Below are 144,179 nucleotides of genomic sequence, written 5' to 3'. Positions count from 1 at the left end.
GCAGGAAAGAAGACAACTTAAATATGAGTTTATCATACTCAGATGTTTGATGAGAAAGTGTCCCGTTCTGTCTTGCTGTGGTGTCAGTGCGTTGTATGCAGCTGCTCACTTAGCAGTTCGGCTCTGGCCCGCTTAACCCAGAGCCTGACCATCTCTGTTTTGGCTGAGTGTGAGCTGTGTGTTGGTGGGTGTGTTAGCTGACTGCCTTTTTTGAGGGCTGTAGTTTGTTCTGTAGTTTGTTCTGGTTGTCTCTTTAGGGCTCCAGTGTCTCCTTTCTCCCCAGTTTATCATATGCAAATCCGCAAAGCATTTCTTTTACTGTATTTGATTTAAAGAGATTTTTTAAAAATCCTCAAAGGCCAACAGAGATATATGCTTGAATCAATTCTCCATTTGACTTCTGAATGTTTCTTTGATTTTCATCATTTCACAGCCAGACCAAGAAAACAGAGAGTTAATGAAAAGTGAATATGAAGGCTCTTTGAAAGTGCAAAGAGATGTTTCTGTGTACTGTTGAGGTTCACTGGAGCTGAAGCTTTTGTGAAGTCTAGGGCTGTGACTCATGGTCACATTCTCACCTCTCAGAAGAATCTGTTGTACTTATTGGAAACCTTTTGCTTTTTCTATAAAGAGCAGGAAGAGGGGCAGTGAGGTTGAGCTTTCTTTCTTTCTCTGTGAACTCTTGACCTTTTGTTTAGGTCGTTTGATGAAACACTACAGAGAAAGTCAAATGGTCACATGATGTAGAACAGTGTTTATGGATCCTGCAAAGGAGGAAAACTTTTATTGTGAAATATTGACAGAGAATGCAGAGAGCATTTCACAAACATGAGCACTGAGGAGGACCTAAGACAAGAGAAGTAAGGGAAGGAAGCAAGGAGACATGTTAGCATAATAAAAAGCACCCCAGGTCTATACAATTTGTTTTCCCAATTACGTTTTATTGTCAGCACAATTCATAGTTTTGCTTTTATTAAATAAAGTGTCATATTTACAAACTACATCAGAGATGGAGGTGGCGGTGCATGCTGTACTTGCTCCACAATCAGACAGTGGGGTTCACATCCAATCCCTTCCACATGCATTTGTTTTTCAAATGTCCTGTTTTTGTTGTTGTTTTTTCATTGTTTGATAATTTCCTGATTTATAACATTAATTGAAAATTATTGAAGAAATAGTACCGAACAAATAATATGGCTTACATTAATTGCAGTAGTGTTTCAGTAAAGAATGTACACCTAGACCCTTAAGTCATTCTGTCAGTGTTGGGTTTGGCTAATGGAAAAGGAATAAGGAAGTGATTTTTTTTTTTTCCCAAATATGGTGCCACAAGATGGCATTTTATTTTTATAGGATGGATGTAAACAGACAATATGAGATTCTTTGTGGGACATAAAACTTTTTTAGATGTAAGGAGAAAGATTAATTCATTCTCAGTTCCATAGTTCAGTTCCATTCAGTATTTATATAGCCCCAAATCACAACATTGGTCTCCTCACGGTGCTTTATATTCTACAGTAAAGACCCTACGATAATGGAAAGAAAACCACAAAAATCAAACAACCCTCTCTGAGTAAGCATTTGGCAATAATGGGAAGGAAAAACTCCCTTTTAACAGGAAGAAACCTCTGGCAGAACCAGGCTCAAAGAGGGTCAGCCATCTGCCTTGACCAGTTCAAGGCAGTAGCGGTTTTTGATACGGGCGACACGGGCGGTTGCCCGGGCGGCATCGTGGTGGGGGGCGGCATCATGGGTATCGGCAAAAAAAATAAAAAATTGCTCGTACTCATGCTGCCCCGACATCATGCCAGCGCATACTGGGGATGGTATAGGCACCGATCGGTTTCTATCACCCATTTGCTGGGGGTAAGGGCGCCCTCCGTTTGCGAGGTGCGCCAGCTGCTTGCGGCACAGAGAGGAGAGGGCGGGGGATTCTCTGGCTGGCTGGAGCAGCATCTAATAACCAACTCGCAAAATAAAACAAAATAAAAACAAACCAACAAACACGAAAACACCAGACATCATGATTATAATTTGCACCGATGTTTTTTCGAAATTCTATAAGCGAAAAGTGAGCGCGAGAGCTCTCGGTGCGCCTGCTTGCTGCTGAAGTCAAAGTAAACTTTATTGTCATCTCCGCTACATACAGTCCAGTATATAGAGAGACGACGAGGCTCCAGTTACAGCAGTGCAAGTAAACAAACAATAAATATAAGAAGAGTAAGAAAATAAATATACACTTTAGGACTCGGGGTAAAGGGATCAATAACAATTTAACATTTATAATTTACAGTTTGATGATTTAAAGTCTCACACACAACCCGTCGAAAGGGGAGGGGGGCCGGCTTCTTCCAAATAGAGCACATTTCATTCATAATGTTGTAAATCCAAGCCCATTATGTATTCATGATTTGAATCCTGGGTTGTGTGAAATCCCAGAAATGAACCCTAGACAAAGCGAATCTGTGATAATGGCAGGTCATGTATCCTGAAACAATCAGAATCAGAATACTTTATTAATCCCTAAGGAAATTATGTGGGTTACAGTTGCTCCAAGAAGAAATGGTAAAAATAGTAACAGTAACAGACTAAACTCCAAACAACACCTTATGTTACAGATTTTACACATTTAAGAAATAGCACTAATATATACAGGTCACTCAATTATAAATATCAAGGATTAACAGAGGTGATTATAAATAAATATCAAGAAAATTGATGAGAATATTCTAGAGTAGAAAAGAGCACGTGTTCAGCACAATATTAATTAGTCATTGTCAATTCTTGATTTATCCTGTTCTCATCGTATGGCGAATTATGATGGCTGTTTGGTAGCTGTTCGCTTAGTATGCATACTCTCTCTCTCTTCATGTATGTGTGTGTTTCTCTGGTGAAATTCAGTATGGTTCCAACAAGTTTTATATTAATGTACAATCCATAATATGTTTTGTGTGTGTGTGTGTGTGTGTGTGTGTGTGTTGGGAGGGAGTGTTCGCCCAGGGCGCCAAACAGGCTAGGACCGCCACTGGTTCAAGGTGATGGGAGGAGACAGGATAAAAGAGTAAGACAGATTTCACTGGGCAAGCACAATAGCCTTGCTTTCCCTGAAGGACTTCCGCAGTAATATGACATTATATACTTTTCCACTACTCTCTGTTGCTATTCATCTTCATCTGTTATCTTGAAGATGTACTTTCTGTGCCACCGTACGGTATGCTGCAATGAGAGTTGATCTGTGATATTTACAAATTTGTGGGATTATTAACTCACGTAAACCTCAGTGAGTTATTATAGTATCTGCTACTGTGTTTATATATGGCACTTGGTCCTTTATGTGGCTTTATCAAGACTTAACTCTTCAGCTCCTCAAGTCTGCTCATTCACTCTCATTTTGAAAAGTTGACCCAACTTGTCATTTCATTTCCAGCAGACATGCAGTGTATTAATATTTTCACTCTCCATTTGCCTGAGGATGATTACAAGCTTACCTCTCAATCAGGAGACGCTAATGATGGCAGCCAGCCGTGATCAGGTGATTGATAGGTGGCATTTAGCAGTGATGAAGCCCAATATACTCTGTCCTCTCTCTGGCGGCCTGCAGGGAGGAGAGCGAGCCACAACCTTTCAATAATCGAAAGCCTCTCGCCCGGTGCAAGGCTGATCCTTTTGTTCTAATTAACCTGTGAAATGAGTTCAGCAGCTCCCTCTCTACCAGTGGCATAAACGCTCTAATAGTCTGTGAACGGTCGAGCGAGGAGAAGAATGCCAAGAGGTGGAAGGTCCGGTGGGCGATTTTCAACAGATGCTCTGTGTCTCTGATGGTATTAGCATCAGGAGAGAGGAAGATCAGCCACAGTTTGATATGAAGGGTATTAAGTCTGAAATGAGACTTTAAAGAAGAGCAAAAAAAAAGACTGGCAGCACAAAAGCAATGCACTGTTGAATGTTACAGATTTCATGAAGAGACATGGGTTCTTCAGCAACATCTGGGGGCAAAAGATAATTAAACAGCACATAAATTCCTCTTCTACTGAATTTTTAATGAACGTTACTTGTAAATAAGACATTCTGATATTAATTCTGTTTCTACTTAAACAGGTCAGTGTTCAGGTGCTTGACAGCTTTTCTTGTCTGTTTATCATGGCTGTCAACATCCTTATATTAAGTTATATCTGGGCACTTCTGCTCTATTTGATTTTGCAGGTATCAGGGTTATTTTTCACAAAAGGTCTTTTAACAACTCACTTCTTGGATTTTTAGCAATATTATTACCAGTGATGGGAATGACGGCGTTACAAGTAACGGCGTTACTAATGGCATTACTATTTTCAGTAACGATTAATCTAACTAATTACTATTCCTATCATTTCAACGCCGTTACAGTTACTAACAAGAATATGCGGTTGAAGCTGTCTTCAGCTTACCGCATCTTATATCAGTCACACGGAAGTAGCTGTAAGTAATCTGGACGCTACAGCTTTAAACATGTTTGTGGTTGTTATGGTAAAAAATATAACTTTTTCTACTCTGATTTTATGTTTTTTGTCTGATTTTAGATCAATTGTGTTAATACAGTATGTCAAAATGAAAACATGACTGTAAATTCAGACACGTGAGGTTGTGCTGAAAAGAATGATACCAAACAAGGCAAAGTAAATAGTTTTTAAAGGTAAAATGTGGAGGGAAAATCAAAAGTAGTTAAAAATGGCCAATTATACCCTGGACCCCACAGGGTTAAATGTTTTTTTTAAAGTCACGCAATAGTTACTTTTCAAGTAATTAATTACTTTTAGAATATTGTAACTCAGTTACTAACTCAGTTACTTTTTTGAAGAAGTAACTAGTAACTATAATTAATTACTTTTTCAAAGTAACTTGCCCAACACTGATTATTACAGCAGTATTTGGGGTATTTCCTAATTGGAAGGCAAGCACATTATCTTGAATAATAAGGCCCATCTTACCTTGAAGACTTCATAGTATCGTATCACCCACTTCACTCTCAGAGTGCTGGTGGCTCCTAGGCAGAGCCTTCATCTTTCAGGTCGTCCTTCTGTGGAACCAGCTTCCAGTTTGGATTCAAGAGACAGACACCCTCACTACTTTTAAGATTAGGCTTCAAACTTTCAAACTTTCCTTTTTGATAAAGCTTATAGGGTTGGATCCCTTACTTATGAAGCAATAGGCTTAGGCTGCTGAGGGCTTCTCATGATGCACTGATTATTTCTATTTATCTCAGATTTTTTTTCCCTTTTCTGTGTTTTTATACATATAATCTCAAGTTATTATTAATCTTTGGTAAACAGTTGTTAAATGTAGCTTTAATGGGACTCACTCACACTGCTAAAATGAATAAGTCAAGTGTAAAGTGCATGTTATTAGTGGTTTATCATAGCCTTATGTATCTTTCTGTAACTTTTGCAAAGGGCTGAGTTCATTATTTCAAATACAGATAAAGTCAGTCTGGTTTTGTGGTTTCCACCTTTTATTTAACAAGCGTACACATATGCTCAGAGACAGAAGCAGCTGCACCACGGCGGCTTACTAAATCCTAAACCCCACTCTTTCCTGATAGGTTTGATATTCAGTCTTTTTTCTGCACCACCAAACCCCACTGAGGTTGTATCTATTTCTGCAGATGGGGAAGCAGCAAAGGACTCTCAGAGAAAAGAGAGAAGAGGAGCGAGGTGGAAAAACAAAACAAATTCTCCGACATGATGCCTGAGGCGGAGAGGCTCTGCGGGCAGACCAGCTCTTCTTCATCTTCCTAGAGAACTGAGGAGAGGATTTTCAAACGCCGTCAGAAGCAGAGGGCATCCCCGCTAACAGGGAAGAGGGCCAGCGGCAACGCTGTCAGTCAAAATGCGATCGGAGCAACTCATCTGTCCGCAAGTACAGCTTTATATTTATACCCTGCTACTGTAGAAAGGCCTATGGGCCACCTGACAGCACTTCATGTATGCCAGTGTATAGGAACAGAGACAACTTACTGTTGCCACTAAAAAGAAATGTGAAAATCTTCATGCCTGCTTCACATGAACACATCAGTGTTTTAATTTAAGCTACAATTTTATCAAGAATGAACCCTAAAAGCACTCTCCTCTGCTTTGTTTCAAATAAACTCTTTTAGATCACAACTTGGAATGTATAATATCAATAATCGGTTTTGAAGCTTGTGGATTTATTTAAACAATACATGCTATTTTCAAACAACATGATATTGATTTTTTTTATTATGGGGCATGTATCACATACTGCTTGATAATTGGCAAGCATATTATATTATATTTACCTTAAGGTTAAGCAGTCTTCCTATTACTGCGTATCAGCATGACTAATACTGAAGGCTTTGAGCTGGAAGCGTAGATACATGTTTTAAGGTTCATCAGGTATCTTACGAGTCTTTCTGCTGCCTCGGATGTTCCTGATAGTTCTGCCCTTCGCCATTACTGTAATGCCAACCTTGCTCATAGCTCTGAAGAGTGATTTCCTCACAAAACCTCTAGATCCAACCTAGGTAGGTGTACATCTTGCCTTTCAGTTCTGCTTCTGGCAGTTGAGGACCAATTTTTCATATTTATACCTCTTGTACTTTCTCCATGCGGCCCTTCCAAAGCACAGCCTGTTCCACTTGCCATTATAGGCTATGGGTGATGCATCTGGTTAACCAGCGCTGATGTGTAGCTATGCTGCCTAGGTCTCTCTGAGCTGCAAAGCTGACACACTTTCAGCTTTTAACAATGTAAAAAAGTATTTCTGCAGTCATATCCAAGCTCCTGGCACCTTTGATACAACACAGAACATAAACCAACAGATTGCATGCAGCATATTGATTTTCCAACACATGGTGAGGTCAGAGTGACCACACACCTTGCAAACAAGATTTCATTATCAAAGCAGTTTATCCAACATTGCACCAGTGATTTAAACTTTTGAGTTAAACCTTTGGACACACAGACAAACACACTTTTCTTTAGTTTCCAATACTCAGTGCTGTTCGTCTGCAGAAAGGTCCATAAATATTTGGACGGAGACATTTGGACAGGTTAATTAGAACAAAAGGATTTTTTGGGGTTGTGTACATCACCACAATAAATTTAAATTAAATAACCCAGAGTTGAAGTGCACACTTTGAGCTTTAATTCCACTGAATTAAAGCTGAACAAACAGATTTCATAAAAATGTGAGGAACTAAAACATTATGAAATGCACTCCCTTCATTTCAGGGGCTCAAACGTAATTGGACAAATTAAATAACTGAAAATAAAAAGTTCATATCTAATACTTGGTTGAAAACCCTCTTCTGACAATCACAGCCTGAACTCTCGACCTCATGGACATCACCAGATGCTGGGTTTCCTCCTTTTTAATTATCTGCCAGGCCTTTACTGCAGCAGCTTTCAGTTCCTGTTTGTTCCTGTTTTTAGTCTTCAACAAGTGAAATGCTCAGTTGGGTTAAGATCAGGTGACTGACTTGGTCATTCAAGAATATTCCACTTCTTTGCTTTAATAAACTCCTGGGTTGCTTTGGCTGTGTGTGTTTTGGGTCATTGTCCATCTGTGTTATGAAACTCTGTTCAATCAATTTAACTGCATTTAGCTGGATTTGAGCAGACAGTATGTATCTGAACATCTCTGTCCAAAAAATGTTTTTCCAGATCTGTGCTGGCTTTTTTAGATGTTTTTAGCAAAGTCTATTCTAGCCTTTCTATTCTTGAGGCTTATGAGTGACTTGCACATGCAGTGAACTCTCTGTAGTCTTCTCTTTATGGTAGACTTGGATATCAATACACCTTCCTCCTGGAGAGTGTTGTTCACTTGGTTGTTTGTTGTGAAGCAGTTTTTCTTCTGCGATCGTCCACCACTGTCGTCTTCCGTGGACGTCCAGGTCTTCTTGCTTTGTTGAGTTCACCAGTTATTTCTTTCTTTCTCAGGATGTATCAAACTGTAGATCTTGCCACTCCTAATTTTTTGGGTGGGTTTTTTCTGTTTTCACAGTTTAACCTCCTAGGACCTGGGGGTCCACATATGTGGACATCACATTTTGGGTTGTCTAGACCAAAACACTCAATTTTGCTCTACAAGGGCCTGATATCCACTTATGAGGAAATTATACTGCCACTGTTCAATCAAAATTTAAAACAATTGTCCTCATATGTGGATCTCATTTTTCTCAGAAACAAAAATTAGGTTAAAAAGATAATCAGGTAATTCTTTGTTTTTACATTCATCAGGGCCCAATCAGCCCAAATAGCAAACAGAAATTAAAAATGCATGACATGAAAGAGTTCGGGTCTTAGGAGCTTAATGATGGCTTGTTTCACCTGCATGGAGAGCTCCTTTGACCACATGCTGTCTGTTCACAGCAGCATCTTCCAAATGCAAGCACCACACCTCAAATCAACTCCAGGCTTTTTATCTGCTTAATTGATAATGACATAACGAAGGAACTGCCCACACCTGCCCATGAAATAACCTTTGAATCATTTGTCCAATTACTTGTGGCACATGTTAAGGAGGTGAAACTCCTAAACTCTTCATCCAATTTGAATGTGGATACCCTCAAATGAAAGCTGAGAGTCTACACATTATGTCCTTGTCAATTATATAACTATAATTGGGCAGGGCAGGGATAGGGTTTGAATCCACTGAATGGCTACCCCGAGGTACCCCTGAGCAAGGTACTGTCCCTACACACTGCTCCCCGGGCGCCCAATGGCTGCCCACTGCTTCACAAAGTGAATGGGTTAAATGCAGAGAGGAATTTCCCCACGGGGATCAACAAAGTATACATTATTATTATTATTATTATTATTATTATTATTGTTATTATTATTGGAATATGTTTCAGTAAATGGGTAAAAAAAAAACAAAGATTGTGTCAGTGTCCAAATATATATGGACTTGACTGTACATGCAGCTCTGCAGCAGTTTTGTTTTCAGTTTCGAAGCGGCCAGCAAGCTGACGATTTCCGGCATCAATCTGCTGCTGCTGGCAACTCAACTGACCAAACAGAAATATAGATTACACCCAAAATATACACTCGCGTGTGCTTACACACCCTCTAACATTTACACTTGCATGCACATTACCTTTGGCTGTTATTATCACACTGCACCAACTCAGGGAGTCTATGTATTGGATGAGTGGCCAGAGGCTTCGAGTATTGAGTCTTATAACTGCAGCCCGAACCGAGCAGGATAGTGTCAATGCAAACTTGGGAAACAGCGGGAGGGAGGGAGCAGTTTTCTGGCTGTTTCTGCTGCTCTCAGCCAGGAAAATGAGCACAGACTTTAAAATGTCATTTGTGGATGCTGGGAAGATTAAACGTACTTGTATACCTTAGGTTAAAAAAAACGAACATATCTGACAGAAGAAGCCAGGGAGGCCTCTGGCTGTTTGGTGGTGGTTATTAAAGCTGACTGTATCTGTCTGGATTGGCAAATAATAAAAATGCACACAAAAACACCCTTAAAATCTTCACCTGCACATAAACCTTTGTCTTTATCTTTTTTTTAAAATCATATTCTTTCAAATTTGATCTGAGTCAATACCGCACAACTTCTCCAAACCACCCTTTGAACCATATCCATTATATTTGTATTGTATTCGAAACTGCATATAAAATATCAGCCGAGCATTATCTGTTTGAATTTCCTTCCAGAACTTCAGCGTCTTCCAAACACTAATCTTTATTTAAGCCACCTTTCATCGCTGACGTCTTTCAAACTGTAATCTTATTCCAAACATTCATTCCAAAGTTCACTTCATCTTGTTTTCTACCTTGAATTCAAAATGCATAATAATTAGATTCCCACAGGCTTAAAACTTTATCTGAACCATGGTTTTCCTTTTAAGCTTTCATCATTTTTGTTCCTTAATTTTCAGTCAATCCTCCACTTTCAACTTCATTCAAATTTTGGTTTTCAATACCTAGCTGTGCAGCCAGGCTCTCGCTGTGACTGTCATTTATCACAGCGTGAAGCGCAGCAGTGACAGACCCCCAGCTGTAGGCTACATCACAACACGCCTCATATATTCCTCCCAAATGTTTAACAGATTGACAAATGTTTGAAACGTCCTCATTGACCGTCAGGTCTGGTGCCAACCGAAGGTCTCCAGTAATTGATCAAGTTTGGATGTTGAAAGAAGTCCTGGAGAAAAAAATATGGAAAACAGGAAGCCTTGGTTAAACTCCGAAAAATATGAGAAATGAGTGAGGAGGGAACGATATAGACAAACGGGAAGAAATAATAATTAAAACGAACGGGATCGAGTCAGGAGGGTGGAAAGGGAAGCAATGTGAAATAATGATACAGGAATAATCTCAGGTAGAAGCAGAGTGGAAGGTGAAATAAGGGAGGGAAATAAAAGGCAGAGTGAAGGGAGAAGGTAAAGTGAGCCAGTTAAGCACTTGTTGTTTGCATCGGGGAGCTGCAGGCCTGAATGACAAAGTCCCCATTAAACTGAGATGGAGTCTCCTGCCTGCAGCAAAGAGCAGCCAGCGCTGAACTCACTCAGGTGGATCCATTACATGGGCGTAATTAGCAAGAGAACACAGTGATTTCCAGAGCCAAGCTACTGCTGCAGTTTACAGAAGAGCTGCTGAAAACCTTCACAGGAAGCTAAATGATTTCTGAGGGGTGGTAACCCCTTATCCAGATTAAGCACTGTTATTACTCTGTTTAAAGTTTTTTAGTCTCACACAACAATCTGCGAGCTCACCATAGCAGTCATGTTTGAGTTCATTATTAAATCACCACCGAATGTCAGATGGCTTAAAACATTTTGCCTCCGGTTTATGGTCTTGCTGTTCTGAACCACATGGTATCATATCTTTTCATACTGTCATGTGTCCTAACCTTTCTTTATAATGACTTTTTCTCCCTCTCAATCAATCATAATCATTCCAAGTCCCAACAAAAGAAGGATTCAGAGCATCACTCAGCCATTCACTCTTTATTCAGTACTGGTCTGCTGGAGTAGGAGCTGCTCAGTGCTCACCTATCCATGCAGATGTCTGTCATGTTAGCCTCACCAGCTAAGATGCTCCAAGTATTTACAGCAACAAGCACCATGGTGTTCTGGGGAACATCCAGTGTGGACTGGAGCACAAGAGAAGATTATAGACAAACTGCAAATTTGAAGCCAAAATCAACTGATGTTAGAATCAAGAAGAACTACTGTCTAGTCTGTTGTGTTTTCACACACAGTTTAAGGGGGGGTTAAAGTGGACTGGATGGTCGTCTTGTATTTCGAGCAATCTATTTTCCAGAATTCAGCATGAATATGTTGATATTCTTGGTATGTTATGTATGTGAATCTTGTTTGACTGGCATTTAGCTGAAATTACCAGTGGATACTATAACACCTGAATGGAATAAACCTTTGTACAGTATGTGCACTGCAACAACTGGCCATCTAAATATAAAGGAAAACTATCTTAATTTGAAAAGATCCAGATTATAATCGAGTGCAAAATAATTTGCCAGTGCAGTAAGATGACCACACTTGGTGAGATTTCTTGAAATAAAAAAAATATAAAAAGTATATTTTGGACAGTGAGAAACATTTTAAAACACTCACTGCAGGTACTGTATTAAGTCAAACAAAACTAGCCTGCTCTTCTTCAATATAAATTTCTAAACTTATCTCACTTATGTTTTTTTCTTCTTTCAGTGTGGCTTCCTCTCACTTTGAGATAAAAAATCTTAATTTTGATCTGAATTTAAGAATTGTTATTGATCGACTTACTGTGTTAAAACAAGACAAAGCATTTACACAAAATGAATGCAAGCACAAAATATAATATACAACAAGTTTTATTTGAATCACTTCTCCAAATAGCAGCAATTTCTTAAAGCATGGCACACATGAAATAACCCCAGATAAATAGTAATATAAATGTGCGCTAGTGTCCACCCACCTGTTCTCTTCTGCCTATTCAGGTCCCTGGGGAGGGGGGCTTGAGCTTATTCCAGTTGCCAAGAGGCAAGGTCCACCCTGGACCCTGCCCGTCACAGGGAGACGGACAACCATTCACACCTATGGATAACTTAGAATCACCGATTAACCCCACTAACTGCTTGTGTTTGGACTGTCGGAGGAAGCCGGAGCACCCGGAGAGAGCCCAGAGGGACAACATGCAAACTTCGCACAAACAGGCACAAGCCAGATGGTGGAGTCAAAGTCTGGACCTTGTTGCTGTGAGGCAGCAGCGCTAATCACCGCATCACCACGAGCCCTGTGCTAATGATTGTATGGCAAATGTCTAAGTGTGTGAATTGTCACTAGGAGGTCTTGAAACAAGCTTTCACACCTCAAAACTGCCGTAGCGTCTTGGTGATATAATTTAGTCCAGTATGCATTTAAGTATTCAGTACTAATGTCAAGACTTAGAAACTAAGTAAAAATTAAAAGACCTATGTTATCAAAATAAAATCTAGGCTGTGATCTTGTTTTGTGCGTCACACTGAAAACAAGATCAAAAAGACTTTTTGCTGGAAATAAAATTGGCCATCTAACCAAGTCGTACAATCTTTGCAGTGTGTAGCAACAAGCTACAAATCATCAAGTCTGTTAAACCCATACAGGGAAGAGGAGGAACTCATTTCAGGGGTTTGTTGTTGAGCAACATCAAAGGCAGACGCTGAAGCAAAACCTGCACAGTGTCTGCTCAGTTTGGGAGCCCTTAAGGCCCGATCTTTACCGAGATGTGTCTGTCATCAGATCGGCGCATAGCACAACGCAAACAGAAACACCGTGCAGTGAATATGGAGCACAACCAGTGTTATTTGCTGCGGAATCCTTGGTCTGATTGCTGCTCTTCTTTAGTCTTCAATATAAATTTCTAAACTTATCTCACTTATTTTTTTTCTCTGAAAAATCTGAAGCACATGAACACAAATTGCTTGCTCATAACAGCTGCTATCTTGTTGTTTGTTGATTCAAAGATCTGCCTTGGCCACAGCTACACCTATCTGACAATAATTTCAAGAAAAGCACATTTTAAAAGTGACATGATAGGATACCAATATAATACATGGAAGTCGCTCAGGTTTGAAATAAAGTTTCTCACTGGAGCAGAGAACTTGGCATTGATCACATGCTGTAAAAGGAGTCCATAAATTGGAGGTGAAGGAAAAAAATAAATGATAGAAACCTGAGAAGGAGGCAGGGTTCCTAATGGATACTATATCTGTTCAAAAATGAAAATAAAATAAAAATGAAGGTTGCCACCACCTCACTGTACATCAATATACATTTGGTTGTTTTCCCATTGTATCCTTACAAATGAATAAGAATATTCCCCAAACTACAAAACCATATCAGATGCAAGCAGAAACGAGCGCAGGATATGAGTCGTGTTATAAAACGCAACTGTAATTAACTAACGAGTGTAGACGTGTTTGGTGAAAGTGACAATAAGCAGTATGGATTTTGCCAGAAATAACCACAACAGAGCATAACAGAGACGGAGATTAAAAGAAACCCTCGAGGTATACGGACGGAAAAGTATGAAAACGACCCGAGCACAGGCAGCCGCAGCATCCTGAGACAAAAGGAATAAATGAAAATATAAACAATCTCATCCTCCGGGCCTCCTTCCATTGCTTTTTATCTTCTGTTTGCTCTTTCATATGTGAGAATCTTTCCATCTATCTGTCTCTGTCAGCCACTTTCATTTTCCTGCATCTTCTTCACCATCTCTCATTACATCATCTCTCATTATTTTGCTTTCTCTCGCTCTCTCTGCCCATCCCTCTCTCCCTCGTCTCAGGCTTAATTGAAGCAGTAGCAGTGGGGCGAGCGAGGCGATACCTGATTAGGAGGTTAAACCGATGGTGCGGCCCGATGGCATATCAATTTGCTAATAAAACAGGGAAATGATTACATCAGTAGGACGCACTCACCAACATTCTCCCTTATTTGATTTTCAATACAAAGGTGTTTTATTGGTAAAAAAGTCAAAGGGAACTCATCGCAGTGCAAAGCAATGTGTTTCTTTTAGTTCACTCATCCTATATCAGATATCAAATCACTCAGATGGCAAGAGATAAGACGAGGATGGACCTTTTTGTCCTGTAATGTATGAAGTCAAGCACTAAAATATAGAGTCTAAGGATTCGTCCTTCCTTCAAGAAAAAGTCTCCAATTCTAAATCCCGTTCATTAGATGGCTCACAGCCTAAATCATAAATTCAAACGATGAGCAGCTGGGCTAGAAAAATGTTTATTGATGTGAACGGTGTGAATTCAGGGAGTCAAAAGGCCGCTTCTTCAGGAAGCAGATGTAGGGAAACACAGACAGTTGTGATTGGATGTCACATTGTGATGTCACATCAGTACAAAAACACATGCGGATATTTAAGGAGTCACACGCCACTGATATGGGTTGGCCCTGAGACCCATGGGTGTTTAATATTTCAAAGCACTCTCTGATAGATTTCATTTATATACAATTAATTTTCAACAGTTAATATTACGTGAAGGAAGGGCGAAATATTCCTAATTAACCCTTTAAACCCTGGGGGTTCCTGTAGCAGTGCCAGACGGCAGCTTCTTATTAAAACTGAAGTCACTGCAGTTTTGAGAAGTTTACCAAGTGTGATAGAGTCGCTGGAGAGGACGCCATACTACGACTACACTCAGACTGAGTGAAGTGTCTTCCTTTCTGATTCATCAAAAACACGAGGTTGATTTTGGTTTGATTACTCTCCAATCTCTGCATGTTGCTCTGACACGGTGATATTTAAATATTCTCTCAGGTGCCTCGTATACAAAGAGCCAAAGAATTTGGCTTTAACATGTGAAGTGCTTATTGATTTTTCTATTTCTTTTATTTCCTCCAGGCAGATTGATTTGGCGTGACACAAATGTGTTGATACTGAAAGTCTTAGGAATGTGGACTCTAACCATAATGATAGTTTTTATTGGTTATATCTGATTGCTTACATTTTTTTAAACCACAGAATTTTCATTTTGCAGAGTAAAGATTCCGAGATTCCAAGACCCACAGCGAGCAGGATAATATGAAGAGGTTAGAACTCCATTAGCTCGTAGTAATTAGAACACACAGCTTTATTATTGCCTGGATGAACTGTTGCTGGAGTTCTGTAGGAAAGGCTGGAAACGTGCAGTCAGCTGAGCTGTAGATGAAAATGCTGAAACGATAACACCCAGAAGAACAGATTCACCTTTCTGGGATTTCCTAACCTGGATGATTGACATGATTAAGCATGTATCAAGACACTGCTGCTGGAGTTTTAACCTCTCAATGTTACTCTAGCAGTAACCACCACCCTTCCTTACCTGTAGTTAGGGGTAAGACAGCCGGGCAGTTTTGTTTTCCATCCATTCTCTTCTTCTTATCCGTCACGGGGGCTGGAGCCTATCCCAGCTGTCACATGGCGAGAGGTGGGTTGTTTTCTTCCCAAAAGAAGAAACAAACTATGAAAGTGACGTGGATTTTTTTTTTTTCCTTAACCGGGCCGCTTGTGTTACCTGAATGCAGCCACAGGTGGCAGTCTTGATGTGAACTGTCTGAACTCAGGTGTCTGATGTGTGATTTGCACACCCTCACACACCTCCTGTTGTCACTGACGCAGAGCATAAATGTGGTGTGTGTGTGTGTGTGTTTTGTGAGGATTCCTATGAATATTATTTGCAGTAGATGGATTTGATGATGACACTAGCTACTCACTTATTAGGTGTGTTGTGAATTGTTTTATGCATTGCACACAAATCTCAACCAAAAATCCACTTTGGGCAGCGCAGTCCTCACTTCAGTGAAGTATTCAGAAGTTGTGTGGTGTAAAGATCTCTTGGACTCAGATGTTACCGTATGCTGTTGTGTTGCTGTTGGTCTGGGGTGTTTCATGATCTTTTCCAGTTGCATTTTTCTTCCATTGTAAACAAATTCATAAGATATCCCTTTGCAAAGCCGGCATCGTGTTGTGATGTTTTAGCTGAAAGATCTTTGTGATTGTCCCAACGATCAATGAAATATTAAAAAAATAATCCAGTTCAGTTGCAAGGGGCATTTTCACAAGGGAGGCAAAATCACAGGTGTTATATGTATACTGACTGTGATAGTGATACAGACACTTCTATTGTCATTCTATTCCATGTCATGTCATTTGTCCTGCCTTCCTTCTCTCGCCCCAACCGGTCGCGGCAGATGGCCCCGCCCCTCCCTGAGCCTGGTTCTGCCTGAGGTTTCTTCCTGTTAAAAGGGAGTTTTTCCTTCCCACTGTTGCCAAAGTCCTTGCTCATAGGGGGTCATTTGTATTATTGTAGAGTCTACTTTACAATATAAAGCCCCTTGAGGTGACTGTTGTTGATATTTGGAGGTGTATAAATAAAACTGAATTGAGTTATTCTATTCCACAGATCACTCTAATAATGGTGACCGTGGATTTTAGTTGCTTCCATCTGTGCCATGTGTGCTGTATGTCAAAATGTCTTCCAGGGGTGTTTTCATGTAGTTTCCTGTAGTTTGTTTGATCTGATTCAGTTGATGAGTTTGCAAATTTGTAGATCTTTCCTGTTTTTTGTTGGTAAACAAACAGCTACAGTATGAATTTTGCTTTGCACTGGACTTAAACGGCCTCCAAAGGATCTTGGCGTGGTTGTTTTGGTCGATGTGTGAGTGCGATCACCGTGTTCACACCAAACAAACAAACCACACCAAGAGGGAAAACCAACCAGAGTCTGATTTAAACATGCTAAACAGCAGAAGTGTGAAAACACTGTGTTGATGGAAAACATATCTCACCAGGAGATGTAAAAATATATGAAACTGTCTACTTAGTTGGTGATTCTTTTCCTCTTTAAATTAGACTGGTTCCTACATTTAAAGAGGGATCCTAATCTTACAGCTTAAACTTCCAAACAATCTCTTCTTCTGCTTCAGTGCTCTTTAAAGTTTGGTGTGAAGAAATATGACCGACAACACTTTTGGGATTCACGGGAACCTTGTTACCCAGTCTCCCTTTGGACCATTCAAATGCTTTTTGTCCAAATAGAAGGAAAAGTACAGTCTGAAATCAGAGGAGTGTTGGCTGTTATAGCAACAAATTACTGGCTAAAAGCGTGATTTTCAAAAGCGATGCTCAACTATCACGTATGGGTCTAACATCCATGTGTCAGCCTTCTTTGGCCCTGCAGCATATCTCAATTTGGACCAAATAGCTGGAACGGCCATTTTCTCCATCTTTTGGTGTAAAAATCTGAGCACTTTGAGGCTCCCAGGCTGTCCATATTAAATTCTGATGTCATTCTGGCCACTTGTGGGAAATCTCAGCCTCCAGACAGGAAGCAACTGATCCAAACTGAAGAGTCGAATCCAAATATTTTCCTAAAGCAGCCACGCAGACTGTTTCCTCCAACTGTTTTCTGCCATATGGGACCGACAAACCAGTTCAATAAATGAGAGAAGTTGGTCACCTAAATATGGTAATATGTAATATGTTGCTGAAGGTTTTGCTGCACTTGTCGTTTTGTTCTATTAATGTAAAACGTGTGGGGCGATTTATGTTTGGGGTTTTCAAAATCATTGCATACCTATTTAACCCTGAGAGCTTTGTTTTATTTCATCAGAGCTTCTCTCCCTCTGGTTACACTTCTGTATCACTGAGGCTTCAGACAACATTCATGGTTTTACACACACACACAGCCAATTCTTCTTGATCATGTTGTTCCTCCCCAGGTGATTCTGAAGTGCCCATATGTACTGTTACAGTATATGAAGTATGGGAATAAACCTCTCTGAGTTTCTATATATAATATGCACACAACTTATTTCATACAATGTATATAGATAGATAGATAGATAGATAGATAGATAGATAGATATGTATATATATCAGCCTGGCTCCTGGCTTCTGGTTGGTGTACAAGAGTATCATTGAAAGCTCATTGTATACGTTGCATCAATTAACTAAAACAATCAATCAAATGTGAAAAGCAAAGATGTTTTGGGTTGCTGAGACGTTTACCGAAGTTAGCCTGCTAGCCAGATAGCAGCAGATTTGACCTCTACATGGGAGCTATCCAACATGAAACAATGGAGAAGCAGAGCACTCCAGATGTTGTATTTTTCAGTTCTACCATCTTGTAAGTCGTGTTAAATACAAGCAGTTAATCAATGGAATGGCAATTAGCAATTAGCAATCGTGCTAAGAACTGGAGGTCTGAGCCAAGTGATGTACAGAAGATATGCTGTACATAACTTTAAGGTTGTTTTGATCTTTGCTTGGTTTTACCTCGACTTAGGGAAAATAAATAAAATACATCCATCCTATCCTCCTGTCCTCTCAAAAAATATCAAATTTTTCAAAATAAAACCTAAACCATGTCAGTACTTGAAACAATCATTAACGCTAAGAGAAGATCACATTTATCAGTTTCTAAGTGAATCAAACTGCAGCAATAAGGCTCTCCAAAGTTTGCTGGCTGCCAAAATCAGTGGTTCTTACCTTGTTAACATGTGAACCTGCAGATGTTGCTTTAAGTACATTTTTGGATTCAGTGAGCATAGACTGCAATTCAGCATATGCAGAGAGTTTCAAGGGTAGTCTGTTCGAGAGATGGCGAAAGCATCTGCCGGGTAAAGTTGAGCATGAGGGTCTTTGGCACCGAAGTGAGTGCATACAGCTGCAGTGAGCCCCAAGGGGGGAAAAGATTCAGCGAAAACACAAGCTGCTTAAAGCTAAATGTTGTCACATAAAGCTCAGGTGGGTTAGCAACACTATTTAAGGCTTTCATTTATGCAGCTGGCAGCTCGGTGATATAAAAGCAAAGCAGGTAGGAGAAGGAGGAAGCTTACCATGACTGACTTAGTGTGAGTATGCACACCTGGACACCTGGTGTACCTGGACACAAAACAGTGCATAAGACCGGACAGATGAGGAATCATGTTAAGGAATGCTGAAAAACTGGAAGTGGATCCGTGTCCATGAATACAAATCAGAAGATTCAGGTTTTCTGCGCTGTCACAGTAACATGATGGAGCATGTCGAGTGTCAGGTGATGGGGTGGAGAGCGTTGTCTTTGACACCGGAGACTTTTTCTGACAACACCTCAGATAAAGATGTTACTCATCAACAGTTTGCTTTATGTAACATTTCTATATCAGATCATTTGAAAGCAGCTCCAGATCATAAAGATATTCACAGCACCGATTAGTCAGAATTGGCATCTTGAGAGACGTTAGCACTGACGTGCGAATCTTATGTCATTCCCTCAGCTGCCTCGACCCAGCTACCGTAAACACACAAGTAATTTGCCAGGACGAACGTACGAAGGCTGGAGAAAGACTGGCCGCGACATCCAAAAGCTGAAGGATGATCTGAAGGTCTTTTTTTCAGAATTAGAACCACTACAGCTGACAGCATCTACAGCCAGTGTGTATCTGCCATAAATAATCAGGTATTAAATGTGTGTGAGGTATTAAAGTATCAGCCTTTATAGTTTTTCTACAGAGAATAATACAGAAAAAAAGTCTCTGTTTAATTCATAAAGAATACTGTCCCATTGTCCAGCAGCTCTTCCTCTATTGTTTGCATGCAGCAGAGCATACATCAGTACACACACACACACACACCCTAACAGCATAAAAACATCAGTCAATGCATGCACGCTGGAACTTTTTACTCCCTAGAAATCGTCATTAGCTGAAAAAGTCTAACATCACCGGCCTCTAAGCTCAGTGTACGTACAGCATGCAAGTGAAGATTTAAGAGCGAAAAAGTTCTGTTTCAAATAAACACGGACGAATGAAAAGAGACAACGCAAGGAGGGGAAGTGAGCAGAGGATCAGAGAGAGAGAGAGAAGTGAACCTGGAAGATAAACCTCCATCAGCAGCAGCAGCTTAGAGTCTAATAAATGTTTGGTGTGGAGTAAATTGCCTGCTGGCCGCTGGTGTTTGACCACAGTCTGCTCTGTCACAGAGCTTTACAGCCTCTGAACTCGCATCTGAAAAAACCCATATGGGGCTCTTACATACTCTCTCCACTGCCGAGGCCTGGAGAGCAAATAAACATTTATCTGCTCTGTGGACACGGGAATATAGAAAAAAAAGGGGCATGTTAATTCGACAAGCTAGACATGGTGTTCTGGCCAGGATTTCATCATCTCCTCGTCCTCTCGCTCCTTCTGGGTTTAACTTGAGTTTTATTGTGTGTAATGCTTACATTCTTCTCATTTCTCTGACTCCATCTGGTTTATCTGCAGCTTTAGTTCTCTATTCGCAACCAGCAAAAAGACCACAACGCAGTCCCGAAGCAAGCGCTAAGCCAGCTTTTATGTCAGGAATACAACATATTTCAGATGAAGCTGGATTGGTTCCTCCTCTGATGCCGCATGTGTTTATCACTGAAATCATCTGGTGGAGGATTTGGCAGCAGTAAAAAACCTGTGTGTATGTTTTTGGCTCCATATGGCACATAAAAGCCCAGGAGGGTCTCTGCAATTTTAGTAATAAACGACACATTTTTAGCTCAGGGTTGTGTTCGGAGCCGAAACTGTTTTTAGCTTATTATTAGTTATTTATTTATTTATTTTGTGCTTGAACAAAACAAGTTGCTCCTATAAACAACAACTGTTACACCGTGTTGGTAAACGATGGCAGCACTAGCAAAAAAACATCTGTATGAACACAAAGACACAATACTGGCCCTGACAGCATGCATAAAACATTTTTTCAGGTCAGATGACTATTTAAAGCTTTTGTTGTGAAAGAAACTGAAACATAAGCACTAAAACAACAGCAACAATAACAGATCACAGTTATGGAAATCAGTAATAAAGATAAAAATGACAGCATGCTTCTGATACATTTTTCTGATAAATACGACTTGGCGATCGCGACATATTTAGCAGCATGAAGAAAATGGATCCGTTAATGGATTATAGCAGGGGGAGGCAGCAGGATCGGCTCACCTCTAAAGCTCATGCAAATTATTTAAACGTTTTACCCTCAACCTCTTTTGCTAGAGTTGGAGAAATGAGGCTCCACCCCCTCCCTACAATCAACAAGATTTACAACCAAAGACAGAGTAAACATTCAGTGCAAGAAATATCTGGAAACCAGAAATATCTCCATGATTAACTACTCTAATTACTCTGATTCAGCCCTAAAAACGTTGGTCAAAATCCTGAAATGGCGTAAACGGACATGTAAGGAAGACCAGAATAGATGGTTAAGAAGATGGATGGAAGGCATGGAAGGCACCGTGCCTGCCTCCAGCTGAAGGGACACTTATGTGCTCATCTCTGAGCAGCTGTTCAGATAAACAGAGAAGCTAACAGCAGATCTGTGGAGCGTAGCAGCCGTTAGCATCAGTGCTGTTCCAGGCACTGAATCGTTTGCATCTGTCCCTGCAGTTGGACATTCTCCTCAGCTCCATGTGCGTCTGGCTGTTTGTTTGTTTGCCGTGCGCTGTCCCTCAGCCACCTGTCAAACACGCTGATTTTACCTGGCAGTGAGCGTAACCGCTGGCCGAGCCAACCGACTCCGAGCCTTGTCCTTTTTCTCGCTGCGGAAGGTCACTTACTTTTTTCACTAATAACAACTCAGTGAAGTTTTCTTGTAAAATAATAGAACTACTTGTTTCACTTGTATTTTATAGTTTTTAATCACGTTCTGGAATAAAAGTCCAATGTAGACCAGGAGCCGCGTGACCATCTGGGACTCTGGCCCAGTGCCTGATGGGGTTCAAACAGGTGAGGCTCATCACATTTGGATGCTTGTAAAGAACCCCTGGAATCACATTTAATACAATGTTTAAGTGTCATTTTTGAACATCCAGCATTTTTCTATCACCTTTTGACCAAAACCACAAACTTTTGCTCTTCTTCTTTCAACTTGTTACTGTAGTGGTTCGTCTGCCTCCATCTCTCTATCCTTACATCCTCTCCGTCACACCAACCCTGTGCGTGTCCTCTTTCACTTCACTTCCTTATTCTTCTTTTTAAACATAACCAGACAGTTTCTAACATTTGAAACTAACCGGAAAACACTGTGACTAACACAAACACCCAAATGCAGATAATTCAGCTCCTTTACCAAATGATTTCAAATACTGTCATGACCGGAGAGTCAAAGCATCACATCCAAAGGACGCCTGGTGTAGACCTCTGATACATTAGCAACGTCCAACAGAAGGGAAGCGTGTTAGTCGCTAGGATGAGAACACACTGAAGGAAGTGGGGGGTACTTTTGCTGCTTTAACTGAGTCTGCTGTTCTGTAGCTGCTGAACTGATCCCGAGTTTCGAGGTAATTTCATGTTAATCTTTCTAAAAAGATCTTCAGACTCTAACCTCACACGGCAACAGAATTTCTTCCATTTCACAGCAATTCTGTCATATTGAATTTTTTATGTAACCTCTCCAGTGTTGTTGAGGCCTACACCTTTTGGACTGTGCAGTTTTAGGATATCGTCTTGCTCTGTGCGTTTTTTATCGCTCAGGTCCTGGAGCCTGTTAGTTTCTCCACCAGCTGGACACAAATATACAAACTTAAAATTTGGAGTTGTAAGTTAATAATGATGAAAACTTTGAAGGATTTCTTTTAATCCAATTTGTGCAGTGATGCTGCAGTGAAATCTCATAAATGTGATTGTATTTTGTTTTAGGGATTACTGAGGCCTATAAAGTTAGAGGACTGTTGTTGAGAAGCCACATGCACAGTGAGAACGTTCAGACAGTGAGAAACTCTCCTAAAATGCAGCAGACATGTAAACTGTGACCTATTAATGTTAAAAAATACATTTTTTATGGATACTGGAAAATCCAAGCCAAACCGTGTGTTCATATCCAGGCTGGTTCCCATGGTAACAGCTGTAAACAGTCCTGCCCTGTTCAGGCCTCAGCAGGGAGCTGACAGTAACATCTGAGAGGATTGTGTTATTAAAATGCCATCTTTTTTAAAGACTTTGGTGACGGAGTGTGTAGCTGCTGCATGTAGCCGGTGGTTTATGGTGACAGCTTTGCAGCTGCTGCGTTGACAGAAATACTCCACCCTGTTGTGTCTCTCCAATATGTTATGATATTTTTGGATGTATCTTTATTTTCTGGGTGATTGATTATTGAGCTGTCATGTGTAACTGGGGCCGTTCCCTCTGAAATCCTTCAGTCATTCTGGGGGAATCTGTACATTTTTCACCCGTCTCCTCCAGGTTTGTTCACTGCTGTTCATTCGCAGGCTGCTGCTGCCCTCCAGTGTTTCCTCTATCCGCAGCATCACACTGACCAGCATCTTTCTCCTCTCGCAACGTAGACACTGTTTTTTTCACTGAACACACACACTCATAGGCTCTTACTGATGCTAGCAGCTTGTCATAGGTGAGATGTGTCTCAGAGGGAAAGGAAATATAAAAACCTGGTATTTTAAGACTAAATTCTGATAGATGACTCATTTACTAATACTCTTTGTTTTTAGCCTATTAGAGTGTCCTTGTAATTCTGCCATCATTCTCGCTTGAAGAAAAGGCCGCTAACCTCACAAGAAATCTGAAAATGCAATAAAATGAAATCATGTTTTGATCTATTTACATTTGTTTGCAGAATTCCCTTTGGGTTCTGTGATGCTTTAAAATATATATGTTTTTTTTTTGTCTTCGATGAAAATAAATAGCTATTATTGTAAACTTGGATAATATACTGTCAAGCATTTCAAATGTGGCTGCCACTGCCATTGGACCACATTACATTTTAGCAGCATTGTGAGGATTTGAAGCTAAACTGCTTTTTGGGTAGAGTTTTGCACATTTGCACATAAAGTGTATATTTTTTAAAAGATTCCTGATTCAAGCAAAGCTTTACCAGCATCTGTTTGGTTCTTCCTTAGATACAAGATCAAAAATGAGGCTGAGAAATTCTTTGGTCTGTACATAAAAATGAATTAACCTTACTGAACTGTAAACAAACATTCACCAAACTTAAGATATAAAGTAAAAGAACTCATTAGTCATCCTGCCCTGTCTGAATAAAGAAATGAGAATCTGTAAAAGAAAGCACCATAAATACCCTTTCCTGCAGCTCAAGGTTGTAAACTTAAGGTGAATTACAGCAAAAGTGAAGAGAACAGCCCAAAAAAGGCTTTTTATCTTTTCTTTTTCATTCCACTTTTAGTCCGCTTGGCAGGAGTTTTTGCCAAAACAATCAATAACTCATGCCCGAGCTACACACAAGTACCCGAGTTTTTTGGAAGACGTGAGCGTGAAGACAAAACAGCAAAAGACAGCTCAAAGCAGCTGCCTACGGCAAGCCTGGAGGCCAAAAGCCCCCGGCAGTTTTAACAGCGTGGAAGAGTTAGATAATACAAAATAGTTTCACTGTGTTATGTAGTACGTTTACAAAAGACGTGTCAGAGCAGCAGATGTGAACGTGTAGCAGAAATATTCATACTCGTGATGGTATGCACATTTATAGAAGTACGTACGCTAACAGCGCCACAGAGCAAAGCGCTGTTTGGTTTTAGTGGTTAGAGGGTTGGGTGTGTTTGCTGATGACAAGTTGGTGATAGTTGAAGAAATGAACTTTGTTTTTTGCCTGATTTTACTTGTTATTATCAGTTCTAACCAATGAGTCATTTAAGGCTTAATAAATCTATCACAGCATAAGCTCAGGCAGTCACACTCAGCTCAGCTCAAACCCGTCAACACATCCAATAGGCTGTAGGGCGTGCTGTTAATCCTTCATCCCGCCCACAGTTACTGATGCCCTGCTCCACCCCAGCCCATGCCGTATCATCATCATGTCAGCTCTGTTCCTCGCCGCTTCCAGTGGTCTGTGTGTGAACATGGCCGGGCACCAAGTTTGCAGGTTCTCCTGCAGGTTCCACAGCTGTCCAAAGACATCCATGTTGGGTTAATTGGTGTTTCCAAAATGAGTGTAGGTGTAAATGTCTGCCTGTGTCACTCCAGCCCCACCACGACCCTGAAATGATGGTCACAACACAACAACAGTCACCTCAAGGCGCTTTATATTGTAAGGTAGACCCTACAATAATACATGCAGAGAAAAACCCAACAATCATATGACCCCCTATGAGCACTTTGGCGACAGTGGGACGGAAAAACTCCCTTTTAACAGGAAGAACCAGGCTCAGGGAGGGGCAGCCATCAGCCGCGACGGGTTGGGGTGAGAGAAGAAAGACGGGAGGTCTATTAACACCTAGTGAGTGAGAAAGGTGACTGAAGAATAAAAGAGATTGCATGTTTTGTCTTGTGTTAGAAATGGATCCGATACTCATCGTGTTCACATGAGCTAGCCTCTCTAGCAGCCATAATTTGAAGTTGGTGTGAAGTTTTTTTGAACAACAGCTTTTCAAAATTGGCTCAGATACTGACCCTGACCTGGACTGAGTCATATCAAGAGCCAGCTCAGACACAAATGAATGAAAGGGCTGCTTTCATACAGATATTTCCTGTTATCGGCGAGTATGATCACACACAAATGTTGAAGTGCTCTAATGGTTTCATTGTGAGCAGTTTCCATGGAGAAATGAACCATCAGAGGCACGAACAGTAGTTGTGTCTTTTCTTCTGTCGATACTGAAACGTGCTGATTTCAAGGAAACATGAATTGTGCAGCGGGAGAAGCAAAATGAACATTCAGAGTTTAGATTTAAAGCTCAGAGGCTTCGTATTAGCACTTCATTGTTTGAAACCCAAGCTAAAAACAAAACCCGTCACACCTGTGAAATGCTGTAGTCTGACATGCTGATTAACAGACTTTTACCTTCCTCTGTAGCTACTCCCACAGCGCATCATCTGTCTCCATCTCCTCTTATCCCATCATCCTCCACTGTCACACCAACCCTGTGCATGTCTCACTTTACTACATCCATATACTTTCTCTGAGATCTTCCTCTTTTCCTCCTTAATCGTTTGTCCAGTATATCCCCCCTCCCTCCTCTGCACAGGTCCAAACCATCTCTGACTCTGAGCTGTCCCTCTGATGGACTCCTTATAAACATCTGAGCATCTTCGGCTTCGTTTTACAGCCACTGTCTCCAAACCAAACACCATAGCATAGCATAGATTCATTATCTCAGTGACACAAATCAAGACTGTGAAAAGATTTCTACTAACTGCATTCATCTGGAACTACATGAGACTGAATCATCTGAAAATCAGATCTCTGACTGTTGAGTTTTCTTCTTGCAGTAAAACAAATGTAGCCTTTACCATAAAATCGTCACATCAAAGCGAGGTTAGCTTTTCATTTTTGCTGCAGCATATCTTATCTGCTCCCTCTGACACAGGGTATACAGTATAAGTTGTTTAGTGTTGGAACTGAAGCATTTAGAAAGTGCTCGTTATTTTACCCTTGAAGTGATGGCTGCCGCAACTCCTTCCTCGCCCTGACCGCACTCTTTACATCTTCCATTTACATGTATTCATTTGGCTTTTGTTCACAGTAAATTACAAATGAGATGTAATCAAAGCGACAGTAGCTGACGGAGAAGCCTTTGAAAATAAACGCCTCTACACCCAGCCTCCAAGATCAACCTGATACAAGTACCTCAAGGTTGCAAGCAACACAGGAAATTCCTGTTTTTCCTTTGAAAACACGACTTACAGTTAAAGACACCGTCGCATTCATACATTCAATACAGCACCTGTTCAGTCACTCGGTGCTGTATGATGATCAGACACCATGTGACTTCATAAATAAGACTCTAAACACCTAAAGCGCCCACAACTTTTGTACAGTTGTTCGTGTATGGGAGTAAATAGCATATAAGGGGAGTAACTACTTTGTAGGCGATTCTGCTGACTGTGGAGAATCGGATTGAAACTTCCTGCCTAGCACTGACCTCAGGTCATCGTTCTTCAGCAGACTGTAGTGAAAGCTCATAATTCTGAATGAGGTAATTCAGGTAGATGGGTGCTGCACTAGTGGCCACTTTGTAGGCAAACATTAGTGCCTTGAACTTGATGTGGGCAGCTGCAGGGAGCAGGCGAGAGCAATGACAAGTGGAGTGACGAGAGCTGTTGCTGGCTAGTTAAATACCAGATGAGCTGCTGCACAATTCAGAGGCTGTACACGCTGCCGTGTAACAAAAACGAATAAAACCTGCAAGAAAACCTTTTTTTCTCACTGTGGTTTTTTTTTATTTTAAGACTACATTATACTCAGTTTTATCTGTCTATAAAGTCAGAGCCAGAGTCAGGTTGTTCCCAATTCACCCAAAACTAAGGTTAGTGGATTTGGCCTTAAACATCTGAGAAACGCAGATGTATTTACTCTAGACAGACTTACCTTGGCCTCCAGTACAGGTGTGAGAACCTTTGGAGTCATATTTGACCAGCAAGCAGTGATGCTGAAACACTAGTTCATGCATGTGTTGGTTCTGCTGGACTTTGCAATGCATTATTATCAGCTTGTCCTAAAAACTCCTTCTTCAACTCTTCACTGGGTCCCAGTTAAAATCTTAGAGACCTCACAGCATCATTTTGTTCTAACAGAGCCCGTCACTCTCATAGTTTCCAAAAGTCGAACTAGATTCAGAGTCTTCAGCTTTCAGGCTCTTCTTCTGTAGAATCAGCTGCCAGTTTAGATTCTGGAGACCTCCTTTTTTCTGCTTTTATGACTTCAAACTTTACTTTTTGATCAATCTTAATCAATCAATTAATCTTGCTGTGGGTCAAAGAGGCAGAGAAATAAATGAACATGATTGGCAGAGATCTGTGAACAATCACGTCCACTAACATGTAAATGAATCCCACTCCTTTGTCCCCATTTCCCTTCAATGCAAACAACAGTTCATTTCCGTAGCTTTAAATGATATTCCGGCTCTTTCATCATCCGAGATGACTGCAGCAAAATTAAACACCTGTTGTTTTAATGCTGTTTCTGTCGCTGCTTTTATTTATCATTTTTTTATATATTTTCACAGAGGACCGGCTGGCTGTGTTTTATTCTGCAGCAGGTGAATCTACTCGTCGTCCTTTTGGGATTCACTCTGCTTCCAAACATGCTCGCATTTCTGCCAGAAATAAGTTTATACTCTGCTCGTATTATTGGAGCTTACAAATAAAGTGTTGTTGTAATCGAGTTTTTATTGAGTTTTTGGTTTCTCTCGCATTCAGTAACTCACAGGTGGCACACTTTAATAGCAAAGTGCGCATTAGCAGCTTCCAGATCTATTTCCTACCACAGGGCCACCGATCCCAATCCTGGTGGTTTGGGGGGAAACTGTTTGCTTTGCTGTTTTTGTTCTTGTTGTTCAGTAAATCTAAACTGGACCAGTTTGTCTTTTAAATTAATATTTCCTTTAAATTCAGATCACTATAAAAGTCTGGAGCGCAATAAAAGTCTCTCCTGAGCCCAGTGAGATTTTGAAGTGGCTACAGAACAAAGTGAAGTCCTGCAGACTTTTGCTGACTCTGTGTGTTACAGCGACATCCTCGAAATACTAAAGAAACTAGTGAACAGAAGTTACTGAGACAAATCAGTGAACACTTTTCAAAGTTTCATGATCATTCACAGAAAAATAGACAAAATGAACCACATTAAAATATCTAACATTTTTAATATCTGAAACTTTTCCTAAGAAAATCATTAGACAAATTAGAATTAAAGAAGAAATTTAAGACCTCGAAGTTTACATCAAATGTCAGGAGGACACAGAGAACAATTAAGTAAAGACTAAACCATGAAATGATCATTAGAATTAAAGAATGGATAGAAATAATTTACATATTAATGTGCAGATATGTGTACATCCAGCATTTCTTTCTTTCTTTTTGCAGCTTATTTCTTAGAAATGTTTTCTGCAATTTATTTACTTTTTGGAGGAAGGCAAAAAATCACACTGACGATGTAGAAGTCTCAAAAACTCACAAAAATTCATATAACAAATATAATATTTTAGCCATTAACGGGTTGCAAAAAAAATGTGTCTGTTTGCTGTCACTGTCTACATACAAAATATTCACACTTACAAATGTTCTCACTGAAGCTGCACTCTCAGTTGGTCATCAAGCATCTGCAGAAGGAAATAAACTTATTTTTAGGAATAAAACTTACCTTCTGTGAGCTGGATGAAATGTCTTACAGTGGTACCATCAGCAGGCTGATCCTGGGCTCAGATGTTCACAGGGTCCTTCTCCGTGAAGTCTACATGTTTCCCTGTGCTTGTGTGGAACTTCCGGTTTATCCTGGTTTAATGCGTTCTTATGTTTCCTAATTGGACAGCTGAATGTGTCCAAACTATCAGGTTTGGCTCCATCAGTGTAAGATGGTGTGCTCGTCATTCAACGGAAAGGCCAGGAACAACATCGGCACTGATGGTAACACAGATGCTTACCTACTATAAAAAGCAACAGACGTTCATAATCACTGATGTGTTGGGATATTTTGGGGGTTTGTTCAGTGATTATGCAAGTTACACTGTCGACTTTGCTGTAGAGAACTTTAATAATATGAACGTTCAGAGGCATCATAAATATTCAATGTTTGCAAAATGCAGCAGCTGGCACACAGAGAGCAGTAAATCAGCAATAAGCTAATGAAATTAGCAGTGTATTTGCAAAACTACTAAAGAAAGAATCCGAACTGAGACACAGGAAATACTTTGAATGCTAAGTTGAATTCCTCATGGAGGTTTATGATTAAATCGCTGACAGGAACAAGAACAAGTCAAACAGCTCCAAGCAGACTTTAAATCAGGATTCTGCTGCTTGCTGTTCAGTTTGGGATCATTATTTATCTCTCACTGCATCAAAGCTGTTTATTCTGTCAACAGATTGATTCATTTTAGTTTATGTTTTAAACTTTTTATTCTTTTGTGTTCTTCTGCGTGACAATGTACAGGCCTGTAACTGGCTGACGGTGAACTTTCAGTGTGTGAGTGTTACTTGGTGAAGCAGGACTGTGCTGAAGCATTAGTCTGTGTTGGTTGTTTTTTCACTGACCCTGCTGATCTCAGACCAGGTGCTTCCACCTGCCCCACTTTCCCACTAATTGCATCAGCTGATTCCTCCAGCCTCACCTGCAGCTGCTTCACTTTTCAGCTGCCCCATAAATATAAACTTTACACGTGACCTCGAGGTTGCACATATAGATCTTGATGAGTGTGCATACGGGGCACTTTCAGTGTGAAGGTATGTTGCTGCAGTGAGCTGTGAAACAGTGAATCTGACAGGCTTTGGCACATTTCCTTCTGTTTGGATGTGAAGAGTCATAAAATCAGGACTGATGTTTCTGCAGACCCCTGCGTGTTAAAAATCGCTAGGAACAAGGAATTGACTGCAGTGCTTAACTGCGTAATGGTGAGCTCAGCTCCCTCCCTGTAAGCCTGAGATCTGTGGACTCGGTGTTCTCTGTCACTCGTCTTTTTAAACTTCCGTTACTTTTTCTGCATTTCTTGCTGTCGTCTCGCTTTGTCAGGACTAATCGCAGCATAGAGTTTGTGATGCTGTCTCTGTACCAACACAACAGCCTCCTTCAACCTTGTCCCTGCTCTCCTGACCTTTGACCTTTCTGACATCACTGGTCTGGCCTTGAATTTATTTTTAATGCATGAACACTGGTTTGATCAGAAAATCCTTTCTGTTGCTTTCTGCAGGGGGAGCTGGCGATCACACAGTGCAACTGTTTCATTGAGGCTGCAGAGGGCGCTCTGCACAAAGAAAACATCTGAACAATTCAAGTCCACACTGACTGTTTGTGTGGTGCCTTTAGTGTGCACCGTTAATAATCATCGTCTTGAATAAAGAATGAACACTAAGATGAAAAAGGCAAATCTGCTTAATGGGAGCAGATGTTTGAACAGCTGGATGAGTGTAAACAATTGTGCAAAGGAACAACCTGAAAATATACAAAGAACAGTGAAGCTCTTAAGTGCACATAGAGGTTGTGTTCATAAAGATCCACAAGTTTAAATATGATGCACATTTTATTGAAAAAGTTCATATTACAAAAAGTAAAACTATATACACAGTGCTGGCTGTTAAATGGATAAAATCTGCTACAAAGTGAGACAACTTTCAGAAGCGTTTTAAGCCAGAGGTTAAAGGACTGGAGCGGTTTGCTGGCTTACTTTGAGGAGGAAGTTCAGTCTGACATTCAGCGTGATGTTTAGTTCATTCTTGAGGAAAAACAAAAGGACAAAGCGACATTTCCTCCCAGTCACTGGCTCGCGTTCTGCCAGCCAAACCCTGAACAACAGCAGGGTTTATTAGGTCCTGACAGAAGGAGGTCATCAGGTTACTGCCTGTTCCGAGTTAAGAACAATGGAGACGCTGCAGTCTTCAGGTCCACTTTGGCTGTGTTTTCGCTGCACATATTTTAAAACCTGACATCACGACGCATGGGTGAATTTTTGAAAAAATCAGATACTGTAGCACCAGTTTAACAAAATCTGAGCTGATCTTCAGTCTGTGCATCTGTCTAAACCCTGACCCCAAGCACAAAGTCTATATTTTATCTTAAAAACTGCACATCAGCATGATGTTGTGTCCAATACTGCAGCCTGTAGAGGAAGAATGTGAAGTGGAATCTGGTGACTTTGAGAAAACATAAAGTCCTGAATCCATGTTCATTATAGGGAAGAGAGGACTGAGGCAAAGCTGCAGCCATATATGATTTCAAATGTTGGAGGCTGTGTCTTCCTGCTCCTCTTGTCTGTAGTTTAGTTTAGTGTTTAGCATCAGAGAGGTAGTGTATTTCCTGAGTTACATTTCCTAGTATTGTTTTCTTTTAACATCCTGGCAGCTCATTATAGTCGTACTGTACAGAACTGGGAACTAGAATCACGGAGGTTGTCCCACCATATGATGATTTCATTAAAACAAAAAATGTAATATTTATTTCATGTAATTTCTCTGGTCTGTGGTGATGCTTTGAACATGCTTATAGGATAAATGTATTTTACTCTGATTAACGTGTTGTCTTTGTGGTGCTGTCTTCAGTCTGGTTTGTAAAATGAATAAGCTCATTTCCAGCCAGTGTGAGATGGTTAAGTGCACAAACTAGTCAAGCAGAGGAAAGGGAAGAGTGCCGCTGGCTGAGGGGAGTGTGAGGGCTGAGTGTATGTTAATTAAATCCATCCCAGATCCACTGTGGTGTTATTTACTGTTGCACATGCCTGAATTATGTTTCTGTGACTGAATGCCTCTAAAATCCTCCACAAAAACAGACACCTGAAAAACACTGTCTGTTGCACAGTTGTCGGTCTGTTTCAGTCTTCAGTGAACAGATGTTACGGTTATTGACAAAGTCCTGAGGGTGCGGAAGGCCCGGATCTCGCAGAGTTTTTGGCTGCGTTGCCAGCGGCTCCACCGTCCAGGCCCAGAGAGCGACGGTACGCCGCCGACAGCCGGTACAGGACGTCGGGCCGAGGGCCGGGGTGGGCGTCGGCCTTCTGCGTCATCAGCATCTCGAACAGCGTGCTCACCTCAGACAGCAGAGCTCCGCCCAGTGAGCCGTCCTTCTCTGGGGTTTTACCTGAGGAGAACACAAAGAGTCAGAAACTCCAGATTTCTGTTCTACTGTTTTATAAATTGTGCTTCTGGTTCTTATCTTCAATAATAATCAACTATTATCTTTTCATTTTCAGAATGATATTTCAACTTGGGAAAAAAAAAAGAGTAAAAGTACATTTAAATGTAAAATTTACCAAACGTGGAGAAGGATGAAGATTCCAGGCAATCCCGAGGAAGGGTCTCACTTTCGGGGGATGGAGGGCCGTTGGGGACAAAGACGTTGTCATGGTAATTGCTGGTGAGTGGGAGGGAGAGTCTGGCCATCCAGGAAGGGTCACTGACCTCTGAGAAAACATCATCTGCAGAAAGAGAAGCGATAGTTCTGTCCTCACACCATCTCAGGTTATTTATAGTGTAATATTATAATATATCTCACAGGTGAGGGCAGTGTAGAGATGAAGGATGCACAAGAAGAAGGAAATGACACAGTGGGTTTATCTAGCGGCTATAAAGAAGTTTTTTTCTTCTTCCATCAGTTGCATCCTGCATGCTTGGATCGTATGCCGACGATCACGTCCACGCTGCCATAAAACTCCTCCTGGCCCTGCCGGCTGCCTGGCGGGCGAGTCGATGTCAGAGGCGTAAATGTCGGGTGTGTCTCGGAGCTCTAACCTTGGTTTATGTGTTTTCACTCAAACATTCAACATGATTACATGTCTGACTTCATTTATTCATCTACTGTAAATACGCTGTCTGCTGGACAGAGTGTAAGGGGAAAACACAGAGATATTCTCCTCATCCTGTTCCTCAACCTGACAACATCCTGTTGATGTCGTGCGCTTCCTGCTTGTGTTTTTGTCAGATGTTGTTGTAAAAACCTGATTTCACATCAGCACTAACAAAGTTTTTGTTGACCTAATTAACGTAAAACATAAAAGATCTTTACAACACAAACCTGGATGAGCTCAAGTACGAGCAGGATTGTGGAAAACGTTGGCAGAGTGACGGGATGAGCAGGTTTATTTTCTCATTAACAGCATCTGTCAGTGCACATCTGGAGACCTGCTATAGGAAGCTGCTCATTTGTCATATTCCTGATGTTGGATAATGTGCCAGTGAATTCAATAAGAACATGCATGTACTCCCGGACTGCATCTGCAGCCGTCGTGGACTAAAAAGCAGAAACTGTGAGATTCCGGCGGATCAGCCTGCGGACGAGCTGTGGTCTCTTTCATCTAACCGCAACCAGATGGAGGATTAAATGTACCACCACAAACACACACACACACACACACACACACACACACACACCAGTGCTTACATGCAGAATGGTAAAGACCGCCCCCAAATCACCCACCCACTGTCCACCCCCTTTCCTCTCTTTGTTTTAGGAGTATTTCACCGCAGAGCATCCAAACTCAAAATCCTCTGAATTACTAAATGTGTCGAGTTTCAGATCATCTTCCTGTTTATCCAAGTGTTCTGCCTGTAATTTGAATCCATCTTTATACTTTATTTAACCTGAACAACTCTTTCAGGGTTTCTCCTCCAATAGGAAGCTTTAGACACTGAGCTCTCGTCTAAAAACAGCGAGGCCTTCTAAGCCTGTATCTTCTTTACCTGTGAAACAGGAGTCAGCAGTGGAAGTAACAAGTCTCATAGAGACTCGTTTGTGTCCACGTACACAAAGAAAAAATTAGTTTTCTCCGTTTTACAGGGCAAAAAAGGCCGCAGGGGTCGATGGTTGAGATCAGAGACGTGCACGTCCCAGATTTTCACACTTCATCTGTATTTTTTTAAATATGTTATGAATTAAATATCCACTACTTGGATAGACTTGCTGCAGCTGAAACTAGTTTTATAACCAAAGTTATTCTCCCCTACTGGCGCTGAATGCATTACAAACACACAATATACTTCCTACTGTAATATCTTTCAATCTGTGCTGGATGTCATGAAGAATGTGCCAGTTTGTGTCAGTGAACACAAAAAACTGCAAATCAAAAAACTGTTTTTCACAACTGTTTTGTTTTTTGCTGTGAGCTCCATAAACTCACAACAAAGCTGGCCAGGATGCAAAAGCAGAGCGTGGTAAAATCCATGAACTCATAAACACCAAATACAAAGAAACCAAAGACTCAGGGGGCAAAGCAGCTGTTCTAACGGAGACAGAAAACAGAGTCAATTCACAAGAGAGGCAACAGTAACAAGGTGGGTGAAACATGAGAGACTCAAGGTGGAGAAACCAATCACCGGAGCAGGAAGCCAAGCAGTGCCTGGCTCATTAGTCATTATATCCTTTTTTTTTATAATAACCAGAAGGTGCTTTTAACCCCCAAACAGGAGATCCTAAAGGAACCAAAGGAAGCCAGTGTTTCCTTTAAACATGTTTTAATATTAATGGGAGGAAGAAGAAAATCTACCTGGCTTTAGACCAGGGGTCTGAAACTTCAATGAGGTGTGGGCCACTGTTGGTACTGTCATCTCATTGGAGGGACACTTTAGTGTTCAAGTAGTACAAAAACAAACAATTTTCAGAAATCTTTGTGGGTGTTTTCTTGTTTGTTTGTTTGTTTAATTTCAAATATTGTATAACAAGACAAAGTTGCAAACGTGAATGCAGATTTTAACTGACTGAAGCCTTTCATTGAACTACCAAATAAACACATTGGTCCTCTCTTTCTGTCCAAACGAGTGGCAGCACTTCTGCTATCATTCTGTTCGTATTTAACAAAATAAAAGTGCAGACATAAGTGTACACATTAGTTTTTGACTGTCTCGCTGAACTAACACAGCCAATCCCTCAGCATGTTTGTACTCTCTGCTCATGTTGCCTTCATATTCAATCATTTTGGGCTTTTTAAAGAACATATTTTAACATTGCAATCAGCAACAAACAAGTCACTCCAAGGGACAAATTCCATTATATTTCTTGATGTCAATATACAGGCCGCACCTAGCGGTGACGTGGGCTGCAATTGGCCCCCGGGCCACGAGTTTGAGACCCCTGCTATAGATAAACAAACATAAATTCTGTTCATCATTAGGTTATTTTACACTAAAACTGACGATCAAAGCTTTCCTTTTCATAGATATTTTCCTCTCAAAGTTACTGTCAGTGCTCAGAGTAGAAACTTTGATAAAGATTCTTTAGTTAAAGCACAGAAGCAGTAAGAGAACATGCTTATCTACCATGAGTGCAACCAGTAACTACAAAATACAAGACAAACCAACATAAACGCACAGCTTCTCTCCCCTCAGCAGCCATAACATCATCCTCAGATATGAACAAAGGGACGTGCATTTATGTGTGTGATTCATAAAGGTGCAGGTCAGGAAAAAGAGGAATGTGCTGCCCTGAAGCTTTCTTTAGAGCTGAGCTGTCTGCAGCACGGTGTGACTTACACTGATGATCGAGCCTGCGGGCTGAAAGGTGAGTCAAGCGCATACATAACTCAACAAACTCCCACTCGCTCTTTTGTTTCGCTCTCTCACTCTCGTCCTATCATAAAGTGACGCTCGTTCTTCCATCATCAGGCGGTAACCCCCTCTGCTCGCCTCCAGGCTGTGACCACCACAATGCCAGGAAGAAATTGTTTAACACACCTACTGTACACACTCAGACGCTGGATGAAGCGAGTGTTGGCTTTCATACCGCTGAGGAATTCCCAAGATGTTAGATAGACTTTGGACAATCGACATTTCTTATCCCTCAATCATGACTGCGTTTTCCAAACACGAAGTAATGAAACCAGCTGTTTGTTTACGGAGGAAACAACTGTCTCTTTACGGCAGAAGAATGTAAAAAAGAGTGTATCAGTATTCAATCTCAAAACACAGCAAGATGTCCTGAGTGGAGTGTGTGTGGGTGGATGTGGATGTAACTTGCCACTGTGTTATTTCCTGCTTTCATCCTGTTTTCTACAGTTGTCTTTGACTGTCCATTGTGAGTGATCAGTCTGCGTGCGCACTGTGGGGTTAAAGTTTGGCTGCTTTTGTCCGACAAATCAAAGAGCTTCACCGGGAGGTTCCAGCTAAACTCACCAGTTTAGTTTCAGTAGATCTTTAAATAGACTAACCATCAGTCAAACAAACCTGAACATCAAATAACCTTCACACAGAGTCAGGACACACTGTTTTATTTTATGGAGGAAGGATGCAAACAATGCTTACAGCTACTCACGCTAAACTAAAGAAATCAGCTAAAAAAGAACAAGAAAGACCTTTGTTGGTCAAAAAACCTGGAACCTGAGTTCATTACTAAAAATCCAAGTACTGAAGAGTTAAACATCATCATTTTACTGCAGTTGAGTCGGCGAGGGTTAGCTGGTTGCTTTTGTTTACACGTCTGTTCATTTAAGTGCTAAGTTGGAAATCTGATTAAGAGTTCTGATGATCCTTTTTCCATTCAGTGGTGATGATGATATCATTGATTTAAGATGGAATTTCACTTCCGATTTCCAAGAATTATTGCTAACCTCGGATGTCCATCAGATGTTGTGTGCTTACCAGGATTGTTGAGGAGGTTGCTGAGTCCTTCCTCCAGCTGTGGGTCTATCGGTGAGTCTCTTCCTGGTTCCCAGTCCACATCTCCAGCCTCGCTCTCGCCATGTCCACTGTCTTTGGTGCTCTGCCAGTCAGAACAGTCCTGACCTCCATACCTGCAGACAAACGTGAACTTGACTCACAAACTCTCCGTTCATGTATCTGTTTAACTTTGGGCAGTGTGTCTGTTTAAGCTGATAGTTTGAAGTCAGAGTTCTTGATAGAAACGTTTCAAATGAACTATTAAAGATATTTTTTTAAATCTAAAATTGCAATGGGAGCATTCACTTTATAAACAAGTAAACAAGTAGTTGGGTATGCAGTCCAAACTCCAAACAGAATCTGCCCAATTTTTTACCTTTTCTCTGGTTGGGTTGTTTATTTTTAAAATTAAAAACAAAACAATTCTTAATGCTTAATAAGAGCCAGAACATGAAATATAAACATATAAAATCTTTGGTGATGAGTCTATAAATTAGGGATGAATTGAAGTGCCCAGCTCGCAGTAACAGTGAGGCTCATGGTGAGTTGGCAGGAGCACGGCCATGCAAGGCTTAAAAACAAACATCCAATTCAGCCCTCAAACTCAGTGAGAGGCATTGCAAACATAATGTGGTTAAAACACTTTAAAGCCGGCAGCACTGTTTTATATCAGTTACAGTCTGACTGCTAATTAAAGTCACATCCAAGCAGCACTGCTCTGCTTTGAGTCCACATGATGTTTGGATGCAAACTATAATGTGATATTTAGGATTCCCATATGTCAGTATCATTTCCTAAATGTTGCCAATACAAAGTTTGACCTTATTTGACCTTGAGGAAAAGCTCAGAGGTCAGTGTGACGTGATATTTAGAATTCCTATATGTCATTCCTTATATGGCCATAGCTCTATATAGCATTACTCTCAGTCTGACCATCAGATCAATCTATGTGATGGAGAGGTCAGAGGTCAAATGTGACATTATGATATAAATCTGCACTTTCTGTTTGTTGACGTCACACAGCACACTTGTAAGAATCATGGTTAAGTTCTAAGACATTCTTTTCCCACCAATAAATCATGAAGTTGACCTTGAGGTGGATGGATGTCAAATCTTAATGATTGTTAAGGTGACCTCACTCTACAGCCCTACAGAGTTGATCAAAATTCACTCAAAACTTTTTCAGCTATTGTGTTTACGACACGCTAACGCTACAAAACACAGAACCTGCTCAGTGGCAGTGAAATCAGAAATCTTTGGCAGACAAATGGACAAGTTTGAAAATGTTGCTGCGTGTTAGAATGAGTTTTTGATATCCAGTTCAAAACATATATTCATTTAAACACGGTGAGTCACAGGAGACAGAACTCCAGAGTACAGCTGAGGTCTGATGTTTTTAAGGGTTTTAAAAAGATGATAAAATTCCTGAGGTTTCAGGTGACAAGTCCTTTGGTAAGCACACCTCATCAGAGCAGCAGGCTCGGGCAGGAAGCAGCACATAGATAAAGGTGAGCTCACACACAGGAGTTATGCACACAGGTGTGTTTTGTGAGTGCGATGAAACAGTGTACCGTGTGTATCAAGGTGATGTCAGATCTTATCTGAGCGCCACAGTGATGCTGAAGTCCTGCTTCCTGTCAGAGCCTCTGAATCACTCTGCTGCAGCCTGCTCTGGCGCACATGCTGCGGGGTTATGAGACACTCTTCCTGCGACACTGACTTTGTGTCCTGTTTTTCTGTTGCTGTTATTTCAGTCACAGCAGGTCAGTCGGTCAGAAACACCAGGGAAGACATTTGTCAGCTGCAGCTTTCACGACTTTAAGCAAAAGCAAAAGTTCCAGCTGAACAGTGTGGCGTTACTCTCACTGCTATGAAGGCACAGACGCTGGAATAATGCACTAACCACATCGAGTCAGGAGCTGTCCAAATTCCCAAGTGCATTTTATTTATTTGAAAGCCAGGAGCGTCCCACACGGCAGCCACTTTGCTAGACAATGAAACACTAAACTGAGGTGAAAAACCTTCTTTAGTCTAAATCAGGTTGAAGAAATATATTTTCACTTTTCCCTCATTGAGAATATTTGAACACAGACCCTGCTTAATACGCATTTTGTTAGGCTACATACAAAGATCTGAATTCATCTTAAACTTTTCAAGTTAGATTTAGCTCAGGTGTTTGGTGCACAAAGTAGCGCAGCCATAAAATACTCAGCGTGGTGATCTCTAACCCTCACCACTGGGTTTCACTTAATAAATCCACAGAATAACCACACACGTGTTCGTACATGGATCAGATTGGTCATTATAACATATGTAGGTTCTTAAAATTGGTGGGACCCCCCCCCCTCATATTTCCCTCCACGCTGCAATCAGAAGAAGACTGCATCAGGGCGCGCAGCAGCGATCACAGTCTGAAGCCAGCAGCTATCTGGCTCTGAAACAAGCCTCTGATTAAAGGAAAAACGAGTTCTGGATCTACATCGGGATCTTTCCTTCAGGATATCAGTCTGTTTTGAAGTCAGTGTGCAAGTGCAGTTCCTATCAGGGCAGCAGGAAGAGACCCGTGGTGACCCGTGTTAGTGTCCGGCCACATTTTTAGCTAGAACAACAAATATTGAAGCCTGACTGAGTCTTATTTAGTTCTTTATGATAAAATGATGACCAAATAAACATGAATACCTCATTCGGTCTGACCGCTCTGTGTCACCTTAAAGAGTGGATTCTTCACTATCTTGTTTTCAGCTGATTGACCCTTTTTTTTTTTATCACACTTCAGCACTTCAGTTCATTCACATTTTTAAGGCTCTAGAAGTTTAAAAGCAGTTTAAATTCATATAGATACAGAATGTGAATGTATTTCTATTTGGAGCAAATTTTAAGTATAACATGTGGTTTTGTGCCAGATAGAAGCAGGTTTGTGACCTTGCTTTGATTTGCTGCATCTGTACTCCAGAGGAGGATGGAGAGGAGAAGTCAGACTGACCTGCCGTTGCGGTGAGAGTATTTGTTTCCACGGAAGTTTGGTCTGGGCTGCAGCTGACCCTGATGGAGGAGAGAGAGGAGCTGGGAGATCTGCTGTAAGGAGGAAAAGATGGAGGGAGAGGAGAGATGAAGGTGAGAAACAAGAGGAAAAAAAGGGTTAAAATTCACATTTTCAGACATCACTGAAACATTTCAGTTTATTCAGCTTCACCTGAGGTTCACCTGACAGCAAACCAGAATTACTCCTTCACAGTGAGTACTTCTACCAGAAGTCAGGCACTTACCTAATAATATTTTAATACACGCATGCTGCACACATATTTGTGCAGGGTCAGACATTACAGATATATATGTATACATATATATATATATATATATATATATATATATATATATATATATATATATATATATATATATATATATACATATACATATATATATATATATATACATACATATATCATAAACAGCTGGTGGGTTATTCATCAGGGCTTGTTTGGAAGAGCAGGGTGTAATTTGGTTTCTACGGGTAGATGAAACATGTTTGGAGGTGTAGAACCTCTAAACCTCTAAATCACCACCCAAGCAATAAAAAAGCAGTTTCATGGGCAGAAGTCAGCAGGCCAGTGCAGTTATTTTAATGTATTTTAATTTGCTAAAAAGCCATTTAATTGATTTTTTTTCACACGTGATGATCTCTCCCACTCTGCGTTTTCTTTATTTTCTTCCTGGTTTTGTGTAGGAGGCAGACAGAGTGGAGCCACTGAGCTGATTGCTACATAAGCTGGTTTTCATGCATTAAATCTCTTTCTGTCTGCTTTGGCTCACTCTGATTGATTTTTATTTCTTTCAAACATTCAAGCTCATCTGCAGTCACAGCCACACACAGCAAGTTTGTGGTTTATGGCACTCTTGAAGCTGTTTTTTGTTGCACATTTACTGACCACAGAGTTAAAAATCAGTGCCTAACGAGTGATAACAGACCCTCTTCACTGCAGGCATTTTGAACTGATTAACACTCACAGACCCACAACAGTGAACAAGCATCCACAGAGGATCTCCTGAGCTTTTTTCATGCTGAAAGGTCCACTGAATAATCTCACTCCTAAAGTGAAAACATTTTGTTTGGAAATCAAATCGATGTGATTCACAAATTTTCTACAGACTGTGATGATTCATGTCTAGCTTTTATGTCCAGCTGGACAAACGTTTCAAAGGTGAGTTGGTAACAGCTCTGCAACTGAGGGGAAAGGAACTTGTGCATGCGGGATTATTTAATAAGTCGCTGTATCTCCACATATGCAAAACATCACTTATTTTTATTTAGGTTCATTTTAAATGAAGAAGTAAAAGGTTTTCCTTTAGCTTTCAAGGTTGCAGCAGCTCATGTTTAAAGGCTTAAACTGAAGCTCCAGTGTTTTTACTCTTCAGTAGTTTATAAGTAAATGTATGAACAGCTGAACTTTGAAAGAAGTCAATAATAAATCAATGCAACTGCCTTGTTAAGGTGAGTGGGTCGAACAAAAACTGCTGGTCGGACAAAAAGTGCACGTGATACGAGCGACACTCGTGTAGGAAATGAATTCGTGCTCTTTGTGATTTTTGTTTTAGTGTTGCAGTGTGAGAACCGAGCGGCCGAGTCCGTCTCACTGCTCCGAGCTTTCTGCTGACAACTCTGTTATACAGCGGATACACATTGCACACCAGGGAGGAAGCACACACACATGCACAAGGTGAATAATGTGTGTGTGTGCGTGCATGCTAATTTATGACTTTGTTTTAGCCGTGACATTTGTGTGTTTTTTCACGTGCACTCTGCAACACTGACAGGAAATGGTCTCTACGTAAAAGCCTATTCTTCTCTGGCTGGTTTCCTTCCAGGACGAACTCCAAAGTATGCACAGTGATGAACGTGTGTGTGTGTGTGTGCGTGTGTGTGTGTGTGCGTGTGTGTGTGTGTGTGTGTGTGTGTGTGTGTGTGTGTGTGTGCGTGTGTGTGTGTGTGTGTGCGTGTGTATGCGTGTGTGTCTGTGTCTGTGTGTGGTGAGGTGGAGGAGAACAGTAAATCCCCCTCCTCCAAGGCGTCGAGCAGGCCTCTTCCTCTGTGACCTCAAGGTGGGAGAGAAATATCTGAAGTCCAAGGAGTGCCAACTGGGCCGGCTGGGAGGGTTAAGGAAAGGAACTGGGCAGAACCCAAAAAGGCCTCTTCCCGTTTCTAATGGGATTCACGTGAGGATGTCGGGCCCGGCCAAGGTCTTTGTTCTCTGTCTGCAGGGCGTTGGCAGCGACTTTTGCCCTCAATAATGCAGATCTGTTTTAACAGTGCAGCATTTCCACAGCTGAAAGTTAAATTCACCATGACTGTGACGCTTGTAAAGCATTTCTAAAATATAACCTGGCTTTTCTTTTTATCACCACCAATTGGTGGCATCCTCTCTACAAAATCAAATGAGGACAAATTAAATGAAGCTTTCAAAATGTGTTTGTAACGCCAAATACTGAAGAATTTATCCCCTTGTGGTCACATGAAGTGTTAAAATGACCCTCCACATTTTCTGAGTAACATTTTAAGCACATATAACTGGTGTTTATTTATAGAACCAATTATCATTGTTTGTCTATGTTCACTGATAGGTTCAAGGATCTGCTGAAAGTCAGTAAGTAAGCTGTAAAAATCCACTATATGCTATTCACTCAGCACCAAACAACAGACATAACAGGAAACAAAGCTAGTGGCGTATTTAGGAGCCAAGGAACCAGATATTTCCTTTGGGAGATGGTGAAGAAGGAATCCTGAAACTACCCACCATACAAAGGCCAGTCATCAGGAGAAAGAGTGAACAGTCTGGACTATTTTTCACTGGTGGATTTATGTTCAGTTGGTTCCAGGATCACAACCTAGAACATCACAGCATGAGATATGTTTTTTTTTTAAATAAGAAAAACTATTGCATGAAATAAATACTGTTTGTTGTGTTATTTTAGGCCTGCCCTGCTGTGCAGACAGACTCTCAGTAAGTTTTTTTATTTTTATTTTTTTTTAAGCCATTTGAAAGTGACAAAGCAGCGTGTTAGAGAAGTGTTAGCTTACACTACAAACACATGACAGCTTATTTTGGCCAGCCTTACACCCCCCTCACACACTCCTCTTCTGGCCCACGTCCTACAGAGCATGGAGCGGCCCTTCCTCCAATATGAATCTGATATGTGAGATTTAGTTTAAAAGTCTGTCGGGGTTTCTCGTGGGGGATTTTTGTCTGTGACACATGAGCACCTGAATAAATGTGCTACTTTTTGGTTTCAGAGTGATCCATCAGCGGGTTATTCTCCCCTACACTCACACATCTCGGCTGACTCCAGCCTTCAGGCAGTCTGAGTAAGTCATCATACAGAAGGCTGAAAAAGCACAAAGACTGCTGGGAAACTGTAAGGGAAGCTGCTCTGTGTATGTGTGCTGCTGTGTTGGTGGTGGTGGAGGTGTGGGGGGCTTTTAATCTCTACTCTCTAATGGACTTCACTTCAGATTAATCTCCAAGCCTCAAAGGAGAACACTTAATTACTCCAACGCTAACTGTAAGCACATGTTGAAATAAATGTGATCACACATTTTAGACCTAAGTAAATGGCATTTAGATGAGAGCCAGCAGCAGCACATTATCCTTAATGTTTAAGATATAGAAGAGAATGTAAATAAGAGCACATTAAAAAATCATCATGCAGATTTAGTGAAATCATTAACACCACCATAAATGGATAAATATGTCAATTCAACCTGCAGGAAAGTTGTGTTTTGGAACGAACGCGGCTTCTTGTAATGAGTTTCATTCTTGCAGCACAATTTAAATAGTTTTAATGTTTGAAATCAGTCATGTGTGACTTTATTTTACTTAGAGATCTCTCCACAAATGAGACCTTAATTCGTCTTTTTATGCAGGTTTAGTTGTATATACCGGTGAGTAAAGGCTTTAAAAGTGAAACAGTATTAAACACAAAACAGTTTACTTGATTAAAGACACCCAAACTTATTTTATTTTAAAAGACTTGAATTAATAAATACATTCAAGTGGCCAAAATTGTAGATTAATGCCACTGATCATTACCTTAGAGATAAGAAACAAACAACAATAAGATTAAGTCTTGTTAACTATTATGGAATAAGTAAAAGAAGAAAACTCACCTGCACCTCTGGAGAAGCTGAAGAAAGCTCAATGGAGTCTCCAAAAGCAGCCATGGAAAGACGGACCAGGTTTCGAAGGATCTGCCGGTGCTCTGCATCACGTGCTCCATGTCCATCCGAGGTCTTTGGCCTCCTGAGAGTTGCCACAGATGCCGATGAATATTGTGAAACTGTTTCCTCTCCTTCAGAGTTCTTCTGCCTCTTTAAGGTGCTGGAATGTGAGACTGAGGAAGAGGATGAAGTGTTTCTGGATTTGCGAAGAGTCCGGTATGATGTTGCTGGAGATGAAGGCAAGGTTCCATCAAGTTCAATGTTTCCAGGTTTCCTAAGTGTTCTGCAGTGATGGGTGTTGGGCTGAGTGACATCCTCTTCTAGATAGCCTTGGGAATGGAAGCTTGCGTTCATAACTGATGGCATTAAACTATAGTGACTCTCAATCTGCTGATCATCTGAGACTGGAGGTGGAGTTAGTGGCTGGGCCTCACCGTCATCCTCAGGGAGGTCTTCCTTTCGTCCCCGGATTACGGGAATTAATTGGATGTCAGATTTTCTGATGTTCTTCTGCGGGCGCCGAGGATGGCGGGTGTAGGTCGATTCAGCCTGTCTGCAGTTGTAAGCCCGGTTGTCCCTTTTCTCAGGGCGGCAAAATGTTGTCACCAAAGCGATGGCCAATAGAAGAAGCAGGCATGTAGCACCCAGGCAGATTGCCATCATCATAGTGAAGCTGAGCTGTCCACGGTTTCCAGGTGATGAGTTCTTTAGATGGTCCTTGAGGTTTATGAAAGTCACCTCCAGAGTTGCCTTAGTAGCCAACCTCGGAGTGCCCATGTCAGAAACAGTGATGTCCACCTTAAAGGTTTTCCCAATGAGCTCGGTAGCATTAGTGGTATTAACAAACAGCTGGCCTGAGGTGTTATTCAGCCAGAAGAGCTCAGACAGGTTTCCATCAGTAATGAGGTACTGGAGTTTCCCATTGAGTCCCGTGTCCTGGTCTTCTGCTTTGATTGTTGATGCAAGAAATCCAAGCCCCTCTCTGACTGAGTGATCAGTTGCCACATTGGTGGCTTCCTCTTTGATGGCATTCCCCATCTCTGTCACAATCTCACCTCTGTACGCATCAACAGGTACACTGAGAGATGCTACACCTTTTCTTGGTTTTGGCTCCTTGATGACCGGGAAGTTGTCATTTACATCTTCTATGTCAATGTGCACTCTAGCTGTGCTTGTGAGTGGTGGATGTCCATGATCAACGGCTTCCACAATGAAAGAGTAGTTCTTGAATGCCTCATAGTCTAAAGGTTGCTGGACACTTATGACACCAGTTTTGGGGTGAATTGAGAAAGGCTGTGTTTTAGCTTCCTCAGCAATGGAGTAGGAGACTTTTCCGCTGAGCTCCAGGTCCTCATCATGGGCTTCGACTTTGAGAATGTGGTAGCCTGTCATGTTGTTCTCCTTGAAGGAAGCTCTGTAGATGGGGGTCGAAAATACTGGGGCATTGTCATTCTCATCCAGAACATAGACAGGTAGGTGTTCGACACAAGAAAGTAGGGGGTTTCCGCTATCCCGGGCAAAGAGCGTGATATTATACTGCATAACCTTCTCACGATCCAGGGAGCCGCTGGTGACAATCATGTAGTCGTTGCCGTGCATCTTTTTAAGTCGGAAAGGGCCTGAGCCTTGTTGAATCTGTGCAGTCACATTTCCGTTTCTTCCTGAATCTGCATCAGAGACCGTCACCACGGCAAGGAGAGTATCCTCTGGAGCTCCTTCCAGCACAGTTATAACCTGCGAGCTGGCTGGGGTCCAGGTCAGGCGTATCCTTGGTGCATTATCATTAATATCTATGAGTTTAATGTGCAATCTGCAGTAAGAGGGGATCGCATTGGGCCCACGATCGCTGGCCTGTACAATTACTTCGTAAGAAGATTGGGCCTCGTAATCCAATGGTGCCCTGATACTCACTTCTCCCGTTTGTGGGTCCACATAGAAAAGCCTTTGAACTTCTGGATGCGTGTGCTTACTAAATGAGTACTCAACCTCCCCATTGGCTCCCTGGTCTGGATCAGTGGCCTTGAGCTTGATTACAGTAGTCCCGAGTGCTGTGTCCTCAGGTAATGACACAGTTGGATTGCTGTCCTCAAATGTGGGGCTGTTATCATTTGAGTCCTGAATACTAACACGGACTAATGTGCTCCCAGATCTGGGTGGGTTCCCTTTATCCCACGCCACGAGGGTAAGATCAAAGGAAGCCTGAATTTCCCTGTCTAATTCTTGGACAACCACCAGCTCTGCCTGTTTCGTCCCACCAGGACCAACTGTCACATCGAGATCAAAGTGCTGGTTGACAGACAGTGAGTAGTTCTGGAGACTGTTGGAACCTGCGTCAGGATCCACCGCCCAGTCCAACAGGATTCGCTTCCCAAGGCTAGCAGTTTCCGAGATCTCCACTTCTTGCAAAGTGTTGGGGAAGCTGGGACTGTGGTCATTTAAGTCCATTACTTTCACATGAACCCGCAGACACTTCACAGCACCTCGTTTCCTGTAGAGGACACTAAACGCCACCTCACACAGGTCAGTCCCTCGGCACAACTCCTCCCTGTCCAATCGGCCCTGGGTGGAGACAACCCCATCTCGAGTGGTGACAGAAAAAGGAAGGGCTTTTCCCTGCTCCACCACCTGGAAATCCTCCAGAGATCCGCCTTCGTCCCTCTGCCGCAGGTCATCCGCCAGACAGCCGACCCGGGTTCCCGCCGGCTGCTCCTCCGAAACCTGGTACTGAATAGTTGTTGATGAGCAATGTGAGGAGAGGGTCTTGGAGCAAAGACTCACAACCAGAAGCAGAGCGAGCAGCATGATGATATTAAGTAATAGTTAGCTGCTGTCTGAAAAAAGTGTTTTTTTCTGTGACAGACTAATTAAACAGGCATCGCTAAGAATCCATGCGCTGACCTGTAAAGAAACAAATAAGAGATACTTAAAAATTTAAAGTCTGTTAAGTGAAATTATTTTGTGACTCTCTCTGCTGTCAGATAAAATGATAAAATTCGCATTTCTCTCAAAATAAACTACCGCTTTTTTCCCAAACTAACCACCACGACCAAGTCAACAAAGTTAAGAAAAACTGATGGTTTTCAAACACAAATACCTAGAAAAAAACTCCAGCGTGGTTAGGATACAATTATAGAAGCCTACAATTAAGATATCATCCTCTCTTTTCTTCCCTCACGTCTGCCTGCTGTTGTTACTCACACATACAGCTGCTGGCGTCCAGCCTCTCACTTCATCCTCCTTGACTCTGTAAAGTTTGGCTCCAACTGAGAAAGCTTGGAAGTGGGTTTCCACATGCTAGCAGGGCACCAGCCAATCCAAGAGCAGGAGGAGGGTCATATGTAAATGAGTCCAGACTGAACACAAAAGAGACGCTCTCCCCTGTACCGAGGAAACTCAGCTCAACTCTGGAGTGCCTTCAGAGAAATATGACACTGCTTCTCTGTCACTTACCCCCCCATTGGTCTGCATTTCATCACAACCTGCAGTCTGGGACCTTAAATCACTTGGAAATTTTGTTGTATCCCAGTGGGAAGATAACTGGCTGCAGGATATATACCCGAGCTTCATCACAGTGATCTATATCTGACACAAGAACACAAACACAGATAAACCATAACACACAGGCTTATTGTTCAAACTGTTAAAAGTGTATTATTACTGCGCAGTCTGCCTGAACACAGTGATGACTTTCCCCCTCTTTGAACAATAGTCTTTCTTTAATGTCCTTGGAAATATGCAACATTGTTTTATTCCCTCCTGGAAAAGCAATCCTTGAAGAGTTCGCCAGCTATGAAGTAAATGCTCAAAATCCAGAAGTCTGTCCTTAATGTGACAAACCCACATTCCAGCCTTCTCCCAAATATAATTACAGAGAGTTTCATCTTCAACCACACTGCCACATGAGGTCAAAACATTTCCAGAAAGCCATGGCAAACACATTTCGCTCATTCCTTTGCACTTAAACGTTTGTTTATCAGTGAGAGGAGCTGAGAGCTTTGATAAAAAGTCAGTTCATGTCAATTTAGAATTGAATTTTATTTGGTTCAGAATTTAAATTGCATTACAAATTTATCCAAATTGATTATTTACAGCTTCAAGAGTTTTCTATCTATTTTTCAGATGTTTCATGCATGACTTTGATGCGCTGTCTGGTGATACTGACAAATAATGACAATGAATAACTATTTCAAAGAATTTCACAGAGATTTTAGTCCTCAAGTGCATTTCCTACTTGTACTTACTATGTACCTATGTACTTATCCCTTGTATGTGAATGTCTAAGTAAAAACGAGTAGAATGGTGTTGTAGTTTAATGTTTTTCCAGCATGTCCTCAGAATATCCTGCAGACACACAGAATTATGCCAAGGAAGGTTCAAGCATATCGCTTTCCTTTGGCTCAGACAGAGGGGGACTATTCGAAGCCTAAAGCCATCAGTGCTGTCACCTGCCAGTGAAAGACTGAGAGGAAGATGGATGACTGATGAAATCAAAGAAACGCAAGAAGACAGAGCTGAGAGTCCCGTTCAGAAACATATATCAGAGATAATTTATAGAACTCATAGTCGCACATAGGATCCACAAATTAGTTTGCCTGAAATGAAAGCAAAGCACAAAGCAACTGACTTTTTTTAAAATAAAGTTGTAACTAAAGTGAAAAAGCAAAACATGTAATTTGCTGAACAGCCAACAACATGAGTGATTTTAAAAAGCTGAAAGTAATCAGAAACAATGTGAAATCTCCAAACAACCGTCCAGTTCACTGAGATCATAAGGAGATTGTTTCATTTCAAATACAGTTCTGTTTAATTTATATAGTGCCAAATCACAACAAGAGTTACCTCAGGGTGTTTTATTTTGAAAGGTAAAGACGCTACAATAATTATAAATCATTAGATGCACTTTGGAAAAAAATAGTTCTGTGGTTTAGAGTGTTTACTCAAAGGATCAGATTACTTTCTCCATCAGTTCTTATTGAGGTTAAGAACTCAGATGAAACTGAATGAAGTGATAGCAGAAACTACGGGCTCACTTTGAAATGTAAGTATCCTGTGGTCTTTGCTGCAAAATTAAATTAAAAGGCACAAAACTGACTTCAAAATGTGATTTAAAGAAATAATTAACGATAGTGAAAGGGACACAAACATCAGGTTCCAGAATGGCAAGATAGTACTGGAAAACAAAATATCTGAATTATGCCTAAATATAAAAAAAACAGACTAAATCCTAAATAAAACATTTAAGTGCAATTTAACCCTCAGTGATGGAAGTCGTCTGTTCAGGCGACACAAACCTGAGCAGGAGTTCAGCCAGGCGGGGCAGAGGTCAGCTGGTCAGATGTGGTTATCTCCTAAACAAACACCATCACCCGCCTGTCTGCTATGTGTGTGTGTGTGTGTGTGTGTGTGTGTGTGTGTGAGAGTGAGAGAGAGAGAGAGCGAGACCACATTCCCTCTTGAAGCTGCAGACGAGAATGTTTTCACAGACACACACAGGCATATGTCTGCTTCCAATTAATCTACCACCTGTATGTAAGAATATTTATGTGTGTGTGTGTGTGAGGAGGGGGTTAAGTAGTCCTATACCATCAGTCTTCCTGTGTATACTCAGTTTTGTACTCATAGTTGAAGCTGGTTCTTTATAGTGTTTTTCTTTTGGTGTTCCTACGTTCACTTTCATTCATTTTTGATGTTGAAGATGTAGATGAAAATGTCAGAGTCACTCTTGGGTTGAAAATAAAAAACAAAACCCCAGACCCTCCACTCTAAAGTTTAATGATTGACATTATTTTTAGTCCCAAAGATGAAGCTCGGGGGCCTGCGGATGGCAAAATGAGTTCAACAAACAAAACTTCAAGAAAGAGGTGCACATCAATGATAATGTGAGGGTGCTCTCTGAGAAGAGAGACAAAATGAACACAAACAGATTAAAATACATGCAACAGACAGAACAGCTGCTGAGACAAGCAAGAGGGACTTAAAGGTCCATAAATGAGCATAAAGAGAAGCAAAGCTACAAAGAAGATGCAGGACACACTAAAACAGATGCAAAACAAAAAAAAACAATTGTAATGATAAGACCAGAAATCATGTAAATCCAAACAGACAGAGGGAAACCAGACAAAAAGATACAAAATGAACAAAATTAGATGCAGAAACCATGGAAACTAAGGAGAAATGACTGATAAGGCACACCATGAACAGCACTGCAAATAACATGTACGGTTAACATTTACACAAAAACGATCCACAACTAACATCAGATGATGGAGGTCATTCTGCTTTCTTCACTGTTAATTCGGTGCACTGTTAGGTGGGGCTGCTGGAGCCTGGAGAGGTGTGGCACACCTGGACAGGTCCACCTGTCCATCACAGACTGAAATGAAATGCAAAATGCTCTTCAGTGGGGCAGACAGACACACAATGAACAAATTTTACAGTACAACCACAAAAAAAACGACTGAAACATTCTGTCTTCAGGTAAATTAATTTATTAAGTTTGTTCTTTGAGTAAATTGGTAGAAAATAAACAGAAAACAGAATTTTGATTATGAAGCAAAAATGATCACAAAGGCTCAAAAACAGCATTCAAGTCTCCAATTGCAAACCAGCAAATAGATGCAAAATATCCACAGAGAGACTCCCACTGTGCAGAATCCACAAGCAGAACTGATTCTGCTGCATCAGCTTTTATTCTTTGTGGCTGGAAACTGGACAGAGTTGGTCCCCAAACGATGTGTGAAGACAAAAGGCAGGAGGTGAGAGGAAACTCAAGCTCATTGTTGGTTGTCATCAAGTGGTAGAAGCTTCACCTGACTGTGTGTGTGTGCACGTGTGTGTTTATTTGCGACCCCATTAGCTCCCATTAGCAGTGAGGTCCCCTGTAAATTCACCTTTTGTTTTGCTTGAAGCCTCACTGAAAGCAGCTCAAAAACCCCTCCACAAACAGTGTGTGTCTGTGTTTGTGTGTGTGTGTGTGTGTGTGTGTGGTTAAAAGCAGGATGTAACTGATCTGCTGACCTGCATGTTGCTAGATAAGGATCGGAGTGGAGGAAGACAAATACCAAACACTCTGGTGAGGACAAACTGTGTGTGTGTGTGTGTGTGTGTGTGTAAATTAATTTAACATTCTTACCAAATTTAATTTACAGCCAAACACAGAAACTATTGTCTGCAGCTGCTGCAACTTCAAGAACATTAAAGTGTTTTTTTTGTTCTGCTGTCAAATCACATTCTCTGATCGTGCTAACGACAGCTACGTGTTTGTCTGCAGCACATCAATGTGAAGCTTCTAAAATTATGAGACTGTTTCAGTATGTAAGAGAAAAATCCTTCTCACTCCCAGTTTGTCACATACTGGCTCTCATTTAATGAACTGGGTTCTCCTCCGCATCAGGAGGCAGGTGGGATGGCACTGGCGTAGACCAAGTTCGGTCTTTGGCTGTTGGTTTACTTTCGTGAAGAGGTTGTCCTCGGTGGTCCTTCTGTGATTTTTTTGTGTAGCTCGATCTCTGCCAGCATCTCTGCGGGGGGGGGGGGGGGGGGGGGGCTCCAGGATTGCCAGCATTTTAAAGCTGGCACTGTCACTGTACTGAAAGAATATAAATTATAGTTTAAAATTGTGCACTGAAACAAACCAAATAAAAACTTTTAAAGTTTAAAAAGCCACCACCATCACACCAAATTTGGGTTTTACTTCATATTTCCAACCTTTAAGTCTCAGGTGGAGCTGTTAAGCTGCTCCTATTGTCCTATCCTTTTGTTTGTGTCCTGTGGAGGACGGACTAATCATTTCAAGGCTTATGGGAGCCTGTGTCGTTTGGCTTTATTAGTCTCATAACTCTGTTCACCTTCATGTTCTTTTCTTGGAGCCTGTCCTGGAAACCAGCTTGCTTGAATGTGGCCATGCCTCCGAACTGTAAGCGCCATCTCCTGCCTTGGTCAGCTTCTCTGTTCTCTGCAGAGGAAACTGCTCAGCTGCTCCCCACTCTCCACCTGTGAACTTCTATTCACCTTGGTTTTTATTCTGCCAGGCCAGTACTCCTCCTAGACTCCAATCCTCACTCCTGGTAAGTAAGACTTTTGCCTTTGATAAACCAACCAACCCCTTCGTGACCATTTGGAAGCTTTTACTCCAGCAGAGCTCCTGGTCCAGCTACTTTGGAGAACTGGTTTTATACAAAGACTTTTGAGTTTCAAACATTTCAAACTGCCGACAGTCTGTTATCTGAGTCTGTGTTTAGCCTAATTATGAAAATTGTAATACAAGCTGAAATATCTTCACCTAAAGATGATTAGTGTTATTGAACTGCTTTGGTCAGAGTTCCATATTCTGTGTCTTTCCATTGAAACCATGTTCAGATGACATGTTAATCAGAGGCTTATCCTAAATCAATCTGCAGCCATTGTTCACCTGTTACACTCATGCCCGTGCCTCAGTAACAGAACATTGCTGAGTAAGCAGTCCTGCAATTGTGGCAAACGTGGCATCAGACCAATGCGACAGAGTCAGGAGTCAGACTGTTATTCTAATCACAGAGAAGGTTTCTCAGAGTCAGATCGTGGCTATACTTAAAGCAGAAATCAGAGAAGAGAACTGAGGGATAAGAAAGGAACTTCATCCAAATAACACAGTCTGCTAAAGAAAGGAGCAAAGGCTGACTGTTTGCTAGCTGAAGCAGCTTTAAGATGAAGAGGACATCTATAGTGGAAAAGCATCATCATGAGTTGATTTTGAAACAAAATCAAATCAAAGAAAGAAATCTTTAAAAAATATGGTTTGTGTTCTAGAAACCAGTCTGAGATGATCTGAGCTTTGAGACACGGAGCTTTGTTATCCTACTGAAGACGCTGCACTGAGGTCATAAAAGATGGGCGTGGTCAGCAGCAGCACTCGGGCAGCCTGTGGAGTTAAAACGATTCTCAGGTGGTACTGAAAATCTCCCCCGCACCATCACACCAGCAGCAGCCTGTACATTGACACAGGCATGATGGGTCCATGCTTTAAACTCTGAGCTGACCATCTGAGACTCATTAGACCAGGAAACGTTTTTGTGAGTCTGTGTGACCTGAACAGCAGTGGCTAAGGACAGTGGGTGCCACACTGGGTGCCACTGCTGTCAGCTAAGAACAGCAGTGGCACCCAGTGTGGTCTTCTGCTACTGTTGTCATCACCTAGAGGGTTCAGAGATGCTCTTCTGCAGACCTCGGTTGTAACAAGTGCTATTTGAGTTTCTGTTGCCTTCCTATCAACTTGACGCAGTCTGACCTCTGCCATCTACAAAGCATTTGTACTCTGATATTTGTATTAACGAGAAGCCGAACAGGTGTACCTAATGAAGTGGCCATTAAATGCAAACCGTATGACCTGCGATGCCTGGTGTCCACATGCTGCGGTCGGTGTTTAAGTGAAGCCATGTTACCTTCTCTGGTTAAAATGCTGCTGCTGCCAAAGTAAAACACTTCCTGTCTGAGATTAGCCCAGAAACAAGTGGTCTGCAGCTGCATCTCACACACACTTTGAATTATTTTTTTTTTGAAGGTGGTGTGACACTTGACTGCACTCTAAAACAAAGACCCTACTCTGTGTGGCCAATGCGTCAGACTGCAGAGGAAGGCGAGAAGAAACCTCGCCGAGCTTTTTATTCTGTGCTGATCATCTTTCTGATCTGAACTCTGTGTCTCCTTCATCACGGCTGAAACCACAAAAGAAGAACTTCATGAACATTTCCAGACCGTGGAGGCTGATTTTCATCGGTAGCTCACCAGCTTCAAAGTCCCAGATGCAGCAGACAGGCAGGAAACACATGTGGAGACTTCTCTTTTAACCCGTTCTTGCACAGTCTCATGAATCTTTCATTCCATTGGGTTTTTTCTGGATGTAAACTCAGTGGTGCTGGTCCACTCTATGCTGGGCTGTTTGCTCCTTCGTGTGTAATTCCTCACTTTCCTCCTTTTGTTTTCAGTATTCTTTGGTGTTTCCTGTTAACATTCACTGCTGCCGTGACTTCAACACTAAGTGGGTTTGTTTGGGTCAAAATAAAGAAAGCAGGTAATTTCTATTGTTCTGCGTTCTTGAATGTGAGTTACACATTTAGTTTCCTGCAGTGAGAAGCAGATTAAAAATGCCCAAAGCGGACTCTTGGTCTTGACAGTTAAATCAGGAAAATACAGTCTCAACAAAAATCACTACGAAGTGTTTTTATCATCATCTGTTACTGCTGCAGGTCTACACATGACTCTTTAATGTGAACGCTCAGCAGATGTTTGGATGTGAAATGCTGCCATCTTGTGGGAAAACACAAAAGCACACGTAAAAGCTGCAGAGCCCTGTGTTCAGAGATGATAACATGTTCAAAGCGAGTTCCAAAGAGCTTCTGTCAACAATGATTGACCTGGTGACCCATAAATGTTCGGTGTGGCAGAGGTCACGAGGTTAGAGGAAGGCCCATGACAGTCAGCAGTTGTTGTTCATCTAATAGCTCTTTGGAGCTTTGAGGTGCGTCACCTGCTGCAGTCTTAATTCTTCTCCACAATGATGCAAAGCAGAGGCCGAATGGCGGCCTGCGTCTCCTTCATCTGGGTGGAGCCAATTCACCATAGAGGACCAACTCCTGTAGCAACCTTACCTCTACCCTAACAGAAACATCCTCTGAACTTTGTTTTAGTCATCATGAACCTTTTTTCTGAGGTAATTGATTTTACTGCACCAGAAAAGCACAAATAACTTATGTGATAAAGTTTATTCAAAACTGCATTGAATCAGTTAAATGTATAACAGCAACATTTTTCTGTGATCATCACACAAGAAAAATCTGAACTCTGATTTACACGAATCAAAGAAAGAATGAATCAGGCACTTAGCAACAACACAGAGTTTTAAAAAAAAAAAGTTATGATAACAACAACAATAATAATAATAATAATAATAATAATCAGGTCATTCACAATAACTGAACAGTCAAAACTGGCTCCCAGTTAAAATAAGACACGTGACATTATCAAAAAAAAAAAAAAAAAAAAAAAGCACAGAGAATGTTTAAAAATAAGAAATAAATTAGACAAATGTTAGCAGGATTTTAGACAGTAGCACTAAAATTCAGTGAGCTGCAACATCATTTTGTTCCAAGTTTTGTCATGAGGACCGCTGAAGGCTGAATTATGAAGAAATCATAAACAGACAGCCATCCCCTTCATCTTACAGTCTTTATTATTACAGGAGCAAGCGCTCCAGTGGTTATTCTTTATGTTAATGCTGACAGGTTTAGTTCCTCAGGAAACATGAAACCAGTCGGACCTTTGGGGACTGACTGAAGTGTGGGAATGTTCGAATAACTGAAGGTTTAGACTCAAATGGAGCTTAAAGCAAAACTAAAGAAGAGATTGGTTTCTATCAGTTCATTAAGAGCATTCATGTGGATTTATTTCTGCATATTTATGCATCTCTGTCATCCATGTTTAAATCTATTTCCCTTCATGTGAGCAGGTCATTTCATAACTGTGATAATAACAAAGTCATATTTAGACATAAAGGCTTTGCCTTTTTGCTAATTAGTTTTTCTGTTACTGCAGGAGATAAACTATAAAAAGGTGATGAACACCAGGAATTTCAGTAGGTTTTCCAGCAATTAAAAGTAGTTTTAATAAAATTTCAGCTCCTGTAAAATCATTCTCGATTCGTTCTCAATTGTTAAAAAGCACGATAAGGGGTCCAGCACATATAGTGATGCAGTTTGTGTTCATACAGAGTGAAAGAAGAGCAGCTTGGATGCATCTTAACATGGAGAAAACCTGTAACTCCTAAAGAGAATGTTTCACTGAATCACTGCGCCTGCTCTCGTGCATTCCAGCAGGAGCTCATGTTCTGCGCGTTTCATCCCGTAAAACCTGTTTTTGTTGTCGTTTCTTCTGATTATCTCCCCTCCCTAATTGGTGAAAACTTTTTTTCATTTCCCAGTTTTAAAACCACGAGGCTCCGGCTGACGGCTCAGTCTGAGTGGATGGAGAGCGTGACTTTGAGGCAGCCCAGCTCTTTGCCCTGACTGCCGAGGACCCCCTGAATCCGGTAGTCCCCGTTAGTCAGCCAGTAGGGCAGATCGACGTTGGGCAGGTAGAAGTCTGACTGTGGCAACGTGTACGAGCCCTGAGAACAGAGAGGGAGAGTCCTGCTGTTTCATCATGTTTAAAGGTCACAGAGCTCAGGGCTCATGTTTAATCCCTAAATGGTTTTCTACACGTTTCAATCCCAGCTACTGAGAAGTGATCTGATTTGAAATCAAAGACTTACAGCTTTGAAGGGGCAGTGGCAGGGTAGGCCGTAGGTGTGCAGCGGTTCGGGACAGTCCTGGCCGGGCGGGATCAGCTGGCTCAGAATATCGCAGGCGTCCTGATAGTGACAACTGCCCACCTCATCCAGACAGGGCACCTTCACCCAGAAACCTGCCACCTCCTTCTCCAGAGTCACATTTAGCTAAAGATTGAGAGCAGACAGAGAAACAGCAGCACGCGTGTTAGAAATGCTGCAGCTTCACCAGCGCCGTGCCACAAACTGAACCCTGTTGAGAGGAAACGGTGATACCCGACATACTCCCATATGCCTTTATCACAGCTAACGTGCAAGTAGTGGGTATTTGGTTTTTAATTTAAATCTACAAATCTGCAGGAAGCTTCAGATTATTGCCTCAGTATCTGCAGATTTTTGAAACTCCCAGTTTCCTCAGCTCTCCACATAGCAGGTTCCTTCATTAGCGTGAACAATACGTAACAACAGCCACATAAACATGTCAGAATTATTTTCAGTTTTACAAAAAGTATCATAAAAATAAGATAAAATAAAGAAAAACATCAGCAGGATGAAGCAAACGTAAAAACTAAAAGCAGCCAAACATGATGCAGTGACCTTTGATTTGGTGAAGGTAGAATAAAACTCATCACCACAATCACCTCAGGTTTATTACTCACTGCAGTAAATCCAAGAACTCTAAAAGAACTTTGAGGACACCTTGAAGAGGATAATAATCAGAGTTTTACAGTTCACACTTACCACTGCACATGTGACAAAGAACAAGTTCTGCTGAGTGATAAAGTTTCTTTTCCCGCTTCAGACGCATGATTGCAGCTTTACAGCTGAAAAAAAACCCAAAAACCTCCCAAGTGCCTCTCACATCCTTAAACACACCGTCACCATCACTACTACATCATGTTACACTACTCGTTGCATTACCTTCAAGCTGCTCTGTAATAAACTGTGACATAATCACCAATAAACAATAAAAATCTTAGCTTTCAAATATGAACACGGAGCAAAGATGAAAAATGGCAGACTTCAAAGCGATCGTCATGGCGATTCTACTTTAGAAACAGACTGCTCACACTGTAACAGGATCACTGTTACCTGCTGAAGATCAGGCGTAGCTGTGGGTTGTCTTTGTGTTAGAACGGTGTGTGTCTGCGTCAGCGGTATAATCCATATGCTTTTATGCTTCACACAGTTTGAATTTTACCGTCACGCTCTTGTCCTTTCATGTGATAAAAATAAAAATAACGTCCACCATCGTCGTCCTCCCTGCACACAAACTGAAATCAGCTGATCGTAGCGACGTATGCATGAAGAAAACAACGTGGTTGGTGGTGTTTTGTCTCCCTGTCAGCAGGTGCAGGTAACTGAAGAACTTTGGTCACACAAGTAACGACATAAATGTAACTGTAATGTGATTACTGACTTTAGTGCATCAATCATACACTGCAGTTTTTAATATTCTTGTTAAACATTAGAATATGACCATGTCTAGTTTGCTGCATGTTTTAAATGTAAAAATCTTAAACCTGTAAAAGTAAATGTCAGCCCTGATCCGCCTCCCGTGTGTAGGCCTCACAGGAGGCGATTGGTTGACTATTAGTTATTTATTTGGTTAACATGTGTACAAATAAAACAACTGAGGAATGAAAGAAATCCAATAAAACCTGACTGCTCTGTGCCATCAGGTGTTTCTTCTAAATGCTTTATATATCTTGGCAAACCTGACCATATTTTTATTCCTCTGTATCAAACACAGATTGGAAACAGGAAGTGGTTTTCATGCGTGCTTCTTAGTAAAGTTGAAATATATTAAGTAATATTACCGTTCTAATATTTCTGTCTCCTCATTCTGATGACGTTAGCTCATTCATCTCTCTTCTGGACCATTTCCAGTTCTTTATTTGGAGCATGTGACCATGTTTCACAGACAAGCTTCTGTTTTCAGTGTACCACGTGACCCAAACAACATTCTTAGTTTAATTTCATTTTCCAAGATTAAAGACTAATCAACTGCTTCAAGACTACATCACAAGTTCCGCACACATTCTGTAGACATAGATATATACATGAAAACTTGATGTTTTTTAAGTTTGCTTAAAAGTTTTTCTTTTTTTCCCTCTTGTCATTTCAGTTATTCTATGTTCAAAATAAATTTTATCTATCTCACAAGTGACTAAAACCAAGCCCCTTTCACTCCACATAAACTTTTTTTTATTGTTCCACTTTTTGGGAACTTTAACTGTCAAAGTGAAGTACATGTGGGCAATGAAACAATAAAACGAGGAGCCGTTTCCTCAGGGCCGAGGTCTAACTAAACTCAATAACTGTACTCGATTTAGGGATAGGCACACTTCATTGGGACTTTGTAGGATTCTGACAGACAGTTTGGAACATCTAAACCTGAAAGCTGGTTTTTAGCTTGCATGAAGCTCATGAGGATCAGCAGCAGATCCAGACAAGACGACTTTTTGCTTTGCCAAATAATAATCTGACCGTGGCTGTGCTCAGAATATTACACCAGACAGTTAAACCACTGTTGAGTAACCTTGTGCCTGTTACTCAAGTTAACCCTGTGGAGGATAACACTGCTTTAAACTGGTCTGGTTTTTCCTAACATACTTAACTAAAGGAATAAAGAGAAAGAATTTTGTCTGTTTCCATCAGCTCTAAGTTTATATATATTCAACAGATGAACCCAACAATAACCCACTCATTAATTAAAATCCATCAAGTTATTCACCTCAGTCAAGCATGAACAAAGTATCCTCTATTTTGGCCTACAAAATACAAAGAGTTATCAACACTATTATGCACAGTTTTCTGATGAGTAGGAGACTCATCAGCACATTTTAACCTTGAGATACTCGTTTGTGTTTGACCACCTGCCCAGGGTGTAGCCCACCTCTCACCTGATGACAGCTGACAAAGGCTCCATCTCAGCTAATTTGCCTGTGTGTGTTTGGAACTTGCGAGTATGTGAAATGTGCTGAATGCAGCTCGCTCTAATGACAAAATGAAACAAAAACCATTTCAAACTGGGAGCCATTTAAGCCCTTTGTTCATTGTGGCTGCGCTGAAAGGGAAGTGCTACATAGTGCTAAAACTAACATAAAGTACCCTACTGCTTCCTTTAAAATCTGCTCCTTTAGTCATAAATAAAAACTCTTTGTGAAACTGTACTTAAAGCATCCTCATGTCACTGTCATACATAAGCGTACTCACAGACAGAGGAGCGCTGAGTTCAACAGCCGTGGACCCAGAAGCGGAGGCTGTCAGATCACCTGGGATGGGGATTGGATCTGGAGACATGGTGAGGGTCTTCAGCACAGCTGGAACATCAGGCGGTCCGCAGTTCTTCCAGTCGAAACCCGAAACCTGCAAAATGCATAAAACAATGTTTAAACCTCAGATATTTCCCATCACGGTAAAAGCGTTTCCTGCATTTCCGTACTCCCAGAAAATCAACTTGTTCAGACCTGAAAGCTGAGTGAAGCATTCCAAACACACCTGCTCTAAACACCGACAGATACTGTTCACAAAGCAGTGACCTCTCTCACACACACACACACACACACAGGTGAACCATTTCTCATCATTCATTATTTACAGGTGTGCACACTTGTTTCTTTTATTCATTTTAGTATTTTTGAGCTCGTTTAAGAAAATGCTGCTTAAACCAGCTTTACTGCTGTCATGTGAAATTGGACCAGACAGAAGATATAATAAGATATAATAAAACATAATATAATAAAACATGACTGCTTCAGAAAATATGAGACACAAACAGATACAGAACTGAATCTGACTGAAATGTAAAGTTTCATATTTCTTAATAAGACACATTAACAAGACGAGCTGCTGTTAATGTTTTTATCTCGATCAGAGATATATTAAAGGAAACCAGCCTAAAAAACCGTCATACATCTCACATAAAATAATACAAACACACCATTGCTGCGGTATCTATAAACACATTCTCTTGATTTTCGTCCTACTTCAGTACATAATTGTGAATTAACTATGTGACTACATGCTGTCTTAAACACACAAAATCATATTAAATCCACTGAAATTAGGCCAATGTGGCTGCACAGTGACTCACAAACAGATTCAATCTAGCAGGAAACACGTACACCTGCAGGACAGACGACATTCAAAAACCCACAAACGCCAAGCAGCAAATGAAGCATTACTGACATGATTACATATTTTAGATGGAGCTAAACCAGCAGATTAGGGCTCCTCAGTCCTGCACTCCAACCTGTGTTTACCAGACAAACGTCACTCTTTTTTGGCCATTTTAAAAAATATTCTATGTTAGTACCTGACAGGTAAGTTTCCTGTTCTGTCAAAAAAAAAAAAAAAATCACCTCCCCACAGCAATCAAAGCCTCATTAGATTCATGACTTTCATGTTTGTTTCTTGGATATTGTAGTTTTTTCCTTTTCGTTTATTTTTCATCTCTATTGTTGCCATTGTGGCTCCACTCTCTTCAGCTCAGTTTTTTTTGTTTCCGGGTTTAGTTTAGAAGAGCTGTTACAGCTCGACAGTCACAACCCTGGACCTCGCCGAGCCCCCACACGCACGCGCAGTTTTAAGGCTCTACGACGACTTCGGCAGGTTTCACGGACGAACCGTCCACGTTTAGTGCGTGAGCTCCCCTAAAACAGCATCGTGGGAGCTTCGGTGTGGATAAATAAAACCCGCACAGAGTAATGGATATAAACTCTGAACAGAGGCTTTGGTACCCGGTGGGATTTGGCTCACCTGTGCGCTCCTGACCTTCTTCCACCCGAAGGAGCCGCAGCTCACCTGAGCTAAAGCGGCAGCTACGAGCACCGTTACCGCCACACGTTTGTCCATCCTCACGTTTGTGCCACAGTTCCACAGTGCCGTTAAACCGAGCGTCGACGGTTTATACCTTGCGGCACTTCCGTGTTTACGATCGCGCTGACCGCAGTCACGTGACGAAAAAGTGCGTCTTCTTTATCTGGTGCATTACCGCCACTACCCGGTGTGGAGTGCGGACCGAAATGTAGAAAATTAAATAAAAAATTTAAATCCTCGCAAACAAATGAGTCTGCCTTAAAAAATTAAATATGGCCTGATAACTTTCACTTCTCGAGTTCTTACGAAATAAATCAACCAAGTCCAGTTTCACTTTCATATCAGCGAGCTTTTCGATCAGTTGTCTTCTTTCAGCATCATATTTCTGACAGTGCACTGAAACATGCTCTATTATTTCTTCTTCTCTATTGCAGTCACACTTACTGTACGATGTTTTCCTATTAAAAACAACATACTATTCAAACCAGCGTGCCCAAATCTGAGTCGGGATATAATCGTCTACTCTCTCCTGTTCCTTCCTGTGCTTCTCATTTCGCCTGTCTTCCTTTGGATTTTTTGCCTTTTCCTCTCTTCCTCCCTTTGCTTTTGCCACCTTTCTCTCATTTTGTGCTGTATTTTGCTCTTAATCTCCTACAAGTACTGATAACCAGATCCACCAAAAGTGTCTTTGTAGCTTTCTTTGCTGTCCTATCTGCCCTTATCATTTCCCTTAACTCCATGATGCAGTTGTACCCATAAGAAAGTGACCATAAGCCCCACCATAGTAACTCTGTACAACTGTTTGCTGAATCTCTATCAGAACATCAGGTCTGCAATCTGAGTGACTGTCTTGCAAACTAGCCAATGATGAGCTAGAATCTGATCATATCACAGATCTCAGCGGTCTTGCATCTTCAATCCACTGGAAAGCTAACAGTATTGAAACCATCCATCACATCCAACCTTTGTGGGGGGGGTTAAACCAGGAATTAAACACTGCTGTGGAAATTCAATAGTGCTCAGATGTCAGAGTGAAATTTGGATTAAAAAAAAAAAAAAAAGTTGTGTTTGTTCTCTCATTGGCCCTGTACATCTCACTGTGGAGGTGCTAGTATGACTGAATGTATGAAACAGACTATGTAACAGTCTGAGAGCACGTTACTGGAAAAAGACAGGCTCAGTCAGTTGTTTTGGTGATGTAGTCACATTAAAAGAGCCACACTCAAAACTGTGGGCTCTGGTTTTGTGCAGTGAAATACATCCAAATGAACAAGTTGACTATTTTCTCAGTAAAGTAAGTATTTTTGACAAAGTCTGTTCAAAAGCAGCAACATTTTTTTTTTTTATTTTACATATAAAAACATCCAAACACAGAGAGATGATGCAGAAACAGGAGGGGAGAGCAGAGGTGGAGTCTCACACTCATGTACCTGACCTGGTATGTGTGTCACAGTTGATTGATTCTGAGCACAGTGTTTAAAGAAGTTATTACTGTGGAAAATAAATAAATGATAATCAGCAGAATCGTTTTCAATGCAAAACCAAAAACATTACAATATTCTTTCTGTGGTAACAGCAAAATCATTTTTATACAGCATGAAAATAAATTACGTCCTGTAAAACTGTAGCGATGACAGTGGACTTCAGGAAACATCCCTCAACTCTGCTCCCCCTTACCATATAAGACAGCCCTGTGTCGACTGTGAAGATCTTCAAGTTCCTGGGTACCACCATCTCCCAGGACCTGAAGTGGGAGACCAACATCAACTCCATCCTCAAAAAGACCCAGCAGAGGATGTACTTCCTGAGACAACTGGGGAAGTACAGTCTACAGGAGCTGCTGATCCAGTTCTACACTGCAGTCATTGAGTCTGTCCTGTGCTCCTCCATCACAGTCTGGTATGGTGCAGCCACTAAACAGGACAGGAGCAGACTGCAGCGGACTGTACGGGCAGCAGAAAGGATCATCGGCGCCCCCCTGCCCTCCATCCAGGATCTGTACCTCTCAAGAACCAGGAAACGGGCAGGGAAAATCATCACAGACCCCTCACACCCTGGACACAGACTTTTTGATCTGCTGCCCTCTGGCAGACGGTACAGAAGCCTGCAGACCAGGACCACCCGACACAGGAACAGTTTCTTTCCCCTCGCCATCTCCCTTCTAAACAGTTGACCTGTCACACTGCTCTCACTGCCAGACTACAACTGCACCTTATGTACATTCTGTAGTATTCATTCCACCTCATTTCATTTCTGTATTTTATGTATATAAGTTTAGATTAGTTATTTATAGTTGGTTTACACAGCTTTGTGTATGTACGTGTAATGTATATATAGACACGTGTGTGTGTGTGTGTGTGTGTGTGTGTGTGTGTGTGTGTGATTTACATTGCTGTGCTTGAGAGCCACCATCTACTGGAACCAAATTCCTTGTATGTGTCGGCACATATACTTGGCCAGTAAACACGATTCTGATTCTGATTCTTCTGATCTGCACCATAACACCTGTAGATGTCGCTGTAGGACAGAATACAAAGTATCGAAAATTCGTTATCAAATACATAAAAACACAACGTGCAGAAGAAGATGAGCTCGCAGCAGGAAGCATCAAGTTTGTAAAACTGATGTGATTCAGCTTCAGTGGACACACGTCACTCTGATAGTTAAACTGAGCGTGACGTGTTAACGCGGTTCTGTGGTTATTATTCAGATAATGTTTTTAATGTAAAACAGAAGTAAAATGACAGTTATGATATGTTAATACGACCATAACACACCACTTTAAATAAAAAAAAAAAACATTGATTTTTCACATGAATCTGATTTTTTTCTTCCATCAGCAACTGAACCAGAAACAGCTGTAATAGGAAAAAGAGAATAGTTATGAATATTATTAGTGCAGTACTCAAGCCCAGACGAGTTCTAATCAAATAATAATCATGACCACAATAATAAAGAAGGGAAGAAAAGAACACAAAATAAAGAAAAAAAAAAGCTTTAAACTTCAAAGCAGATGACGTCACACCAGAGTTTATTTAGAGGCCCGTGTACTCAGCCGAACTCTTATGTCTATGAATGGATTTTCAAACACTATCTGTAACAAAGAGAAAGTAAATTCTCAGGAAACAAATACATATTCAAACACAATGGGCAATAACACAGCTAGGCGTACTCCAGACAGTGTCAGGAGTTATGTCACAGCAAATGATGTGAGGCCACTCCTGGAGCAATTGCTAAACACAGGAGCAGTGGCAGCACTTGCGGTCTGATAACACAGAATACGCAACCACAGAAAGGATTTGTAATTTTGTAGAGAACCTCATCGACCTGTACTCGCAGTCGGCAGATGTAGAACTGAGGTTTTGCCAGGACACTCCTGTCACTAGCAGAAAAACAGTGGACCCAAAGGAGACAAAACATCACAAAAGAAAAAACTGATAATGTCGCAAGAAATGTCACTGTCTGTACTAATGTCGATAATGTTCACTTCTTTAACAACTGACAGTTAACCATCCCGTTGTTTCAGGAGTAATGTATATCGATAACCTTGAATCGTTTTAAAACAAAAAAAAATACAGATACTTCAAGTTAACATCAATAAAAGTTCTTACATTTTGTTTTCTGTTCTGTTGTTGAATAAATACATGTTATTTGTTATTCAGTTCAAACTGTGGGTAGAAAATGCTCTGTGACCTGCTTTTTTATGTGTGCCTTTTTTTGTTTTGTATATGTTTCTCCTTTTTGTTATTTATTCCTGTAGCTGGTGTGGAATTCACTTTTTCATAAAATTATTTTAACCATCTCTGGTGTTGATTTTAGTTTTTCACAGAACAAACTTGTTTTAGATTTGAATTAATAAGTTATCATTTTAAGAAACATCAAGTTGATGTTCATAGAAGTACACACATTCGCGCCATCATTTACATACACACACACACACACACACACACACACACACACACACGCACACATCAGATATCTTTTACTTTGAAATCCAAAGCAAAATGGCCTTGATATTGACAGGGTCCTACTAGAGTACAAGGGTCTGTCATTTGGATCTAGAGTGTGGAACAAGACTAAATGATATTTGTTATTATGTATTTAACGTGTCTGTTAATGTTGAAGGTAAATTCACTCGAAGTTGGTCTTTATTTTGAAATTAGGTTTCCACGTCTCTTGCTGTAATACTCAGACTTGGAGAAGGGCTCATGAGCTTGGACAAAGGAATGCGGAGTAGAGCCACTGCTGCTTTGTGTCAAAAGGGAAAAGTTGAAGTGTTTCAGGAATCCTTTTGTAGGTTTTCCAGGTGCATCCAACTGTGAGGAAATTCAGGGGAAGAACCAGGAATCTGTGAAGAGATTATATTTCTCGGCAGACCAGGCAGCACCTTGGAACAGGAGGTGGAGGAACAACGCTTGGGAAAAGAACATGTGGTACACTGTGCTTAATCTTCTGGCACTTTGGACAAGCAGAGTAAAATGGGTGGATGGATTTATGTGTGGTGCTGGAAACATTTTACCAACTTATGAACTTATAAGTCTAAAACAAACAAGTTCATGCCGTGATTGCTGAAATTCCCCATCACCTGAGGGTCATGTGACTCAGTTATCTTGGGTCAGATATTCTCAGACGTTCGTGTTTCTGCACAGAGCTGAAAGGTTTGAGTTAGACAACTTTTCCACCTTCGTTCGGTTGGTTTCCTGTGCGTGCTCCGCGTGGTGCCCTGCTGTGAGCAGCAGCTGTCCTGCATCACTTGCTGCTGTCACTAACTAAATAAAAGGCTGGTAATTTAATGAAGTCAGACAGGGAGAGCACATTTGTAGAAGAGCTCGTCATCACCGTTTCCAAAGTTTCAGGTGAACTGAAGCTGATAAAAGTGACACTAATGATATTGGTGACTTATTACTGACTTGATTTCGAATCACTATGAGTTTGCTTTGTGTTTATGTCTGAAATTTGATTTTGATGGGAAACACTCATTGAACAGCTTGCAGCTGATGTTGATGTTCAGTCATGAAAAAAGATCATTTTAACAGCATGTTCTGGTCTCTGAGAGACAACCACCCACAAACCAGACCTGGGACATGTGGAAACGAGCAGAAACACAAATGCCTGTGTGATCAGAGCACAATCATTACTACTGATTGGATGTATTGGTGTGAGAGGCAGCTATTCAATTACAAAATCAGTTCACTTTTCTGTCATTCATCGGTTATCTGACTTCCCTTTTACAAAGTCTGTTTCTGACAGAAAGGGGTCAACAAGGGCAAAGAGACAGGGTCCAACAGAAGTCAAACAAGAGCTAGCAGCGTACAAGGGGGCCACACAAGAACCAGCAAGGGCTAACATGTGGTCCATGTTTGGCAACAAGGCCAAAGTCACTCAATACAGGGGCAATATAGGCCAAATATGCATCAACTTATTAGGCATAAGCGTGAGAGATTAAAAAGGTTTTGAAAGTAGACATGGTTGCAACAGGCAGCTTGTTCCAAAGAACAAGACCACAGTAACTGAAAGCACCCTCAGCAGGCTGAGATCTGATTCTGGGAACCGTTAAAAGATCTGCATCTGATTACTTGAGAGGTCTGACTGGGTTAGAGAATCAGCAAGTCAGAGATGGCCCAACACCCGAGCCTTGAGGAACCCCTGACTGGATTTTTTTTTTTTAAACTACTAATCACAGTTTAGGTCTCTGACCTGAACCAATGAAATCATAAAGGCTTTGAATTAAATGTCATGATCAACAGTGTCAAAGCCAATAATGAGATCAAGCAGAACTAAGAGAATGCAAACAAGGACCAACAGCAAGCAGAGGGTGCACAACATAAAGCAATCATCTGAAATAGTGACATGGTATGATCTGCCTAGCCTACCCAGCAATTGGTGATGCTGACTGTTACAGGCCAGCAATAGTATGTGTTTATTCACCCCGTTGCTGTAGTGGTGTATATGGATGGGGGCATCCTGGTACATGGAGGAGAAGGTGGATCCGTTCTTCAGCTTCTCTGAGGTTAGCTGGCGATTCACTATGTGGTAATGAAGAGCATTCAACAGATCTCCTGGAGAGTGACAACAAACACACAATCGCTCATGGCTCCTCACATAAGGAGCATGAGGTTGCAGTGAGTGGGTTATTTTATTTTATATGCTGGAAAAGTGCAGAAAATAGATTTCTTCAAGTCAAAGACTGTGGCATATAATTTAATTTTGGTTGATGTAATGTGCATACAATTAAAAGATTAAAACTAAAAGAGACTTTTTCCATTTGATTATGATTCCTATGATTCCATAGAAATGCTTTATTTATGCACATCTGCACCTAATCAAACAACTTGTCTGTAAATGAAACTAAATAATTTAAGATTGTCGACTTTTTTGTGACATTATGTTTAATTTTAAAAAAGACTTCTTGACTAATTTAACAGATGTAACATCGATGTGTGACACCATGAGCATGGGTTAGCCCCTCCTGGAGATTGTAAAAGTGGATGGTGCTATCAAAGGTGAGGAAGCCCATCCTGGTACGTGAGTCCCCAAGCAACCTGCAGCAGAAAACATTCTGTCAACCTGGTTTCTGCCTGTGACACCTGTGAATAATCAGCTTGACTAAATAGCCAAGTGACTAACTCATTAAGCAGCAACATCAGGACTCACCAATCCAGGTTCTTAAGAAGTGATTCAGAGAAGTACTTCAGGTATCCCGCTTCCACAGCATTGTGAGACACACCGAGCACAAACAGGTAGACCGCCAGCTGAGGAGGTTGCAACTGAAAAAGAACAACAAAACCAAGAGCAGCTGTGATCATAGATCCCTGAAGGTTTAAAAAAATAAATAAATCCAAATCTTTTTTTATATGAACTTTGTAAGTGTCACTTATTATTCATGTGCCTTCTTTTTTTCCCCTGTTCACCTCAAACACAACACTATTCTCTAGTGGACAGAGAAGCAAAGTACATGTAATATCAATAAGAGGCATGTTTACCATGTAGTCTGAGGGGCGATGAACTCCACGGTGGAATTCTGGACCTCTGGCCTCTTGTGTGGTTCACCGTATGACCTTGTGACTGGATTACACATGAACTCACCTGTTACTGAACAAGAATTTAAAAAGGCATACAACATTAAGGCTGCAAAACACGATACAGCAGTTAAGAAACTGCAGGAAAAATAAACAAACAGCTTGACTGGACTTGTACCATCATTGGCCAGGTAACAGGTTGCACTTCCACCCCTTTCCTCCCACTGCCTCTAGGTGGTGCTTTTCAAGACAGGTAACGTCAACTCTGTGTTTTGACTTTAACATTACCACAAAGTTTAGTTCCTCTGGATGTTTCCATGGAAAATTGTTCAGGTACTCATCCAAGTGACTTCTCCAGTGTCACAGATGAGTGATGAATGTATCTCCCACTGAAAACCATTGTGTCCAGTTGAATTCAATCAACTTTTTTAAGGGGAGTGCTAGATGCTGTGCTCATGAGGACAATGGGTTTTAACTTGCAGCACAGCACAAAGATGCCATATTTGATCAATGATCAAAACACTTAATTGAGCAGAATTAAGTGAAAATGTAATATTCCCATACGATGACACATCATACATGACCCAGCATTGTTCTAAGAATGTAAACGTTCTTATTATTATTAGTTTTCACAGCTGCCAGAAAGGGACAGATTTCTGGCTGATCTTAATGAGTGGTCGTTGCGCTCTCTCTCTCTCTCTGGAATTGCTGCATGGAGGATGTAACATCCATGATAAGCGCTGAGGTGTGTGTCCTTGTCAGGAATCAGCAATCCTCAGCTTCCAGGTTAGGAAAAGTGGAACCAGAAGATATTCAAATTCATCTCTCCACAGCTGCTGATGAATTCTACAAAAAACAAAGTTTGTTAAAAACACTTGCAGGTGAATCACCACTGATTTATCAGTGACATCCATTTACTCAAAAATTCCTTATAAGTGGATGACTGGAATATACAGTTTATAATTTTAACAATGTACTGTACAAAATGGAACTATATATATGCAAGATCTGGTGTGATGCTTGTGTGATTTTTAACACAACCCTACAAAACTTTACAGTACTCATGCTACTTTACCAAACCTTTGATTACTAGGTGTACATTTCCTGCTTTAAATGCATTCACTCTTTGGATTCAGAAATCTAAGTGATAAGAGGCCAGAAATGTTTGCACTCACTTATGAACCTCAATCGATCAATGTCTTGATGCATGCTAAATCATCTAGGTAAGGAAATCTTAAAAAGCTGATTCTGTTTATCTGGACGTACCTTTTTTTTGTGGGAGAAACGTTTCATCGCTCATCCAATAAAGCTACATCCAGATGCACAGAATCAACGTTTTGGGGTTAAATCAGGGGTGGGCAATCTCAGTCCACGAGGGCCGGTGTCCCTGCAGGTTTTAGATGTGTCCTCGAACCAACACAGCTGATTTAAATGGCTAAATTAGCTCCTCAACATGTCCTGAAGTTCTCCAGAGGCCTGGTAACAAACTAATCATGTGATTCAGGTGTGTTGACCCAAGGTGAGATCTAAAACCTGCAGGGACACCGGCCCTCATGGACTGAGATTGCCCACCCCTGGGTTAAATCAACAGTGTCACCACCCTCTGCTAAGGCTGGAGATAATATAATGAGAGAGAATGAATGAGAGAACTGAAAGCTATCATCTTAATCAGCCTGTCTCAGTTGTTTTAACTCTAAGTATCATAAAATAATGTGGTAACATCTGGACTGACATATTTACTGTCAGCATTTTAATCGCTAGTTTAAAGGCTGTAGGTTGCAGCCATTGCTCAAACACTGTGACAGGTGAGACCTGAGTTTGGGAACCGCGCCTAGTAGGTGGAGCTGGTTTTTGTCCCTTTTATAAGCTCGGGTGTAGGCAATTAGGTATTCTCTGGAGCAAACCTGAAGTTGTGAGTGCTTGGTCCAAGCCGTGCAAGTTTGCACTTCATTTTTTTTTAGGAAAGCTTGATGCGGGCCCCCTAGCCTTCTGTTAGAACAGTAGGTCATAGAAAATGTACTACTTTAAATCTCTGCCAAACAGCCAGAGAAAAAAAAAGAAAGAAAAAAAAGAAAAAAAAGGGGGAAAAAAAGAAAAAAGAAAAAAAAGGCAAAAAAAGAAAAAAGAAAAAAAAGGGGGGACAAGAAAAAAAGAAAAAGAAAAAAGAAAAAGGAAAAAAAGGAAAAAAAAGAAAAAAAAGGGGGGGGAAAGGGGGGGAAAAAAGAAGACAGATTTAAAAGTTATTTGCACCCTTGTAGGTGGGAAACATTACTCCGGCAGAGAAACGTGTAGTGGACTCCACCGCCACTGACCGATATTTATTAGGGTGTGACATGAACTTGTGGACAGGTAACTAAACAATACCGTTGAAGTCAGGTGGGAGGGATACTCCTGCTACGTTTTAGCGTCCAGTGTAAGTCATCTCCTGCTTTCATTTACAGAGTACTGAGCTGCTGCTTTGCCGAGTGGATTTCTGGCTGTGGGCCAAGGACCCAATACATCAAATTAAAATTTGTTTTAACCTGGTGTAATTCGACATATTGCAACGGCTGCGGCTGTTGATTTTGATTGGTTTATTTGTTTTATTTTTCTGTATCAATAGGCACTGCAGATATTGATTGTCTTTTAGAGTGATATTAAAAAAAAAAAAAAAAACCCATAACCAATCGTAGAAGGCACTGGAGATACACCTTTTTATAGTGTTTTGCCCAGTTGGGGTTCAGTGTGAGTTGCCGTCCCTTTTAACATGTGTAATATGTTGATTTGTTTTTAACAGCTTCCCCGCAACACTTATCCTGTCTCACGGGCAATCATACAATTTTATCGTTTTTTACCGTATCACCCTATCACGGGTCACAACTGTATAAATAAAACAGGGCTCACTGCTGGTTCTAATAGTCTGACCTGCTTCAAGCTTTATTTGTGAAGAGCACAGAAGCTTACAAAACACGTAGCTAGCTTGTACAGCCGCGACGTAACGTTTTGCTAAGATGACCTTAAAATACAGGGGCTACGTGCAGTGATGCTAGCGTTAGCCATGTTAGCACGTTTCCACAGGTGGTCAGACTGAGTAAACAGATACACACTCGGAGGTTCAGCTCTCGTTTTCACTGCAGGGTGCCTTCATTCGTCACATATCCTTGTCAAGTAGAGTGTAAATCCCGAGGCTGAACGGCCTTTGTACAAGCACACACGCTTCTTAGCAGGGCAAAGCTATGAGCACAAACAGCAGAATAGAATAATCCAGACTGTGTCTGTCCAACCAATCAGAGGGCTCCTTACATCCCAAGGTGTGGCTAATTTATTCTTCTTCTCATTGGCAATAACACGTATTTTTATTTTTGGGGGGGAGGGGGGTGACAGAGATTGAAACTTTACTGATAAATTCTCCAAGTAAAAAAATACCAGGGTCCACAAATGTCATATGACAACCTAATTGGCTTACGGGATGTTGACGTCACATATATTTAGAATTTTACAACAAATTTGATCCTTCGATCCTTAAATCCGTAAATAGGGGTGAAAAGCGACAACTTTTACTTTGTTAACAGCAGCATTATGTTCGCAGAATTGAAACGTTCACCAGAGAAGTATTTTGAAACACCTGGATAATTTTCAGAGTAACTGTTTACAGATTCAAACATGTCTCAGAGGAAACAACCTTACAGATTTCTAATGTAAGTTTTCTTTCTTTTTTCTGTTTTTCTGTTGTTCACTAACAGAAAAAAGACGCACACAGGCTCACCTCTACATAGGGATGGGTACCGGTATCCGGTGCCATAGGTTCTGACATAAACGGTAGTAACCAGACCGAAAAGCAGCACACATTTCGGTGCTTTATTTCGGTGCTTTTTTTTTCTTGAGATGTCATACACTTTGGATTCTAGCCAATCATTTGTGCAGTGAGGCACAGCCCCCATCCCCCGGTGACCCTGCTAGGCCCACCTTCTTAGGGAAACCCTCTGCAGAGGAGCCGAGAGAGCCAGAAACTTGTGAGTTGTGTACGTCCACTCAGGCATAATTCATACTTGCTCTTTAGACAGTTCCTGTCAGAAGGATGAGGCACAGCAGGAGCGTCGGGGGGCGGAAGACGATGCCTCAGTGCCTCTCTCCTTCTGAGATTGTAAAAAAACCCCCAAAAAACCCCAACTTATATTTACTTATGTACTTATATCTAGGTACTGTCCTGAAGTGCTTGATAACCACTCTTTCTCTCTCTTAGGAAAACCCTTTGCAGAGGAGCTGTGAGAGCTAGAAACCTTTTAGTTTTTTGGCCTCAATATCATATTTATACAAAACTAAATTTTCAGTGAACATTTGATTCCCACTCAGTCGCGACAGACGGCCACCCCTTTCTGAGACTGGTTCTGTCTGAGGTTTCTCCCTGTTAAAACGGAGTTTTTCCTCCCCACTGTCGCGAAGTCCTTGCTCACAGGGGATTTTGGGGCTTTGTTAAAACAACCACTGATAAGTTCTGTGGCATCATATTTAGGATTCAGCAAATATGTAAATTGATGATTCGTCATCAAGTGAGGACTCATCCATTGGAAAACATATTCGCGAGTCATACTTAGTTGTGTATAAATATGATTTCTGAGACACTAAGGCCAAACATAGACTAATTTGTACAATTGGGGGAAAAAATAAATAAAAACATTTGGAAGAAATAGATGTGTCATTGTTTCATGTAGATTTCAAATAGCACACCATTTGATGTCAACATTTTTTTTTACATTTTCACTGCTGGTGTGTTATATTCTTATGATTTTGTTCATTTGATGAGTATATCTTTCTGCCTTGCTTCACATATTTACTGCTCCTTGGCTAGCTTTAGTCATGCCAGCATCAACACAGGTAGAAACCAGTTAGAAAACATGGACGACGCGGCAGCTCCCCAAAAATGAAGCCAAAACGTCTCTATCGCCCCCTGGTGTCTGGCTGCAGTATAGGTCATTGTCAAAGAATCATTTCAGCAAGCAAAGAAAGACACAACTCAAACATGTATATACATGGGTGATCTCAGTGGAGACTCACACTGAGACATCAGTCCCCTCTGTATTTATACACTGCTCCTTCCTAAAATATGTCAGGTCGGCGCCCCTTGTGTGTAAAACAACTCCTTACAAGGTGATAAGCATGAAACATTCTCAAACTGTTAAAAATAGTAACCAGTCAAGCTTATCTCAGCAAGGGTGGAGGCACCTGTGGTATTCCCTCATGCAAGCTTTGTCATGAAACACAGTGAAATAGGAGTTTTAAATGAAGCTAAACAACTAGGGGTTTTTTAACTACAATAAAGCAGAATACATATAAAAATCCTTTAACATTCCCTCCTGTTTTAGCTCATTTAAACATGTTTCACACTTTGTTTCAGAACATGTTCTGTTGCATCTAGCATTTTCAAACATGTCATCATTATGTGTTACTTATATTGCAATCTAGCTTTACAGGTCGTCTTTAAGATTTTCTTCTCACACATAAACATCTTCGTCTTCAAAGTTATCTTCACTGTTACTCAGATCATTTTTGTCATCCATCGGTACAATAACATAAGCTGTCAATGATGTGGAAATCATTTTAGAAATCATCTTCCTGAGACAAGGGAGAATACATGTGGAGAATACACAGAATAATACAAGTAAGAGTCCTATGAATATTAGACCATTATACAGCAAAACAGTCCAGGAGCCACTTAAAAGCCATCTTAACCAATCTGTACCCCCGTCTACATATTCCTTTGACTGCACATTCTGAAGCTGTTTTAGAACTTTTAATGCATCCGTCATGTTACTAGAATGTATGTTGTCAGGTATGTAAGTGCAACAGGTGGTGTTAAAAAGCACACATAATCCTCCTTTTTCAGCACAATATCAAGTGCTACTTGATGTTGCATGATCATTATTCGCAGGGCATCTATCTCCTCGTTTTGCTGGTCATTGACTCGACATGATGTATCCAGGAACAATCCAAATCGATAGTTCAATGTCTCAATCCTCAGCGCATTTTTCCCTGTGCCTACCCACGGAAAGAGTGAGTGCAGCACTTTCTGTCCTGTAGTCCAAAGCTTGAATTCCTGTGGGACGTCAGAGCCCCATATTGGGTCATGTGCTGTTAGAGCTGATAAGCTGGTTGACCTCTTCCTTCTTGCGTATGATTGGTTGTCGGTTGGTTATCTTGAATGTGTGATCGGATATGAAGATTGGAGCACACATACCTGTCCAGTTCTTGGGGGGAGTGAAATAGGCCCGCTGTCCACATAGCCAGGCCATTCCCTGCACCCAATAGGTGCCATTGGAAATGTCATTGTGTAGTGGTGTGAGTTATCATGCGTCCAAGCTTTCTTCTGGTGATGCTTTTGGTCCATATTGAATAGTAGGAAGCATCCTGCAGCCAGCACCGCTAGGGTTAGTGAGACTAGGAGCAGCTTCATGATGACCTGGTGCACCTGACCCCTCTGATAAGTAGACCAAAGGCAAGAAGCAAAGGGCGGGATATACCCGATCAGCCCTTCCTCCACCTTTCGGGTCACCAGAGGGCAGGGACGTCGGCGTCTAGTTAGTCTATGCTCTCACTCACTTTCTTACAGTGGCTTTGGTGGATCCAGGATGGTCTTTCAGAAATCTTGCATGCAGTAGGCATGGTTAGGAGCACCTGGTATGGCCCTGCAAGATACTGGAGAAGAGTCACACGGCAATTTGTTGTTTAACACAATTTCTTTATTTTCTAGTAGCTTTGCCATCCACTCTGCTAGAGTGGTCTCTCTAGCTGATTTGTTTACTGGTTCACTCAGTATTGGTAGGGAGAAAGGTCTTCCATGAATTATTTCAAATGGCATCAAGTTTTGGGAACCTTGTGTTAATCTCATCCACATTTTCACTAGACCTATACATTCAGGCCATGGTCTCCCTGTCTCTTCCATGCACTTCCTTAATCTTTGCTTGATAGTGCCATTTGTTCTTTCTACTAATCCTGCACTTTGTGGATGATAGGCACAGTGATTTTTAATATTAAATCCCAATGCTTCGGAGATCTTGCTAATCACATCATTTACAAAATGTGTTCCATTGTCTGATCTTATCAGGGACGGTATGCCATATGTTGGGACAAAATGGTTGCATAGGCATTTTGCTACAGAGATTGCATCTGCCTTTTTACAGGATAAATTTCTGGCCATTTTGAGAACACATCTATAATCACTAATGCGTATTTTGAACCTTGGCATTCATTTAGCTCAATGAAATCCATGTGAATAGTATGAAATGAGTGAGGTGGTGCAGGAAAATGACCTCTTTTTGGTCTTAGGTTACCTTGTGTATTATGCTTTTGACAAATCATGCATGTCCTTATAAATCCTTTTGCTAAAGTTTCGAAATTTAATGTATAGAAGTGTGTTTTTAACTAATTATACTCCCTCCTGTTGACACATGAGTAACTCCATGTGTCACAAGAGCTGCTGTTTTGTGTAAAGACTTTGGTAGTATTGGTTTTCCATCACATATCATCAGATCATCCTGTAGGATTGCTCCGCACCTCAACCATTTCTTTTGCTCTAATAATGACGCCGATTTTTGTTCATTTCTCAAAACATCCAGTGGAATTGGTGTGGGGGTGTCAAGTGTCAGTGTGTCCACTTTTTGTTTTGCAGCTACTTTGTCTGCAAAGTTGTTAGTATAGGTTTGCTCTTCATCTTAACAAAGTCTCATCTAGGATGACAGGATTTCAATCAGGTCAAGCGCCTCTATGCACCTGATTAGTTTAGGTATTTTCTTTATTTTCTTCATCTCATATATCATTGAACTGAGTTTGAGCAAACCTTAAGCTTGATTCAGACTACCTTTAACAATTATCCACCTTACATCATAACTGAATAAGATGCTTCTTCTCATTAATATTATGTCACTATTAATATTATTATTAATATTATTATCTCTTAATTATTTTCTCTTATTTCTATATAACATCAATGGTATATTACAATATACTACTATACTACAAATATACAATAGTCTATTATAATATTTCATATATATTTTATTATGTATCCATCAGGGCTGGGAGTGATCTGCAGTTTCACCCTTACCCAAGCTGGAGACACACCTTCCTTGGCTGAACAATGATACAGCCTTAATATACCTTATGCATCTCTCTTTTTTATTTGATATACTTTCGTGTGAATTATCTGGTTTCATTTACTCTATTCATTCTAGGCACGTTCGTCATGCCAACTATATTTCATTGTCAATACCAGTTTACAGGTTGTTATCCTGCCTATTATTAGTTTGAATACATCAGATAAGCTCTGATTTAATTTAACCTTTTGTTTATTCCACTTCATTCCTCTTGTATTTATTTCTGTTTGGAGGGTTTCTTATAGTTGCGTTAGTGCGGAGGGACTACATTTGCCTTCCCACGTGGGACATTTAGTTTTCTTTGGATTCCTCCATCTACATGCACTAATTTGTCCGGCGCCTGGACATTTTTTCTCTCCACTGCTCGTCACCAGTGAGTTTTGTAGCTTTGTTACCCATTACAACAAAACTGCAGAGTCAGGAGTGGTAACTAACACGCCCTTCTACTCCTACGCTATTCGTGGAGCGGTGTAAGTTTTACGTGATGAACACAACCTTTCTCCTCTACTCACCAGTACTTTGGCTACTGACAGGAAACAAAATGACAGAACAAAAGAGTAATCCAGCAGCGTACTGTGCTGTTAAAGATGATTTACTCTTAACACACAAAAAACACAACATTTATTATACAGTCGCGCAGATCCTTTTAGTGGATCAGTCTACCGGCCCTTCAGGTGGGCAAATCCTTGCACTTTATTCTACCTGCCCGTGCGATAGGCGAACTCCTGCACTTTATTCTACCTGCCCGTGCTATAGGCGAACTCTTGCACTTTATTCTACCTGCCCGTGCTATAGGCGAACTCTTTTATGCAAGTGTATACGTGTGGGTTTCTTTACCTTACTGAAACGTCGCTGCAGCCGGTTTCGTTAGATTGTTCCACTGAATCCCACTGCCGTGGACCACTGATAAAAACACTGGCCAAGACCCAAATTTTTTACGCTCTTGGGCTTTCACCTCTACCTAGAGAGGGCTGTCGACAGACTTCAGTGCGGGCTCCCCACGGCGTCGGGAATCAGTGTAGATCTCTGTTTGGAGTCACAACAAAACAGTTGTTATTTTTCCCATCCGGCTCGAAGGACCAAAAATTATGTCAAAGAATCATTTCAGCAAGCAAAGAAAGACACAACTCAAACATGTATATACATGGGTGATCTCAGTGGAGACTCACACTGAGACATCAGTCCCCTCTGTATTTATACACTGCTCCTTCCTAAAATATGTCAGGTCGGCGCCCCTTGTGTGTAAAACAACTCCTTACAAGGTGATAAGCATGAAACATTCTCAAACTGTTAAAAATAGTAACCAGTCAAGCTTATCTCAGCAAGGGTGGAGGCACCTGTGGTATTCCCTCATGCAAGCTTTGTCATGAAACACAGTGAAATAGGAGTTTTAAATGAAGCTAAACAACTAGGGTTTTTTTTAACTACAATAAAGCAGAATACATAACAGTCATAACAGTTTAACAGTCATAAACCCGGCCTCCTCCATTTAGCGGATTTAGCGGACTGGGGTCAGACTAAAATAAATTCTCCTCATATAAATGTTTTCCAAACATTTTTGTTATCAGTTCTCATCACGCAGATTTATGTCCAAGGGGTCTCCTTTCCCATAAGTTTGATTCTAATTCCTACCGCGGTGATGTTAAATTGGGGTGTAACGTCATCATAACAGCTTTGACTGGCAGCTGCAGTCAAGGAGAAACTTGCGTATCTCTGTCCAGGAATAGCAGATAGAGCGTAGGTTCTGAGAGGAGGGCCAGCGTTTACGTTATGAAAACACAACCGTTTTAACCTGACAGCCTGAGGTGTTCTTGAGCAAACTGGACTACCTGACAGAAGAACCCGAGGCCCCGAAGCACTTTTTCGGTAAGTTAAACGTATTTGTAAGCTAATCTGTAACTACCGTCCTTAGATAGGTCCTGAGACCTAGCTAGCTAAAATGAGCACTCGGCTGTCGCGGGAACTTGTTTTGTAAAGTTTGTTTAGCTAATCCGTGCAGGTGAATGAATTTACCCTGACTAAAGAAATCAAGAGAAACCCCCCCGGGCTGCTCAGTCATTAATTACTGTTACTGTACTTTTAGTACAAATATTAGTCTGTAAAAGCAACAGGCTGCACTCTGCTCCAGCTCCTGTGCAGAGCTGATTATTAAATATCTTCAAACAACAACATGTTTCAGTCTCTTGCCACATCTGTAAAGACAGTAACACCAATTTTTTTTTTTTTTAAACAGCTTGTACTTCAGTGACTCCTCATTAATCATTAACTATGGATTAAACTCTAGAAATGAAAAAATGTAAGAGAAGAACTTCAGATCCTGGGTGTGTGAGGACAGAGAAGGATCAGCTTTATTTCAGATTTGAGAAATAAACTTTATATTTCAGTTTGTGATGATTCTGTTCTCTTTGTGATTACAGGAGCTGTCCTCACATACCCAGGATCTGAAGCAGACAGATCATCCAACATGTTCACATGTTAACTGAAAAATTAACTGATGAAAACAGTACAAAGGTTAAAGTACCACATGTGCTGTCAGTGAAATCAAAAGGATTAATCACCCATGTAACTGTGTCACTATATATCAGCATTAACAGGACCTCAGTTTCATGTTTCAGAGAGCTGCTGATCTCAGACCTGCACAGCTTCCATTTTAAACACTTGATGTACTCAGCTGCATGAAGAGCACATTTGATTTTCTCTGACACAATTAAATAAAACCTGATGAAGGTCAAAGGTCGTCACTTGTATGTTGAACTACAAACTTGTGATCTGGAATTCTTTCAGTTTTTTGCAGATAGTGTGTTATTTACTATAAAGTGATTCAGAGTTATTCATACCAGAGTAACCAGAGAGGATCATATATTTTTTAAATATATAACTTTCTACAGGACTGAATATAATATCTTTATGTAAAAGTCCAGAGCCTCTGGGGAGTATCTGAGTATTTATAACATTACACAAACCAAAGGTCTCCATCACAGTGTTCATGAAATGCTGGGTGTATCCATCTCCTGGGGCGGGCCTACAGTGGAGGTCTGAAGATTTCCCTGTGAGGGAGCTGCTGGTGAAGATCATGAGTCCTGCTTTATCAATGCGATGAGCTTCAGTCTTCCTGGTGTTTCTTAAATGATGCCTCTCTCAGTGGGTCAACAGAACTTCTGGCACAGCTGTGATGAAAGAAAGAGAAGAAGTTTCTCCAAACCTCTGGACCCAGGAGACCCAGCTTAGTCCTCATGATCTCCCTCACTAGTTTCTCCCCAGGGTGAATGTAGCTGTTGATATAATATGGACTCTATTATTAAATGAGAAGAACAAATTAGACTACACTACTGAAACGTTCTGCTGCTCTTTTTAAAGTTTCCATGTTACCAGGCTGTAGACGGCTCTGAAGAGTTAAACAGTTTTAGATCCATTACACTCACAGTCTTATGTTAAAATCTCAAAGGACAGCATTACATTTTTGATATTAACAGTAACTCTGGGCCTCTGTGTAGTGTGCAGCTCATCTTATCGCTGTCTAAAAATGAATAACAAAACGTAAGGAGTGCTGAATCCTTCAATAATACAGAATATTAGAGTAACAGGTGTGTCGATCGCATCGCTAACTAGCTAGCAACAAGCCCCCAACGCATTGCTTATGCTAGCGGCTAATCTAGCAAACGAATTCACAACAGAGTGATTTTAGATGTTGTAGAACTATAAGATGTTAAGCTGTGCGTCTTTTTCATAACAGTGACATGGTTGTATTTACCTTAATTCAACGAGTCGTCAGTCGCGGTAAACCCATCAGCAAATAAACTGGAGCAGCCGTGCTATGTAAAAAGTGTAGGGCGGGAGTGTGACACAGTCGCTCCACCTCAAGTCACTACTGCCAGGACTCGAGAAGGGTCTGGCTGCAGCCACTGTGGAGCTCCACAGTAACCGGAAACACGTGACCTCCACAGTAGCCGGAAACACGTGACCTCCACAGTAACCGGAAACACGTGACCTCCACAGTAGGCAGAAATACGTTCCTGCGTGGATCATCGACTGCGGAAATCTTGCAAGTGGATCGTAAAGGTTGGGACAGAGTCTTTCATGTATAAATTTGCAGTTAATAATTATATAATTTTAGGAATCAGCTAGTTTGCTTACACTAATTATGTTGGCACTTTGTTAGCGTTACAACAACGGTCATACCTCCGAACTATCTAAACTTTAGTAAGGAATGTGTGTACTTTTGACACCTCTGGTTAGCATTTAGTGGTCAGTTTCAAACGTATTTATTTTTTGCTTGTTATTGAACTACTTTTCACTATCTGTAACATCAATGCACATTGTTCAATTTACTGCATATTGCACTTTATTCATGTCTCTCATTCCACCTGCAAAAACATTGTAAAGTTTGTCACAAAGAGGTTTATATATGTATAAATACTAATATTCTCTATTCCATTCTGTTCTGCTTTTTTATTGCCCAGATATTAGTTAGCCTTTGTTAAATTGTCTGTTATATGTCAATAGATACGTATGCCACAAATAAAAGTGTTTTGTAAATTATGTTTTTGTAAAGAATTTTCTCCACAAATCTCTTACATGCTAACTGTAATGTGTTATTTCTGCTAAAACCTGAACTTAAATGTGTATATGGTGTTTATCTGTTTTTCTCTCTGTTTTAGATGCTCATATCAATTTGGAGTTCTGCCTCCAAGCCAGAATTGCAGTAATGCACCACGTGTTGGCTGTTTCACTGCCCTCTGTGCCCCACTTTCAGCCCTATTGTCAGGAGCATATAAATGGACACATTAAAAATGCTTTGCCTTTCAAAGGTATGTTGGTATTAAATATACCTCATAGTTAAAGTTATAAATATGCTCTTCTTTTCAGCACTTCTGCAGTCTCTTTGTTGACTTAAAAGTTGCTTTTCACATTGTACAGTTCAGTTCATTCATCAGCGAGAGAAAAAAGCGTGTTTTCCTTAAATATTTTTTTTTTCCTGTTCACCACATTTCCTGACAGCTCTTGTGATCCATACCATTTTGCTTTCATTATTGAGGATGGCTTGGATATTTTTGTTAATATGTACAATCCGATTGTTAGATAAACTGATTGCATTCTATACAACTACATTTAAATTACATGTTGTTTTTTGTTTTTTTGTTTTTTTTTCTCTCTTACAGACAAAATGATATACCGGTGCACTTTCACTGCCCTGTCTGTAACATGACAGTCATACAGCGTGGGGATATGGCAAGGCAATTTTTCTCATGTCAGCATTCAGGACTGCTCCCCACTGAACTCTCCGTGGAGCCCCATCTCCCTCTCGATGTCTCCAGTATCTAAACCATTTTCTGAATCTTCAGTAGAACATTCATGTGCTCTACCCTCTGTGCTAAATGAAACTGTGGCTTGTGGAAAGTCCTTGAAAATGAAACGCCCTCACTGTGGTCTTAGTCTTCTTGAAAAAAAACTTCAAGGCTCACATGATGAGGAGGCATTCAAACAGATCAATAAATGTTTGCCTGGCCTGTCATCTGCAGTGTTTTTGTGTAGAGGGACTTCTTCCTCTTTGTTTTTCAGTTTGCAGAGGACATGGAGCTCTTTTTAAAAGCTTGTGCTGATGAGCAGGGACTATGGGTCAATGCGATGTTTGACATTTAATGGACAGATGAAGGCACTGGCCGTATTTGTGTTTTTTATGTGTTGTTTGTTTTTCAGTGTACAGAATTCCAGTTAAACGTGTTATTAAATATCCACTTGTTTCCATGTCCATACTTACAGTAAAAAAATTAAGTGTAAATGCAACAGCATTGTTTATACTTGTAACTTCAGAGTAAAAAGCTTATTGTTGATATTAACATTAATATATTACCCTGTAATCAATAATATTTTTATACATTTTATGCATTAACCCTCTGATCTCTATCCTGGCCATTTGTGGCCACTTCACTTCTTCTTTTTTTGACTACTACATTGCAGTGGATCAAAAGAATGACACAGGTTTGATCTTAAGGATCTAATACTTGTGTGTGTTTGTGCATGACATTGCAACGCAAATATGCATTTGCAAGATAAACTGAAATAAATTATGACGCATCAAATATTACACAGGCTGCAGTGAATTTTTGTTGATACTGGCTATTGAGATTTGAGTTTCCCAGTCACTAGCTTTGAAGCACATGCTAAAAACACTTTTACTCTTGTACATTTCATAACAAGACACCATAGCCAAAATATTAACAAAATATATATTAATAAAAAAATTCAAAGCTGCAGCTGCAGCACATACAGCAACAAACACTGTTAGTAAATGTGTCCGGGAGTTTATGCAGGTGCAGAAAGTGCTGTTGCTGTAAGTAAGCCTAACAGCTTCCAGATCACTTATTTTTCTGGAAAGATGGTAGGAAGGGCATCACTGCTCATTTCTATAATCTCCCAGATCTTGGAATACAATGCCTTTGTACCATGAAACCACTTCACAGTACTAGGAGTCCACTAAAACCTACAAAGAGAGTGATCCTGGAAGAAATGGGGCACACACTAGTGACCTCAACAATTGCAAGACAGCCGTTTCCCCGATGCTCAGATGGGGAAACAAAGGAAGTTTCATGAAAACATTAGGACTTTATCACCGTTTTATCTGAAAAGTTAATGGTAATATATAACCTAACTGGCTATAAAGAGTAAAAAATTTAGATACAATTTTGATTTTGATGAAAAGGACTGGTGCTATTTTAAAGAGTCACGTTGGTAAAAGTAGATAAATGTTTTAAGAAATATACATTTTATAGCATTTTGTGAACATACACAAAAAGTGGCCATTTTTGGCAACAAACAAGGGTGCAAAACGTTTCGTCGGCATTGTTGTGTTTGTTTGGGAGAAAACTTACAAACATACAGTGCAGCACTTCAGGGTTACACTGCTAGCGATTGAAGATTTATGTAAATTCGACAAGCTAAACGCATTCTGTACTGTACAGCAGCAGTCCCCAACCTTTTTTGCACCACGGACCACTTTAATGTCAGACAATATTTTCAGGGAACGACCTTTAAGGTGTCGCAGATAAATACAACAAAAGAATAAAAAAGAAACTGTGGTATTTTGTAAATATAATAATAAACGTGACTTGAGCTGTGCGCCAACAACAATCACAGTGACATCCTCCTCTCTGCTTCTTAATGCTCTCTGGTCGCTATGGTAACGGGTAAATAGTTCTTTCAAAATAAGACACACAACTACAACCATACATTTCACACCGGAGCCTCAACTCTCGCGGAACGGTACCAAAGGACTCCTATTAGGGACCGCTCCTGTACAGGAGACACTGGACTAGATTGATTGACAATGGTCTACAGCAATCAGAACGCACAACACGATGTGCTGTAAAAAAAAAAAAAAGAAATCAGCGAAACAACCAGTGTTGCGGAAGGTGCGCCGCGTTATAGCGAGGGACCACTGTACACTTTTGACCACGAACAATTTAGGGGATGTTGAATTTTTTTGAACAAACCCAGAGTGTTAAAAAACCCCCACTTAAAACCATTTTTATTTCTCAGCAGCATCAATAGGAGCAAAAACACAATTTAGTTTTCGCTGTCAAAGTCGATTTAACTGAAGTTACGTGTTTCCGGTTACTGTGGAGGTCACGTGTTTCCGGCTACTGTGGAGGTCACGTGTTTCCGGTTAGTGTGGAGGTCACGTGTATCCGGTTACTGTGGAGCTCCACAGTGGCTGCAGCCAGGTGCTCTTGCAGGACTCTGGCTCCAAAATGTAAGATGGCAGCCTCCACAAGCAGGATATTGTGGCTTCATTTTTGCACAATGAGAGGAGGTGCTGTCGTGTTGTCCATGTTTTCTACAGTCATTGATTTTGATGCTAATTTGCATTGCAGCAGTATTTTTATAATTAAATTGCTAATCCAAACAAACATTAATCCGTGAGCAAACAGGAAAGGGAAATGGATTTTAAAAGGAGGAGTGGAATCACCATTTTAAATTGTGTTTTAAAAAACATTTTGAAAATCAGTTTAAATTGGAATTCGAAAATGGTTTTTGAAACGAGGTTTTTATTGACATTTAAATCTTTTTTGTTGTTAAATTCATTATCAAATTTAAGTATTTATTGATGGATTAATAATTCACTTTGAAAAATGTATTTAAAAATAGTGTTTAGATTAAATGATTTAAAAAATCAATTCGAAAATGAATTTACAAATGCAGAATTCATTCTACAATTTATTATTTAAGCACAGAATTCTTTATTTCGATGTGTGGCGCTTGTGGTCCTCCATAGAAAAGGCGATCAGGGGAGCAGGATGACGCTGTCAGTGAAGGGAGGAGGAAGAGGAGGAGGGTCCTGTCCGCCGGCAGCAGCATCGCACTGAGCCGCTCTCCATCCCATGTGCTGCAAAGGGAAGAAAATGGGCTCACGTTCAGACATGTGCTCCTAGAATTTCTGCTCTGTTCGGCTTTCCTGTTTTAAAAAAAAATATATAGCTGGTGATAAGAATACATCAGCGGTCTGGAAGAGAATTTATCAATCAAAATGCTTCCCTGCTCACCATCCGCGCAGATGGAGGGATGCGAGGAGGAGGAGGAGAAGGACGCGCACATGCAAACAGAGGTAAAATGACACAAACGTCTCCTGTGCTGACTTCCGACACTCCAAATCACCGTGTGAGAGGCGAGCATGTATGCGGGAGACCGAGCGGCTCTGTTGCCCCTGTGGGACATTTCGCCGGCCGGCTTCTGCTGAAGGAGCTCAGACATCAAAGAGCCGGACCCCTCCCTAAATCATGCTCTTCACGCCATGTAAGCGAACTGAACCAGTCAGTGAGGAGAAATGATACGAATAGCACAGCTACATCTCCCTTCACGGGGAAGTTTCTGTGTTTAAAACACGCTGTGTGTCTTTTTGTGTAAAAATGTGCGGAGTGAATGAGGCTGCCGGTTTATTCTGGACCGTGTGTCTTACTGCGTGCTCCCTTACAATAGACAGAACGAAAAACGCCTTAAACCATGTTCTCACACCATCAGGGCTTGGCTATGACCCCAAACACCTGCATGGTAGGGGTGGGCACAGGGGAAGTGAACCCCAGACCCCATTTCAGCCTTGCTCTTGGAATTTAGTTGCCCCACCCTTTGACCTCCAAGAGCGAAAAATACACTTAAAGTTGAGGTGGGAACTAAACCATCAACCGTTAGTGCTTATTCACCTGCTTCCTGCCCCCTTTTCATGGCTTTATGCCCACTTACATATTGGGAATCGGACCCTCAAACCAAAGTGTGTCAGTGCCGTGCTCTGATGTTCAAAGGCAGTAATGAATCACTAAGCTACATGCTCGATCAGAGTCAGGGTCCCATCAGAAAATTGTGTTTTAGCACCATCCTGTGCAGAGAAATGTATTTGTAGCTGTTTTGTGGGTGAAGAAGAATAGAAAAGAGTCAGAGTCTTACTCACATTCTAATTTAACCTGCTAATATTAAACCAGTTTGCTTTAGTTTCTTCTTGAACTTTGTAAAGAATTAAGTTATAATCCAAGACAAGAGCAGAGTCTTAGGGTCGTATTGCAGTTTTTATAGGTTTCAGCTAAATTTCCTGGTCTTCATTTGGCTCAGGCATTCTCCCAGACACCCACCTCAACCATGATCATATAGATAAAGAGCCACACTTTAACCGTACACTGGTAATTACCGTATTGGCTTATCAAGGCCCAGCTGTGAAGCCTCGAGCTGGATGTTTTAAATGCATGAGTGAGGCGTGGATCCATGAAACACTGCATGATCACTGCAAAGAAAGAAAAGCATCTACATTTTAGGTAAATCTACCTACTGTCTACAAGGATTCAGCCAAAAGAAAAGAGCTCAACCTTCCAGGTATTATCATGTGTGCCAGCATTTATTACTGAAAGGAGAATGATTTGACCATGTTTTAATATTGTAATTGTCACAGTGCAAAGGAAATGAAAAAATATTCATAATAACAGTTTGTTTCCATTAAAATTAAAAGGAAATGAGTATCAAATAGCTTTTGGGACTGCTGCTCTGATAGGTGGGTGCGGAATAGGTTTTTTGCCGTGGTCGCTGGGAACTGCAGGAGATCGAACCGCTCAACCAGGCAACCTCAGTGCCTTGCTGTGTGCTGATGAACCGGCTGCCCTCACTGTGCTCCTGAGGGAAATCTAAGCTGACAGTGTGTGAGGCTGCAGGTAGAGCCGGGCAAAAGTGGGACAAGTGCTTCCTGCTGCTGGAGGAAAGAGAGAGAGAGCACGAGCGAGCGAGCTGGATGCTGAACGTCCTTTTCATCCTTTTTATCTGAAGAATGTCGGTTTTGTCGCAATTCAGCCCTTTTCATGGCCTCGAACTTTGACCACTGATATCAGATCAAGCACCGTTTTCCTGTCAGCATCAGGACGTCATGAACACATCAGTGTCACTGACACAAAATAGATCCAATCAGACTGTGTCTATCTATTTGTTGAGCTTTTTAGGTCACATCTGTGAAATGTAATGTAAGGGGAGCTGAGGATGGTGAAGCATCAGTTTAGGCCTACACCCCAAGAGCAGTTTAGGTTCTTAGAGCTCAAACCTGGAATTGCTGGTGTCTGTCGGTCCTAGCTTTTAATGGAATAACATTTAACAGGTTTAAGAATTCCAGAAATTAGCCCCAGCTCTTCAAGTAGCTGAAGTTACACCTCTGACATCGGTGTGTGCAGGTGAAATGTGTGCAAATAGGTCTTACATTACAAATCACAAGACGAGCGAGCACCATATGTAAGGGAAAAAAAGGCATCCCAGAATTTATATCCATATGTGGGATTTTGCTGTGTTGTCACTTCTCCGTTTTGTCAAGTGTTGGTACGTCATCCACAAAATGTCCTCCATCAGGGTCAGAAACACCAGCTAGCTTTAGGATCTTCAATGGAAAATGTGGTCAAATGTGTCCCTGACCACCTTGTTCAGTGGTGTAAATGACCAAAGAGCAATCTGTCTTGGTGGTCATTCATGATCTAGTCTGCCTGTGACTATAATACTAGGTCATTATGGCCACACAGAGTGAAACTAATGGTGCTCTGTGAAACTCATCAAAGTCAAAAGTTGGTTCATCAGCTGCAAGTTGCTCTGTAATGGCAGATTAAATCAAATAACTAACATTTGTTGGAACGACCACAGAGTAAATAAAAAGTAAGGGGGGAAGCCACCAACATTGAGTCACCCAGCGGTTTGTAGAGTGTTGCGAAGCTTCAGGTTTGGCCTTTCATCCGTCACCATCTTTGTTTCATTTAACCTGCATCATGAGGTGGAGGTGACTAAGAAAGTCTAATCCACCTTTCCAATCCCAAAGCAGCCACACCCTGATGCAAGCACAGCTTCATCTCCTGTGGATCAGAAGTAGAAAAAATAGAGGCTTAAGATGCCTTTGAGCCCTGTGCACACTCTGTGGAAACAGCCAGTCTGTGTTTGCATCACACCCAGCTGCTGCATCAGTCAGATGCTTCCCCTGTATTTACCAGTGACTGATGACCACCTGAACACAAACCCCTGATGAGTACAGTATGGTCACCGTGGGATTTGTCCAGGCTTTACAAGCAGACAGTAACTGCCTGAATGCATCTTTAAATTGCTGATGGGCAAACGATGATGGACACTAAAAGCCACAAAGGAGACATCATCTTCTATTTCTGAGAACTATAAAAATCGAACCTCTGTAAGTCCAAAAGTTCGAATCATCAGTCCTTGAAGGAGCCTGTATTTGGGCCACCAAGAAAATTCACTTCACCTTGACTGACTATAAAACTCGTCCCCAGTTTCTGCCCTTTGGCTCATCTTATGTCAGTCCATCTGAAGTAGTTACCTCCAATGACCGTGTTAATGACATACTGCATGTGGACATACCATTTGGCCTGAAATTTCATCGTTTTAACCTTGTATTTGTGCATTTCCTTACACCACTACGTTGGGAGTGATGCGCCTTGTCACGTGTGACATCACTGCAGCGGTCCGATGGAGCGTGTAAAAGGTAAATCTTTTTAACGGTGCACTCCCTGCAGGGGGTCTGATTCTGATGAATCTACAGAGTTTGGCTGTTGCCAGTTTGCATCAGTCATATGTTAACCATTATATTTGTTTCACTACATTGCTCCAGAAAATGAGCTTGGAGCTAATCAGTGTTCTCCTGTATGCAGAGAGTGATGTTTCATGCAGTGCGTCTGTACTCTGGAGGTTGTTTAAACCCACAGGGAGATGTTTCTTTGCCTGTGTACTTTTGTTTTTTGCTGTGCAGGAGGTCACTGAAAGCTTTACGAGTTCCAATTACCATTTTAAATTAATCGTGTGCAGAGCACAGCAGCACTGCAGATACTCTGTTACTGGCTGTGGTCACTCAGGAGGGCACTGTACTTCTGTCCTGTAAGAGGAAGGAGATATGAATGATGGGATGATAATCCAACAGTTACTTTTCTGCTCAGTGAGTAAGCACAGACGTATATCTGAGAGACGGCTGGTCAGAAAGAAACCGTCATCATCCCAAAGCTTCTTGGGGCTGCTCTTTTATTTACACGATGCCACCACACACCTGGCTTCACCTGTTTAATTTAGCAACATGAATCCTTTCATATATCAGGCAATTCTGTCAATGTTGGTAATACGGGGAGATTCTATCCAGCTGTGCGTGTTTTTCTCAGTCAGAGTGGAAATGCATGTTTGGGTGTGGCGGAAAAGTTGATCTGTCTTTGAGTTATGGCCTTTCTGGCTTTTTCTATGGCAGGAGTCAAGTCAGCAGGAGCAGAGTGAGTCAGTCTGTTATCAGAGGTGATGGGCTGTCAGTGTTATTACAGAAAGCCAGGCAGCATTTTAAGACGATGGAAGAGGGCAGCGCAGCCTTCAGCATGGAGGGGCATCGGGCAAAATGAACGTTTATCTGGAGGACGTGGTGGGAAGGAAGTGCTTGTGATGCACTTTCAGTGTTAGCAGCTAACACTGCTAACACTTCCAGATCTCTCAGCCTTCTGTCGCTGCAGTGTTCTAAGCATTACTTCATATTAGCCACATTCAGAAAAGATTAATATTATTGTAGGATTTTAAACGTTGGTGTCACCAAGTAAAGTAATGCCAGTGAATCTTAGCAATCAGAGCTTGAGAATCACCAGATGCATGCAGCTAATCCTGCAGAAATATTCTATAGTGGCAGCAAGGTCATGGTTCGTACCCGCCTAACGTGTGGGTGAGTATTTCTGTGAGGGGTCTGCGTGTTCTCCCTGTGCCTGTGTTGGTTCTCTCCAGGTTCTCCAGCTTCCCCAAAGGTGTGTGTGTTAGGTTAACTGGTGACTCTTGATTTGCTGTAGGTTCTGAATGATTGTTTGTCTGATGCACCAGCTTCCAGGTCCTGCTCGTTGCCGGCCTGCTGAAAGTGTTTCAGGATAAAATCGCTGCTTTGTCACAGCTGAGTGTGTAAACTGTTGTGCATGTGTGGGTGTAACTTCACTCTGCTGGTATCAGTGACCTGTACGTTCAGCCTGTTGTGGAACATGATCTGATGGGTTGACCCTGCTGTCTGCTCCTGCAGTGCAACAGACTGACAGAGGAGAGAGACGAGGCCGAGAGACAACTCAAACACATCAAGAGAGGTAAGTCCAGCTTGTTTACACCTTCTCAGACTCTCAAACGTACGTGTTTTGAAGCAGGAAATGAAATTAAAGAATCTTTGCTAAACAACAAAGTTAACCTTCAACAGCTATAACAACCAATAATGGAGTGACAGACATTTATTCTGCTGACATTAGTGCTCTATAGAGGATGAATAATACCAAGTCTAGTGATCTTCTTAGTTTTAAAAGCAGTCAACTCTGAAAAACCTTCACACATTTCTCATCAGAATCAGCTGATTGTTTTTTTTTTGTGCAACAACTTGTATATCTAAAATTTTTTTACCTTCATACTATGAATATTTTCCCAGTTACAGGCCCTAAAAGTACATGGGTGTGGCTTCGAATTTTTCTTAATGGTTTTTAAGCCTTATAACTTTATAAAACAGAAGATATCTATACTACATTTCCTGGTCCTAAAAACAAGCTTTGTACCCTGGATGTTTGATCTGTACCCTGAAGATCCAGCTACTCCTGGCATTTCCTGTCTGCTCACTTTGACCTTGGGATAAACTGGTTTAGAGTTTCTGGATCAGCCCATATTCGTTAATGGTTTCTAACTTACTGCTCATTTTTCTTCACCTGTCAGATTTCCATTTAGTAAAGTCTTCATCCTCCTAGAGGTTGCCGAAAACTATAATTATCATTTGAAAGTATAAAAAAAATTAATTGGTGCCATTAATCCTTCAGCGCACACAGACAAATACTTATGTCCAGATATCATATACCACAGAGCAGCCTGACACCTCATCCCAGCGAGCCTTCACTTCCTCCCTCCCTCTTCACGTTATTCGTCTTTGCCTCTGCTGGCATGACATCACCAACATCTTGTCCTCTGAACAGGTGTGTTTAAGAGGGTGTCACCCGTTTCTATGGTGACTGTCAGTTTAGTCGGCCAGTTGTAGGGGAGCACTTTTGTTCTGAGGAGTTTAACTCCTGATTCTAAAACTGAGGAAACGCCAGCACTTACCTACGGCTCCCATGCCTTCCATGATTATTCACAGAGGTAAGAGAAGGTTTACTGATGTTTATCAATTATAGAAGCATGTAGGAGTCAAGTGTTTGCATAGCTAACTGATTATGTGTGGGATGGATAAATTAGTGGTGCTAAATGTCAGTTTAGGATGCTAAAATTCAGACTACCAACTTTTTCATATTCAAAAGGCTTATATTCGATATTCTTGTAGATTTAGCCATATTAATGAACACACAAGCAAACATTTGTCTTCCAGAAAGATTCCGTTTGAATTTTCCTTTTGTGCTCAGAGAAGCGGGTCAGTGATGTCAGTCGGTTCAGTCAGCTGTGTGTCTGTGGGCGAGCTGTTATTGTCCAAAGGTAACAGGAGAACCAGGCGCTCTCCATCTGTGGCTTGTCCTCAGGTGACGTTTCAGTAAAACAGGGCGATTCCGAGTCATCGCCTACCTCCCCCTAACTACAGCAGTTCTTCCTAAACAGTGTCGTGTGAATGTCTGATTTAAGGATATTTATGTTTTACTGAGCTCCTTTGTTGTTTTAACTTAAATGGAGGCATTCGGACGATCTCACCAGTTAGTGTTCGTGGTCCCCTGAGGATGAACTCTAATGATGCTGTCAGGGCTCATCCTCTACATCTGGTGTCACCACAGGGCATGACACTGTATTTTTTAACCTTCTATGAACATAAGTTAACAGCTGTTGGATAGATTACTGAGAATTTTGATAAACTCCATCTTGGCCCCCAGAGGATAAATCCTAATTCAGCTGACATTTTCCTGACTGCCATCAGGTCAGACTTTTTATTTGACCTTTTAATTTGCACAACGTGGTCATCTACATTCGTGATCCTGCAGTGAGACTGACCTTTTGTATTTTTAGCATTTAATGCATTGCCATTAAACTTAGTGCACACAAACATGATCCCAGCAGCATTATATTAATCACACTGGTGATTTTTACTGCCTGGCATCATCAGGTTATAATTAGCGTTACCAGTTATTGGGTTTATGACCAGCTAACAGCCTTTTCTTTCCTTAGTGTTCTGTGAGGATGATTAAACTGACATGCTACAAGCTAAACTAAGATTGCAATCATTGCAGAGATCATTATAATAAAGCATCAGCTTTAACCCTGATGCAGCATTTGTGTTATATAATTAAGAGCACAGAGCTGCCGTTGTGGCTGCAGACTTTCAGTCGGTTGTAATTTTGTCTAACTGAGCCAAGCACGAGCAGCTGTTGTTAGGGCGGGGCCTGTGGCTAATGGGGATGAAATAAATGAATAAATTAACAAATGTTTGTTGGTTTAACTGGCGTTTAAAGAAACATGAGCTGAGTTATCCAGCTGGTGTTTTGTTGAGGTCTTCAGTGACTGTCAGATATCGCAGTCCTCTCTTAGAACTCAATAATGTTCATATTAAATGGTAATGATGTGGCAGTTTAAAGTGCACGGCATGCTCCTAATGGAAGGAAATGATTGTCTTTCATATTTTGCAGTTTAAAGTAGACTCAGTATACAATACAACAATCGGCAACAGCGTAGCATTACACACGCAACAAAGAGGCCTTCCTGTTTGCAGTCCTTATGTTTAACAGGTGCAAATTAAAATCTGGGTGTTTAAAATTTTTATCAGAAAGGTTTGTGTTCATTTGGGGATTTTTCTCAGAACGTTTCATGGAAACCTGTGAGAAAAACATATTTTAGTCTTTTAATCCGACTCAAGCCTCAAACTGCCAGAAAAGTGTCAGAAAGTTGTCGTCAGCAGCAAAACTGGACCTAAGATCCTCAGCAGTGTCAGCAGAATGCTGATCCTCCTTTTCACCGTGGGTCTCGTCACTTCACCCGCCCAGTCTATCGTTCATTCACTCATTTATTCATTCACCGCCTTCCCCCAGAGAAGACAGCAGTCGCTCTTGTCATGTTATTCTCATGAATTATTAAAACCTCCTCACATGAATAATTCAGCAGCAGAAAACTGGGGACGGACGAGGGTGTGTGTGGGAGGGGGGTGGCCTCTTCTTGCCTGACTCTTTATCCACTGTGGTCCTTGAAAGGCCCTTTCTACCTGTTCCTCAATAATTGATGACCGTGTTCTAATGGCTTTAATGAGGGAGACTTGGCTGCCTGGCAGGTACTTGATTTTGAGCTCTTTTGGAACTCAAAGGCCAGTCTGAGATTAAGTGAGCATAAAACAGTGAAAACATGACCTGACCTGAGTCTCTGTGAGATAATAAACTGGCCTCAGTGACAGAGGATCCTATTCACACTGAGAGCGAACATAACTAACTGACTTTATTACAATCCTGTGAGTAAAGTAACAGGATACGTACATGATTATGAAACTCACTCAAAATTTCACATTTTTGTATTTTTGCACCTCCTGTTTATATAAGTTTAATTTAAGCATATTTCTGTTAACATATTATAATTAGTTGGTCTCAAAAATGATTGTGGTTAAAAAGTCCACCTCGGCATCACCCTGTTTGCTTCTACTGCTGTTACATTTCTTCTGTGAGTGCAGTTCTTATAAGGTATTTTTAAGGTTTTAACTTTATCTCCATTTATTGATTCCCATGGTAATTGTTTAGCATAAAAAATGATCAGTTAAATATTTGTTCCTTTTCACAAAATCAGTCTCTAAATATTTAATGTTTGTTGCTCATAAAAGCTGCAAAAAGCACAGAGAAGAACAACAGCGTGGAAGGCCATGGGTCTAATGAGGATGCTACCATTACACATAAATGTGTGTGCAGGTGATTATAACGAGGCTTACTTTGTGTAGAACTGTCCCTCTGGTTGGTCTGTGAGATATCCGCATTCTAATTTGGAGTGGATTTTAATGTGTTGAGAATTAATTGTTCCAAAAATCTAAAAATCTAAATATATTTCTGTTGTTTTCCCGTGACTGGACCAAAGATAGTCCAGGCATAGCTGCCCTGTCTCATCTGGTGCAGCGTTGTGTCATATTCCATGGCAGAAATTGTGAGTTTAGTCCAAGATTACTTCTATAAATATGTTTGCTAGCTGAAAAACCCTAAAGTAGGAATAACTAAACAGATTGCAAAGGTCCTAACATGTTTCCTGCAGCAGCAAGCACTGAGGAGCATCTTTTAGGAGGAGGTGATCTGTCAGAAGGTGTCTTTCCCTTTATTTTGCTTTTCTTGAACCTTATGTTTTCTCTGTTAAAATGGAAGCTGCCCGGCGCCCTCAGCTCTTGTTCCTGAACCTTTCAGCCAGTAGGAAGCAGGCGGAACTGATGTCTCACAGTCTGCAATTTATTCTCTATTAAACCAGTGCAGCAGAGCAAGTAAAAGAGCACAGGAGCAGAGTGACAAACCCGCCTTCCTGGGAGGGATTTTGGCAGCAGCCAAAATTTGTTTGAGCTCAGTTAAAACCGAAGAACAATGAAAAACTCCACAGAACCGAAGACAAAAGAATATGTGAAATGCAGTTAACACAGCAGCAAATAAACTTTAGAAAAGAGACAAAAATATATTTCTATGTTCTTCTTCCACCAGTGCTTTGCATCACCTACTGTAATGCTGCATGTAGCTGGAGGCCAACTGTGCAGCATTCAGCTTCACAGGCTGATCGTCTGCAGTGTTATTATCATGTGCAGCCTAGTTATCCAGTCTACTGTACTTAGATAAAAGCCTGTGGCTGCACTTTCCCTGCATTCGAGTACTGCAGGAAGTACTGTAATTACATGCTACATGAGTCCACAGAGGACCTGTGACCATGTGACTCTGGTAGAAACTTTCAAACTACATGAAATCGGGACCTGGGCATAAACACGATGAGCACAAAGGATCTGACACCCAAAATCAGTACAGAAAATAACAATGGCATCAGATTTAATCACAGATTGTGCCCTAAAACATTGAAGCTGTTGATCATATTCACAATGAACTTCTAAAGTTAAAACATAATTAGTCAATTAGACATTCAGTTATCTACAGCTTAGCTTAGTGTTGGAGCTTAAACTCCACAGCTCTCTGTCCTCTCCAGCATTTTAATCCCGTTTTAACACTCTGCGCTGGGATTTTGCTGTTACGCACAGATGAATGTCCAAACCGTTGGCTAATCCTGCAAATCTTCTGCCGATAACACAGACCGCCACTAAAGCGGCTTTACCGGCTGCAGCTTGTTGATGAAAAACCAAAACCTGCCTCTGTTTTAGCTTCGATTGTCACAGGTTTTAACGGCACGTCATTTATCTCATGAGGCCCTGAGCTCGGAGGAGTTACTGACCCAGAACAGCTTCTGCAGGACAAAGTGTGTCTGCGAGAGGACAGCCACGTGTTTTATTTCAAACTGTTCCTGTGATGCTTTCAAAAAAGATGAATCGTCTGCTCTTCAATCCTTATCTGTCAAATAATGCATCATTTTTCATCATTTGTGATCATTTGTCATGATCTCAGTCAGCATGAGTACGCCATTTCAACTCTTTGGGGTTCCAGTTTATATTTAGTTAATAAATAACATCTTTAAACTCCTAATAATTCATATTGGTAGCTTACAATTTGTCACCAAAAGGTTGATTCTGCTCATCTGGACGTAGCGTTTTCAGTGGGAGAAACGTTTCGTCACTCATCACTTATTTAAGCTACTATAGTCGGTGTACGCACACACGAGAAAAATTAAGGAGAAACAACAAGCAGGGTCGGTGTGTCGTGTTCTGCTGGATAAAATGCTGAACATGTGGCACAAACATAACTAGAAAAATTTGCATTTCCTGCGAAAATGCTGTGTGGATGCTGTAAAGCTGAAGCTGTCCGCTGAAACTAGCTGAAAAAGCTGAAAAGTTGCAGAAATTGTAAAAACTTTGCTGAAGCATAAGAACCTTGCAAAAATGTAATTACTTAGCAGAACTGCAATATCTTCCCAAAGTGTGGGGCGCGCCCCCTAGAAAATATGGTGAAGCATATCTTCCCTTTGGTTTCACCTGCACAAGTGCCAAGGTAGGTCTCCCCTGCAGAACTGGTTTTCCCTGTGTCGGGAGCATGCACTGGGCTGTTCAAATCATGGACAAACAGTTTCTGCCCTGGAGAGCCTGCTGCATCATGAGAAAACTACTGATTGCTAGGGTCCAATGTTTCCAAATTTAACACAGCTGTGCTGTTTTTTCAATTCAATTCAATCTTTATTAGCAGACTTCATGTCCATAAAAAACAAGACAGAAACACACACACACACACGCATATATATCTATATATAGATAAATAAGTATATAAAACATTAGTAAAAATATAAAACATTTGTAAAAAATTTGTAAAAATATAAAACCATAATATACATAAAACACAATTACTTAAAATAAATCAATAAATACACAAACACTTTAACCAGTGCTTTCTCAGACTGGATGAGTAACGGGAACCACTCAGTGTCGGATCTGTAAGTGCTAAAATTATACTGTTACTTGAACCATCCAGTCGTTCTCTAAAATTGTACATTAACTTTCTTAAAAGTGCTTTAAAAGTCCAAACACCCACAGCTACAAACATCTGACTGGCACTACCACTTCTAGGTATCCTGCAAAGGATTCTCATCGCATCATTATATGCAACATGCAGCTTCTGCATGCTACATTGTTTGTAGGATGACCACAAGGGGGCAGTATATAGCGGTGTGCAATACGCTTTAAACAAAGCCACTTTAACTGGAAGTGAACAAAAGCTGAATTTGCGTGCAATAGTATTTACCTGCACATAGAGCTTACATCGTTGTCTGTAAATGTCATCATCATCATTCATTTCCTCAGTAATAAAGTGACCGAGGTATTTCACCTTTTTATGAACTTCAAGAGTTTTTTGGGCCAGTTTAAACAAAGGGAAATTTAGCTGTTTATCCTGCTTAGTTCTACATATCAAAACAGCACTTTTAGCAGCATTGTACTCTATGTCATATTGCACACCATATTCAGTACAGACATTAAGAAGATCCTGCAACCCAGCACTGCTTGGACTAAAAACAACCAGGTCATCTGCATACATAAGATGATTTATCAGTGTTTTACCTAATATACACCCAGTGTTACAGGCTCTCAGCTGCATGGACAGATCATCAACATATAGATTAAATAAAATTGGAGACAAAATCCCACCCTGTCTGACACCATTGCTGACACCAAAGGGGGCAGAAATACTACTTCCCCATTTAACCTGCATGCTCTGATGAGCGTACCAGTAAGAGAGAATCCTCACGATGTATTGAGGAACTCCCCGTCTCTTCAATTTATCAAAAAGTTTTCTGTGGTTCACTCGATCAAAAGCCTTAGAGGCATCAATGAAACACATGAGGACAGATGAATTTTTAGCCCTATACAAACTGACTATTTCCTTGAGTGCATATATGCACATGTCAGTGCCGTGCTTTGGTTTTTCAAAAACTAATTTATAAATTTGAAATTTTACAAATTCTCTCATGTGAGGCGGCATGCTCTCCAGAGCAGGAACAAGGCTGAAGAGGAAATGCTCCGTTGGAGATTGGCGTGGCCTCTTCAGGGACTCCAGGATGGCCAGCTCCACCGGTGATGGACCGTCCTGGGACCCGTCCCTTGTCCGCCTCGGAGCTGTCCTCCTCTGTGGGCCTGTAAAACACAGCACAAAACAACACAAAGAAATGAGAAGGCTGCTACTAGATTTTCATTTTCAACATTGAAAAAAACAGGATATAAACAGATTGCTTGTAGATATTTAGTAAAGGTAATCACAAGGGAATCCAACCGAGTAAAAAGTTATCAGTGCTTGCTGTACATGTGTTGCTACAATTACATACCTGTGGGTGCAGCAGCAGGAGCTGAGGGACTGGGGAGCCAAGAGAAACAACAGGGGATGCTCTGCTGCAGAATCAGTTGGCTCTGTCAAGACAATATTAAATGTTAACAGGTTGAAAACAATAGTCATAGAGAAAGTATTTACAGTGGTCCCTCATTTATTGCAGCAGGGGTTGTCAGAATAACTAGCCCCTCACCACACACTTTATACACTTTTTTTCACACACACATGAATATTACTCACAGTTCTCACAAGTTGATTCTCAAAGTGCAAACCTTTGTAGATTTCAAAACGTAAAAGTATTATTATGCGGCATTTTGTCTTCGTCTGCCTGCCACTTTTGTGCGCCTTTTTCCCTCCCGCTGCAGGTATCTATTTCTGAATGAGGGTCATAGTTATGGGTGTTTTTGTGCTGTTTTTTTTATTGGACGTGATGGTTATCAAAACCAAACATGACAAATTTGGCAAGCGCAGGAGACACGACATGGAGGAGATTTGTCAATCAGGCTGCAGAATGCAATGCTGTACTGTGCACAAAAAAAAAAAAAAAAAAAACAGCGAAAAAGCGAGGCAGTGACGGATGAGTGGGACCACTGTGTGCTGTTTATTAATAAACAAAATATATTCCTATATGACAACATGCATAAAAGCAGAAAGGTATTTGTACATCAGTGGGAAAATAGCGGGACAGTAGGCAGGCTTGCTAGCTTTTGTGCGGCTTCACCGGGTCAGTCAAAAATTTCAAAAGAGAAATGAATGATCTTACCAGGTTGCCAGCTTCACATATCTTCCTCCAAGCTCGGTCCTTTTTATTCCTGTCTCGGTACAGAAAGCAGCTGGTGTCGTACAGCTCCGGGTGGTTTGCTACGGCGTTGATTAGCCTTTCCTCCATATTGAATGAAGTACGAAGGGCTTTGGCTGGACCTGCCCCTTTGACCTAGGTCAGAGCCACGTCACCAGGCTCCTGATTGGTTGTCGCAGCGCGAATTGACGCTGGAGTTCAGATTTTTCCAACTCGAGCAGTTGACGCGATACGCGCGAATGCACAAAATGCAACACAAAAACTGACGTCTGAGAGTCCTTCAGGTGCCGTATTTTTATTCGCGCGTCAAATGCGCCAGACGCGCTACTTTGACACGCGTTTGACACGTTTTCGCGACGCAAATCTGCTTCTGAAATTTCGTGGGACCCGCAATCGTGCGTCATCGCGCTTTTCCATTGACTTTACATGTAAACCTGACGCTCTGGTCGCGTCTATCGCGTTCGGTGTGAACACACCGTTAGACCATTTTGTTCAGAAGAGATGGGGGAATTTTCAAGTGTTGACCATTGGTGTGTGTGTGTATGTATATGCATGTGCGAGCATGCGTATGTGTGTGTGTGTGTGTGAGTGTGTATGCATGTGCACGTGAGTGTGTGTGTGTGTTGGGGGTGCGTTGTGACCTCTTGCTCACCAAAAGGGTCATAAAGGCAGGAAGTTTACTAAACAAGAAAACAGAACCCTCACATAGGATGTGCCTATAATAAAACACTACAGCTTCCCCCACCATTCGACAGGCTGGGGAGGGGGTCAGAAACAAAGGAATGTCTTTGATCATATAGTTTGAACCAAGATTTACAAATTTAAGTACAATAATGGCAACATTTAACAATTTGACTCCAACACTTTCCACTACCCCTGATCACCTCCTGTGTGCTTTTAGTCTGTGTTTTCATTCGTTCCTTATCAGGTCGTCTGTTGTTTCACACCATGTTTCCAGGTCTCATGTATTCATGTCCAGGTTTGTTCATGTTCATGTCAGGGTTCTTCATGTTGTATTTTTTCACCCAGTTTAGGTTAAAGTTTAGTTTTGCATCAGTTTGCCTTGCCAATTTCTTTGTACCCTTCTATCAGACTTATTGAACGGCTGGAGGGATGATGTCATCATCACTCCATAAGCCAATGAGATTATCACATGACATTTTTGAATGGGGATATTTCTTTTTAACTGTTTTCAGTTTAATGTAATATTTAAGTGTTTCTTAGTTTTAGACTAGTTGGTTAGTCTATTTCAATGTTTTAAATCATATCCCAGGGTTTTTACTTCACCATTTATGGAGTTTTAACAAGCAAATAAAAGACAGAGCTTAATTCTGTAAAGATTTGATGAAAAATACTCAAAGGATAAATTTAATTGGTTTATTATTATGTTACATAAGTTGAAAAAAGTAAAACAAGTAACTACAGAAACAACATAAAAGAAAAGTTAAACAATCAAATAAGTAAATGAAGGGGGGGAAAGGAGGAGGAGAGAAAACCCCAACAATCCCCTCTGAGCAAGCACTAGGCGACAGTGGGGAGGAAAAACTGCCTTTTAACGGGCAGAAGCCTCCAGCAGAACCAGGCTCAGGAGGGGGCAGTCAACTGCTGGGACTGGTTGGGGGGTGAGGGTGAAAAAAAGAAAAAAGATGAAGAAGGTAGGGAATATGTGTTAGGAGAGAAAGGGAGAGGGGGGACAAGAGAGGTGAAAATTAAGATGGATCACAGGTGGAGGAGGACGAGGCTAAATCAGCTGAACAACCAGCAGAAGCCTCTTTTCTTCTTTTCCAGGTATTTTTCCATAAGCGCTTTTTTCTCCAGGATAAGGGTTCTCAACTGATCATTTGTTTCTGCATTTTGCTTCTCGAGTTGCTTGCATCTTTGCTGCATTTCTTTTAATCCTGCTTGTTTTTTTCTAAGCTTTTCTTTCGGGTCTTTGTATGTTGCCTCCTCCATTAGATTTGCCTTGCACATGTCTGTATTTCTCTCTTGTTTTTTGTTGTGCATGTCTTCTAACAGCTCAATTTTTCTCTGGAATACTTGATGCGTACGCAGCAGGTACTTCCACAAAAATTGTGGAAGTAGTTAAACGGTGAAATACGGAGCAACTAGAACAATAATAATAAAGTATAAGGAATAAAGAGAAACAGGAACTCAATAGTGTGGATGCTGATTAAGCATCCACACTATGCATACTATGCATGGACACTATGCATGCATACTATGCATGCACACTATGCATGTAATCCATATTACATTAAATATGGATTATAAAACCTACACATATCCACATATGTACAGACATCCTTACAGACATGTGGAGATAGAAATTAATGAGTTATTCATGGTTTAACTTTAAACAACGTGAACAGCCATATTTTTCAATAGAGGAAAAAATAAAAGAAAGAAAAGGAAGAAGCTTGACATTTCTCACTGCACATTATTAGGTGTGGAATTACCAGGAGATCCAGAGACTGCACCAGCTGAGGGTTTCTCCTGCAAAGTAACATTTGAAAAATCTAATAAAACCAAGCTATAAATAGCTGAGAATGAACTGTTTGCTGTGTCTGACCCGCAGAGCTGCAGCTGAGCTGCAGTGAAGTCAAGTGGAGGACGATCCACGGCGGCATGTGGACTGAAGCAGTGTTTAAAGGGACCAAACGAATCCCTGAGAGACCTCTGAGGGTTGAAATGAGTCTCTGGATTGGAGGGAATCACACACCCAAAGCCCATCCACGAACATTAAACATTGAATGAGGGATTAAAAATAGATCCGGAAGCCTTCCCCGTCTCCCTTCTCTCTCATGTCATCCTCACTGATGCTTCCTCACCCATATCCAGGCCCTTATGTAAGCATGGCCGACGCTCTGGGTGAACGTCTTCTGCAGCTGAAGCTTTTCTGTTTGCAGCTCTCGGCTGCTCAGAAATTTGTGGATGGATTTTATTTGGTCAGAGCTCTTTAATCATCATTTTTCTTTATTCATTTATTGCTTTCATCTTATGATAGGTTTAGAAACAGTGAAATGATGATGTTAACCTAGCTTTATTCTTTTTTGAAAAATATGTACTTACTAGTTAAGTGGTTAACCAACAAATACCATCCATCCATTTTCTGCTGCTTTCTCGGGGCGTGGGGATATAAGACACAGTGCTCACTGGTCCTCTCTCAGCTTTCCAGGACAACCAAGGATGTAATGTCCTCCCCGACATCTCCTTCCCATATGAAGGAGCTCCCCACCCCCGACGGTGTCCCTAGGCAGGTGCTTTGGAACTCCAGGGTATATGATCTATGGTTACGGGCCTAGAATTTCAAGGCACGGCCAATTGGAGGATCAGACAAAGCGCTGATGATGTGGTACTGTTAGCTCCATCAAGCCATGACCTGCAGCCTGCACCGGGGCAGTTTGTAGCTAAGGGTGAAGTAGCTTGAATGAAAATTGCACCTCGGGTCATTTGGTGCCATATCACAGGCCTGCTTCATTTTTATAATAATTTATAATAATAAATCAAACAACGGACTCAAAAAACCCAGACCTAAACATTTACATGATGAGGTACTTGAGGAAACTATTTTGTTTGGATCGGTTTATTTATTTGCCCCAACAATTTTGCTGTGATTTGGTGCCATAAAAATAAAATTACTCTACTTTAGAGATCCTTCTCATGTTAGTGCAAAGCACAAGCCCTCCTGTCCATGTATATAGTACAGAGGCAGACGTGTTAGAGCTTTGTTTTGGGTCTCCTCAGGAAACAGTTCCTTCCCCTGCTCCTCAGCATCCTCCTGAGGATGTAGTTCAGCTTTATTTCCTGGTGAAGACGATCATTTAAAACAGAGCCCAACAGGATTTATGTCATCATTTCTGTTAGGAAAAATATGTTTGATTCAGATCTACACTGATTAAAAAGCATGATTATTTGTGATTTTGTAACATAGTTCTGTAGTTGTTGTAGTATCTGGTCCAGTGCTCTGTTACTATTCTGGATCAGTTTCCCTAACAAATGTGTTGCTTTGCTTTAAAGGAAGTCATTTTTCTGTGGTCTTTAGATCAGATCAGTGTCTGAGCCGAGTGATGCTGATCTGCAGCTGGAGCGCGACGTCCTGCAGGCCCTTTAAATCCAGCTGTTTATGTTTACGCAGAGCTGTTGGTATGTGCCCAGACTGCATCATCAGGCAGAGAAGCATTAGTCATGTTTCCTGCAGGTCTCACCTGACTTTATGTGATGTAAACTGAAGTGCAATAAGCTCAGGTGACCTGAAGGCTTCAGCGACACAGAGACGGGTTCAGTTTGTGGTCACTGTCATCATCGAGGGATTTCTATTTTCTTCTCATGGTCTGATATTACTCTGACATTTTTTACATATGCAGATTTTTTTTTCAAGCAGCAAAACCTTTAAACGTCACTGCTGTTTTATTTACTTCAATCATAAAGTCTCATGTTATAGTTTCATCATAGTGGGAGAAAAACTGCAAACGATACATTAGATACATTAGATACATTAGATATTAATAAAACTATCTAAACTAAGCTAAATGTTGTAATGAAGCTATGATGTGTCTGACCTTAAACGTTGCTCTAAAAGCAGGAATTTATTTGTGGAAATGGGACAGCAAAGAAAGTCTTTGAAGGACATCTATGGATTGGTGAAATTAGAAGTTAGACTTTAGTTTTTGTTACAAATTAAGGAGAAAATTTTGTGTATAAGTGTTATTAGATAATATTTCTGATCACTGTCTGGTCTGAGCACGGCGACTGAGCTAATATCTTTTAAAGATAACGTTCAGGATAAGCTGACGTTGTATGTTTCTGCATGCCGGCAGACGTGAAGGTTTCACTTACAGCAGCCTAACAACCGGTCTGGCAAATGATGGAGCGGCAGCCTGTCATTAACTGCTCCGCTCATGTGCTGTGTTATGTAGTCTGCATTCAGCTGGTGATGGAAGGTGTTACCCTGCACATGCTGAGTGCTCAAATACAGGTTATTGAGATTCCTGCTAGGAAACAGTGAACAGGATTCTTGTGTCATACTGCATGTGACAATCACAAAGCAGCAAAGTGCTTCTATTGTGCAGCTAGCCCCTATCAGGTTTCTGTCAAGTTTGCTTCATGAGTTTTGTATTAATGAAACTTTATGGTGTTTGTTTGAGACGCTGCTGGAGGAATGTGTACGTGGACCTCTGCAGAGCCATTCACTGCTTTGTTCACCATGAAGTTACATTGAAATATCCTTAAAATGACAACTTCTTAACACGTTAGATTACCATTAATGGCTCAGAGTGTAAGCTGGTTCATAAAATATAATACAGATGCATCATAGATACGCTGTCTGTGCCTCTAAAGTGAGAGAGTTTGGTTGTAATTTGACAAAAAATTAAATTCACAGGACAGTAAAAAAAACATTTTCTATGACTTTACATACAAAACATGTCAATTCAACTTTTTATTTTTTTTTATTTAGCACAAAAAGCAGGTCATTTTATGTGATGCAGGCTGTGTAAATGATTCAGGGAGTAACTTTTTAAGACTCATTTAAACTTTAGATTCTTTAAACTGAGTACTCTGCAAACCCTGAGCGCTGATCTAGTTGAACTGACCCTGCATGCTCCCTGGGCTGTTTACGTGCATTTAACTACACATTTTACCTCAGCAGACCTCAACTGTGATTGGTCTGTGAATAGCCTGCTGGACACAAGGATAGCAGTTCAGAAAAAGGAAATGCAAAATTAGAGGTGGCTGTAGCTCCAGAGACAGAGCAAGTTATCTATTAGTTAGAAAGTTGGTAATTTGATCCCTGGCTGCTCCAGTCTGCATGCCAAATATTCTTGGGCAAGATAGTAACCCTGAGCTCTCCTCTGATGCACTCGCGGGAGTGTGAATGTTACACAGAAAGCACAACCATAGGAAAAAGGCATGCTGTGTAAAGCACTTAACTAGAGTAGAAACAGAAGAACCAGAATGTATTCGGCTTGCTCAGTATGCCAGTCTGTGTATATTTCTCTCCATCCTTTATTCCTGTAAAAGTAACTGTTGTTCTTTCATATTTTAGTGCCAACATGAACTGTTGAGCTTCAGCAGAGTGATGCAGGCACACCAGCAAGTACAAATACAAAAAAAACTGAATGCTGCCCACTACAGCAGCTGTTCATTGCAAAGGTGTGGGTTACACAGGAGTCTGACAGAAGTGTGCCGGTTTCATCTGTTTATGCCACTTCTCTGTTTCACACCACAGACAAATATGCCCATAAATATTTTGACCAATGCTAAATGCTACTGCAACAACAACAAAGAAAGAGGACAGTACATATCAGAGTTATTACTGAGTCTCTGTGGCAGAGGAGGTGGAGGGCAGGAACACATTTCCTCCTGCCTCCAGCTGAAGGAGTGAAGAGTATAATTAGATTTGGAGCTTGTACATTGATCAGGAAGGACTGTGTTAATGGAGCCGGGATGTTAGCAGCGGCTTCCTGTTGGCTCTAATACAATCCAGCTCCAGCTGCTGAGAGAGCCCAGGACTGCCTGTGTCGCAATACTGAAACTTGACATGTATTTCAGATGTATTTGAAATACAGACTTTTAGAAAACTCTGGGGATTAATCATCAGAGCTCTCTAACCAGTTACACCCAGAATGCAGCAGAGACGACAGCACAGTGAGACGAGTTGAGCTTTATTTTGACACGATAGCAAAGCTACTTCTCTCCTCTCACTCTCCATTTTTTTCACCAAGTCTCCATATCTGGGTCATTTTAAAATAACCGAGGAGTCGCAAAGGCTCGGTGACACGTTCGACAGCTGTGAGCGTCTAACAACCTCAGGCCTGCTTCTTTCAGCTGTTTGTGTTAGCAGATACTCTCTGAGCAGAACGGCACTCTGCAGGTGCACGATGCTGTGCATGCTTCTTCTCTTCTCTGCATCAAGGAGACAGATACTCACTCAAAGGACCTTTCAGTGACTCACTTTACATGTTTAAATATCTGTCTTTCTGATTGGTCAAAACCTGCAACTCTTCTGCTCACTGTGGACATGTTAATAGAAGAGCCATTGTCCACTTAAGGTTCAATAAAGGTTACGATCTGTACTGGAAACCTGATTTTTGTTATGTTCAAAGGTCGAGTAGCTTCAAATGCATCTGTGTGCGTCAAAATAAAAGTCGCTTGCAGCTAAAGTGAAAATTTGCTGAGCACTGATTTTATTCACAAATCTCGAGGTTTGATGCTTTTTTTTAAATAAAGTGTTTTAATATTGGCTTCAAACATTAAAAAATGGTGATCTCTGTTAAAGTCAAATAATTCTGTAAATATTGTGTAAAACAGTAACAATAAAACCATATTTATGTACTTGCATTACTCATGCTGTGTTATTATTCAACATTTAGAGTATGAAAGCAAAACTGACACTGTGTGTGTGTGTGTGTGTGTGTGTGTGTGTGTGTGTGTCCTCCCTCAGTGTCTCAGATGGTGATTGAGGAGGTGACTGTTCTGCAGACTCAGCTGGAGATCGAGAAGTCGTGTCGGGAGAATGCAGAGGCCCTGGCCACAAAGGTTGCACGCAAACACGCGCACACACCACAGACCACACACACACACACACACACACACATACACTGCTTAATAATCAATAATCAATGCTAAGATTAGAATTATCAGGGCTCAGCTGGCAGTATCAGGAGGAGTGAGTCAGGATGACTGTGCACAGAGACGATTTGACTACATTATCTGTGTGCATTAATGCCTCCACTGCAACAGCTGTGTGGTTACATTAATGATGTAGTAATACTTCTAAATACTTAGAACAGGTACAGGGATGATGGTGAATAATTATACAGTTTAAAGGTACAGGACAGATTTTCATGTTGATAAAAGTACTAATAATGCCTTAAAAAGTGCTGTCACTTTCTATCATTTCTTCCACAAACTGTTTGTCTCTTGTCTCCTGTTGCCGATTGAGTTTCTCAATAAATGAACTGATCGTTTGTCCAGTGTGACGCCTGACATACATGATGCCTGCCCAGATTATTATTATTGACTAAAAATAAGTTCTAAAAGACAAAAAAAACAAAAACAAATCATCATCACAAAGCATTAGAAACATTTCAGCTCATAAAATAAAAGCAACCTAACCTGTCAGACCAACTAATGCTGTTTGAAGTATAACGACAAGAAATAATCCAGACCAGAGCAAAGATTATTATTAAAATCTATTAAAATCTAAATGCAGTAAACAGGAAATGTGTGCTTCAGTATTGATCCCAATGTGATCTATGATTTCTGTGGCTTTAATCTCACTGAGCTGCTCTTACTGTCGACCCCTGTAACCTCTGACCTGCAGCTGAACTGTGAGAACAGGAAGCTGAAGTACCCGAGTCTGTCGTCGCGGCCGTGTTTGGACGAGCTGCTCCCCAGCATCTCCGACTGCATCGCACTGGAGGCCGACGCAGACGCAGCAGACACAGGAGACTGCAGCCCCGACGTCTTCACGCAGTACCATCAGCAGGTTAAAGGTACAGCTCGCCAAATGAGGTTCACCTTCCACAAACAGCAGAAATGTGTTCTGGAACAACATTTTTGTCACGGATTCATTTTTACTCATTCATTCTTGCTAATAATATATTTTTAAATCACTGCACTTGATGAGTTTTTCAATACACTCCATAATTCAGCTGCTAATCTGAATAAATGAAAATACTTCACTGTGTTTGCTCAGAGCTGAGGGAGACGGTGAACAGCTTGTTGGAGGAGAAGAAGAATTTTGTCTGTCAGATTCATGACCAGCAGCAAAGGATAGAAGAGCTGATTACACAGGTGAATACTGCACAACACAAACATTACTAATTGTGACATCATGGGTCACATGATTAGTTTATTTCTGGAAACATTTTGTCAGTCCAAACCTTTCTCTTATCTTACAAGCTTAAATTGTGGGTCAGTGTCATGATAGTCGTTAAGATTTCATAAATAAAAATAAAAAGAGAAATAAAGTTTCTGTTTTTAAGACGTTTTGTGTGTGTTTGCTGTTCCACTGCGAGCAGTCAGAGAAAGATCAGGCTGAGATGAAGCAGCTTCGTGAAACAGTCGAGCAGCAAAGCAAAACCATCAAGAGATTTAACAGAGGTGAGTCGAAACAAACTGCAGGCAAAGAGCAACTTAATGCAAAGCAGAGAGCTGGAGTAAAAGCACAAGTAAAGAAACCTCATTCAGCATCACATTTATGCTGCTCTGCTAATAACTTCAAACCCTTAGCGTAATATCAGCGCCTTTCTAAACATGCATGTTCAACACTCTGTCTGTTTGGTTGTTGTTGAAATTAAAATAAAGGAACGTTGCTGCTTTTTCCATCAGTCACTCGCAGTATTAGAAAAAAAAAGAAACTCAAATTTATCCACAGATAACAAAAACAGGAGAAATGGCTATCAGCTAATAATCCTTAAAACATCAGTTTTTAACTCTCCTGGTAGAAGGCTGCCTTACATACTGAATATTAATAGCAGTTAGATGAATGATGTGTCCCCCCCCCGTCTCTGCAGTCTCCATGATGGCAGCTCAGGAGTACGAGGGAATGAAGGAGCAGCTTGACTTGGAGCAGAGCCTCCGAGTCAAAGCTGAAACTTATGCACACGAGGTAAAGAGCGAGTCACAGAAATGCGGCGCTGCCGAGACGAAACAGAACTGAGAGCGTGCAGCAGGAAACTAACCTTAAATATCTGGTGACAGTAAAGTAAAGAATAATGTGTAACGTGTTTGCTGTACAGGCAAACACGAAAAGAAGCTTAAATCTGCCTTTTCCCTGTTTGTCTTGGCAGAGCAGAAATTTGAAATATGATTCATGGTGGAATCACACACTCCTTCCAGTTTTCCAGCTGGCAAACACAATGACTAATCTTTCACTACGTTAATACATAAGAGCCGTGCTTGCTGCTGCGGCTGCTGTCTCACCACAGCTGCAGGACTTAATCTTCATGTTTTGCATAATCGGCATTTGAGAGTTTCTCCTCTTCTTCCAGAGCACTTTGTGACTCCCACAGTTTTCTAAAGTCATTCATTCTGATAATCCAAGTAACTCTTTCCATGAACTGAAAGCTGAGCTTTGCTGCTGCTAGCTTCAGTGATAAACAGTGAGCTGTGTTTCTGTGTTTGTAACTGATGTGTGTGTTAATATTGGTGAAATGTCCTGAATCTGGTGTTTACTGATCTGAAAAGTGAACAGTCTGTGGGATAAAAGCAGATTCTGTGATGGTTTGTTTAGAGTAAAGGTTCACAGACGGGCTTTTCCTTCTCTCTTTCTAAAACTTCCTTTGTTCCAATCGTCCTCATCGTCGTCCTCGGTCTTCTGCAGATGCTGGTGAAGCAGAAGGAGGCCAACAGGCAGAGCATGCTGCTGCTGCAGAGTGCTGAGCCCAGCGTTCAGCTGCTCAAAGCCCTCGAAGACGTTGCTGCCGTCACCAAAACCCTGGAGGAGGAGCGACTGCAGCATCAGCAGAAGGTAAAATACGAAGCCTCTTCTTCTGCAGCCTTAATTTCACTGTCAGGAAGGCGGTGTTTCTACTGCTGGAGCTGTGCGTATATCCTGAAACAAGCAGATATGATCACTGTGCACGGTTAAGGATAATAGCAGAGGTGTGATTTTGCTGTGTTTACCTGTGAAATCATGTGGAGCAGTTAAATAATACTCTCAGTCAAAGTGGTGAGTGAGAGCTGTGCCTGTGCTGAAACAGTTTAAATATCTAAATTTAAAAAATTATATTATTTTTCTTGTGCTTGTTGTGTTTTCACTTCCTGTCTTTCCATTTATCACTAGTTCCTTTTCTGATCTTCTCCACCCTCATTGGCTCCATCTGTTCTTAGTTAGTTCGTTCTGTAGTACTGCCTCTGTGTTTCCTGGAGATTCCTCTTCTGCTTTTCTGGACATTTTGGAATTTTTGTTTTGATTTTTAAATGAGTTAAATCAGTTTAGCACTGAAGCTTGCTCTTTGCTAATACTCTTCTTTTGTTTGCATGTTGATCAGTCAGTCAATAATATACCCAATAAACAGAAAATATACACATAGTCTGAAATGACACACTCGTAGAAGCGTGCTTTTACAGTACTACATATTTTCTTGCAACATATTTCACACCAGTCCCATCATGACCTTGACTGAAGGAAAAATAAATACTGAAGGAGGACATGCAGAGGGTTGGTGTGACAGAGGAGGATGCTGGGATAGGGTGTGATGGAGGAAGCTGTGGCGACCCCTAAAGGGAGCAGCTGGAAGAAGAAGAAGGTTGTTAAAGGTTGAGTTTTAAAACAGTCGACATGTGCTGGGAGGTGAATAAAATCCTCAGTGATCCAAAGCAAGGGCACATAGAGATAATAACTCGGGTAATTAGATTTTTAGTCTTGCTTCAACAGTTGCTGACTGATGGGACATTCTGCAGGTATCATAGGTGAAGCTGGTCCTTTACTTTTTGGTTATTACTTGATGAGATGCGGTGGTCATGTGATTCGATGGGTCTGATGGCCTTTCATCCAAGGCTGCATGCTTGGAAAGCCTTCAGTCTGGTAACGGTGCTTCTGTGTAGCTTCTTCTGAATCATGTGCTACGCCTGTGTGTAGGTGCAGAGCCTGGAGGAACAGCTGGAGCAGAGCCGTGTGAAGACACAGCTGGAGGCTCTGCAGAGGCAGCTGGAGCTGTTGGAGGTGGACAAGAAGGAGGCGGAGGGACGACTGGAGCAGGCACTGAAGAAGAACGAGGAGCTGGAGGAAAGAGGTGGGTGGAGGTGGAGACGCACACACATTAAGAGTATCCCATAGAGAGTGCAGGAGGTGCAGTTCAGCAGGTCCTCAGGTGAGCATTAAAATAGAAGATTAACATTAAAAGGAGACAGGAAACACACAGCATAGCAACAGAAAAAAACTGTCTCTGATTGGCTGGCAAGAGTCCGCCTAAACAAACTGAATGTAACACAGTGAAGTAGATTCTTGCTTTTGTAGGAAGACGTGATGAAGCTAAAGATAGAACAAACACTTCCTCTTAGACCTGTGGGCCGGCCTGCTGCGCATCTCATCTTTCAAAGGACAAAATAATATTTCAGCTGCATGAAAACAGGAGTCCTGTTAAAACTGGGATCAGTGAAGCCTCATGCTGCTACATGTTATTTATGCACCAATACTTTTCCAGCCAATGTGACACGTGTCAATTGACCCAGTTTTAGTGCTCAGATCAAGCTGCACCAGCATCAGACTGCTTCAACCTTCTGGTTTCCATTTTTGTTCCTAATAAAATGGATGTGCTGATGAATATGCAGAGGATTAGCAGGGGTGGACTCGATAACTCTGCACACCCACATATTCCTCATTTTGTCAGCTGACCTTATGTGTTGATTAAGGCTTTAATATCATTGCGTGCCTAGTATAGAACACTGGGGGTGAAGGGAGGCTGTATTTACTGAATTGTGCCCACTGTGATCTTCTGGAATGAAAGTTTCCCACATTATAGAGTTAAAATAGGAAAAGGGAATAACATACAGCAGCAGGCAGGCTGAATGGTAATCTGAGGCACCGGTCAGGTCCCACACTCTGACATACAGAGAAAGACCCCACAGCTTTTAAACACAGAAGCAGGTGCCGTGAGATGAGCTTTCAGATAATTCTTATATTCAAGTAAAATGTCACAAACTCACTGAAGCTGAATATGAGCGACAACAATACAAATATTAACTGTTTAAGTCGGGTTTAACTCTTGTTTTTGTCTGACCTGCTCCCTGATTGGCTCTTATATTCATCCTCCATCTTTCCTTTGGATCACTGGGCAGCTTGTCTGTGTCTGTGTAGCGAAGCAGGTGGATGCTGCTGAAAGAGACGGACAGTGTGTGGGTGAGAGTCCTGCCTGCTGAGAGGATCTTGGGAGTTAATCAGCTCATTCCTGCTCTTTATGATATCACTGTTCAAGCTCACAGCAGGTCAACAGGGCCGTGAATCCACCGAGGGTTAGGTCACCTGCTCGGTCCCTAATGCAGTTAGCAAAGTAATCAATAATTTCTATGTTAGCTTTGAGGCTCTTTCAGGCACTTTTTCCTGAATCTTCTAAAGACGAGGAGCAAGTAAACGAGCTGCAGCAGACTGATTAATGAGAAATAATCTACATTTATAATTCACATTAGGCAAAACTAAGTGAAAATAAAACACCATGGTACAGTCAATGTTTTACGGTTTTTAGTGATTTTCTTTGGTAGTATAATATATATAATATAAAACAGCTGACCCGACGGCTGATTCAAAAAGAGGGTTACAGGTCTCAGTGCTTCATAGCTCCTGTGTTTGTTCCTCTGCTGATGCAGAAAGAAACTGTGCTGCAGGATGACTCCAGCCTCACAACACTGTCTGATACTCGTAAATGGGTCACATGATGTCAGGGCCAAAACCAGCAACCAATGACAACCGTTAAAACACTCTCTGAGTTTAGGAAGGAGCTTCAATGAAAGAAAAAATCATTATTCCAGCAGCTGAGAGGATTTTTAACCACTCACGTTTTCTCCTCTCCAGTTCACGAGCTCCAGGAGGCCCAGAAAAAAATCGCCATGACGACCAGCACAGACCCCCCTCCTCCTGCACCTGGGGTCGCGCCGCCTCCCGCCCCTCCTCCACAGCCGCCGCCACCCCCTCCTCCTCCCCTCCCCCTCCCCCTCCGCCTCCCCCTCCAGATGTAACCCCCTCAGGTGAGAGACCAGCGTTTGTCTCAGCCAATCAGAGAGCCTGGCTGCCAATGAGGGCAAACACATGAATAAATAAATAAATATTAAGAGAAGGATTTAAAATCACGTATTTATTTTCCCGTATCTGATACTGAGAGTAACAACGATCTGATAAGAAGCTGATATGGATTTTCTTTCATATGTGAGATAAACATGTCGCTGAAGCTGTAATAGGAAGTAAATTTGACTATTTGACAAAAGAAAAATCATGAGGTCAGACTTGTGTAAGTCTGACCTCATGATTTTTCTTTTGTTTCTTGGTTTTTTCATTTTGAATCATTTTACCTGTTTCTGCAGCTCTCTGATAGCCATCATGAGGAAATCTTCCAAAGGTTCCAAAGCCTCCGTGAAGGCCGAGCAGCCTCCTGGTGGGTTTCACCACACTGTTTTATATTCATGTATTGATAAACAGAATGTTGTTGTTATTATTTATCATGATTGTTATGGTCAACGGCGTGTTCTCACCCAAAGCCCACCTCAGAAATAAATGATAAAGCTACGTTTATCCAGTAGGTGTAATTTAGGTTTGTCTCCCTCTGGCTGTCCAGCTGCTGCTGAAGGTGTGGATGACGTGAAAGTGAAGGCGGTGAACGAGATGATGGAGCGCATCAAACATGGCGTCGTCCTGCGGCCCGTCAAGAGTCAGGACACCAAGGTGAGACGGAGCAGTGCAAGCTGAGAGGCGTAACCCTAACGCTTTTTTTTCACAGCTAAATTTGAAAAGCAAGGACACGACTGGAGTTACGAGTGCTGATGTGAACGCCGCATTTCCAGCATGACGAGGCACAGACATGCGTCACCTGTCAGGAATAACAGGTGTTTGTGTGTCTTTGTGGTCGACCTGCCTCCGTTTCAGTCACTTGTTTTCTTCTCTTTGTTGTTGTTTTGTGTACTTTGTGTGTGTCTTCTTTAGTCTCATATGAAGCCAACGACAAAGCTTGGGTCATTGTTGTTGGGGTTTTTGTCTCTGTGGGTATTTTTAGAAACACTGACACCCCTCCATCGATTACCAAATATATAAATGGATTTAGAAACACCTGAGCTTGATCTGTCAGCTGGTGAAGGCTGTGAGGTGAAAGCTCTGACAGGAACCACATATACTGATCCAAGATCAAGAAAAACCAGAAAACGCTTCCTCGTTCCATTTTTTTATCATTTCCTGTTCACTTTAATATGTAAAGAAAAAAGATCACAGTATTTAATATAGTGTATTTTAATGCTCCAGAATGTGAGTGAAGCATAAATTCTATAAGAAGACGTTGCTCATCACCATTTTAAACTAATTGTCAAACGGTTCTTTTGTTGTCGGCTTCCATTGATTTTATTACCTTCAACAAGAGAAAGAGATTGAATGTCACAAATATGAGCTGTAAAAAATCAATCTGTACTTCCTGATTCATCCTTCCTGTTTTATCTCAGCTCTGTTGTTCATGTGAAAATGAATCCGGGTGTCTGTTATTAATACTTTCAGGGCTGTTTTTTCTCGTGCAGTCTGAAAGCACTCTGCCTGATTGCTGTCCTCTTTTTTCTCTCCATGTTTCTTCTTCTTTGTGCCGCCGCAGAGGATAGCAGTAAAAGTGAGTCAAGTCACAGTTGCTCTCTGGGGAGAAAGGCTTTTCCCTCCCTCTGACCCACTAACACACACACACACACTGCAGGTCCTCTTCCAGTCACTAAAACATGTCACTTTAACGTCCATTGTTATGCACTTCATGGCCCGGACACTGTGTGCCTGCTCAGTTACTAGAAGCTTCTTCCCCTTTTCCATGATTCCCTGCTAGTGATGCTGCACGGATCTGTCGGTGGAACATGAAGGTCATGAAGGTCAAGTGTGATGTTTCTATTTTTTGTTCCAGCCGCCTCCAACCTGTGAGGAGAAACAGCAGGAGAGCGCCATGGAGGAACTGAAAGGCATCCTGGTAAGACGGGCTTATGTTGGCTTTACTGCAGTGTGTTAAATGTTGTTAAATGTGAAAAGAGAATATTCAGACAAACTTTAATCTACATGGATCTTCCTGTGTAGACTGGAGATGTCAAGAGACTTGACATCTCTGTACACTCAAAGGAGAAATAAGTCCATTGCCCCCTGGTGGGCGGTACGCATCGTAAGCTCTGACCCCTGACCCCAGGAATACGCCAGGCTTAAGATGGTGCTTGTTTCCATCAGACATGCTGCAGGGCGTTTGAGGACTGATCTGGATGAGGTTTTCTATTCCACATCGCTGCAAACAGTGCCGGGTTTCTGTTTCACTTAACTAAGTTGCTCAGAGCAGACAAAGAGCAGAGAAGGCCAGACACGGAAACAACGCAAAACATCAGGTTAACTGTGAAAATACGAGAAACTGCATGAAGGATAATTCAAAAGTCCCCCAGAGACAGACCTCATGTCATTCAGTACATTCAGCCCTCCCACTCGCCCCCGGGAGGTTGTACCTCTGAGCAGTTGTGTGATCCACTCTGACTCTGTCTCAGCCTCGTGCTTCCAGCACACCCTCATGACACGTTTGGGCGCGTCGAGACTGGAGCATCTTCCCCCACCACCTGATCGTGCCAGGTGGTGGGGGACACCACCTTTAACACTCTGGTGCTTAAACAAAGTATTTGTTAAAGGCAAACTGTGACTAGCACAGAGGTCTCAGGTTCAGCTGACTGACACTGTAACGATGTCTAAATCTAGTATTTATGTTTTCTGGACCTGACAGTTAGGATTGTGCACCTGCCCCAAGGTCACAGTAGGATCGGTTGTAGCATCACTGGTTGGAAACGATTTGTTTTCAGATTAAAAAACTTCCTGCAGTAATGCGTGTACTCCTCCAGGAGACGGTGAAGAGGAGCCCCAGCCGAGGCTCGCAGGAGTCGGGACCGTCACCTCCCGGAAAGAAGGACAGTGAGCTGGAGGTCATCCTGAGACGCCGACGCAACAAGGCGGGCGAGGCCGGCTCAGGAGGTAAAGCAACCTGTCACCAAGCTGCTCATCAGCGTTCAGCAGCTATTTTCATTGATTACATAAAATAAAACATTTAGTTTTTAAAAGTATTGAAAATCTTCATCAAAAGTGCCAACAAGGACTTCAAAGAGCCGCCATAGTGTTGGTCAGCATACTGTCACTAAAAGTTCTGCATTATTTTGTAGTATTGTTGTTTTTTACTGAAGTAAAAGTATGTAAGTGTAATCAGGATAATATGAATATAAGATCTTAATAAGAGCTTAATGAACAAAAATCTTTCCAAACTGCTGTGTCAGTTTCTGTACAGTAGAGGGCGTACTGCGCACACAGGACAAACAGTTCTGCTCTCTTAAAACGTTCACTTCTCTGCTTTCCTCGCATTGATTGACCCGTTTGGCAAAAAGAGCCACGACCTTCTGATTTTAAGTGTGCAGAATATTTGAGCTGGATAAATATTCATCTACAAAACTTCTAATTTCTAAAAAAAACCAAACAATGACACAAAGAAGAAGAGTGAGCAGTAAGCAGTAGGATGTAGTTTGAGCAGGAGAAAAAGTTCAAGGAAGACAAAAACAGTGTTAAAAAGCAAATAAAAAGAAAATGAAGATGAGTAGAAATTCAATACATGCAATCAGAGAATATAAAGCGACAGATGAAACCAACATCTACCCTCTATTATCAGACATCTGACAGACTTTCTTCTAAATAAAGGTTCTGTACCATTTTGAGTTTTTTTTAAGTCAGACTCATGTAAAAATCAGTTTTTTGGTTTTTGTCTGTCTCTTTGATAACCAGATGAGGGCCATATGAGCCACGTCTCATCTTCTGACAGCCTGAATGGAAGGCGAACCAGCAGCGACTCCGGAAAAGATCCAGAAGGGCCCGGCGGGCTGAGTGCCCCATCTGACCCAGCAGGGCCCAGGCTTAGCCCGGAGAGACGGGGGTCGGGCCCGGGGCCGGTCGTAGCCCGGAGGAAGAGCTCGGACACGGGCAGGGAGAGGAGGTCCTGCAGCTCTCTGTCTGAGAAAGAAACAGCCGAGTCTCCAGTCAGCAATGGCTGCATCAACAGGTGGAGCAACACTCGTCACAAGCATGCCCTCCATCCCGTCCTTATACTTTCTAATCCAGGTGGAGACACCATCAGTATCCCTGGAAGTGCAGCAGCAGCTTTCCAAAGATGGAGGGAATTCCAGTTTAATAGAGAAATAAATCTTCTCTTGTTATTTCCTTTATGCTTTAATGTATCTAATCTAAAAACCTTTGCATGTGTAACACAAACACAGAGAAGAATATTAGAAGTCATGCGGTCAAGAAGGAGGCTATGTAGTTAGCTGCAGTTTTAGAGTCCAGGTTCCAGCACAAGGTTGATGCTGACCTGGTCTCCACAATTTACAGCGATTGCTGCGCCTCGGCTGTTCTGGGTCTCTGACGTGTCGCTCGCTGTCTCTGCTCCACAGTGTCGAGGAGGATCAAATCAAGTCAAACGGAGTCGACCATGCAGTGCCCGGTGATGATGCAGACGCCGCCCTCTCTGCCGGCTCAATCAACGGCAGCGCAGACGCAGAGTGCTAGGATGGACTCTGAGTATCTTCGGTTTGTGTGTTAATTGACATAAGAGTGATGAGATCAGATGATTTGCAGAGTGTTTGCCTTTTGTTTACTGTGTCAGATCAAAAATGGAAACGTTGACTTTGTTGTACTTTTGTATTTATGTTTTTTTGGATTTACACTAACCGACTAACAACTCGCTCGGATGAAGATGCACAGGTAACAGAGCAGTAAGAGCTAATGCACTGGTGACTTTTTAAAAAAAGCAGGGCTCAGATAAGTGGAGGTGATCAGCCATTGTAGAAACTCCAGCTGCTGTATCTGCTGCTCCATACGTACCGCATGAGGCTAACGCGCTCACATTCAATAAAACTGACACTCGGATTTTTGTAGCTGTTTCTAAAAACACCAAAAAGTCTCAAAGGAGCCAAAAGAACAGCTGTTGGCTTTTCTACAACGGCTTTTATCGGCCGCTCGCTTCTCTGATGATTTTTGAACATAAACCTGTGGATCCAGGAGGAAGGATGGGCTGCACTGTACGAGGGAAGCTGCAGTATTTTTGCACAGATCCTCAGTTTTCTTCAGACACTTTGACTTGTATAAAGACTGCAAAGCTTTAGGTTGATTTTTTTCTATTTGATGCACAAAGATTCTGCTCAGCGTCACTTTGTGTCATCAGCAGGAATGCGCTGTACTGTTATAGAACCCAGTTCTCTGGCTTCTCCTGCCTTGCCTCCACCTCCTGTCATTTTTCTCCTGGTCAAGATAGAACTGTGCAGCTGGCATCCTCAGCGGCGTGAGCATAAATGGTTTTTCTCTGTTTATGACCTGCAGTTGCAAATAGAGGAGAAACACTCTTCTTCTGCTGCTTTCAAACAAACAAAACACTTTGTCATGGGTTGCTTTTGAGGCATGCACCACAGATTCTGCTGTGTTCTCCGGCAAACCAAGCAATACCAAATGTACCAACAGGCGGATGATTGCAGTTTTTTGGTAATGTGGGGATGTTAAAGTCAAAGCTTCTTTTCAGACGTGATCTAGTCAATGATGAAAGCTGTGGATGTTTCAGAAAGTTCCAGATGAAGTAAATGAACAGTTTAGTTTTGTCGTGCTGCTTTCAGCTGACTGCAGCTCCACCTGTCCAGGCGTTTACCTGAGTATGAGCTCGGGCTGATGAAAACACCTGGGAATCATTTTTATAGACAGGGTTTAAAAAAAATCAAACGCTTCCTGCCTTCACACAACTTTCAGTCCAGGTTTCAGCATGTCGTCATAAGTCATGCAAGGTGAGTAGGAGGGAAACACAGAAGTGACATGTGACTGATATTTCAGGTTTAGAGGAACACGACACAAGCTTTTTAACCATACGTGTCACAGAAATGTTCTCAGGGTCCATGGGTCAGACCTTCATCAAACCCACTTTAGGGGCCTCAGTGAGAAAACGATGAGGAAAGACGGAGACCGTTTTTTTTTTCTGGTTAAATGAGCTAAGAATAGAAGTGCTTTGGAGGACTTAGGGTGCTTGTGTACTTTTTCTACCTCTCCATACACCTGCATCTAAACCTCAACGTCCTGAGTTTTAGTCTGTATCGTGAAAACTCATGAGATCGTGTCATAGTCCACCAGAGACAAGATGTCTTCCTCCACTGAATCTGCACCGAGTCCAGAGACCTGTGTGCACGTGTCCTGAAACACCGTCCTCGTTCCTCACCACAACAGTTGACTTTTATTTTGTAGGGCTTGCTGTCTTTACATAGTTTTCCTGGCACGTGACGCAACATTAAAACAATTTTTTACAAGTATGCAAAAACGTAAAGCACATTTATGTGACGCTTTCACTGCTTGTCATCTTTTCTTAAAACACAGAATCACATTTAAAAAGTGCATTTTGTTCCGTCCATTCGGTGTGTTTTACTCTAGTGCAAAAGGACCACACACTCAACATCAGAAGCTGCCTCAGGCCTGAATATTATGCATATTGAGGCCTTGCACAGGCCTCCGGACGGCAGGGGAGTCCACCTGCAGATGGTGCAGGTTTTGGGTCCTCGCATCGATTGCTTAGTTGGTAACCAAGTGGCTTCTTAACCGAGGGATATGCCGTATTTGACAGAAATGGGGTGACTAGATATTGTGTGTGTTTGAGATATAAATGGAGTGTTGGTTTTTTTTAAACATCACTTGAAATAAATTGGAATTCAAATAAAACGAGAAGTTTCTGTCTTTATTTCAACAATGAATTTGGAAACCTGCAGTGGTTACATCATTGAAAGATATGATGAATGTGTGCAGAGTCAAAGATCACATGTGTGGTAATATGAACATATAGCATTACTTTGAGTGACAACATTACTGCCACTGAATCTTAAAGTCATAGACCAACATGTGAAATATGTCACAGAAGATGTGGTAAAGTTCAAAGGGCATACAAATCTCTCCCTGCACAATCAGTGGATGGATTTATTTTTGTACTCAAACCCATCACGCTGTTGGTGTTCAGGTAGGCCTATGTGCAAAGAACTGCTGTATTTTCTTTAGAAGATGGGAGATAGTAAAGCATTTTTTCTGCATAATTTACAAAAGGAAGGAAGAAAATAAAAGCTAAATATTTCTCCATAATTTACCTAAAAGCAGATCGTGCCACTTCTTTCCAGTTCTTCCACAAATAGTCACAAAAAAACTTTCATGTATAGCTTAACCCACTTTAAACTGTATGATAAAACTATCAGCTGTAGCACATTAAATGCACATAGGCTGCAAACCAGACAGCTATTAAACATTCAGTGTGTTGTGCATAGGTTATGTCATGTTATGCATTCCACATTATTAATAATGATAGAAACAATACAATGAAGCTGAAGTAATTTTTCTTTTCTGGGATTTAAACTGAAGATCACTGACTGAGCTCTGAACTATTTCATGTTTTACTGCCATACAGAAACGAGGATCTGACAGTTTGTAAATTATGGATGATGCTCATTCTAAATTTATTAAATAGCCCATTTCCCCAAAGCTCAAAGAAACCTGTTTAAATTAATTCATAAGGTTTATGCATCTGAAGTTGAAGCCTGGCTTCACGTTTTTTTCACGTTGTTTTTAGTTATTAGAAAATGCATATCAATTCAAATAAATGACGTCACAGTTTGAGATTGCTTATATATTCTTTTAAATGGATAACTTTAACTTTTCTCTTTCCAATTTGACTGATTAATCATTCTTATGAGCAATATCCTGCAGTAATAAGGCCTTTTCATTTGGTATTTAGAACGATTTAAATATTTTATTCCTTGTATTAAAAAATACAGATAAGATAGCTTCACAGACACTTTGTTTCCACTGTTGTTTTCTGAATGTATTTATGTTACAGGAGAATATTTTATAAAGGTAACCGTCTGAGAAAAGTAAACAAGTGTCGGTCCCCTCCGAACCACCAGATGGCGCGCAGGCGCCCTTAAACCCACCTACAGTCGGCCGCTGTTGTTACGTAGGAATCCAAGATGGCGTCGCAGTATTTCCAAGAGATGCAGGAGAGCTTTAAAAATAACAGCAAAAGCCGCGAATTTCCCGCTCATACGGCTAAAGTTCACTCGGTGGCGTGGAGCTGTGATGGCAGGAGGCTGGCCTCCGGGTCCTTTGATAAAACAGCGAGCGTCTTCGTGCTGGAAAAGGACCGTTTGGTGAGTCACATAGCGGCATGTTGCTAGAATGCTAGCGTTAGCCTGGTTAGCTCGCTACCGTGAATGAATGAAAGTTTGACGTTAGAGAGCCGACTGTCACAAAGAACACGGTCCCCCTGGATAATCTCTATCACTCAATAACTGCCACTAACTGAACAGCCTTGTAGTTATTGAGGAATTTACGTCATTAAGCAGAAACCTATAAGCTCCGTCTGCAGCCCAGCAGACAGATGAGTCTGTGCTGACACATAACTGCCTGCTCCAAAGCAATACTAACTAAGTTTTTTATTCATTTTAATTATGTATATATTCACTGATTAGTATTGTTATCACTGAAATGTCCAAATTTATAAACTTTCATATTTATGTAAAGAGACATGATCAAATCAGAAAGTTAAACAAAGTCACCGCCCTCAAGTTTAAATTAAAACGTTCACATATACATGCATAACTGGATGCTTTTTTTTTTTCTTTCCACAAAGTGTGACGTGTAAGATAATCTGAGTCAGATTTCTAAGAGAAAACTTTACAGGTGATCGTCTCGCTGGGCTGCTTGTGGATGTGCTCTGTAAAGTGGCACATGATGGATGCCTGATACAGGTGATGTTTTTCTGCAGGTGAAAGAGAATAACTACAGAGGTCACAGTGACAGCGTTGATCAGCTCTGCTGGCATCCCACCAACCCGGATCTGTTCGTCACAGCGTCCGGAGACAAAACCATCCGCATCTGGGATGTACGCACCACAAAATGCATCGCTACCGTCAACACGAAGGGTAGGTCATAAAGACTGAGGTCATAAAGACTCCTAAATCAGCTTACTGCAAAACTTAAGAATTCATTTAAATGTGATTCTGAAACCCAAGACTGCCACAGTTTCAGACATCATTCATTTATGCTGCTCCCAAAAATTTATAGTAGAAAGAATAAGCAGCAAAGGCATATAGATCAAATTATTGATGATGAATTCATGAGTCCGTACCTGCTGATTCATTTTTCCCGGGTGGTTTCTCCTGGGAAGCTTCTGTAATTTGAACATCCCTCGAATCTCATTAAAAATAATTGTCTTTAGAGCAGGGCGATATGACCAAAAATATTTATCACGATATACATTTGAAAATTTGCGATAACGATATAACTGACGATATAATTGAGACTAGACAAAATACTTTACAACTCCACAACTTTATTAGTGCAAAAAACCCCATCAATGTATTTTCACTTAAACAAGCAGCTGTTTTTTATGTGCATTAAAGTTATATAAAAATGTAACAGTGCAAATTCCTTGCTGACAGTTTAACCAAAAGGCATTTCCAGTGGAAATTGGCTGACATATCCTCAGCATAACCATGTAGAATATCCACAAAAGAGGTTATACACACACAATACGGTAATATTATGTTGAAGCACAGTACGTATCACTCCGCGAGGCTCCTGCCTACGATAGCCGTAATGCTCCGACAATCCATCAAGTGGTGTGGCTTCGTAGCTTAGCAAAGTCATACTAAAACATCTGACAGATTTTCGAGCGCCGTGTACATAAAATCATTTCGAGGTCAGTAAACACAACCAGAATTCATACATAAGGCGCACGGGATTATAAGGGGCACTGCCGATTTTCAGAAAAATCAAAGGATTGATTTTAAGTGTGCCGATATTTTATTTTCCTATCGTTGCCCAAAATTACACCGGTATTACCGTGAACGGTATGATATGGCCCAGCCCTAATTGTCATACAAACTTCTGTAAGGCTTGTTTGTCTGATGTTATCCTCTAAACACACAGCTCGCATTAATGCTGAATGAGCTAGCTGCGCTCTTAGCTGCAGTGCTGCTTACTGTGACTAGATGGTGAAGAGACTCTTTAAAAGACACTGACATAAACCATTGTGAGTTATAGACTTGAGTAAAGCGGGAAAGATGTTTAGTGAGTCGAGAAAGATACGATAGTCTCACCGTCTGAGGAAAGTCTGCTGGGATGATAGTGGGCACTTTTGTATCGGTCATTCGAAATGACCCCCCCCCTACAGGAGTCATGACCCTTCTTTAAACCTTGCTCATCACTGTGTGATCAAAACTGAATCTTTGCCTAAAGGTGAGAACATCAACATCTGCTGGAGCCCAGACGGTCAAACCATCGCCGTGGGGAACAAAGATGACGTGGTGACTTTCATCGATGCCAAGACACACCGCTCCAAGGCAGAGGAGCAGTTCAAGTTTGAGGTGAATGAGATCTCGTGGAACAACGACAACGACATGTTCTTCCTCACCAACGGAAACGGCTGCATCAATATTCTGAGGTACGGAGCAGATTTCTGCTCACGTTCATTCCTGACATGCATATTCACGAAAAGCTGAGCGTCATGTTCTCCGTCACTTCTCACACACCAACACCAGCCAGCTGCTGAGTGAAAGTGTACAGCTAAAGGTTAGGGAGTTTGATTTTTCTTTTTTCAAATCAAGGACAGAAAACGTCTACGAGCTGATCCCAGAGCTTTTGGGAATGGTCTCCACTTCATGGTGGTTTGGCTTTAAAATGTGTTTTTGCATTATTAGAAAAACAGAGGAAGTTTTCTATCTGCTCCTAATTCTTTCTTTGAAAATGAACACGCAAACACTGCAAGTCAATAATAAGTAAAGGTCTGAAGGTATTTTACATTGACTCGCGTTTCTCTTCACCTGTGCACGAACCACGTGGACTCCTCTGAAGCACCTGGTGTCAAAATCGTGTCAGAGTATTCTGATTATCTCCGTCATATATAAATGACGATCTGCGCTCATGAAATAAACGGTGGGTTTGTTCGCAGTTATCCGGAGCTGAAGCCCATCCAGTCCATCAATGCCCACCCGTCCAACTGCATCTGCATCAAGTTTGACCCCACAGGGAAGTATTTCGCCACAGGAAGTGCCGATGCGTTGGTCAGCCTGTGGGATGTGGAGGAGCTGGTGTGTGTCCGCTGCTTCTCCAGGTCAGAGACTGTGTTTATTTTCAGAGTTTTAGGTTTCATGAGATAATTACATTAATTGTCTTTTTAAAAAAATAAATAAAAACACATCATGGATCACATCTTTATTCTTTCTTTTATCGCTCTGACGGTGCAGACTGGACTGGCCAGTGAGGACTCTGAGCTTCAGCCATGATGGCAAGATGCTGGCCTCGGCCTCCGAGGATCACTTCATAGACATCGCTGAGGTGGAAACGGGTCAGTGAGACAGTTTTGGAGCCGTAAATTTGAAATATAAATTTTTTTACTAAGCATTAAACACATTCTCCGTCTTCTCCTTGTGTTGTAGGAGAGAAGCTTTGGGAGGTTCAGTGTGACTCTCCAACCTTCACAGTCGCCTGGCACCCAAAGAGGCCCCTGCTGGCCTACGCCTGTGATGACAAGGAGGGCAAGTACGACAACAACCGGGAGGCGGGCACCGTCAAACTGTTTGGCCTCCCCAACGACTCCTGAGGTCATTTCTGCGTTCAGACTTGTTTAGCCTAAATTCTGTGAGCGAAACCTGCCAAGGATGGAAGTAGAGAGTTGTCTCCAGCGCTGAGCGTGATCCTAAAGCTGCAGTAACCTTCTCCCACCAGCAGATGGTGCTGCTCTAGCACTTCCTTTACAAACTCTAACTTCATTCCTCATTTGTGTACATGAATAAAAATGTGCTGTAAGATACTGTTTGTATGTAAAATAAAGTGTTTTGATATTAAAGCTGCTCTCTGTATACAAGTCTTTTGTTTTGAGCTCTGATAGCTGAACGTGTGATTATAGTTCAAATATGAAAATGATGAAAAACTCATAGGTGTGCGTTAGTTTATTAAGCTTCATTATTTTTATTTGACTTTAGGCGGGGCTGCACCTGTACCCTGTATAAGTACACACACACACTCAAGCCAAGAAAATCCATTCACTTTTGCGTTCAAGTCAAAGACTGATTCACTGCTTTTATTTCATGTCCACTATTCCTAAATACTTCATTTTTATTTCTGCATCACGAGACAATTTTTTTAAATTAGGCCATTGTTATAAGGTTTAACACTGCCGTTAAATCCACCGAGTGTAAAACAGACATCAGCTGACAGCAGAAGTGTCTTCCTGTCTTTTCCTCCTGTGACTGCTTTATCTTCCTCCACCCTGACATACGTTCGCAGCGTGAGCAAAGATTTAAGGCCCTCAGCCCGGGCTGGTGGCAGCTGGTCACTCCCGGTCCCCAGAGCCCGAGAGCAGCAGGCTGCAGGATGTTTTTCCCTCGCAGCTTCCTGTCATCTTGGCGGGGATGTCAACGGGAACCCTGCTGTCTTGCTTTGATTTCTTTTAATTTGGTTCAACCCCGCATGAGAAATTTGCCCAAACACCTTCCTGTGGAGTGGCTGCTCTCTGCTGCCTCGCCTGTGCTGGCATTAAATTAACCTTTTATTTTATATTCAGAAATATTTGCTGGAAAAGGTTTTTAATGCTTGATTCACTGAAGTCTTTTGGAAACCTTTAAGGTTTCTGTGCAAAGCAGACATAATGTGGTGAAGTGTCACCACTGAAACTTAAAGGTTTGTGAATTTGATGTCGTGTGCCTCTCGTGTCCCACCACAGTGTTTAACATGAAGATAATCAAGATATTTTAACCTGAGCAGGCGTTCTGTAACCTTAACCAGGTCATTTATAAGTTGGATTTGTTATATTTGTGTGATACTAAGAGGCATTCACATGCAACAGGTACTGCTGTAAAGGTTTTCATAGGTTTTCATACATACAAAGAAATATAGCAAAACAATGTTGCATCATTTTGCTATATCCCCCCACCCCCCCAACCCTAACGTCACAACTGCTACAAACAGGTTAATATATAAAAATGCAACATTACTGTATTTTAGTGCCCCTTACTGTATATTGTGTTAGTTTGCTTTGGAGCAGGCAGTTATGTGTCAGCACAGTCTCATCTGTATGCTCACTGCTTGCTCGTGTTGTGTTTGGAAGTACAGCTGTTAACATGTCTGCAGGGTCCTTTCATCCGTGGCTCTACTGTCTGCTTTCTCCAAATTAACTGGCAGTGAGGTTGTACTCTGTATGTGAATTTATAGACTGTCCTTAAAATGTGTGGATGAAGCAAATGGCAGTCACATACAAGTGATTGAGTTTGTATCCTTCTCATGAATCATGACAGCATAAGTACACTAATTGCCAAAAGTATTTACCCACTCATCCAAATCATTGAATTCAGGTGTTCCAGTCACTTCCATGTCCACATGGTGTATAAAATCAAGCAGCTAGGCATGCAGACTGCTTCTGCAAATACCTGAAAGAATGGCTGCTCTTAGGACCTCAATGAGTTCTAGTGTGATGTCAGAGAATGACACCTGTGCAACAAGTCCAGTCGTGAAATTTCCTGACTTCTAAATATTCTACTAAGTATTAGTGGGATTATAACAAAGTGGATGCAGGCTACAGACCTCCAAACTTCACATGGCCTTCAGATTAACTCAAGAATAGTGTGTTTCCAAGGCGACCAGCTGCATCCAAGCCTTACATCACCAAGTTCAATGCAAAGTGTTGATGCAGTGGTGCAAAGCACACCACCACTGCACCCTAGAGCAGCAGCAGCATGTTCTGGAGTGACCAATCATGCTTCTCCATCTGCCAATCTCATGGACGAGTCTGGGTTTGACGGTTGCCATGGGAACGGTACTCTGACTGCACTGTGCCAAGTGTAAAGTTCATTGGAGGGGGGATTATGGTGTGGGGGTGTTTTTCGGGAGTTAGTTCCGGTGAAAGGAACTCTTTGTGCTTCAGCGAAGACATTTTGGACAATTTCATGTTCCCAACTTTGTGAGGACCTTGCTTTGTGAGTGCACAAAGCAAGGTCCATGAAGACAAATGAGCGATTTAAACCAGCACAGGCTAAACTGAGCCTATAAGGATCTTCATTTTGATGCTGACATGAGAATTAGTCAAGTCAAGCACCTTTGATTGAATTTGGCCTCATGAGCCTGGAGTGTTTCATCCAATCGGTGTCCCTGCTGATCCCAGCTGTTACTCATTTTGTCTGAGTATTGTGAAGACGGTGGTCAATATCCATATTTGTGATTGCCGGTGAGCATCGTGAGTTAATAAATCAAGTATAGTCGCCTGCAGGCTATATCTGATCTACATGGAGCAGCCTCACCGTTTCATTTACTGCTGTCCTGTAAATCACTGATATTTCAGCTTTTTGATGCAGCTCTGAAACCCTGTTAACTCTGCTGCTGCTGCATGCAACGCTGGAGTTATAATCCTGTAAGACATTTATTAAAAATAATGACAGAAACTGTTAAAAGTCAAATCCAAATTGGATTTTTGCCAGACTTTGTGTCTGGCCTGGGTCATTTCCTCTAGATTAATTTGAGGTAAACAACAGAGAAGCAAGCAGGACAAATCTGCAGTAACATCACATCTCATACTAGATATCTGCTCTTCATCTCTCAGTATAATGAGACAACGAGTCAGCCTACATGAGCCTGCTCTGATGATGCTGTCTACAATATTTGATGTTATTAGATAAATTCAGACACTAAAAAATGTAAACATCAGCCCAGGGTGTCTCTTGTGTTACTGGTCCAGTCAGCAAATAAGAGTTTTTACTACATGCATTTTTTTATAGCAAAGAAAGGTAGCAAATAAAAGGGGATGGTGGCTCAAGACTTTTGCACAGTATTGCATTTGGGGGTAGGGATGGGGGTTTAAGTGAGATAATGTGGAAATTAAAAAAAAAACTTATTTCGCTGTGTGAGGGTGCAGGGTAGCATCTCCCTCGCTAAGGTGAAGCACACACTCGCCATGTCTGACAGGAGATTTTTGTTTTGTTATGCTTTTATTTTGAAGTACACTAACCACTCACTCTGGGGGTTGGCTTCAGTTTGATTTGATTTAGTTAGTTTGTATATTATTTAACTGGGGTTTGTTTCATAGTCAAATGTATGTGGGGTGTTAAAATAGGTGCACTGTTTTACTGTATATGTTTATTTGTAGTTTGAGTGTCTAGGGTGGAATCTCTTAGCTTTTATTGGTTTTATGATCAGTGCCTATTTAAGGAGGGTTTTTTTGGGGCTGCAATGTTCATGTGTGTTGAACCTTGGTATTTATAAAGAGAAATGTATTCAGAGCTCTGGGAAACGACTGAAGTCTGTTGTGATTGTTTTTTCTGTCATCTGGTCCCCTTCACATTAACTACCAACCGTTACACGCTGTAAAACATCAATTCCAACATCTCAAAGATGCTTTCCAACAAAGCTAAGGGCAGCAGGTCTGCAACATGACAGCCATATTAGAATCAGGGAGGTTATTTTGAAGCCCTTGTTCAAATAAATGGGGAGAGAGCCATTATGTCACCAGTTACTGCAACATAAAAATTATATTAATAGCAAAAATTTTATTTTGGCCCAAATAAGAACTTCTAATTCTGTTTGACAGCTTAAAACAGCTTGTTAACCTCTCTGTGTGACTTAATCAGTCACTATCGGCTATGTTTACCACTTTGCCTGCTGATTGGTTCTTTGGTGTCAGGACAGTCTCCACCTTAAATAGAATAGAATAGAATAGAATAGAATAGCTGAAGTCCATTATGAGTTGTTTTGTTTTAAGGATATTCAGCTTTGGGTTGTTTTCTGAGCACCAGCGGCACATGTTCTCTACCTCCACCCTGTACGCTGTCTCATCTCCATCAGAGTTGAGCCCAGCCAGCCGATGGTGTCATTGGCATACTTGACGTTGGTTGGATGGGTTGGTTGTGTGCAGTCATATGTGTACAGAGTGTAAAGTAGGGGTAGACAGTCTCTGCTGTGCTGAGACATTACCTACTCAAAACTTACACGACTACAGACGTGAGGGCTGTGGGTCTGTATTCACTGAGGTTGTCTAAGCCAGTCTTTTTAGGGATGGGAATGATAATGGAGGTTGGATGGATTTTGTAGACTTCACCAGGCACAGAGTGAACAGCTGTGTCTGCTCAGACTAAAGTCAGCACTATTATGACTAAACAGACAACTGTAGAGGTATTTAAGTGTGACATAGTCTGAATTTGCCTGTGCTCTCCTAACTTCACAAAAAAAAAAAAAAATCCAGCTTCTGAAGCACAGCGGGATGCTCACAGACTCCTAAACAGCCTTTCAATAATGCCTTCTTCTTAATGTGCTTAACAGTTTAAACATATGGGAGGTGAAACGTGTCAGGATTGAGCCGCAGCCTGAAACAGGTTTCGCTGATCAATCGTCTCATTAACTGAACAGCAGCTTTTCCCAATGTGATCCTCCTCTATTTCATCAGAGAGCTCAGATGTGCTCCAGCATGCTAATCAATCTATCCAGAAACTAATGCTTTCAGACAAGGTGTATGTAGGTGTGTGTGTGTGTGTGTGTGTGTGTGTGTGTGTGCTGGTGAAGGGCAGCTGTGTGCTGAGAGACAATCAGACCCACCCGTCCATTTGCCTCTGCCACAATGAATTAGGGTGCAGATCCATTAAAGGGCACTTCCACTGTTCTGAATCGTCGCCGTGCTGCATTGATTGCAGGCTTCCTGATTGATTTCTGGAGTTTGATGAGAATCTTAAATGTCCCAGCAGTGACCAAATGTGCTTTGTTTCAGCTGGTTAAATTTTTCAACAAACCTCCATAAATCAACATTATTGATCAGACTAACATTCACTGTATTTACATGCCCTTAAGAAATCGGACTACTCTGGCTTTCCAGCTTATTCCTGCCACGTAAACAACAAACCTTGTTACCGTAATGGGAATAGAGGATTAGAGAAATCTGATTTCCCAGGTGGATTTCTCTACAGTATTTGTGAGAAACCAGATTTCCAATTGGACTTTACAAGTGTGTATGTTGGGTATGTGCATGACAGAAGACTGGTGACAGGTATATAACAGTGATGGAAGAGGTGTCCATATCTTTTATTAGAGTCACTCACTATGTGTTAATAGACCTCTCTGCACTGAATCATACTTATTATTAATCTCTGTCTCTCTTCCACAGCATGTCTTTATCCTGTCTTCCTTCTCTCACCCCAACCAGTCGCGGCAGATGGCCCCGCCCCTCCCTGAGCCTGGTTCTGCCGGAGGTTTCTTCCTGTTAAAAGGGAGTTTTTCCTTCCCACTGTCGCCAAAGTGCTTGCTCATAGGGGGTCATATGATTGTTGGGGTTTTCTCTATTATTGTAGGATCTACCTTACAACATAAAGCGCCTTAAGGCGACTGTTGCTGTGATTTGGTGCTTTATTAACAAAACTGAATTGAATTAATACAAGTACTAATATAACATTAGCTGCTTTGCTGGTCATGAAAATGTGTCTGTTTTAATACAGATTCAGTTTTTGGATTTATGTGAGAAGAAATTAATAAAATATTTAAAATGCCACTTCCTCAAAAAGTATTGGTCACATGTGGATGGATAAGGTACTAAAAAAATCTGTTCTTCAAAATAAAAAATTAAAAAAAAATTTTTTTAGATGTCAACTTTTAAACCTAAAAGCTTCATAAAGTTCATTAAAACACTGACTACAACTGTCACAGGTTATATGATAGTTTTCAGGATTTTTGTTTTACTTTTAGAAATAGTAAAACTAATATATATTAGTATATATATTAGTATATATGTGTGTGTGTGTGTACATATATATATATATATATATATATATATATGTGTGTGTGTGTGTGTGTGTGTGTACATATATATATATATATATATATATATATGTGTGTGTATGTATATATATTGCTTGGTGCACTTCATTGACTTTTTTCCCCCTTTTTTTCCCTAACAGTTTCCCAGATAATTGATTACCTCATTTAAGCCTATGAAGCTGAAACCAGATCTGAGCAGCCTCATTTTCAATCCACACAGGCTTTGTTCAGCAGCTAGTGCTCAAACATTTAATTGTTGTGTCCAGATTAAAGTTATCGACTTATTTGAGTTGGGATCTGTAGGAGATTACAGACATGTAGAAAGGCTTAATTTTAATTTGAGGTTTGATTTATCAGGAGGGTTTTTTTTTCTTTTTTCAATGTCTTTCTTTTATTTTTAATCACATATTTGGATGAAAGCGAGCGGTGGCGTTTCAAGATCAGAAAGCCCAAACCCAGATGATCACGTTAACATGAATTATTTGTGCTTTCACAAAGTAGAGTGCAGGGCGAATGTGTCCCTCGTGTTTGAATGCACATCAGAATAGGGCTGCTCGATTATGGCAAAAATGATAATCACGATTATTTTCACTGAAATTGAGATCTCGATTATTTGACGATATTTATTTAACAATAACAATGTATTGAATAATGGCTTTAAAGATTGTCAAAAAATAATATAAAATAGTGTGCAAATACTGATTACAGTGCAAATGTTTGCAATATAAAAAATAAATGAAAAATGTAAACATCTATGTTTAGTGAACTTCAAAATACTGCACAATATTTGATCCACGTCTGACTCCGCGAACCCATAATGTTTCCACCAATGTTCCCTCTAATTTTTCACATGTCTGAGCGAACACACAAACTCCCTGAGCGATCCCTTGGACCACTGTGAGCGACATCAGACGTGTGCACTGTGGTCACGCCAGCATCTAATCCATCCAAGTTACATGGTTTATTAAAATAATCAAATTATAGCATTTACATTTATGTTAGACTACTTTTAATTAACTGCTTTAGCCCACTTACAATGAAAATTTAAAAAATCCTGTTCATGACCTGTGTAGTATGTTAACACTATTGGAAGTAAAAATAACTTGAACTCCAATTTTGAAAACACAACTTTCTTTCTTTTTTTCTTTTTTTTCATAAAGCTCTGACTTGTATTATGAGTCTGTGGTCTGGGAGAGTCCTATAACTCTCTGTCTGCAAAATACAGTATGTTGGGCAATTAATTATATAGTTACTACTTCAAAAAAGTAACTCAGTTTGGCAAACAACCAAGTTTTTTGAAGCTATTTTTTTTTAATGCAGCCAATGCGTTTTTTAAACAAACTTTTTACAGAACAATCAGCTGTTCTGCATCAAATCTGATGCCACACAAATTATTTGTGCCACTCCAAAAAGTAATTTCTGTCCACTATGAGATAAAGGAGAACAACAGCCTGATACCTGCAGGCCTGACAACAGGAGATGTATCACTCCTGTAACACCTGTAACATTCAGCAGCCGCCTCATTGTTCTGACACACCAACAAAACTATTGACTACACTACACACTAACTACACAAGATTTGCGCTAAACGTCTCAAATCTCTCACATCTCAGAACACCGCCGTCACTCCTAAAATTTCTCCCCGTTTCTTAACAACTAGATGCCACGTTGCCATATCATTTTTTGATTGGTCGACATGGTACTTTTTTCGACAAACAGGAAAGGGTAGGGGGTTTTTTGGTTTTGTTTTTGCTCACAGGCGGAGAGCGCTTTCGAGCGTTTTCCTTATAAAACGCCGTTTTTACCGTTTCTTCCCGCAGTAAATATAAACAACGATAGTATTCAGGAAGAAAACCAAACATTGCATATTTTTTTTTTATCATAACTCTGGTTTTACGTGGCCTATCAACACAATTTAAAAACTGTTATAAAGTCCACACTTTTTCCGTCAATTGTTCCGTCTGTCCTGCTCACATCTCCAATGGTTGTACACGTTGTCATTAATGTGGCTTCACTGCACATCAGCCACGCCGCTTTGCTAGCTAAAACACCGGTGTCGGCACATAAGGACGCTGTCATAGCCTGTCAACAACGTTGATTGGCTGCGTATATACGAATGTGAATCGCATTATTGGCTGGACTATAGGATAAGGTGGCATCGTTCTAATCCCATACAGGAGCAGCCAGTCACTTACTGACTAACACTGCAAAACAGAATTGTTAAAGTTTTAATTTTAATTTCAATTCAGGTTAGATTTTTTTTGTGCGCAACGCAGATTTTCTGTGCGCAGAGACCGTGCCAGCAGTGCGCAATTGCGCACGTGCGCAGCTTAGAGGGGACATTGGTTTCCACACCACTGAAGTCGTTTTACCTCACTTTTCAACCAACGGCATTCTTTCTTCAGCAGCCATTATCCTCTCCAAATAACTTCTGCTTAGCTTTCCGAGCTTCCCTCGGGTCCTCTTGTGACGCGTGTTCGAAACGCAGAGGTGCGCTCGATTTGCCACACGGAGCAGCGCGAGAGTAAAGCACGAGGGAGGTGCTAATAATCGGCTCAGTCATTTTTAATGATCGTTGAAAACCCAGATCGTAATCGAGATTAAAATTCGATTAATTGAGCAGCCCTACATCAGAATGAGCAGGCTTCCTTATTCTCAGAAATATGTTTAAAGGATGTGAAAGTTTTCACCTGACAGACACAAAGCTTTATAATTTCTTCAGAATATGTGGTTCTTATGGAGATCTATGAAGAATGTGAGGTAGAAGTGCTCTTATATACTGCGTGTGTCCTTGAATGAGACTCTGGACACAAGCAGCAGGTCTGGTTCTGGTGAGCTGGGATGAATCTGGAGAGACTTTGTGAATATAAACCAGGGGTAGGCAACCTTTCTGATGATGAGTGCTATCTAAAATTTCCTGAGAAGTCAATGTGCCATATGATTGCATTAGCAATAAATTTAATAACACTCTATATTAACAGTTACACACTATATAGAACAACTTTATACAATTATATTTTCTCGCAGATGTTGGCAGCTATCAGCGAATAGTTATCAGCTATTTTGAAACAAAAAAAAAGACACTTTTCTGTCCATAACAAGAACTCCATAACAGCAAATGAACTGTACAACAGAAAATGCAAATGCCATTTATGGTCTCCTCACAACAATGATAAGAAAAATAAACTGGGCCAATATGGTATGTTTGCTAATACACAGACACACATGTTAATGTGATCTCTGGTCTCCCACTCAGAGACACAGGTCTCCGAGTGTCCAGCATTCAGACGGCTACCTGAGGACACTCATGTGAGAGAAAATCTGCTCACACAGATATGTAGAGCCAAATACTGTCAATAAGGCCTCTGCAATGTTCTGAAGACAGTTAAACTTGTCAGGTAGTGATGTCCAGGAGGTGAAAATGCAAGCTCCATAAACACGCACAGCTATGGATTCCAGCTGCGTTCGTAGTTCTGCAAACTTTGACCCCCACAAAGTTGAGGTTTTCAGTTCAATCAGCTGCATTTCGATGTTGCATTAACTGGCATTAACTCAGCCAGTTAATGCGAGACAAATCCAGCTGCTCATTAAAGCTCTCTGGTTTGATCAGTCTTGAGTCTACGGATGTATCCGTGTATTTCCGCGGTGCTGATGCTGCGCTGAGCAGACAGCTCCTGAAGCATTTGAAGTGTCGGAATGTGGAAATTTCAACATTGCTTGAAAAAACTGCCAGCTAGCAACGTCCCTCTCACCGGTAGGCTAAGTTATTTTTAGCCAATTACAAGCTGAATCTGGTAGTTGGGGTTGTTAGCTAAGATACCGTCATTAAGAAGCAGCACAACTAATGTGTCTATGCGAGCTAATTTGCGATGTGCACCGCTGGTCCGGCCATTTATTTTTTAATGCACTTTCTCAGATTAATTCGCTGCGTGTCGTGCCCAGGGCTGGGCTGGGACAAAAAAATCGGCCTGGGCATTTTGACTAGAGACCGGCCCACCAGGTATTAAAGCCATAAAGCCTTTGAATGAAAACAAATGCTGTGGTGACAGTGATGTACACTGTCTTGTTGGTATATGTATGATTTCTATACATTTTACATCAGATAAAAACTTTGGTTGTAAGATTACGATAATTGTTTATTAAAAGCTAGACATTTTTAAATGAGAATAAGAAAGTATTTCCTTGTGCCCACCTTTCCCTGTTAATGCCCTACCTGCCCCCCTGGCAAAACTTTGCTAGACTCACCCCTGCACAGTTACCAGCTGTCAGCTACTTAGAAAAGGATCCTGGTGTTATTTGGCTCTCAGAAACAGTTGATAACTTCCCTTCAACTCATTCATGTCACCTAAAAGGTAAACCTGTTTCTCCATCACCTGTTCAGCTCTGATGATTCAGTAAGGACATCTCCTGGTTTCATCTGCATGTTTTCCTCTCACCACATATCCAAACCGATACCATGACCAGCAGCTTTTACAGCTGTGGCTCCAGCAAACATCAGCTGATACTAGAAATTAATATTAAATAAATTATAACAACAGCTGATCAAGCTTAAACGTGCTGCTGTTGTTTAGCGCGACATCCGCTGGTTTTCTCTTTCTGGCGCAAAGTGGGCGATAAACAAGCAAGAGAGACCGGACTTGCGTCAGAAAAGCCGATCAGCTGATCATTGATTAGTTTCATGATTGAAGTAGCAACAGGAGAGGGAGGGGGAGAGAATGAGAGAAGAAGAGGCAGCTGTGCAGGGTAAAGACACAGAATAACTCCAGCTTTGTGTCTTTTTTTCATTGTAGCTGAAGTACGGGACAAACTGTGTTTGAAACGCGTAATATTCTCTCGGAATACGGGACAATTACGTTTTTTACGGGACAGCTGGCAACTCTACTAACTAACCTTATGAATAAAATAAAGTTCATTATCAGTAACATCATAGCACCCACCCAGCTGTATAGAAACTCCATCATGCTAGCTAGTACGCAGTACGAGTTATTGTAACTGACTGTAAAAAGTTAGCACAACGAAAATAAACTCCACCTAAACTTGGTTTATATCTGACCCAGATAGACTGCAGGTCATAACTTCTTACCTGAAGTTCAGTTCACCTGATACTTGGACCAGCGGCCGCCTAGCGTCTCTCCTCCTCCTGCCTCCCCTTTCCCTCATCCACCTGCTGACCTCTGTGGAAGCTCCGCCATAGCCACCACCAAACAACTGAGTTATTTTGACACATCGGCCAGCATCTGGCCAACCCACCACCTTTCATTGTTTATACCGTTACAAAAAAAAAGAAAAAAGAAAAATCATCGGCCCATAAAAACGAAAAATCACCAGTCCAGCTATTGTCGTGCCATCAGTTAACCGTGCCCAGGGTTGCCAACCCCTGATATAAACAAAGATGTGTATTTCTACTTTACAGCTTCCAGCTCGGGCCACATAGTTTCCATTTTATACTAAAGGTGCTGAACCATGTGGAGGGGGATGCCAAGCAATCACTGTATTTCTTTTTTATGGAAAGCGGCAGGTGTGCTCAGCAAGCCCTGCTTGGACAAATAAAGGCTGAGTCTATCACAGACGACAATACGAGACATTTGGGTTTCTAATTTGTGATTTCGACCTCAGGGGACAAGGCGAGAATGACACAGATTACTGCTTTAACTGCATGTGCAGCAGTCAGGACTTTTCTTTCTGGGGAGGCAGTGAACTGCTGACAGCAGCAACCCTTGGCTGGCTGCAGCAAATGGTCTGCGTAAAGACGAGAAGTACAGGGACACACAAGCACTCACCTCAGCAGAATTCATCTTAAAGAAAGTCATCTTTTTTTACATTTTATTTCTTCTATGATCGCTGCTGTTTGAAAAACACAGAGCAGTCAGTGACTCTGTACACTGCAGTTCATATGGTTTCTTTGTAGGGCTACCCTGTCCTTTAGTCGGGTGCATATCGTATGTAAAATACTGTAACGGTACAAAGACCAATGTCCATTTTAAATGAAGCTATCGCCTGTATAGTGGTTTGCTTATGTATGCATATATTTTATTACCGGTTTGCTTCTTTCCTCCTGCATTCCTACAGTATGTATATATATATATATATATATATATATATATATATATATATATATATATATGTATATGTACATATATATACATATATATATATATATATATATATATATATATATATATATATATGGCAAGACCCCAGGTGCAGGCTGTGTAAAGATGCCCCAGAGACAATCCAGCACATAACAGCAGGGTGCAAGATGCTTGCAGGCAAGGCATACATGGAACGCCATAACCAAGTGGCCGGCATAGTGTACAGGAACATCTGTGCCGAGTATAACCTGGAAGTCCCGAGGTCAAAATGGGAGATGCCCCCAGGGGTGATGGAGAATGACCGAGCTAAGATCCTGTGGGACTTCCAGATGCAGACAGACAAAATGGTGGTGGCTAACCAACCGGACATAGTGGTGGTAGACAAACAGAAGAAGACGGCTGTAGTGATCGATGTAGCGGTTCCGAATGACAGCAATATCAGGAAGAAGGAACACGAGAAGCTGGAGAAATACCAAGGGCTCAGAGAAGAGCTGGAGAAGATGTGGAGGGCGAAGGTAACAGTGGTCCCCGTGGTAATCGGAGCACTAGGTGCGGTGACTCCCAAGCTAGGCGAGTGGCTCCAGCAGATCCCGGGAACAACATCGGACATCTCTGTCCAGAAGAGCGCAGTCCTAGGAACAGCTAAGATACTGCACAGGACCCTCAACCTCCCAGGCCTCTGGTAGAGGACCCATCCCGCAGGGGCGAGATGGGTGTTTTATATATATATATATGTATATGTATATATGTATATATGTATATGTATATATATTTCAATGCAGCTTAATTTGTTCTACAAAATGTTTGCACACCTGAATTTGAACGACGCAGCAGGGGAAAAGACATGAAGATAAATAATATTTCAGTCTGTCTGAACATCCTCATGGATATCAGGTGCATGTTCTGTTTAAATCATTTCCAATAAAGAGCTCATTTACATATTTTTTTCACCTTCTGTTGTTGAAATAATGACTAAGTAATGACAGGACTGCAGACTGTTAAAACGAATGTCGTTTTAGACTTAATGTTGATGAACTGATTATCATAATTGCTGTAGTGCGACATTCTAGCACATGTAGTTAATGACCAAACTCTGTAGTTGATAAATATAAACTTCAGTATAAAAAATTTATGAGCTTTGTCATAAACAAGTGAATGCAGAAAAAAAACTTGACGCTTGTGTGAGTGGATTTGCACCTTAGCTGTAGCTGCACAGAGGTGAACTGTCAATGAACTCTTGGTTCTTGATTCGAGATGTTTCAAATAACTCTATCAGTCATTTTCTGCTGCTTGGAACTGTTGCAAATGTACATTTTCTGAGCCCTGATCTTAAAAAATCCACCGTATCCCCAGGTCTCTTCCTGGGTCTGTGCCGTGGTAAAGGGTGTCGTGCAACGTCAAGACATCTACATCATCATCATCGTTGCCATTCTGCATTATAATTCTGAGAAGGATTTGCTCTTCCATCAATTTCCAGGTGGACTGCAGATTCAAGACTTTCAAAGTTTTCCCTGTGGATGTGGGCTTTATCAAGCAATCCTGCCCTCTGGATTACTTCCTGAACACAGAGCGCTGAGATGGAACACATCTGTGCTGGGAGTCTCACCACCAACATCTCTCCCCCCAAAGATAAGAACAAAATCTGCATTAGCTCAGAGTGGGTTCGTTTAATAAGTATAACTGATGTGATTTGATTATTGTTTTTATTTTTGCTTTTGCTTCACTACTGCCAAGCTGCTTTCATAAAACCCAATTAAAGTCTAAATTGTGGACATTCACTTGTTAACCCTCAAACAATAAAGGCATAAATCTGTGTATTAATCTATATTAGTCCAAATAGATCTAATAGGTTGCTCTAGCCTTCCGAGTAATACCTTCCCCTGGGGCGATCCAGGCTTCTAAGACCACCCCAGATTAACAAGTGCCACGATCAAGAGGGGAGCTGCCATGACAAGTGTGACTGATAAGATTTAACCTGCGAGGTTACTCTGGTTTCTTTGGATCAGAGCGACCAGGGAAGACATGTGGATGTCAAAGCAGTCGCGTTGGGCAAGTCCCCCCCCTCCACATCGGCTCTAGAACCCTACTGCACCCTCTACTGCATAGGATCCAGCTCATAGGAACTGAACCAGCCTTTTTCTAATGTGCTTTTGTGGACCTACCGATTGGCCAAGCTTCACCAGTCTATTTACCATCTTTACCATGCACCTGTGCACTAGCTTTGGCCAGTGCAAATGGGACCACAAAAACAAGGAAGCTGGGATGCTGTGTAAAATATTTTATTCATAACAGATCATAGGAAACTCTTCCACTGCTGGCATAGATGCAGTATATGGTTCAGCATTATCCTACTGAACCATGAAGGACTTCGCAGAAAAAGACATCTGGATGGGCGGATATGTCGCTCTAACACCTCTATAGAACTTTCCACATGTGCCAGCTGCCAGTTCCAGTTGCTGCTAAGGGCCTGAAAATCACAGGCATCAAACACTGATTTTCAGCCTTGTCCTGTGCACACAGAGATTTCTCTGTATCTCTAAATACTGCAGATGATGAGATATTCAGTCTTCACAATGTTTCGCTGAGTAAGTTTTGGCTCCAGACACGCTCAGTTGTTGATCAGTTTTGTTCTGTCATAAGCAATCCTTCCTCTCGGCTGATAACTGTCATGTTTCCTTTCATAAACAGCCTGATTTACAAACTGTTTACTGCAACCTTTATTGCAGTTGTGATGAAAGATGCAGCAGCAATTCATCTCATGTTTTCTTCTTTGAAGTATTTCCAACAATCAAGGCGAGTGATGGATCGTTTCGTGAAGCAGGAGCGATGGCTTGTTGGCTGATGATAAACTGAGCTCCCCTTGTGACTAATGGACTAATCAGTGCGGTAACGCCGCACAACAAAGGAAGAGGAGGAGGTAACCATCCAAAAACAGGGAAGACAAATATAGAAGCTGTTCCACTGAAGAAAGTTAAGCCGATACCAAGGTTTCACCGTGCTCCGGTGACTCCACCGTCTTCACTTTCTTGCGAATTACTTCATTTCTTTTGCATTTTCTCCTCCTACATTACCCAGAATGCTGGTGAGAAAACACGAACAGCTCTTTAAGCTGAACAGGGTTGTCGAAATATGAATCACAATCTGGTGTGAAGCTCATGGAGTAAGATTCAGTCCACTGCTGTGTTTTCGCTTCAGTTTAAATGCTTTATGAAAGATTTTACTGCAGCAGGAGGAAGAACAAAGACCGGATTAATGAGGAGGAAAGGAGATAAAGGAGGGAGAGCGGGCGGGGAAGAGAGAATAGAGGAGGATGAATAAAGGAAGCCTAAATGTGGTCTGAAGAAAGGAAGGAGCGACAGCGCTATGGAAGGAGACAAGACTGAGGAGAAAGTCTATAGGCCATTTATAAACACATCACCACTTCCTCCCACTGTGAGTGAAGCCAGGTATGGTATAAATGGGCCTTGTGCTAATGATGTCATTTGACCACTTATTTTTTTACAGACATTATTTAATAAATTAATAAATTATTTAATAAATTAGTGTGGTGCTTAATCAGCACCTACACTAATAAACATTTGAATAAAGAATAACATTGTTGTCATTGTTGATTTTGTGTCTTCACCCTGAGTCCATCCCCTGCCAAGCTGCACCTGTGATTCTACGGCTGATGAGCTGTCCAATAAGTAAATCTTTTCTTGGATCTTATCCTCTGCATCCTTACCCAATCACCTCTGCCTCCCACAGGATGCCAGCCTGCCCTGTTGAAACACTATTTTTTTCAATGTTTCAACTGAAAAAATAGAATGCTTAATCAGCATCCACACTAATAAAGGGAAATGTGTTCTTATTGAACAAAACCACTCTGAGGGTAATTTTGACCACATTTATCAAACTTCTCTAAGCCTCTAAATGTTCATTAGAGGCTCAGTTCACCTTTTTTATTTATACTTTACACTAATGACTCTACTACCTCCCAGCCAAATCAACATGTTGTGAAATTTTCTGGTGACACTGTGATACTACAAACCCACAGCTGTGTAGTGGAGGAGTGTGTGAGCTGGTGTGATGCTCACCAACTACATATAAATACAAATAAGACAGTGGAGATGCTGGTGGATCCCATGTCAGTTGGAGACCACCTTCCAGTGGCTGTAAATGGCCAAAACATCCAGCAAGTTAACTCCTTCAAATACCTGGGAATTCCTATTGATGGCGATCTAAGCTTGGTTTGTCCTCAGATCCATCAGCGTCGACACTTTCTCCGTAGACTCGAGTCGTTTGGTGTTTGCAGGGATATTATGATGATTTTTTACAGAGCAACAATTGAGTAACTTTTAAGGTATGGTGTTGCTAATGGTTTGGTAATCTAACTGTCAAATCAAAAGCCTAGATTTGAACTTTGATTAAGACTGCAGGGAAGATCTTGGGCACAACAGCTCCTGTAAACCCTCGAGAATTACTAGAACCGACCATCCTCAGGCAGGCAGATGGCATCATAACATGTTCTCTAATGTTCTGCATTCTGAGTATGTTTTATTATATTCAAGGCAAAGGTACAGAGCTTTGCTATGTAAGCATAACCGGTACAAGCACTCATTCCTTCCCTTCTATCATTTAAGATGATTAATGAACACAGACCATGAGAGGAACAGGTCCAGAATAATAAAAAAAAGTTATCTAGATAACTAATTTGGTTCTTTAATCACTTTTACCTCGTGGTTACAGATATATGTGGGGTTTTTGGGAGGTTGGGGACTAGTGTACTTTTAATTGATTTATTTACTTATTTTAATAATAATTTTAGTAATCTTCTATTTTTTTTATTAATCTATGTAGAGTGCACTGGGTCTGTGCGATGTAACCCGTCTGTCCAAAGGGAGACAAATAAGGAGACTTTGACATTCAGCAGCCTACACTGTACACACCACAGAACTGCTTCCTCCACATCACAATTGTGTTTTTTCAGTCAAATCTGATTCTGTCGGTTGCTACTAAGATCCAAAGATTTTAGTAGTCATTTGATTTCTTCTCCTTTTTTTTTTTTTTATAAAAAGGGCACATTGTTGTTGAAGGCAGCACATGTTTATCTGTGACTACATTTTATAAAACCTGTAAAGACACAAACTCGTGAAATTTCATGTCGCCGTGCGGATCAGTCATTTCTTCATTCGAAACATCTCAGCTGATGCCTTGCAGCGGGGGGAGCGGGGAGCTTCATGGTGCAGAGCACTGCGATCGCAGTAGCATGACTAATCTGATGCCACTGACTTCCTCCAGCGCCGTTTGACGGACAGATTTTTAAAAGACCTCGTTGCGTTGTACGAATGTTCCCGGACTTTAAAACAGCAGGTCAACTCTGAAAGTGTTGATTCTGTGAACCACTGTTTGATTTAAGCACTGATGGCTCTGCAGCATGAACACATGATAAAGTGTGTTGTGAGCTGTGAACAGATGGAGCATGAATCCAGAGCATATACAGTGTTTTCTCCATATGAATTATTCACTAATGGCTCAACCTCGTGTGTTTTAAAGTGACATCTGGTTAATGGAATTGCTGCTACTGTTCTGTAGGAGGACTTTCATTTATAGCAAACAGCGGCTGCAATTAAACAAGATTGTTTTTATTTAATTTTTCTTATTTTCTGAATATTTTGAAGATCTACTCAGTTCCTAAAATAAGTTTACAAGGAAAACGAATAAAACTATAGGGGCGTCCTGTGGAGACGGATTTAAACCCCAGCACAAGATTATCAAACCTTTACAGACAAGCAGACCTGTTGTTTACTGCTGTAGTTTTTAACTGAAGCAATAAAAATAACTAAATCTGCTGAACATGAAGGCTTCATATGCTTTTGAATAAAACATATATGCATCCACAAGTATAACCATTTATTCTTACTTCATTTAGCTGTTAGCTCAAAGGGCTTTACATCGTGAGGTAAGAGCTCAGTAATCAAACCCTGTCACCTAAAGCTATGTTATACTGTTGGATACAGCACAGATACAGATGCTCTACAATATTACATATATTTCCTTAAAAACAACAAGGTCATTAAAGTAAGATGTGACTCGAGTCACATCTTACTTTAATGACGTTGTATGTGAGCAGCAGGATTTGGGATCATCTGATTTTAAAGGAGCTTTTATCACATTGATGTCATGGTCCTGAGTCTTGTGACTCAGTGTTTATGGTTTTTGAGTATTTATATTCTTGATTTCTGTTTATTTCTGGTTATACTTTAGTGATTTTGAGATCTTAGATTTTGTACTGTGCCTCCTGTGTGCTGTCAGTGTATTCTGCTTTGTTTCCTGTGTCTCGTCATGTCAGATTTAGGCTGTGCTTCCCTCCTGTTTCCCATCCCCTCGTTACTCCCTGGTGTATTTAAGCCCTGTGTTTTCTTCTGTCTGTTGTCGTGTTGTACCCTTTCTGGTCCTGTGTTTTTCCCTTTCCGGTCCTGATGAAGTTCTAGTTCTCAGTCCTTGGTTTGTTTTCCTAGTTTGTGTTTCTTATTTTCTAGTGTCCAGTTTAGTTTCTAGTTTTCATGGTTTTGGTTTGTTTTTTTGTGAAGTTTATTTTTATGGAAAGTCTTCCCAACAAGTTTCTGTGTAGAAGTCCTGTGTTTGGGTCCTACATCCTGCCTGCCACAGCACACACCCTGACAATTAAACTTATAATAGTGAATTATAATAGTCCCGCCTCATAAACAAGATGCAATTAAATAATGTTTTCCACCACTACTTGGACTGTATTCTAGTATCAGTATTATGAACAGTAAAAATGGCAAAGCCAACTGGAGTTGTCTTGGTTTGTATTTGTATTTGTTTATAGAGAAACCATATAGAAGCAAAGTCCATTTAGCTATAGTTTTATTTCAATTCAACATGTATTATTTTAATACATTAACTTTATTTTCCTCATTGCTGTAGCTTCTCTGTTTTTAGGTCCCACATGTGACATATTTTTCCTCGGTTGGAGGCTAGCCTGCAGACAGTGTGGACGCAGAGCACATTAATTAGCTTTATTTTCTTCTGCTAGGACTGTGCTGTTTTAAAGGCATGGTGGGTTAATTCAATTACATGCTCATGTCTGTTTTTTCCACAGAGCTGTCTCTTGCCACAAATACACAGCACAAGGTTCACGTCACTCTTCTCTGAAGTGTTGTCTCAGCCGGCTGTGTGTGAGCAGGAATAAATTCTTGAATTCTTCAGACTATGATGACAATAAAAATAATATTTTATATAACATTTACTCTACTCTTTTCTAAAAATGCACTTCTTTTATATACTACAGACATAAATGTGTTTGAACCTCAGAAAATGAAGTTATTGAAGAAGTGCCAAAACCTGCAGTTCCTCTAACGTCCAGCAGAGGCTCCAGCAGTGAGTCAGTCCCCACATGTTCACAGCCTGACACAAAAACTGTTTGGTAGCATTTTAATAACATTATGTAACCAATAAAATGGCTGCTGAGAGATTGTACTAACAGATCTCCAGTTTGAGCGAGCGAAATTGTGAACTGATGTTGTTTTGGATGTTACTGAGCACTAATTAGCACAAATATAGTCCTTCTTCCAATAAATGACAACCAAAAGTCAAGGCGTTATATCCAGTCTATCCGGTGATGATTCTTTGGGGACAGAAAATTAAATTAATAAGAAGATAAGAAGAACAAAGTTTCATATATGCTGCTGTGTTTGGAGAAGTTGTACTCGTAGCTAATCTATTTGGAAAACTAAATTTAACATCCAGAACATTTCATCGTCAAGCCAAATTTTTGCCTCCTCTGTAGCAGCTGTGGTGTGATCGCCTTCCTGCCCCTGACAGTGTTGTGCTTGCACACGGAATCATTTAATATGGAGCTAATCTAGCACTGCATTTATATTACTGATTCCATTTTCTGAAAATGTGCTGAGTTCAT

General features: G+C 41.2%; 5 protein-coding genes and 3 long non-coding RNA genes across 11 annotated transcripts; 4 read left to right on the top strand and 4 right to left on the bottom strand.

Moving 5' to 3' along the window:
• Nucleotides 1-30,009: 30,009 nt before the first annotated feature.
• On the top strand, nucleotides 30,010-31,433 carry LOC102079119 (uncharacterized). The gene is made up of 2 exons (XR_266350.4): nucleotides 30,010-30,289; nucleotides 30,586-31,433. It is a non-coding gene; the product is annotated as an uncharacterized LOC102079119 (long non-coding RNA).
• pcdh12 (protocadherin 12) lies at nucleotides 30,899-47,528 on the bottom strand. Of its 4 annotated transcripts, none has more exons than XM_003447639.5 (6): nucleotides 47,382-47,528; nucleotides 44,133-47,081; nucleotides 39,954-40,045; nucleotides 36,953-37,104; nucleotides 32,638-32,802; nucleotides 30,899-32,465 (listed from the first exon to the last, which is right to left on the bottom strand). In XM_003447639.5, the coding sequence occupies exons 2-6, from the start codon at nucleotides 46,983-46,985 to the stop codon at nucleotides 32,227-32,229; spliced, it is 3,501 nt and encodes a 1,166-aa protein (XP_003447687.1). In that variant the 5' UTR covers nucleotides 46,986-47,081; nucleotides 47,382-47,528; the 3' UTR covers nucleotides 30,899-32,226. The 4 variants fall into 4 exon arrangements, with proteins under 4 accessions (XP_003447687.1, XP_019218954.1, XP_005453288.1 ...); XM_019363409.2 differs by having other exon boundaries at nucleotides 39,954-40,042; XM_005453231.4 differs by having other exon boundaries at nucleotides 44,139-47,081.
• A 7,379-nt stretch (nucleotides 47,529-54,907) lies between these two features.
• Nucleotides 54,908-61,449, bottom strand: gm2a (ganglioside GM2 activator). Its single transcript, XM_005453229.4, has 4 exons — nucleotides 61,246-61,449; nucleotides 59,701-59,853; nucleotides 56,467-56,649; nucleotides 54,908-56,322 (listed from the first exon to the last, which is right to left on the bottom strand). The coding sequence occupies exons 1-4, from the start codon at nucleotides 61,339-61,341 to the stop codon at nucleotides 56,167-56,169; spliced, it is 588 nt and encodes a 195-aa protein (XP_005453286.1). The 5' UTR covers nucleotides 61,342-61,449; the 3' UTR covers nucleotides 54,908-56,166.
• A 6,062-nt stretch (nucleotides 61,450-67,511) lies between these two features.
• On the bottom strand, nucleotides 67,512-69,183 carry LOC106098426 (uncharacterized). The gene is made up of 4 exons (XR_001224641.3): nucleotides 68,503-69,183; nucleotides 68,289-68,397; nucleotides 67,960-68,072; nucleotides 67,512-67,847 (listed from the first exon to the last, which is right to left on the bottom strand). It is a non-coding gene; the product is annotated as an uncharacterized LOC106098426 (long non-coding RNA).
• Nucleotides 69,184-80,100: 10,917 nt separating this feature from the next.
• LOC112847656 (uncharacterized) lies at nucleotides 80,101-82,994 on the top strand. Its single transcript, XR_003221321.1, has 3 exons — nucleotides 80,101-80,512; nucleotides 81,112-81,261; nucleotides 81,613-82,994. It is a non-coding gene; the product is annotated as an uncharacterized LOC112847656 (long non-coding RNA).
• Nucleotides 82,995-84,741: 1,747 nt separating this feature from the next.
• shtn3 (shootin 3) lies at nucleotides 84,742-117,003 on the top strand. The gene is given in 19 exon segments (XM_005453261.4): nucleotides 84,742-85,055; nucleotides 89,997-90,057; nucleotides 106,074-106,168; nucleotides 106,956-107,127; nucleotides 107,331-107,428; nucleotides 107,656-107,737; nucleotides 108,151-108,245; nucleotides 108,960-109,106; nucleotides 110,220-110,373; nucleotides 112,149-112,273; nucleotides 112,276-112,303; nucleotides 112,306-112,321; nucleotides 112,655-112,725; nucleotides 112,906-113,012; nucleotides 113,920-113,934; nucleotides 114,214-114,276; nucleotides 115,175-115,304; nucleotides 116,100-116,373; nucleotides 116,762-117,003. Coding segments are annotated over 19 exon segments (1,926 nt in total). The 5' UTR covers nucleotides 84,742-84,977; the 3' UTR covers nucleotides 116,877-117,003.
• On the bottom strand, nucleotides 96,298-99,109 carry LOC109203661 (RNA-directed DNA polymerase from mobile element jockey). The gene is made up of 3 exons (XM_019363377.2): nucleotides 98,597-99,109; nucleotides 97,832-97,913; nucleotides 96,298-97,643 (listed from the first exon to the last, which is right to left on the bottom strand). The coding sequence occupies exons 1-3, from the start codon at nucleotides 98,720-98,722 to the stop codon at nucleotides 96,373-96,375; spliced, it is 1,479 nt and encodes a 492-aa protein (XP_019218922.1). The 5' UTR covers nucleotides 98,723-99,109; the 3' UTR covers nucleotides 96,298-96,372.
• Nucleotides 117,004-120,312: 3,309 nt separating the features above from the next.
• thoc3 (THO complex 3) lies at nucleotides 120,313-124,232 on the top strand. Its single transcript, XM_003447614.5, has 6 exons — nucleotides 120,313-120,526; nucleotides 121,144-121,300; nucleotides 122,619-122,823; nucleotides 123,331-123,492; nucleotides 123,626-123,726; nucleotides 123,818-124,232. The coding sequence occupies exons 1-6, from the start codon at nucleotides 120,347-120,349 to the stop codon at nucleotides 123,979-123,981; spliced, it is 969 nt and encodes a 322-aa protein (XP_003447662.1). The 5' UTR covers nucleotides 120,313-120,346; the 3' UTR covers nucleotides 123,982-124,232.
• The last annotated feature ends 19,947 nt before the right edge of the window (nucleotides 124,233-144,179 follow it).

The sequence above is a fragment of the Oreochromis niloticus genome, linkage group LG2 (genome assembly GCF_001858045.2).
Source record: "Oreochromis niloticus isolate F11D_XX linkage group LG2, O_niloticus_UMD_NMBU, whole genome shotgun sequence".
Classification (NCBI taxonomy): Eukaryota; Metazoa; Chordata; class Actinopteri; order Cichliformes; family Cichlidae; genus Oreochromis; species Oreochromis niloticus.
The sequence above is the reverse complement of the archived record's forward strand: the minus strand, read 5'-3'. Positions and strand labels throughout refer to the sequence as shown.

Bases quoted from the DNA above. Each gene is read 5' to 3' on its own strand.
- LOC109203661 (XM_019363377.2), bottom strand. From the start codon at position 98,722: ATGGAGGAAAGGCTAATCAACGCCGTAGCAAACCACCCGGAGCTGTAC. The intron at 97,914-98,596 runs GTAAGATCATTC...TTGTCTTGACAG, and splicing joins TATGTGAAGCTGGCAACCTG to AGCCAACTGATTCTGCAGCA. The intron at 97,644-97,831 runs GTATGTAATTGT...TGTGTTTTACAG, and splicing joins TCCTGCTGCTGCACCCACAG to GCCCACAGAGGAGGACAGCT.
- pcdh12 (XM_003447639.5), bottom strand. From the start codon at position 46,985: ATGCTGCTCGCTCTGCTTCTGGTTGTGAGTCTTTGCTCCAAGACCCTC. The intron at 40,046-44,132 runs GTGAGTTTTCTT...TCCTCCTTACAG, and splicing joins CAGCTTCTCCAGAGGTGCAG to CAGATCTCCCAGCTCCTCTC. The intron at 32,803-36,952 runs GTAAGCACACAA...CTCTTTCTGCAG, and splicing joins CAACCTCCTCAACAATCCTG to ATGATGTTTTCTCAGAGGTC.
- thoc3 (XM_003447614.5), top strand. From the start codon at position 120,347: ATGGCGTCGCAGTATTTCCAAGAGATGCAGGAGAGCTTTAAAAATAAC. The intron at 121,301-122,618 runs GTAGGTCATAAA...CTTTGCCTAAAG, and splicing joins CGCTACCGTCAACACGAAGG to GTGAGAACATCAACATCTGC. The intron at 123,493-123,625 runs GTCAGAGACTGT...CTGACGGTGCAG, and splicing joins TGTGTCCGCTGCTTCTCCAG to ACTGGACTGGCCAGTGAGGA.
- gm2a (XM_005453229.4), bottom strand. From the start codon at position 61,341: ATGGACAAACGTGTGGCGGTAACGGTGCTCGTAGCTGCCGCTTTAGCT. The intron at 59,854-61,245 runs GTGAGCCAAATC...TGCATTTTGCAG, and splicing joins AGAAGGTCAGGAGCGCACAG to GTTTCGGGTTTCGACTGGAA. The intron at 56,650-59,700 runs GTGAGTACGCTT...CTCAATCTTTAG, and splicing joins AACTCAGCGCTCCTCTGTCT to CTAAATGTGACTCTGGAGAA.